The sequence below is a fragment of the Ictidomys tridecemlineatus genome, chromosome 10, assembly GCF_052094955.1.
Source record: "Ictidomys tridecemlineatus isolate mIctTri1 chromosome 10, mIctTri1.hap1, whole genome shotgun sequence".
In the NCBI taxonomy this organism is placed as follows: Eukaryota; Metazoa; Chordata; class Mammalia; order Rodentia; family Sciuridae; genus Ictidomys; species Ictidomys tridecemlineatus.
The window spans coordinates 106,128,676-106,249,370 of NC_135486.1; the positions used below are offsets into that span (position 1 = coordinate 106,128,676).

At 47.7% G+C, this 120,695-nt stretch overlaps 4 protein-coding genes and 1 long non-coding RNA gene across 23 annotated transcripts; 3 read left to right on the forward strand and 2 right to left on the reverse strand.

Moving 5' to 3' along the window:
- Nucleotides 1–422: 422 nt before the first annotated feature.
- On the reverse strand, nucleotides 423–33,945 carry Grid2ip (Grid2 interacting protein). Of its 6 annotated transcripts, none has more exons than XM_078023619.1 (22): nucleotides 33,550–33,945; nucleotides 27,490–27,644; nucleotides 19,088–19,336; nucleotides 18,795–18,880; nucleotides 16,393–16,462; nucleotides 15,889–15,983; nucleotides 15,417–15,600; nucleotides 11,689–11,843; nucleotides 10,620–10,766; nucleotides 10,327–10,424; nucleotides 10,001–10,118; nucleotides 9,100–9,452; nucleotides 8,262–8,678; nucleotides 5,995–6,082; nucleotides 5,101–5,178; nucleotides 4,365–4,561; nucleotides 3,902–4,057; nucleotides 3,678–3,764; nucleotides 3,187–3,316; nucleotides 2,981–3,099; nucleotides 1,069–1,233; nucleotides 423–850 (listed from the first exon to the last, which is right to left on the reverse strand). In XM_078023619.1, the coding sequence occupies exons 1-22, from the start codon at nucleotides 33,943–33,945 to the stop codon at nucleotides 779–781; spliced, it is 3,615 nt and encodes a 1,204-aa protein (XP_077879745.1). In that variant the 3' UTR covers nucleotides 423–778. The 6 variants fall into 6 exon arrangements, with proteins under 6 accessions (XP_077879745.1, XP_077879744.1, XP_077879742.1 ...); XM_078023618.1 differs by having other exon boundaries at nucleotides 10,620–10,769; XM_078023616.1 differs by lacking the exons at nucleotides 27,490–27,644; nucleotides 33,550–33,945 and adding an exon at nucleotides 26,344–26,539.
- Nucleotides 33,946–54,179: 20,234 nt separating this feature from the next.
- Zdhhc4 (zDHHC palmitoyltransferase 4) lies at nucleotides 54,180–64,610 on the forward strand. Of its 7 annotated transcripts, none has more exons than XM_021719972.3 (9): nucleotides 54,180–54,632; nucleotides 55,209–55,529; nucleotides 56,012–56,136; nucleotides 56,907–56,980; nucleotides 57,052–57,117; nucleotides 57,296–57,474; nucleotides 59,654–59,779; nucleotides 62,131–62,375; nucleotides 64,246–64,610. In XM_021719972.3, exons 3-9 carry the CDS (start codon nucleotides 56,017–56,019, stop codon nucleotides 64,534–64,536), a joined length of 1,101 nt encoding a protein of 366 aa, XP_021575647.1. In that variant the 5' UTR covers nucleotides 54,180–54,632; nucleotides 55,209–55,529; nucleotides 56,012–56,016; the 3' UTR covers nucleotides 64,537–64,610. The 7 variants fall into 7 exon arrangements, with proteins under 7 accessions (XP_021575647.1, XP_021575644.1, XP_021575643.1 ...); XM_021719970.3 differs by having other exon boundaries at nucleotides 54,181–54,632; nucleotides 55,209–55,378; XM_021719969.3 differs by having other exon boundaries at nucleotides 54,180–54,637; nucleotides 55,209–56,136.
- A 130-nt stretch (nucleotides 64,611–64,740) lies between these two features.
- Nucleotides 64,741–79,062, forward strand: Ints15 (integrator complex subunit 15). 5 transcript variants are annotated; one of them, XM_078023622.1, is made up of 7 exons: nucleotides 66,055–66,194; nucleotides 66,378–66,579; nucleotides 66,673–66,894; nucleotides 69,297–69,462; nucleotides 73,503–74,030; nucleotides 74,896–74,935; nucleotides 78,283–79,062. In XM_078023622.1, the coding sequence occupies exons 2-7, from the start codon at nucleotides 66,496–66,498 to the stop codon at nucleotides 78,482–78,484; spliced, it is 1,242 nt and encodes a 413-aa protein (XP_077879748.1). In that variant the 5' UTR covers nucleotides 66,055–66,194; nucleotides 66,378–66,495; the 3' UTR covers nucleotides 78,485–79,062. The 5 variants fall into 5 exon arrangements, with proteins under 5 accessions (XP_005340087.1, XP_077879747.1, XP_077879746.1 ...); XM_013365074.4 differs by having other exon boundaries at nucleotides 66,084–66,224; XM_005340030.5 differs by lacking the exon at nucleotides 66,378–66,579 and having other exon boundaries at nucleotides 64,741–66,224.
- Nucleotides 79,063–87,451: 8,389 nt separating this feature from the next.
- On the reverse strand, nucleotides 87,452–90,218 carry LOC144367440 (uncharacterized). Its single transcript, XR_013426801.1, has 2 exons — nucleotides 89,034–90,218; nucleotides 87,452–88,700 (listed from the first exon to the last, which is right to left on the reverse strand). It is a non-coding gene; the product is annotated as an uncharacterized LOC144367440 (long non-coding RNA).
- On the forward strand, nucleotides 89,997–97,746 carry Znf853 (zinc finger protein 853). Of its 4 annotated transcripts, none has more exons than XM_078023629.1 (3): nucleotides 89,997–90,138; nucleotides 91,426–91,543; nucleotides 94,005–97,746. In XM_078023629.1, the coding sequence occupies exons 2-3, from the start codon at nucleotides 91,459–91,461 to the stop codon at nucleotides 96,347–96,349; spliced, it is 2,430 nt and encodes an 809-aa protein (XP_077879755.1). In that variant the 5' UTR covers nucleotides 89,997–90,138; nucleotides 91,426–91,458; the 3' UTR covers nucleotides 96,350–97,746. The 4 variants fall into 4 exon arrangements, with proteins under 4 accessions (XP_077879755.1, XP_077879753.1, XP_077879754.1 ...); XM_078023627.1 differs by lacking the exon at nucleotides 89,997–90,138 and adding an exon at nucleotides 90,749–90,889; XM_078023628.1 differs by lacking the exon at nucleotides 89,997–90,138 and adding an exon at nucleotides 90,754–90,889 and having other exon boundaries at nucleotides 91,421–91,543.
- Nucleotides 97,747–120,695: the final 22,949 nt, after the last annotated feature.

Here is a 120,695-nt window from a genome sequence, read left to right on the forward strand (position 1 = left end):
GCCACCTCTGCAGTGGTCTTGAGTTTATCCACTGATTTCAAACCTCAATTCTGCAGTCTAACATAGCAGGTCTTCCTCTTCCAAGCCTTCCCTGTATCTCCCTGGCTTCTCTGCTCTGGTCATCTCCTTCCAACTTCCTAGACCTGGTCTTGCCCTGTGTCTCCAGGGCCTAGGTGCTTTGGGCTCTTCATCCTGCCTGCCAACCTGCCTTCCTCTGAGGGGCCTTGGCATCCCAGAGCAAGCTGCCTTCTGATGCTGGCGTGGATGTGCTCCAGGTCACCTGTCTCCTCTCCAGGACCCATTCGAGCAGGCTTAGGAAGAGGTTCACAGTCTCCTGCGAGCTGGCGCACTCCTCACAGCCCCAGACACTGCCCCAGGTTGGTGACCACTTCACAATCCACCTGCAGGCTGATGTCCCAGGGTCTCACAGAAGTACTTTATTCTATTCAACAGGCCGGGAAGGGATGTGGGGAGGTGGGGTGACCACAAGAAGCCCATGAAGCACGGGACGAGGCCAGGCCACCCTGCCTGTCCCCCCTGCCCTGAGAGTCCCAGCTGGCCTGCAGCGGGACACAGCAGGCAGGGAGGCCCGGACTGTTCTATGGTCTGCGGCTGAGGTAGCTGGAGACGCGGGCATGTCCAGGCCCTTCCCTCAGGCAGCCACGCTGTGCATTCACCAGCCTGAACCTCGGTGGCATGCAGGCTGCCTGCCCTCTGGGGTGAAGCCTCTGGTGTCCTTTTCAGTGCTCAGGCCACAGAGAATGAGGTGTGGCTGCTGTCACCAGGCCAGAGGTGAAGCCATCCCAGAGCTGCGTGGGCCCTCCCCGGCCTGCAAGTCGCTGAGTGCTCGCTGGGAGACAGGAGAACAAGGGGTGGTCAGTGATCCCATGCCTTCCTCTTCCTTTTACCAACCCATACCACCAAGGCTGAGGTTGTGGCTTGCTCTTGTCCAGGAGTGGGGCATATCATTCCCTGGAACCCTTTTTCAGTAAGGCTTCAAGGAGGATGCCCCTAGATGACCTCTGGCCCCAACCTCCCCTAAGGGACCCTTTAGCCACTTTGGCTCACCTCAAACTTGCTCATGAATTCCGCAAAAATGCCGAAGAAGGCCTCGGAGGTGGTTGCTTTGGAATCCTCCCCAAAGAAGGCCAGCGCCTTGCTCAGTTCCTCCATGGCCTCTCGCTGCAGCCCATCCAGTGCCCGAAGTGCAGGCTGGGCAGTCTCCAGGAAGGACTAAGGGGCCTTCATTAAGGAAACAGCCAACCCTCTGGTGCCCTCCCATTTACCTTGCTGGGCAGTGACCCCAGACATCATCCTAGCTGCCCCACTCCCTCTCTGCCTGAGACCTTTGGAGGGATAGGCCCTGTATTGGCAGGGAATGTGCCCTGTTCTGGTCACTGACTATTAAGCTATTCTTGGAAACTGCCACAACTCCCAAGCCTTAGTCCTTCTTGGAGAGAGCCTTAGCCCTTCTTCCCTAGAGCTCTGCCTAGAGGAAGGCTTCTGCCCCAACCATCCATTTATAGTGGCTCCTTCTTTCACTGTCTAAGCCTTACACTTTTTTCTATAGTATTTGGCACTATGTGAAACCATTCACAGGTTCATTCCCTGTGGTAATGCAGGCCTGTGCCCTACATATACCTCAAGTGCTTAGGATAGCAACTGTGTTCTTGAAAAAGATTTAGCAGCTCAATTGCTACCACTTTCTAGCATTTAAGCTGTGCCAAGCTTTGTTTTAAGCCCTCTACACATTCTTGTTTAATCATCATAATACCTCTATGAAGTACATTATTACTATTTTATAGGTGAAGACGTTAAAGTACAAAGAACTTTAGAAACTAGCCCAAGATCATACAATAAGCTCTATGCTTGAGCCAGAGATAGTGTCAGAACCAGGGTCAAAACCCATCTGCATCATAACCAGATAATTGACCACATGGTCCACTTCTTACCTCTCCTTAAAAAGGAGTAAAGTAGGCCCAGAAAAGTAAGTGGCTTGCCTAAAGTCACACAGCGACTAACTGAGTCAGGATTTGAGCCTAAGCCTGTCTAATGCCTAGGGCTAAAGTCCCTCTAAAGAGGCTGCCCTTGAATGACCACCCATTCTCTCTCTGAAGACCTCTAAACCCATGGAAGCAGAGAGGACACTCCTGGATTGAGTGATATGAAGTGGACTGATCTCTACCTGAATTACGTTGGTTTCCATAGCTGCAAAAATCTGGGTGTTACATGGGTGAAAGAGTATGGGAATGAGAAGCATCTTACACAAACCACAGTATTTGCCTGAGAGGGAAGAGGGGATCGGTATCAAACTCCTACCTTGAGCTGGGGAGGAAGCTTAATGATAGAATGCGCACCTAGCATGTGTGAAGCTCCGGGTTTGATCTCTAGCATCAGGGGGAAAAAAAAATCCTACCTGGACACACCCCCAGCAAGCTATGTGCTGGAGTCAGGGACAGATGGCTGGTGCTTTCGAGGTGAGGGCCAAATGCCTCAGCTATAGGCACAGCCCCCAGAGCCTTCTTTCTTGACGAGCCTCAGCAAGGAAAACCTTGTTTTTTCTGCCAAGGGGTCTTGGGGCCATAGAGATGGACAGGGAAAAGAGTCACATGCCATTCCCCCAGTCCTCCCTGCTGGCCAGGCTCGGTTGGAGGGTTTAGCGAAAATGTTCCCCTTTCCTGAAAAGCCTCCCCTTCTATCTTGTGACTTATATCTGGTTTCCACTGCCTACAGAGAAACAAAGGGGAAAGCAACAGCTATGGGACAACCTACAGAGTTCTGGCCTCAGTTACTCAGATTTGGCATGAGTACTTGGATTCTACATGATCCAGGATGAAACCTCTTCCAGGATCCCTGGATGCACAACAACCTGAGCCCAGAATCTCTGGTGGGATCTGCAGTGGCCACTGGAGCCACTGCTGGCTCTACCCAGCCACCCCATGGCCCAGCATGGTGCTGGTACAGGCTGCTCAGAGGATACCGCCATGACCACAGCAAACCTGTCCTCACTGGAGGGGGACATGGTCTGGCAGGCAGCCTGAATCTCACTGATGGTGCCATGGAGGTCAGCCAGGTCGCCAGTCAGGGCCCGTTGGTTCACTGCAGGAATGAACAGAAGGCTCATGGGGTCACATTTATAGTCCAGGACAGCATGTCTCTGATTCCCCACCTATCTACCCAGCCTACCTTTGGCAGCCAGGGGCACGGTGGGCAGGTCCTGAGCAAAGCCCAGGAGTTCAGGGAAGTGCTGGCTCAGCGATTTGGCAAGGATGTGCAGGAAGGTAGACTTCCCATCCACTGTCTTGGTGGAGTTCAGCTGCAAGTGATCCCCAACAAACATCCTTCTCAAAGACCACACCACATTTCTGGTCACATGGCCCCAAGCTTCTCCTGGACTATGGCACCACTTCTTGGTCTTTGATAGTCTCTTTCTGACTCACCTCACCCTCTCCTCTTTTCCAGTTTCGGAGGCTTGGCACCTTCCCCACCCCTAACCTCAACCTCTGCTGCAGTCACATTCTGGCTTCTGTGCAGCCAGCATTTCCCCTGGGGTGGGGGAATGGCCCTCCTGGGTCATGCTGTTTTTCTCCTCCCCTCTGTCACAACTTGTGTTAGGTTTGGCCAGGGAGCCTGGAGGGTAGAGAGAGCTAGTCAAATTACTGCTGACTGGCTCTCACCTCTGTCAGAAAGTTGATCTTGAAGCCCGTGGTCTTGTTGGTTTTGGGCTGTCCATCGTTGAGATAGTTGCCCATGGCCAAAACAAACTGTAGGGAGGAAGATGGGTAGATTGTGGTGCTCCCCTCACCACCCACCCACCCCGAGGCCCAGGAGTCAGGATGGGTCTCCAAGGATGGCATCTACAGGGAGCACAGTAGCTGGTTGGGTGACGATGCATCCTGACCTCCAAGATCTTGGCGAGTTTCCGGCTGTTTTTAAGCTCAAGGGAAGCCTGTCGTAAGCATTCGAGGCTGCCTCGGATCTCCTCTGTCTTCTCCTGTAGGGTGGCCTGGAAGTGGAGGCTGCGCAGGCGGGTTTTATATTCGGGAACCGACAGCATCTGCCATAAATTCAGGGAGGGACTCACCCTTCGCTTTCCAGGGGGACCCACGGCCCGACAGCGACCTGGATTGGGGGCTGGCTGCCTGGGCCGGCTATACCCTTAAGAAAAGTAAGCATGACCCCTAGGGGACATTCTTATCCCATCTACCTTGGCCCTGGTTGGGCACTGGCCATTAAAGGTGTTAAACTGGTCTGAGCACGGCGGCGGAACCCAAGGGGCGCGGGACAGAACAGTCCCCAGTCACAAAGGGGAGCCTTGACCCAGGAGGCCTTGGCCACAGGGGCGGAGGTCGCGGCCGAGGCACCTGAAGAACGAATTGATCCGGCTCGCTGAGGCGACCGGGCGCCTCACGGAAGGCCTGGTAGCGCTGCTCCTCGTCGGCATCGGGCGCGAACAGCAGCAGCTGCGCCAGATGCGCGGGCTCCAAGCGCCGGGGCTCCATGCTCATGAGCACCTGCCGCAGTTCCGCGGGACTCAGCTTCAGGTGTGCTAAGAGAATGGCTGTGGGCAGGACCGCAAGGGTGAGCCGGGGGCGTGGCCAGGGGAGGGGCGGGGCTCCGAGAGGGGTCTTGGCTACTGGGGGCAGGGACAAGAACAGGGGGGCGGGACCTACAATAGGCGCAGAAGCAGGTGCGCGGGGGCGGTCCCAGAAGTCAGGCTGATTGAAGGGTTAGGGCGGGATCTTCAAGGAGAAGGACCAAGACCCTAGGTGGGGCCCGCGGGGGTGGGGCCAGGAGCTAAGCAAGGGTCTGCCAGCGGCAGAGTGGAGGATGTGGCTGGAAGCGGGACTAGAACTGGGAGCCTATTGCAGAGGGTAGGGCCAATACAGGATGAAGCCAAGGTTGGCACCAGCGATCAGGTGGAATTCCCCCCCCCCCAGGTATAGGGCCTAGGAGGGGGGCCTTCAGTCGGCCTGGCGACAGGTGTCTTGGCCCCCATAGATAATTCCTGTTATCCCTCCGGCAGGGTCCAAGAGTCTATGGCCCAGAGAAAGGGCCACCAACAGCCCCAAGAATCCTTGGGATTCTCTGGCCTCTCACAGGTGTTGTAGGCCTTCTTGTGAGACAGGATCTCCACCACCTCCTTCTTTCGGAAGGGCTCAGGCCCAGGCACTGGCTCTGGAAGATAAATTGTACAGTTTAATGGAGAGGAGGAGATGCAGGGTGGGGTGGGGTCCTAGGCTGGGGCTGCATAAACAGGGCCTAGGGGAGAGGCAGCCACACCCAACTGCCCAGGGCCTCCCTCCTCCCAAGCACCACCTTGACTGGCTCAGTGCCAGATGTCCGTATTGCCCTCATACCTCAGTCTCCCATTGCAGATCTGAATGCATTTAGTGTGCAAGGTGTGTTTATCCCCTCACTGTCACCTTCCCAAATGCCCTCTCTCCCTTGAGCCCTCTGGACCCAGCTAGCAGGATAATGAAAACAAACGACCTCTGGAACTTTCAGATGATTCCTGAATGTACAAGTCAGTCTTTCTCTTCCATCCTGTGACCACACACAGGGCTTCTTGGAGTCCCACCCAAATACAATAGAGTGACACCCATAAAGGGATGAGGGGAGAAGGAGAAAGAGATGTTTGTAGATGCTTTCTGTTTACCCTATTCTGCCTGTATGGCTTTGACCAAATTACCTAGCCTCTCAGATCTTCCTCTTTAGGAAGGGGAGGTGATCCTAGTGTCTACCTTGCAGAGTTGTCAAGGGATTAATGTAGAAGTGAGATTACCTGACATTTGGTCAGCACACAATAAATGCCAGCTTTTATTGTTATCTCCACTTTGAGATGGGAAAAACTAACGGGGCTTGAAGGTTTGAAGATATGTTAGCCAAATAGCAGTTAGGGCAGGCTTTGGGGACTCTGAACCTAAGGAAGCCACAAAAGGTAGCAGGTTGCGATGCCCTCTGAACTTCCCCCAGGACCACCAGGCCACTCACTAGTAGGTTTCTGGGTGCCGAAATGAAGTTCCAGGTCTAGGTATTTCACCATGTCACTCAGTTTATCGTAGTCAGAGTCCTCCCCGAGCTGTGAGGGAGTAAGGGGAGGTTCAGAGGAGGAGGAACAGCAACAGCTGGACTGGACTGCCCTCTCCAGCTGTCCACTCTGAGGGCTGTCCTGGGCTTGAGGGATGAAGTCCAAAACAGGAGAATAGTACAGAAAAAACTAAATCATCCAAGTTCTCAGGTGAGGAGCTGTCTCCCCTTGTAGTTAATAATACAGCCATTCTTGGGACCCCATCCATGCTGAAGCTGGGCTGGAGCAGGGGATGTAAAGAAGCTGTGATGGAGCTGGAGACAAAAATAGGGGGGCTGAAGGGCCTGGCTTTGCTCTGAAGTCTCCTTTGCAGGGAGTGAGTTCACTCCAGAGCCATCCTGGGCAGACAGAGCTGGGGCTGGGGGAACCTAAGCAGTAAAGGCCACCGGCTGGAAGCTGGGCAGGTGGCTGAGATGATCTAAGAAGGAGGGGACCCTCTGGGGCTTGGACAGGGAGTGAGGATGGAGTGGTTGCCCATGGAGAGATCCCAAAGGGAGAGCAGTCTCAGAATATGGCCACATGTCAGGGACAATTAGCATGGAATTGGACTTGGCCGCATGGGTGACCTGTCACACAGGGTTTTCCAGCTTTGATAACCAGTGGAAGGACTATACTATGGAGCAAATCTCAAGGACTCACCTAATGCTTGTAGGACTAGGTCTGCAGGGGACCCAGTAGGTGTCCTGCTGAAAATCTTTTTATTAGCAACATGGAAAGATTTCTTGGAGATATGGGCTGATACCATCTAGGATGGGAAGGCAGGAAAAAGAACCGAGACCCAGGACATGGCCAAGAGGAACAATGACAAGCGTAACCTGAACAGCGTGGTTACAAGTGTAACCTGAACAGCGTGGTTACATGTGAGGGCATGTTGTTGGTCCCAAGAAGATGAAGAGACTGATGTTGAGGATGAGGTTGGGCAAGACCACTGTGATGGGGCAGGCCCAGAAGCAGGAGGGACCCCAGGCCATATTTAAAGAAGAATGGTATCCAAGTCAAAGGAGGTATGCTCTCTCCTCTGAATTGATCAAGTCCCACTGGGAGCTTGGAGACTGCTCTGTAACAAGGGCTTAACCACTGGACTATGGAGCTAGAAAACACATTGTAGGGGAATGACCTAAAGAATAGGTGTAGAGTGAATCTTGTTCATCTTACAGGTTAGCTGGTTTGTGGATAAAACAATATACTTGCTCTGCCTTATTTAAAGGGCCAGACAGAAAACAGGGCAAGGGAATCTTGGGAAGACAGGAATTCAGAGGAATACAAAGAAAGATGGTTATGTGTATCCAGTGAGGGGCTGAGGTTGTGGCTCAGTGGCAGAGCACTTGCCTAGCACATGCAAGGCCCTGAGTTTGAGCCTCAGCACCACATAAAAATAAATAAATACAATAAAGGTATTGTGTCCAACTACAATTAATTTTTTTTTTCATTATCCAGTGAGGGACGGAAGACCTCAACAGGTAGCAAGTTCCCCACTGGTGAAGATATTCAAATATAAATATATACTGGGAGAATATTCAAGCATCAAAGTGGAAAGGTTGCGACTAATATGCAGTTGGGACCAGATTTTTTTTTTTAAAAAAAGCCTAAGAGAACTAGCCCAGCCTCAAGAGTTACAGGTTTCGGGCTGGGGTTCTGGCTCAGTTGGTAGAGCGCTTGCCTCGACATGCAAGGCCCTGGGTTCTATCCTAAGCACCGCGTAAAAACAAATAAGCGTAAAAACAAATAAATGTTGGGGCTGGGGATGTGGCTCAAGCAGTAGCTCGCTCGCCTGGCATGCGTGCGGCTCGGGTTCGATCCTCAGCACCACATACAAAAAATAAATAAATAAATAAATGAGATAAAGATATTGTGTCTGTCTACAACTAAAAAAAAAAAAAAGTGACAGGTTTCAAAAGTTGGTGTGGGATATTTCCAAGTGTCCCCAGTGGTTTAGAGACACAGACTGGACTGGATTTGGACTGGGCCAGATGTGGATCTGCACTGACCAACAAGGGTAGGTGTGTCCTTGGACCGTGTCTTCACACTTCCTCTGCTTGAGGTGGGGAGGACCAGAGAGTGTTCCAACCAATATTGGAAGGGGCCTGAAGGATGATGGATCTTGTCTTCAATGCTGCTGTCTAGGCCACCCACCCCTCATTGGGGCACCAATGGGCCCCAGGTCACCTACCTGCCCCCAAATAGTGCCTTCCGAGTTCTCCACCTGCTCCCACCGCAAGCGCTTGACACTCATGTGGCTAGTCTCACTCCGCCGGTGACCCAGGCCCCGGGATAACATGGGGGGTGCACAGGGCACAGGTGGAGGAAGGGGTGGTGGGGGTGGGGGTGGGACTGGGTGACCAAGCTGGGTAAGGGGCTTGGTCAGGGCTTGAGTGGGGCCCCTGGTACTATCAGAGGTGCGGGAGCTGGGCTTGGGATCATGGAAAGGCAGGGGTGGTGGTGGGGGGGGACTGAGTGGGGGCGGGGGAATGTGGTCAGAGATGGAAGAGTAGGTCAGGGAACTGCCCTCTTCACTGCTGCTGAGACACTCGCTGGCACTGCTCCGCTCGTTGGTCACAAAGCTTCCCTGGTCATCATGGAAGCTCATCTGGTGGGAGTGGGAGGAAATAAGTAAAGAGAGGGCCAGGCCAGGCCCAGAGAGACCAGGGCAGGTGGATAAAGCATGGGGTAAGAGGTTAGAGAGCCTGGGGATGAGGAAAGGACCCTCTCATGGTCGCCTGAAGATGGGATGGCTTGGGAGTGTGGCCTGGGATAAGGAAGGGGCTAATGTGAGACAGGTGTGTGGGATAGCCTCAGGCAAAGGATGGGCCAGTGTAGGAAAGGAAAAGCCTTGTGGTTTAACCTGAGGCTGTGAGGGGGTAGCCCAGGATGAGGAATGGGGTAGCCTGGGGGTATAGAGGATAGCTTTGAACAGGGGCAGATTCCCAGGGCAGGAAACTTTTTGCAGGGGCCAGGGGATGCAGTTTCCTGACCAAGCTCCACACTCATCTCCCCCCTTGCATGCCCACCTCCTCATAATCATTCTCAGGTGTCAGGAAATCATCCACGATGACCCTGGGGCCCAGCTGCTCGCTCAGCACATCCAGAAAGTGGTCCGTGTCCCGGCTCCGGACGGGGCGGGAGAAGGTGAAGAGCTTCCTGCGGCTGGGCGGGCGGGCAGGGTCCGGGCTGGGGGGGCTGTCAGGGTGGATGGGCCCGGGGCCTGGCTGGGGGGAGGGCGCCCTGCTGCTGTCCAGGCTGGCGTAAGGGTGGGACTCGGAGCTGCTGGGGGAGGCCAGGCCCCCTGAGCACAGCGGGTCGTAGCAGGGGGAGGGCAGGAGCCGCTCACTGGGCCAGGAGACTCCGGACAGGGTCCTGGGCCCTGGGTGGGGGATGGAGTATGAGGTTCAAGGTTCCAGGCACAGGCTGGAGGGGAGCCCTGGGGAAGGTTGGCTCTGTGTCCAGGACACTCCCCTTTCCCTCTCTGAGCATAGTACTGGAAGCCCCTGGGTGACCCTGCCTCTAAGGCTTCAGAGACCAGACTGGGTACAGAGAGCACAGCTTGGATCCAGATCAGCCAGACTCTAGCTCATCTGGGAAACCATCTTCCCAGCTGGGTCATTCACAGAGTAATGCATGCACTTAATAGTTTATCCAAGAGCCGAGTGCTAACCCAGGGGCATAACTCTGGGGGCATTCCTCTGTTTTTGCAAATTCATAGCTGTGGTGAGGACCCTGGGGACAACAAAGGGGCTGAGGCAAGCTAGACCTTGATGGATGATACCCATGCACGGAAGCCTTTGGGATTCCCCACAGTCTAGCTGCACACACTTTAGGGGTGTGCCTGGAAGTGGGAATGACACCTGGAAAGCCAGCCAGAAGGACAGAAGCCAGCGCACCCTCAGGACCAGAGGCTGGCTGAGCCCCTACCTGCTGTGCCTGCCAGACTAGGGCCTGGTGGGGAGGCCCGGGATTTGGACACACTCCCCATTTTCCCTTTGAAGCTGCTGTTCAGTCGAGACTCAAGCTCTGCATAGACGGCAGACATCTAGGGAGTGGAAGGGACAAGTCTAGATTACTCTCACTGCTCCCATATAGCCCCAGCTGGGACTCAGAAGCCAGGCCCAGGTCATGTGCCCTAGTCTGGAGTAGCCACAGGGAGTATCTTGGCATGAGATCTCCTGGGCCCCACTTCATGGGCCACCCATCTTCCACCCCTCATTGATTCTACTTGGGAAGCAGATAGGAGGTCTCACCATCTTGGGATTGGGGGTCTCAGGGAGCGATGTACCATCCCCAGCCTGGCGTTCACCTGGGATCAGAGGAAGAGGCATCTCAGGGCAGTCACTGGGACCTGCTGGGAGGGCACCATGGGATCTAGTTACCACATCTGAGTTCCAAGACTCAGTCCCCAGCCCAGACCCTGCAGGCCTGCCCTACCAATCCAGGAGGGCACCACCAGCCCTGTTGCCTCCAGTCCCTGCCACTTCGTCTCTCATCAAGCCCATTTTACAGGAGGGTAACAGGGCCTTCCTATCTGGGGCCTTACCACAGCTGAGGCTGGACTCCAGGCCCTGGGACCGAAGGCTGCGGCGGCACATGGAAGAGGCCCTCACAGAGCTCCGAGGCTGGGGCTCTGGTGTGGGCTCTGGCGTAGGCTCCGGGGTGGGCTCCAGGTCCAGCGAGGACTCAGGCTCTGCTGTAGGACACACAGGGGAGATGGGGCAGCTTGACTTCTTGGCCTCCACAAGAAAGGGGCCTCCACAAAAACCCATACATGGGCCCTCCATAAGCAAGGGGCTCTGCACCTATATGTTGACTCTAGGCTACGGACCTTCCCTGCTGGTCTCTAAGACAACTCTCAAAAAGAAGCCCTGGGTCCAGAAACCAGGTGAACAAAAGAAGCACCTCACAGTAGTCAGCCTGAGGACAGAGCCTGAGTTAGGGCCCCAGCCCTTCCCAAATGGGCTCTCTTTTCAGGACCCCAATCTTCCAGGGTCTCAACATCCTGTGGTTGAACCAAGCTGGTCACTTCTAGACAAAGAGGCTTTCAGGGTGAAACAAAACTTCCAGGCCTAGGCAGACATCTGCTGCCCAGCCTGGATCCTGAGCTTCTTGCTAAAACTCTCAGTCCTTCTCAGCAAACTGTGGATGTCTGGAACCAGGGATAATGGCCACACAAGGACTAGCAAAAAGCACATCTCTTGCGACTGCCATTGTGGGTACAGAGTGCCTGTAGCAGGTAAAGCCACAGGGTCTGGCATCCTTTCCATTCACATGGCTTCAAACATGAAGTGCATTGTTTCGTGGGCTAATTGCCAGGTAGGCAGTGGTGGTGGGTGAGACCCCCCCAGGTGGTTAGGTGGAGCCTCTCAAGTCTCAGATCATGCGGTACATGCAGCATGAAGGTCAATCTGGGCAGGTACATGCTCAGGGCCAAGTGTAGACCAAATCCAAGTGTGGTATGAATTTGCCTGGTATGTGGGCACATCTAGGTGTGAGAGGGGCTGGGTCAGCCATAAGAACTCACAAGTGGGAACAGGTGTCTGAATGTTCACCTGGTGGGCTGGGCAACTGGCAGCATGGGTAGGGGAAGGGGTATGCAGGGGGTGCTTTACCTGTCATGGCCGTGTAGCCCAGGAAGCACGCGATTTTCTCCTGACAGAGCTCCTGTTCCTCATATGTCAGCAGCTGGTAGATGAACTGCCAAAGGACCTGCTTGGCAGGTGTGTCCAACACAGGGTAGACATCCACTATGAGGGTATCAATGTTCCTGAAGAGGGTGCAAGAGCAAGGGAGTCGTAACTCAGAGGATCCCCTAGGGATTGGTGGCCAAAGAAGGCACTCAAGGCCACAGAATTCACCCTCATGCTCTGCCCCCATCCTTGAAAGACAACAGTGGATGGGAAGGATCTCAGCACTGGTTGCTGAGATTCAAATCTCAGTTCCTCCGCTTGCCAGCTAAGAGACCTTTCTCAAGTTACTTAACTTCTCTGTTTCAGTTTCCTCATCTGTAAAATGGAGATTAAAAACAGCATCTACATCATGGAGCGGCTGTGAAGATTAACCCATTATGTCCTATTGTGCCATTTATGGAATATGTAAAAAAAAAAACTAACATTAAGCAACAAATACAGCACTTTATAATAACTTTGAAATAAAAATTTATGTTTTTAGAGTACTATTCTTTTGAGAAAATAATAGATGAGTGATTGGTGATAATACACATTAACATTGTTAATTATATCATTAACATCATTAAGGATAATGAATTGTATAATAAGCTCTAGATTAGGATTGCCAAACTATTTGAATGCACCTGTGTCAATTTAATTGAAATGTACACCGAATTGAAAACTTGAGACTTAATGGATTAAAACATAAAGAGTGTATTGGGAAAACAGACTCACTGTGTCAGGGACTAACAGATGATGGCCTGTGAGCTAAAATCTGGCCCATCACCTGTGTTTATAAAGCAAGTTTTATTGGAACAAAGCTACAGCCATTTGTTTACATTTGGTCTATGGCTGTTTCTAGGCTGCTATAGTAGAATTGTGAAGGAGGACCACATGGGCTGAAATGTCTAAAAATTTTATTATTGACTAGCATTATATAGGAAAGAAAAATTGGATCCTTACATAATACCACACAGAAAAGAAAAGCAAATTCAGTTTGGATGAAAAACCAAAATGTGAAAGAAAAAAAAATTAAAATAAGAGGATATCTTTTGGGGGGCGGGAGGTAGAGGGGACTGGGGATTTAATTCAGGGGCACTTGACCACTGAGCCACATCTCAGCCCTATTTTGTTTTTTATTTAGAAACATGATCTCACTGAGTTGCTTAGAGCCTTGCTTTTGCTGAGGCTGACTTTGAACTCGTAATCCTCCTGCCTCAGCCTCCTGAACTGCTGAGATTACAGGCATGGGCGACCATGCCTGGCAAGAGGGTATCTTTTGACTAGAAGCAGAAAAGGACTTAAAATTTCAAAATCTGAAACTATAAGACCAAAAATATGTCGATTATACAAAATCAAGCATATCTGCTCAAAGAAGCACAACTTAGACACAATAATATTAGACATAACAGAAGCAATAACAAAACAAATGAGAGAAGATATTTTTAATGTCCAAAATGAATAAGGGATCAGTAACTAAAATAAACAAGAAATTTGAGCAAATCAACAAGAGCCAAAAACAAAAATGGATAAAGGATAAGAATAGGTGATTTACAGTGAAAACAGAAAAACTACACAGGCATATTTGAAGACCACTCAAAATAATTGGTTATAAAAGAGAGTCAAATTTAAATCACAAGATGTTATCTTATGACTGAAAAACCAAAAATTCTTTAAAAATGGGATCATGCCAGGTGTGGTGGTGCTCGCCTGTAATTCTAATGGCTTGGGAGAGTAAGGCAAGAGGATCACGAGTTCAAAGCCAGCTTCAGCAATGGAGAGGCACTAAGCAAATCAGTGAGACCTTGGTCTCTAAATAAAATACAAAATAGGGCTGGGAATGTGGCTCAGTGGTCAAGTGCCCCTGAGTTCAATCGCCCATATCACCCTGCAAAAATAAATAAATAAATAAATAAAATGGGATCAGGTTGTAAACAATGAGACCTTAACTGAAGTTATAAACAAATATTAAATATGCACAGAGGTAAATATGGACAGAGCTAAACACAGTAGTCAGACATGGAAGGTGACATATAACACAATGATGATATAAAAGAAAAATACATCAGAGATGCACTCCTGTAATCTGAGAGGCTCTGGATGCTGAGGCAGGAGGATTTTGAGTTCAGAGCCAGCCTCAGCAACTTAGTGAGGCTCTAAGCAAATCAGTGAGACCCTGTCTGTAAATAAAATACCAAAAAAAAGGGGGGGGCTGGGGAGTTGGCTCAGAAGTAAAGCATACTTGGGTTCAATTCCGGGTACCAAAACAAACAAACAAAAAAACCCATAATAGATAACAATGCACAGTTTTCAAGAACACGTTCAAACAAACAAACAAACAAACAAAAAATCAAATAAACTCATCAGACTGGTATACAGCAGGGATATTTAAAAATGGACAGAAAGTAAAGCTCAAAAGGAATGAAGATAAAAACAATACATATATCTATCAATGTTCAAATGGATGAGCAAAACATGGTGCATCCATACTACAAAATACATACAGGAATGAAGTACAAGCTATAACTTGAATGAAGTATGAAATTACTATGCTAAATGGAAGAAATCAGACATAAAAATTCACATGTTATATGATTCCTGTTCACATATAAGTCCAGAATAGGAAAATCTATAAAGAAAAAAAGTAGATTAGTGGTTGCTTAAGGTCAGCGGGTAGAAATAAATAAGCATGTGTAGGAATGTCATACTGAAAGGGCTCAGGGTTTCTTTTTCATGTGGTGAAATTCTAAAATTGACTGTAATGTTGGTTGCATATATTTTTGAATACAATAACCGCTGAATTATACACTTAAATAGGTGGTACTGTATATGAAATATATATATTTTTTTCTTTTTTGACGATACTGGAGACTCAATCCAGGACTTCTTGCATGGTAGGTAAGCACTGTACTACTGAGCTACATTCCTAGCCCTTTAAAACTTTATTTTGAGTCAAGATTTTACTAAATGTCTCAAATTGGCCTCAAATTTGCAATCATCCTGCCTCAGTCTCCAGAATAGTTGGGATTACTGCCATGCACCACCATGCCTAGCCATGAATCATATTTTACCATAATTGTTTAAACAAAATAAAAGCAAAAGATCAGGGCTGGGGTTGTGGCTTAGTGGTAGAGCGCTTGTTTCCCATGCATGGGCCACTGGGTTCGATCCTCAGTACCACATAAATAAATAAAATTTAAAAACTAAAATAAATATAATGTTTATTTATAAATAAATAAAATAAAAACTACAACTAAAACAAAAAAATAAGAAAAAAAAGTGAATAATCAAGTGAGGCTTGGCACAGTCCAGAATAATGACCCCATGGGCCAAGAAGGCTGATCAATGCAGTCTGCTGCAGCTGAGGTGCAGAAAGAAATATCCCACTCTCACTCCAAGAGCCTGGCTCATGACAAGTGAGGCTCTCATGGGGGTCCTGCCAATTTGCCCAAGGCTATGGGGCTAGGAGGTGTCAGACCAGAGTTTGTTCTAGGACAGACCAACACTCCATCCCCTGATCTCCCTGGTGCCAGCCACTGCCTTCTTGTACTCTGCTCTGCAAAAGAAGAGGCTGAACTGAGGAGGCTCAGGCTCCGAGAACAGGGTGCTGAATCTGCACAGGACTTGGGGCACATCCACAACAGGTTCCCATCACCACTCTGCTCGCCCACCTGTGCTGGAAGAAGCTCTCAAGGGCCCGGCAGACCCCATAACGCTCAGGAGGCGTGAGCAGGTGCTCCAGCTGCTGGCTGAAGGTTCTCCCTTGGACCCGGATGCTGGAAGGCAGGATCTCGGCCACCCACTGCAGGGAGGTGAGCGCTGATGACGGGTTAGGGGAATCCATAGAATCGGAGTCTGCTGGGGCCATAGACAAGTGACAACAACAGTGACCCAAAGTCCCCAAGCCAGGTGTAGTTTTATTTTGGCAGCTGAAGTCAATGGCTCCTGAGCTGGGAGTGCCATGCATTGGGATGTGCACTGCTGCCTTCAGCGGGGGACTGGGATGGAGGGAGAGCCTTGAGCGGCTTCTGGTCGCTGTGCATTGGGGCTCCGTAGCGCCACCTTTGGGCAGCCCTGGGAAGGGAAGCTGCAAGTCTGTGAGAAGATCACGGTCCACCCAAGGAAGAGGCATGCAGGTCTCACCGCTAGCGAATGGGACAAGCCCTTCTTCCACCACCAGCGTGGGCATTGCGCCACTGCCCTGTAGCATGGACACCACCTTGTCATGGGAGCAGTTCCTGCCAAGCAGACATGGCCCAGGAGGGCCAGATAGGGGTGAGTCCTGTCCCCCTCCCTGCCCTGTCTGTAGAAGTCACACAGCCAGACCACAGCTGGACTAGCCAAGGCCCTGCCTCTCCTGTTCATCAATCTCCTGTGCAGAAGCCCCAGGCCTCAGCTAGTTTGCTTTGCTACTGCCCTGAGTCTGACCTTCCTGAGCACAAGGAAGGAGCTGTGCCCATGTCATTCTGAGACAGAGCTCCCCCTCCAGATTAAGACACAGATGGTCCTTTCATTTCTGTGTCCCCAGTATGGAGCTGGAGCATTTTCTGGTTGACCAGCTGCAGGGATAGATTCAAGAGTTCCAGGTAGAAGAGGGACAGACACCTAGGGCCAATGGATCAGAGGAGATCGGGACTGGTCTCTGACCTCATGTCCAGTCCATTGAGGAAGAGGATCCGGTCGCCTGATTTGAGGGCTGCATTATCAGCTGGGCTGCCTGAAAGCAAGAAGAGAGGGCATGTTGGTCAGCCTGCAGGGCCCTACCCTGGCCCTGTAGGGGATCCATCCCACTCTTCCAGACAGATGCTATTCTCCTGATAGGAGAGAAATAGAGACTCAGACCCAAACTAGCGCTGCTAAGTGACTCACTTCTAAGAATGCAGACCAACCAATCCAGAGCCCACACCCAACCACCTCCTCTGTGGAGCTCTCTCATTCTGGGCCATTGTCCACCCGCCCTTATCACACCAGGGCCAGGCACCCACTTAGTTGGTTTAGTCTGCCTCCCACCTTCCTTCCTGTGAAAACCACAATAAAGGCTCTTGTTCATATTCTCCCCTTGCTCTGTCAGCCTCCGACAAGCCCCAGCACTTCTCCTCATGTCCCCTGTGGCATCCTGTACCTCCTCCTCTTGGGATATGTCTTGGCAAAAGGATATTCCAGTGGCAAGTGTCTCCTGACCCACTGGCCTTGCCACACCTGAATCAATAAAACCTGCCTTTTAAGACACATGGGAGCAGCTAACTTTTGCTGTCTGTCTTGGTAGCCCTGAAGGTCACCTAACATCTGGAAGGCAAGCTGGAAAATCAGCTCCTATGGATAGAGATTTGCTCATTCCGCTTCCTTTATTTGTCATCATTGTTAAACTTGACTTGGAACTAAGTAGGGAAAGTGATAAATGCCTAAATAAAATACCATCCCAGACTGTGCGTAATGCTCTCTTGAAGCTGTGGAGATTGTCTAGAGAGGAAAAAGACAATCTGGGAAGATTTCCTGGAGAGATGGGATGGGGAGGGGACTGTTCCCAGGAATAGGAAAGGGGGAGAAAGTGATGCTGGTAATTAAACCAATGTGACCTGTCTGGAAGGGGTGGGAGGGCTAGGGGGCTGTCCCAGGGAACCGAAGATCACACCAGGCCTGGAGCCAGAAGACACCACGTTCTGTTGCTTGATTTGCCTGGGTATCTTTAGGCCTCTGTTCCCCCATCTGTAAAAACTCCCACAAAATAATTCATTCAGCTTCCTATGAAAAGAAAAGCATGAGGTTACCAGCCTAGAGGTTGAGTTAAGGAGACCAGTACACCTGGATTTCAACAAGGCCCTAGGCCAAGTATCTTTACACACCTGGGAAAGGCAGAAAAGTGGGACTTAGGGCGGGGAACAGTTGTAAAAGCCATAAACAGCAGTGTTAATCATTTCTAGAGGAAGCCCTCTAGGGAGCAGCCTTGGGCCTTTCTCCTACACCATTGTGTCAACAACTGAGTGATGCCCAAATCCAAACAGAACTACAGCATGCCAGTTATCAGGATAAGGAAGGTCTCAGAATGATCCAAAAGGTTGGGACAATGATGCAAAAGCACTGAGGCTCTTTCCCATTTCACAAATCTGTATGCTGAAGATGCAGGATATGGAAGTGTAGAAAGGGATTAGCAGGGATACTGGTGGGGATGTGTCAATAGGAGCATCATGCTCAGGTGCTGGGAAGGGAGGGATGCACATTCTGGTCCTTGATTTCCCTGGGTCTCTTTAGGCCTCTGTTTCCCCATCTGTAAGCTGCAAACTTACGTGTAAGAATTCATTCAGCTTCCTATAATGGGAAAAGCATGAGGTTACCAGCCTCATTCAAACAGCAGTAGTTAATCATTTCTAGAGGAAGCCCTCTAGAAAGCAGGTGGCCCAACCCTGTGGAGGGGTTACAAGAGGGAAGAGTTCAATTCAGTGCCAGAAGTTTCTGCCTCACTGACACCTTCCACAATGGATGAGTACCTCCCCACCTCTGCCCACTGACAGGACAGGAAAGGACTCCTTCGCTGCAAAGGCTCTGCCTTCTTCAAGATGCCATAATTTCAGGAGCAAGAAGGGGAGGCTGGTGGGAGACAAAAGGGAGTCTGTCCAGTTTGGTGGCTGAATAGTGGGCAAGGCCCTGAGATGGCAGCGTACTTGCTAGCAGGTGCTCATGGGCTCTCTAAGCAGAGAATGTTGTTTGGGACTCAGCCTGGCAAGCACCAGCTCTGCCCTGGCTGCCCCAGTGTCCCAGAGAGTGTCCACAGCCCTCTCTTTGGACATAGGAAAGGTCTGGATCAAGAACTTGAATCACTTGGCTTAGAGTGATGGTGAACTTGGAGACCTCTAGCCTCAAGTATCTTAAATAGCTGGTTGATTTGGATATACTGGCACTCTGGGACATTCAGAGGACACAGGTTATATGACATGAGGTGGGAGGTTTTGCTGAGCAGCAGGGGTAGAATGTCAAGGGAGAAAGGGCTATAACAGGGTCTTTCACGGATCCCGAACCTTAGAGACTCTAAGGACAATCTGCCCACCCCTCACCAGGAAGGACGGACTCAATCCAGACTGGCCCGTGGCCACGCAGCGTGAAGCCAAAACTCTTGTTGCCCTTGTAGACTCGGACAGTCCTAGGAAGAAAGAAAGGCCAAGATGGAAACTGGCAGCCTTCTCTGCTATGGGAGGAGGGACTCGGAGGGTGGAGACAACTCGTGTCTTGTTCCTCTTAACCTTCCCTGTCCCCCCAGATGTCCACCTCCCGTGCTCTCTGCCCACGTCCCCGTCCCAAGGGCGCAACAGAGAGGGGTCCAGTGCCTGGGCCCGCGCGCCAAGGGTACCTGCGCGCTCCCCCAGGGCCTGCGCGGCCTCCCACCAGCGAGGCAGCCTTGCGCGGCGGCGGTTCGTCCGGGCGGCGCGGCGGGGCGCTGGCGCGCGTGGACACCAGGAGGCGCTCGGGTCTCTCCTCACTGCGGCTCCGCCGCAGCCGCTGCGCGCCCTGCGCCCGGCGGGCGCGGCACAACTTGCCCAGCAGGCCCTGTGACACCACCTCGTCGAAGCGCGCTCGGTGCTTCTTGGGGATGAAGATCCTGCGGGTGAGGAATGCAGAGTCGGGGTGTACCCCCTGACCGCGTCCCGATGGCGGCCCAAAGGTGTTCCCCGATAGATGCCACTCCCAGTTCTCCTGCCCCTCCCTCGGGATGGAGGTGGAATCTCCAGTCTCCTGCTCTGTGCCTGGACTTAGGCTCCCACTCCTGTGTCCTGGGCCACACCAGGAGGGTGGCGTCCTTCTCGCTCCACCTAGGGAAAGTCATGTTCACTGTCCCTCATTACTCTGACCTCTGTGGAGTTAGCATGCTTCGTCCATCTCTGGTGTCTCCCCAACTCCTTCATCTCATGCCCTTGGACCCTCCAGGCCACGCCCCTGCCAGGTACCCCCAACCTCTCCACTACTTGTTTCTCTGTGTCTTTGCTGGAAAAAGAGCAGTGGCCACTTCTCCCAACCTTCAGGACACCTCCAGTCTTCCTGCTTGTTTCTCTGTCCAGCCCTGCTCTCCAGCTGCTGACTCAGAATTCACCAGGACCACTATATATGCCACATTTAGTCCCACCTCTAAGCTTTTATCCAGGTTTTGCCACTGCCTGGTCCCCTCTGTTTGCTTTCTAAACTGGGTTTGCCCTTCCACACCTAACACTGGTCTCCCTTCAATTTAATCCTACATGTATTCAATGAGTCCCTGCCATCTGTGCTGGCTAGGTACTAAGGCTCAAAGCTGAAAGGCCTGTGGCTGCTGCTTTCCAAGGAGTCACCCTGGAAATGTAGGGTGGAGAAAGCACAACCCCCATGCAGGGTCCACACCCTGGATGAGTCCTTGGCCCCCATGGTTCTCCTCTTGTGAGGCTGGCAGTTCTCTGAGGGCTAGTTCTGTAGCTCAGCTATGAGCTCAACATTTAGGAGGGACTCAGGACCCAGGGGGTCTGCAAGGATTTAATCGCATCTCCAAGTAACAACAGGAGCTAACATCCTAGTGGACTTTGCAACTGGCTGCAGAGGATTTTGAGGCACAGAGAGGATCTGTGACTTCCCGGGGTTACACAGCTGGCCCTAGGCAAGGCTGGAATCAACCTAGCCTTGGAAGCCTCAGCACTGTGGTGGGGCTTCTGACACCAGCAAGGCCTCCCTGACTGTATCCCAAGGCTCCCTTCCCTGTTCTTTGTATCAGAAGCCAGTGCCAAGGGAATAATGGGGAGCTGCGAGACAGGGGAACACTGGCTTGCGGCTAGCTGAAAGAACACCCTCTGAGGTTGCTCTGTGGCACTCACACAGTTCCCCTGGCCTCTGTGGGCAGGACTAATAAGGCCAATCAAGCAGAATAGGCTGCCTAGTGGGAGGGAAGAGGAGTAAATCCTCTGGGAGGGGGTGAGCTGGCCCTGTCCCCCAGCGAGCTCTGCTCCAGGTCTGCATATTCCAGAATGAATGACCTACTCAACTCTTTTGGGAGCCCTTTCCTACCTACCAGCAGAGATTCTTATAAATCTGGAGCCCCAGCCTCATTCCTCAGATGGTCACTCAAGGTCTCTGGAGCCTGACACTTCCATCTGCCTGGCCTGCACAAGCCCCACACCCTCCCAGTTCTCATGCCTCATGCCCAGGAAAAGGAGAGATGACAAGCCTGAGACTGTCCAGCTCCCGCTCCAGGCTCTGCAAGGCATCAGCTCTACACACCCAGCTCCCGAGTTCAGCCTGGGCAGGGGCCAGGTGACCAGCCCAGCTCCACCCTCCAGCAGCAAGTAGAAAAGTCTCTCCTCCATACTATGGGAATCAGACTGAGTCACCCACTGCACAGGTGGAAGAAGGATGAGTGACAAATTCACTGCTTGATGTCCTTGGGGCTGAGTCAGAGGCCAAGTCTGCCTGGTGAGCCAGACACCCTCCCTGGCTTGTGTGGGCCATCCATTCTACTCTCTGGCCATTCACCCCTGGAGCTGCTATGAATTGACCCACTCAGCACAGCTACATGCAGTGGAGTTGAATTGACTCTTTTGACCCCCCTCTGACTGTGACAGCCTGGCAATAGGTATCCAGGATTCCCATGACCCTCCTATGCCAGAAGTCCTTTCTGAGGTCCCTAGATTCTTCCTGAGAGCCACACAATGACCTTGCACTCGAGGTCAATTCTGCTACCAGGGGCTTCCCTTGGGTCCTCTCTCTCCACCACATTCCCTGGCCGGACCCAGCTTTCTCCACCTTGCCCTTGATCAACGGCCAGCGAATTGGTGTGGTGGGGATTGGGGTGAGGGTGCCCTGGTTCATCCGGGTAGCTTCAGCTTGGGATGGGCTATAATTGAGAGGTCGTGCCTTCCAAACTCGGGACAGGGCACGCTGGATTCTCACCCACAGCACTCGACCTCAGCCTCGGCTCCCTGTCCTGTTCCTTCCATCAGTGTAGGAAAAAGAAAAGAGGGCTTTCCAATCCCAGCTCTTCTATCCGACCCCAACTCCTAGGATTGCATACCGAATTCTTGGTAACTAACACGCAAACCTAGCCGCTCTAGTACCCTCCCAGTTTATTTACACCCTCCCCAGCCCCCAACTCCGCCCGAGCTCGGTGGATACCCACCCACGGCAGGGAAGCCCCTCAATGCCCCAGCCCCACCCACTTTCAGGCTAGTCCCAGACGAATTTGCCGCGCCTAGGGCGCACAGTTGGGGGAGGGGGGCGCGGGGCGCAGTGGGGAAGCTACCTAAAGTGCCGAGAGAAGCCCTGGTCCTTCCCCATCTGGAACCCGGACGGCGGCGCCGCAGGTGCAGAAAGGCAGGGAGTGGCGGAGCCCGCGACCGAGCTAGGGTGCCGCAACTCCTCGCGCCTCCGCCCGGCGAGCGCGCAAGGCCCCTCCGGAGCGGTCCGGGCCCCGGCCCGGCGCCCGCCTCCTCTCGGTGGCCCCGCCCCGCCCCGCCCCTCTCCTCTCTTCCCCTCTTGGGGACCCACCAGTTAGCTGGAGGATGGGTGCGAGAGCTGGGGGACAGTTCGAGAGTGCTGTACTGCCTCTCCTTGGCTCCCTCCTTTACTCCCTCCCTAGGAGCTTCGCCTGCGACCTTTCCGGCGCTGCACCCTGTCCCCCTGCACGGTGGCCAGTCCTCAATACCCAGCTGCACCAGACAGCTCAGAGAAAGCCTTATCTGCCTTTTGTAGAGCACGGAAGGCTTTCAGGAGGTGGTGGCCATTGCGCTGGGCCTGCGGGGGGGGGCGGTCAACAGGAGTTGGCCAGCGAAAAGAAGCCCTTCCCTCCTACCCAGAGGTCAGCTGCGGTGGAGAAGAGGCTGGAAAGGGAGACCTTGAATATCACGGTCAGCAATTGAGACAGCACCCCCAGAATAATGGGAGGGGGATGTGGGAGCTTATGGATTCAAGGGGAGGTGAGGAACGCCAGAAGTTTTAGTACATCCGGAGAGGGATGCTGCTGGGAGGGGACCCAGGGGAAGGTGTTGGATTGCACAAGAGGCTAGATTCTAAAACACAGAGGAGGTAAAGATTTTGCAGCTTGGTGAGTGAGTAGAAGTGAGGAGGGGATTACTCAGGAAGTAGGTCTCCCAGGAAGTAGGTCTCCCTGAGATGAACAGTTCCCTGCTGAGAGAAAAGCTAAGGAGGAGGAGAGAAAGGTGACAGAGAAGGGTCTGGATTTTCCCCTGGCTCTAGGCCTGCTACTCCCTGAAAGTCAGAACAGTAGTGGACGCCAAGGACCTGCTCTGCATGATCATTCCCACTGACTCAGAGTCCTGACTGCTGGAGAGGTCAGGATCTGAGTGGAAATCTTGGGTGGAAATGATAGATTCTAGGGAGCCAGTCCAAGCCATCCTCAAGGGGGCTTCTCAGAGACAACCTCAAAGGGGGACATTGACTCAGCAGGAGACAGACACCACCCAAATAGGCTCAAACTGCAGAGTAGGGAAACTCAGGACTTTACCTCTGTGTTCCTCAAAGGAACACCTCACCAGGGGCTGGCCTTCAGTTGCCACAAGAAAGAACCTGCAGAGCTGATCAGGCCATACTACCCAGCACATCTCATGTCCCACCCCCCATTCCTGGTCCCAGTGAGACCACCACCCTGCCATGACCTCCCAGGGCTGCACAGCTCCCTAGCAGTAGCAGGAGCCAGAGCCAAACTCCTCAAGCCAAGATCTCCCCACACCTTGTCCTCAGCCCTGCCAGGGAGAGAAATGTTTGGTAACCCTCTCAGCACCATTTGCTGACATCCGCAGGGCTACTGCCACCCTCCCCAGGCAGGCATCATGACAGAGCCATTTCTAGTTGTTTTGTGTCAGCTGCAATGGTCCAGAACCAGGCACATCCAAAGGCTATGAAAACTGCCCACCATGCCAAGGGCAGAAGAGATATAAGCATGGAGCAAAGGTTTGTGCTGGATTCCAGACATACTGCCTCTGGGCCAAGTCTATGGAAAGGCACAGTGACCGCCCCTGAAGGGCCAGCAGCTGGTTCTTTTGATAAAAATCCAAGGCAGCTTATGTGGGCTAGGGGACAAGTGACAGAAGCTGGGCTTCTCTGAAGTACCTGCCTCAGCAAGAGAGTGTTCCCAAAGACCATTCTAGGACAATAGTTCTCAAAGGGGCAATGATGCCCCTCCCCCAGGGGCCATTTGACTCTGTCTGGGAATATCTTTGGTTTTCACAAAATGGCAACTAGGGGGATGCTGCTGCCAAACATCCGATACACACAGGGCAGCTGCCAAAAACAGAGAAATTGTAAGAACGACAGAGAAAATGTCAATAGTGCCATACTTGAAAAACCTGATCATGTTAAAAAAAAGAAAAAGAAAAAGATAAGAGACACCCCCCCAGGAAGTCAATATTAATTGATCACATACTATGTGCCTTGGCACTTTACGAACACTAGCTCATAGAATTCTTCCAATAACTTCATATTGTGGTGTCCCTAGCACTTGTCACTGAAGAAGAGGTGGAGGGGGTGCAGATGGTCCCTCTCCCACCTCCAGATTGTCAGCTAATCCCTTTTCTGCCTAGAGTTGGCAGGGTTCATTTCTACGGTTTCCTACCAAGAGTCCTGCTGGAAACACACGGGTTGACCAGACCTATTTTACAAACTGTAAAGGTCAATGAACCTGTTTAAGTTCGCACCGTGAGGGGACCTGGAATTCCAGGTCTGTCTTGATTTCAAATTCCAGCTCCTTCCCCTACCTCAGCTGCTTTCCTCTCCACCCCACTCTCACACACACCTCTCGCCCTTCCTCAAATGTTCCCTGAAACACTAGCGACCACCCAACTGACTGCCTTCCTGTTCCCTCCTGGCCATCTCACACTTTCCAACTGCCTGGCCTGTCCTAATTAGAAAGTCATTTTATCACTTCATCAGACTAGGATCCCTCTGGGGACAGACCCAAATTAGGCTCTGAGTCACAGCATTAACTGATATTATAAAGGAAGCCTCCTTCGGCTTACATTGCAGCCACAGACCTGTCTTGCACCTCAAAATACTGCTTTTCAAAGGAGCCTGGATGTGTTCTATGTCAGCGTTATCCCAAATGGTAGTCACTAGTCATATGTAACTATCATATGTAGTGCCTGAAATGTGGCTAGTGAGACTTAGCTGAACTTCAAATTGTATCAAATATTAGTGAAAATTTAAATAAACCTGGGCCTTCTGGCATAGTAGCTACTAACCATATATCACATATGGTTAGTAGCTACTATGCCAGAAGGCCCAGGTTTATGGTTTCAGTGCTTCTTCCTCCTGCTTCCCAAATTTTGTCTTTTAGCCATTGTGACCATCCCTCAAGAAGCCACACCCCTCTGATTTGGGTTCTAGTTTCCATGTGGAGCCTTGGCACGTATACACACACACACACACACACACACACACACAAGCAAATATATATATATTTCTTCACCCATCACCCTGTAGCAGCTCAACCTCTTATTTAAGCCTTGACTCTCCTTGATGTGGGTTCTCCTGCAGGACCAGTCTCCCTGTGCCTGCACCCCCCACCCCCAATCCTATGCTGGATGGTTTATAGCTGGCACAGTCGACTTCCAAGGGCTACTGTGACACCTCCCTCATCCTGGTCATGACAAATTTTCCTTGGGGACTCTCCTCCCAACTTCGAAGGACACACCACCAGAACTCCCCCACCCCACCCAAGTCACTGTCTGAGCCACAGCCCTGACACCTGCTACCTCCAGAGAGGAGCTTGCTCTGATTGCCCATGGATGAGCTGCCCATGGTCTGCCCTGAGCTGGCACTCCATCCTCAGAGTCACAGCTGGTTGTGGCTGGACCCTTCCTGTCTGCTCTGAGCTCTCCCAGGAAGGCAGTGCCCTGGAATCTCCACAAAGACCCCAGAACCCACCTTAGAACCCAGTAAAAGATGACGCTGGTGGCAACTGGCCAGACCTGGGAAAGAGGTGTTTGGAAGCCCTAGTAGAGAGGTGGGGGTGGGGACCGGTGGCTGAAGCCCTAATGACAGGGTAACCCTCTCCCTGCAGAGCCCAGCTGGGTGCCGCCCCCTCCTCCAGCAGCCTCGCCAATTTTCCTGTCTCATTTGACACCTGCTGACAATACAGGCAGCTGTTTCATCCGCCCCAGGAGCTCCTAGGATGCTACAGCACCGGGCATCCCAGGAGTCCAGGGCTCCCGCTTCCGCGGATTTCAGTGGAGCCACCGCCCCGCACCCCCGCCCCGCCTTCCTGACCTGCTACCTAATCGCGGGTCGCTGGGGGACAGCAATCCGGAAAGTCGGGGGCGGGGCTGTCCTGGGAGAAGCGGCGGGGACTCTAGCCGAGCAGCACCGAGGGAAATGAGGGGACCCAAGAGGGCCTCCAGCTGAGTCCTGCTGCTGGCCGCCTGGGGACAAGCGTGCCAACTTCCCAAGGGACAGCAGGCCGCCTGAGCCCTCTCCGGCCAGCCCAACCCTGGTGGGGCGGGGCGGGGGGCTGCTCATCCGTCACCTCCCCAGGGATTTCTCAGCGCCTGTGCATCATCTCCGCGGCAAATTCGGCTCTAGAAAGAACTTTCTTTTTTTCCTCTCTGAATTTTCCCAGCAAGGAGCAGGACCCTTACTCACCCCAGGCAGCTCATGGTGGCCTCTTTCGGTGGCCTCCTATGCTCTGCTGCAGAGCCGAGACGCTGCGCCGGGGCTCGTGGGGGCGGGGGGTGGCCAGCCCGGTCCCTGACATTGGCCAGGCCCACAGGGAGGGGCAGGCTGCGGGGTGAATGGCAGCCAGGGGATGGGGCGGGCTGAGCCCTGGAACCCCGAGGGCTGGGAGCAGTCAGACTCGAAGGAGAGGGTGAGGGTGGATGGGCGATAAGATGGGAGTTGAAGGGAATGCCCCACAGGATCCGGATGGGGAAAGCCCCAGAGGGAGCCTGATCCAATCTGGGCAGGCAGTGAGACCCTCAATCAAAGAGATGGGATCTGGAGATTTATGGGACATCTGGGTCACTCCAGATGAGGACCCATCAGGATTTTATTTTATTTTTTTCCTGACAAACAAATTTAGACAGTGAGTCCACAGCAGAACAGAACAGCAGAAAGTGAACAGCAGACTAGCTTTAGGGTCCTGGGACTGCCACTATTTTGCTGTGTGATTTCAGGCAAGTCTCTGAATCTCTCTGAGCCTCAGTTTGGCTCTGTGAAATGGATTAATAATAGCACCAGGGGAATTCAGCAAAAGAGTGTCCATCAAGGACCTGGTGAGGTCCTTGGAACACACCATCATCATCATCATCATTAAAAGGTGTCAAAGGGCAGAGAGCAGGCATCATCTGCAAGATTGAGAGTGGGTGTCCAGATCCACACAGCACTGTCCAAGGCTTCCTGCCTTCCCACTGTGCCTCTGCTCAGCCTCAGTAAAGAACTGGGAGTATCTCAATATCCTGTTGGAGATTTCCACCATCTGGAGTTGGGATGGAGCAGGGCATCTGTGGCTTTCTATCAGGAGGTGAGCCCTCTCTGAGGCCTATAGCAGCCTAGCAGTTGGCAGTCCCTGTACTCACACAAGGTGATGTCCTGGCATCCAGCAGAGCCAATAGCTACCTTCTTTGGTTGCCTTTCAGGGTGACTAGCCTACCCTTGTTCTGGGCTGCAGATGCGTTGGTGGCCAGTGCAAGAGCCACTTGTGTTGGTGGGGTGCTCAGGAGGATGGTGGTAAAGAGGACAGTGTTGATTGAAAATTACCCTCCCCACCCACCCTGCACCTGACTGAGTCACCTGAGGTTCTCCAGGAGTGGCCCACGGGCCTCCCGGGGCAGTGCCAGGGTGAGAGCCCACACCAGGTCATCTACCCGTGGCTCAGCTGCAAATTGCTTCAGAGCCGCAAACACCTGCTCCTTGGCAGTCAGCTGGTCCCCCAAGATTTCATCCACCTGCAAGAAGGGATTCATGGTAGAACCAGGGAGAATCACTCACCTCTGTCTTCTTCTCTCAGTTTGCTTCCACAAAATAGCTGACATGGAGAGAGTTTTGCCTATATCATCATTTTAAACTTCACAACTTTCTCTAGATATTCATTCTACATCTAAAAACAAAACAAAACAACCCTGAGACTGATAGAGGTAAAGTGACTTCAGAAAAGGAATTTGTGGGCAAAACAGGTCATAGAATCAACGTGGGTTGCAAGGTTATGGGATCAGGGTTCAAACCCAGGGACAACTATTCTAATGAATATTCTAAGGATCAAAGGAATTAATACAAGAGCTGAAAAATGTGCCAGGCACTCACTAATTGCTAGTTACTATTATTATAATACTATGTTCTCTTCCGCTGAGCTGTTTGCTGAGAGATCCCACAGAGAACATTCTGGCTTCATAAAAACGTAGTGGAGTGTACTGTTAACCCTGAATTTTGACTCCCTCAGTTCTCCCTTTGGACTTTTGTTTTCTTTCTCTTTGTGCTCAAATCAGCTAATACTAACCAAGGCACATCTATTCAGAGGAGCGCGTATCCATGGAAAATGGGCCTGCAAATGCACACAATGTTTCTGGAAGGTAGCTTGTTAAGTGTATTGAAGGCCCATTCTTTTATCCAATGACCTGATGTCTAGGAATCTATCCTAGTTATGTCCTGACAAATGCAGGATGATGTATGAGTGAGGAGGTCTACCTCCTCATTGTTATCATACTTAGATGTTGGGAGCCATATAAATATCTGACAATATGGCCTAAATAATTGCAGCACATCCATATGGGGGATATTTGTAGTTTTTCTTTTCTTTTTTTTTTCTTTTTTGGTGCCAGGTTTGAACCCAGGGGAGCTTAACCACTGTGTCACATCCCCAGACCTTTTTTATATTTTATTTAGCGACAGGGTCTCACTGAATTGCTTAGGACCTCGCTAAATTGCTGAGGCTGGCTTTGAACTCACAATCTTCCTGCCTGAGCCTCCTGAGCTCCTGGAATTACAGGCGTGTGCCACCACACCTAGTTATATTTGTAGTTTCTTGGTTATCCAGCCAAGAAGGGAGGAAACCCCAAACTAAGTGAGAGAGAAGATCCTGGTGGTTATGCTGCAGCTTTGGCCACTCAGAGGCCCCTTCGCTGGTTGGAGGCCAGGATTTTGGCTCTTGAAGGAGTGATGTAGAAATGCAAAGATTGTTCAGGGCATAACAGAGCTCCACAGTGCATCCTGAGCAGATTCTCCTGAAGGGTGCTTTAGGACAGCTGTGTTCCTGGTTGGAAATCCTTTCTTGATTCTAAGCTTGCTCAAAGCTGATCCTGTGAACTGCCACTCCCACAAACTTCTTTTCTGCCTGTTGATGGAGTCAACTCCCATTATTCTGTAGTCAGTACCCTCCATACTATCAACATTGTGTATCACTGATTCTAGGGTGAGAATTTTTTCATACTTGAACATCTCTGAAATCAGGATGTGTCTTATTGCTAGTCATTATTCCTGTGCATTTGTGAGAAAGTCGTAGGTGTTCATATTTTTACTTCCACTAAGTTATACGCATTGCCGGTACTAAATGTCTAAATAAATCTAACAGAGCTCTTTAGATAACTACTATATTAAGTGATAAGAAGGTCATAAGGAAGCATGTGTCATATTAAGTAGTGAGAGTTTTGTTTCTTAGTATTAAATGAAATAATAACTGTGCATTGAATTTTAGATTTTTTTTTTGGTGCTGAGAGTGAGCCCAGGATCTCATGCATTCTAGGGGAGCACTCTGCCACTGAGCTAAATCCCCAACCCCTTAGATTTGATGCAGTGTGGTACTCTCTGGCTAGTGATAATGGTGAACTGATGCTCTCAATCTTTTGTTGAAAACTATGACATGTGGAGTGGTGGCTAAGGGGTGCCAGGTTTTCTATTTTCTAAATTTGATTCTTATGGTGATTGCATGACTGTGTGAACATACTAAAAACCATTAAATTGTGCACATACCATACAATTTATCCATTTAAAGTACATGCTCCATGAGAGCCCTCTCTTGTTAGTGGAGAGTTTGGTATGTCTCTGGGGTACTGACATCTTGAGCTGATCTTGAAACAGGAAGGAAGGATGGATGGCTGAGCAAGCCATGCATCTCTCTCTCAGAGGCTCATGATGCAATCTCAGCCTGAATGGGGGTTGTCAGTACCACCTCCCTACATGCACCTCCCAACTTCCCAACAGACCCATCATCCTTCCCTTTAACCCTCCACTATGAGATTAAGAACTTCCTTCTTGATAAAAGCCAACCTACCAGGCCACTGACACCTCACTGCCCCCATATTCCCACCCTTTCTTCCTGTGACCTGCTTGTCATTCATCTTCCAACTCAAAAGTCCCCCTCTCCGTGAGCCTTTCCTGACTGCCCCATCAAAGTGACCTCTATCACCCTCTCCCCTCACTCTATTTATTTCCTCACTTCATTATTAGTATCTGGAATCACTTGTGTATTGATTTGTCCAATTGCTTATTGTCTCTTCCCTGCAGGAATGTTAGTTTAGGCTCCTTGTCTGAGTGATGGCTGCTTCCCCTGTCCTGCACAATTGAGAGTCAATGACAGCTAAATGCATGGTTTTGGCATCTCTACTGCCTCCTTCCCCACAGCTTATATAAATGTTCAAGTATGTCCAAAACTATGAATGAATGAATGAATGAATTCACCCCTGGTCTCACAACTCAATCATTCTCCTTTTTCTAGCCCAGAGCTATCTATATGTTCTATTTCCATACCACCACCTGTAACCACCATAGTCTGCCCCTGACTCTATGATTCTGCTCTGGTTAAGGACCCCTCGTGGTAAATGATATCTTGATCTTCCACTTAGGGCTTGCTCTTGAACTTATATATCTGACTGCTTCCTAAATGGTTCCACCAAGGGATTAAGACAGGCTTTCCAAAGCCTGACACCAGAGATGATGAGTAGGTATTAACAGTGGTCTTTCAGGGATCCAAGTAGAAGCTTCTGTGTTTGTCCAAATCCTAGAAAATTCACACCACAAGTCTGTGCATGTCACTGTCTGTCTCCCCACTCCACGCTCCCCATAGCCAACCAGCCATATAAAGGTAACTCTCTTTCTGACTTTTGTGCAGCTTGTAAGCACAGGGCCTGGCACAGAGAAGGCACTAGTGCATGTTCATGGAACTGAACCAAAAAGCAGCAATGCTTTGCATTTCCTGCAGGTCCTCAGCTGACCTGTGGATAGGGCACCTACAGCACCAGGCACCCACCTCCCATGCACTGGTCCCGCTGGGGAGGTTGCTGGTTTGAAATCAAAGTTAGCAGCAGCTTCAATTCAAAGGAGAACATGGCTAGCTGCAAAGATATTTTATGTAAGAAAGAGGAAAAAATAACTCCCCCCCTCCTGGGGCCTGTGCCACAGTGCAGTTTTGGTGTCAGTTATTACCCAGATGTTCCCAACCTACATCTAAGCATGAGACACCATCACGGGACACTAATGGATTTTCTATTAAATATCAGCTACTTCAAGGAGGAAAAACTGGGGCAGGCAGAGTGCTGAAGAGCACCCAGGGGGCTGGTTATTGAGAACTGGCGGAGGCTCTGCAGAGGCCCTTCATCTTCGGAAGGAAGTCTTTTTTTGGGGGGGGGATACACTTCGCTTCTGAGGATTTGGGGGGAGCCCTAACTATGATCCACAACTCTCCTTTTTTTTTTTTTTTTTTTTTTTTTTTTTTGTCAGAAAACCCACTTCAGCTGGCCTGGCAGCATGACAGATTCCACTTTAGCCAGCCCTGCTTCTTGGCCAGATCTGCATATCCACTGTACCCTGCCATGGTTCTGAGTCTGTCCCCTTCTAACCCTGCAGGAAATAAGTGGTGTTTGGGACAAGACTTTGTTCTCTGACAGGCCATCTGGGATTGTTGCAGACATTATTAATTTTTATCAATTTTTCTAGATCTTCCCCCTCTTCCTGGACACATAAAAGACTACATTTCCCAGCATCCTTGAGGAGCACCAGTGTAACCAATTCTGGCCAATGAGTATTGATGGACCATGCAGTTCTAAGAGCCAAGACACAATTTCCCATGCATGTTTCTTCTTCCACAAGGAAACTTGAAGCTTCACACTGAGATGGGGGAATCTAAAAAAGCTTCACACTGAGATGGGGACATCAGCTACTCTGGAAAGTTGCCTGAACCCTTAGAGGACTTTGTGTGGGTAGAGCAAACCATAGTGCAAAGGTACCAAGATGCTAATTTTGTTTGTTAAAGCAGCAGAATTCTCCCTGGGTATAGGAAGAAAACACAACTTAAACAAAAATTTTTTGTGGTGCTTGGGATGGAACCCAGAGCCTCATGCATGCTAAGTATATGCTTTAATTATTGAGCTATACCACCAGCCCAGAGAGTCAAGATGGCAGAGGTTGAAGGGCCCAGGCAGGGGTCATGCCAGGGTACATGATAGTGAAAAGACTCCTGGAGGTGGGGGGTCAGTTTAGAAGTAGGGAGGACTGGACCAAGCTTGAAGGCTGGAGAAGGCTTCTGTGTGTGTGTGTGTGTGTGTGTGTGTGTGTGTGTGTGTGTGTGTAAGGGCGAGGGAATGTGATACTTAAGGAGTGGAACTGGGAATCATTTTTGCAACAGTCAAGCTCCAACAGGATTTCCAAATTTCCTGGGCCCCCTAAACCTTGACCCAGGCCATGCCAAGGGCAGGACTGAACAATTCCTCTTCCATGGAGAACAAATCCATGAACTCAGATGTTCCAGTAAATAAGCAGTAAGTAACTTGTTCCAGTAAGTAGCAGGCTTGGCATCCAGGTGGGATGTAAGCTTCAGGTGGGGGTGGTAGTGGAATGTCCCAACTCCAGATTATTTCCTGGTCACACTTAGGTTCACTCTTTATTCTGCTGGAGCCTTAGCTAAACAAGGACCACTACTAAAAGTCCTGGAGAACAGCCATATGAAAGTGGATGGCCTGAGGGTATTGCTGTACTGAGACCCTGCCGATCTGTCCTCCATTTCTCAGCCCTAGGTCTCTGAGACAGGCCTCCCTCTCTCTTTTTTGGCCACTCCCTGTTTCCTGCAAGTAATTCAGGACTTGGGCTCCTTTTATGGCTTTGATCATTCCAGGTTCTCAACTCTCAGTCTTCAGAGTCACTCAAACTCCCCACCTGTGACCTGTCAGAGCCTATTGTGCTAAAGTCTGGCAGGAAATGCCTTTGGAAGGTTGGGGTGGGGGAGTCCTGCAGCCAACCAGCCATCCTGCCTGCTGTGCAAAGTCAGGGGGAGCTATTTTTAAAAACACCAACAATAAAAAGATCTTCTGCCACCCAAGTGTGAATGAAAGTCACAGATACAATGTTGAGCAACAGAAGCCGGCACTGAACAGTACCTGCTGAATAATTCCATTATATGAAGTTCACAAATAGCCAAGATTATAATGATGGCTGTGGAATAGCAGCTCCTCTGAGAGGAAGGAGAGCCAGGGAAAGGGTCAGGTGGGAGCCTTCTGGGTTGAAGGAATTATCCTGCAGCCTGCATTCATCTGATCTCAATTTTTGTACATTTTGATGAGGGGGGATTACAAGGGTCTGTAGATGTGTGAGATAGATATAGATAGATAGATATCTATATATGGCTCTTTACACCTATAGTACCTCAATAAAAAAAGATAAATGATTCCCATACAACAAGTGAACAAAGTTACAAAATTAGGTACAGAGCCCTCAGTCTTGACCATCATTCTATTTATGGTAAACCTGCTTCTCTAAATTTCCTCGGCAAGAGCACCCCCACCAGTCCAGCGCCCCGCCCCCGCCCCGCCCACATTTCTAGCCCCGCCCCTCCACGCCCCTATTACTAGCCCCGCCCCCGCGCCCTACCTTGCGACTGAACTCCTGGGCCTTGCGCCTTCGCTCCCGGTGCACGGCATCTGGGCGCTTGCGGCCGGCCAGGCGAAGCAGCTCACGGCCCAGTGCGAGGCCACGGCCACAACGCGGCGCCCGCAAAGCTGCGGACAGGGCTACCGGGCCGCCGTCGGGGCCGGGGAGCACACCAAGGCTGGGTGGCACACGAGGACAGCGCCGAGCGAGGCGCACCAGGCGTTCACGGCTCAGACCGCCCACAGCCAGCCCCTCCACCTCCAGAATCTGGTCCCCGGGCCGCAGTCCCCCGGCGTGTGCACTACTTCCCTCAGCCACCTCCAAGACGAAGCACGGGCCAGAGCCACCTAGCCGGAAGCCGAAGTCCTCAGGCCAGCCCTGGTTGGTGGCCGGCATGGCAGCCGTGATGGTGTGATGGTGTGATGGTGTTGCTGGAGCAGAGAGAGACAGCATAGGGATTCTTTGTGGCCCTGTCCGTGGGAACAGGACTGGAGTATCCTGGGCCTCCACTTTTCTCCGACTCCTCCCTCTTTCTCTCTGTCTGCGTGTTTCCCCTTCCCCATTCATTCACCTACCTGTAGCTGAGAAAATGGAGCACAAGAAGAGATCAGTTAGAGGAGGGAGGTAAAAAGGGCCATGGGGATGTCTAATGGATACAGACCAGGTTTCAGACCACACAGAGGCAGTATGGTGGATGGAGGTTGGAGCAGTAGTAATTGGGGTGCATGGTCTTTAGGTAGAAGGGCAGAGAAGAGCCAGGTTGCTTGTCTCTGTACCCTCCAGGACACCAAGGGACAAGGTGGAGGGAGATCTCTGAAAACATCTACTCATTTCTCTATGTATCCCTTACCCCTTGATTTTATAATTAAAACATCCCCCTCCCCTTTGCATGTAAGGAAACCCTCCCTGAATGTCTTCATTTGAGTTCCTTGGTGTTTTGACCAAGGCCACACACTTTTCCAGGGGGCTGTCTGGCTTTACTGTCTGGCTTCCATGATACATCTAGTTTCCATGCCCCCTTCTCTCTCTCTCTCTCTCTCTCTCTCTCTCTCTCTCTCTCTCTCTCTCTCTCTCTCTCTTTTTTCCTTAGTTGTTGATAGATCTTTATTTTATTTATTTATATGTGGTGCTGAGAATAGAACCCAGTGCCACAGTCCCAGCCTTCCATACCCCATTTTCTCAGCAATCCTTCCAACTTCATCCTCTTATTACCTATTCCATCTGCCAGATCCCCTTTCTGAGTCCTGTGTGAATCATACCCTTTCAAAGGGGAATTTTGGAGCAAGAAGAAGCCCCAGGTGACCATTCATATCCCCACCCACTGCCAGAGGGCAGTGCCTTATAAACCTCTAGACCCAGGAAGTGGAGGGACCACTCCTTGAAACTGGGGATCTCAACTCAAGGTCAAGCCCCTGGGGAATGGCAGAGCCAGCCTGTTCCTCCAGCCTCTCCCTAGCTCATTTTTGTCTGTGTATTGCCCACTGTGTACCGCCTATGTTGAGAATGTCCACACAGACCTCCCACCACCTGTACTATAGACGATCCAGTAATTTGACTACCAACAAGCCCTCCCTCTCTCCTTGTCCAGAGCTTCTGAGGGAACAGGCAGTTATGTACTCTCCCTGGTAGCAGGAGCTGGCATTAATCAAGCCTGTTCAATCACCATATCCCAGCCTTGGTGCCCCAAGGAGAGATCTCTACAGCCTTTTCAGACAAGACATGTTGGCCTTGGGAGAGAGACATTCCTTTTCTGGGGCCATTAGCTGCAAGGACTTTGCAGGCTTGGGGTTGTTGGCCACATGTTGCCGCCTTTTGAAGGATCAGTTCTTATAATATTTGTGAACTCCTGGATTCATTTGCTTGAAATTCACCCAATTTTCCTTTGACAAAAGGACTTGTTAACGTTTCAGGCTCACAAATTTCTGCTTATTTTTTCCTCCTTTCTTTCTTTTGGCTGCTGGATTTCTGTTGCTTGCAACTGATAAGATAATGAGTAATAGAAATGTCTAAGAAAGAGAAATGAATAGGTATTAGTTGGAACTGCTGTCTCCTTCCCTCATAACTTTTGGTGGTGCTGCTGGGATTTGTTTTTTGAGTTGGGAGGCTTCTTTTTTTTCCTGAGTACTGGGGTTTGAATCCAGGACTGCACATGCTACCATGTGTAGGCCACTCTCTTCACCATTTTTATTTTTTATTTAGAGACAGGGTCTTGCTAAGTTCTGGGGCTGGCCTGGAACTTACTATCCTCATGCCTCAGCCTCCTGAGTATCTGGAATTACAGGCATAGCATCCTGCTGACATGCTCCTTGACCTCCCAGAGAAAGGATGGTGTGGCTGATTTGAGATCTGGGGGTTCTTGATTCGAGACAGGCTCTAGGGAGGTGGTGTCTGTCCTCTAAAACATGTATTGTATGGGCTGGTAGTATATCCTGAGAACGTACACACAGCCCGACAAGGAAGAACTGTTCTGGATGGAATAGTCTATGTATTTCTGTGTGTTTAGGGCGGAGATCCCTTATAGGATTCCATGGAGGGCCTCTGGCATTTTAGGTAGTGTATGGGGTGAAGGCTTATTGTTCTGGTCAGTGTCTGAGGGCTCCCTGATGCTGGGACCTTTGAAGGCTTTGAGGGACCTTTGAAGGCTGGGCTTCGATGCTATGATTTCAGATGCCCCTCAGCCCTCTGCAGATGCTTGGAGACATGCCTATTGGAGTCATCTTCTCAGTCTTCCCTCTCCGAGGAAGCAGCCTTCCCCAGGAGGCCTGGGGAACTTCTGGGAAGCTGGTGCTTAGGGAATGGAAGCCCAGGTTTCCAAAAGCATGATTACCTGGGAGAAAATGTCCCTCAGTCACATGCAGAGAGAGTCTGTGCTACCTGGCCATCAGTGGGCATGATGTAAGAACTCACTGGGGTGGCATCCTGAGGCTGGTAGCATCAGCCCTAAACTGCCAGGCTATGGTGCTGGCCACTAGGCATGGAGCCTTGGGGAAACTCCTCTATCAATTGTTGTCAAAGCACTGGACTCCTGGAGACCCCTAGGCACTGGACAGGTGGAGGCATCACCACATCTTGGAGGGGCCTGAGGTCAGTTTTTTTTTTACCATGAGAGAAGCAGAGTCCTGCAAGAATCATACCCTTCCAGAAACTAGAATGATGGAGTAGAAAGAGGACCCAGAAACCATTTAGATCCTGGAGGTGAGGGGTTTATAAGCATCCCAGAAAGTGGAGTGTCTGTACCTTGAGATAGGAAGGTCCCAACCCAAGGTCACCTCTCTGGGAAATGGCAGAGCTTGTCCCTTCCTTCAAAGTTCTTGCTACAATGCCCCCCTCCCATCTCAGACAAAGCTTCAAACCTTTCCAGAGGGCTTAATAAAGAGGGGCTGGCTGGAAACTGAATTTAGGGCCAGGTCCCACACTCCCTACCACTCCACAAGCACAGCTATTCTGACCAGCACAGTCATGCTGGGTGGCAGAGCTTTCTGTCAGAGTCCAGAGCAGGCAACTCCTAACATCTCTGCACCCAGCCTGAGGAGCCCACCAGGCCAAGGAGGCTGCCAGCACTCAGACACCCCAAGGCTTCTGAACTAAGTCAAGCCCTCCAGTGTGTTCCCAGTCCTGCAGACTGACTCAAGCCTTCTCTTCCACCTACCCACCCAGAGTCCCCAGTCTGGGCCATTCTCTTTTCCTGAACCTGCCCCTGGATGCAGGAATCCAGGCTCCTGATCAGGCGGACTGGGCTGTATCAGGGCATGAGTGGGGAGGCATCTTGGAGGACCCCATCCCAGATTACTGGGTGCCACAACTGCTTCCCCCACGTATGCTCACCTTCCAAGCTGATGATTGCAGTGGTCACAGAGGACAAAGCACAGTGCTCACAGAACACCCAGGGACGCTCACTTGCTGCTGGCTCTCTGCTGCTCAGAGCTTTGGCATCTGTTACTGATGCACCCGAGGGGACAGCTGGAGTTTCTAAGGCAAAGTGATCCTCTGAGTAACCTGAGAAGGCCCCCCGTTACCAGGTAGACCAGCAGGACGGCTGGACAGCTTGGCCAGAACCCAAGTTGGCCAACCCCTGCTGCACGGTCCTGGGGGACGAGCAACATTCCTCAGGCATAAGAGAAGACTTGCTGAGGTGGGCCTGGGGCTTAACTGCTCACGAAGCCTTGGGGATTGGCAGATAGAGCAGGAGGATTAGCCTAGGTTGTTCTGAGAGGGCAATATGAGTTGGTTCAGCAGGATCAGTGATGGTGAAGGGGACTGGTGAGACCCAGTAGGAAATGGAATACAGTTCCCCATAGAGAATGTCTCAGTGGGAGCCACACAGACTATTTATTGTCAGGAGGAGAGACCCAGGCCAGAAAAAAATAGTTTGGGTTGGGGGAAAAAGTGTTGACTTAAGTAACTGGAAATGAGTGGAATCCATAACCTGAAGGCAAAAGAAACTGCACATAGCACTCTAGTCTAGTCAGTATGGTTGTTTCCCATGGAGGTACAGATTCATGATTCTGAACCACACCACACATACAGACTGGAACTGAACAATGCAGTAAGTGGATGGTGGGTGCCGGGTTCCTCTGTTGAAGTGGAAGGTTACAGACCAGCTAAGGAGGGAAAGCTGGAATGATCCATGTGGTACTGTATGAGAGTCAGGGCCATCAGTGCTAACTCAGGTTTAACTCACTATATACAGATGGATGCATCTAGAAAGCTTTGTAGATGTAAATTCATAGACTGATACATGCACGTGTACTTATGTGCTCTGTCAGCTGAGAGGACCTAGAAACAAAGACAACCCAGTAGTAACCAGCACATCCACTGCCCAGACCTTGATTTCTAGTATCAGTGTCCAATTAAAGGGCTTCCTGAAGAAATGGCTGATTATGGAAGTGGGGAACAGTATCTTCTGATACTAGAGAATAAGAAGTGTTAAACGCATACAAAGACTAGACTTGTCAGAGGGACGGGGCCACCTGAAATTGTTCCTGATAGCTAAAGCTGGAATAATTTGAGCAACAAAACAAGTAGCATAGGCCAGGTGTGGTGGCACATGCCTATAATCCCAGTGACTTGGGAGGAACAGGAGGAACACGATTTCAAGGCCAGCCTCAGCAGGTTAGTGAGACCCTCAGCAACTCAGAGAGAACCTGCTTAAGAATAAAAAGAGCTGGGGATGCAGTTCAGTGGTAAAGCACCCTTGGGTTCAATCCCCAGTACCAAAATAAATAAATAAATAACATAGCATAGTCATCTCTGGGTACTGATGGGGGGTTGGTAGCAGGACCCCTTCGATACAAAAACCAGCAAATTCTCAAGTCCTTTATAGAACATGGTATAATATTTGCATATAACCTGTTCACGTAAACCCACATACTTTAAAATCATCTCTAGATGACTTATGATACATAACACAATGGAAATACTACATAGATAATTGTTATATTGTATCATTTAGGGTATAACAGTGGGGGAGCCTGTACATGTTGAGTATAGACACAACTTTTTTTTTTTTTTTTTTTGGTGCTGGGGATTGAACCCACTGTACCAGCTGAGCTATGTTCCTAGCCACAGACACAACTTTTTATGTATATATTTTTGTAGTACTGGGGATTGAACCCAGGCACTCCACTGCTGAGCTCCATCCTAGCTGAAGGGAAAACGAAGAATGAGAGACAAGTGAGTGAGAAATGAAAGACGGAGACCAGGCAGAGATACACAGGAGAGTATACTTGTCAGAGCTGACAAAAACCATCTTTCTATAGTAGAGAGAGGCAAAACAGGCTTGGGTTCCAGGACTTTTATGAGACAGGCTCAGGAATCAGAGCTGGGCAGGTCCTAATGCAGGTGGTTAGGAATTGGGTTGGTAGGAGGGAGTGGTGAGCCTTTCTCAGAAATGCCCTTGAGTGGGAAAGTGAAATTTTTTCCTTAAGGGGGGGGCTGTCACTTAAAATGGCCATCCAGATGTTAAGCAAGGACCTTATACTAGCCCCTCCCCACCTTTTTTAAATTTTGAGACAGGGTCTTGCTAAGTTGTCCAGGCTAGCCTTAAACTTGTGATTCTCCTGACTTAACTTCCAGAGTAGCTGGAATTACAGGCAAGCACACCTGCATCCAACTAGACATGATTTATTTTATTTTTTTGTGCTTTTTTTTAGTTGTAGATGGACACAATACCTTTATTTTGTTTATTTATTTATTTTTATGTGGTGCTGAGAATCGAACCCAGTGCCTCACACATGCTAGGCAAGAGCTCCACCACTGAGCCACAACCCCAGCCCCTCAAACACGATTTTTAAAAGTGTTTTCAACCCATGGTTGGTTGAATCTGTGGATGCAGAACCTATGCATATGGCAGGAGGCAGCCATATTGGGGTCTGACTTAAAGTATAAAACAAATCCCCACAAGTCCCTACTAATAGATGATTTATTTGATAAATAAATGAAGGAAGAGACAAATCTCTCCATGTTGAAGAATTTCAAATAATTTACACTGAAGAGGTGGAGCATAACTCTCTACTTGGCTAGTGATTTCCTTTCAGAGTGTCCATATGAAGGGGTTGGAGCAGAAAATGTAAAACTTTACAGTGGAGAAAGCTGACAAACACTACCTTAGGGGATTGATCAAGGTCAATGTCAATAGTGATAAATCACAGGTGTAGTACACACCCTTGACTTCATGGGATGAGAATGACATTTTGCCTCTTCTCTCCCAGCCCATAAATAGTCTGAGGAAACAGCAGTAAACCCCAATTGAAGGGCCCTAAACAGAATTCTTGACTCTCTAAGACAGACAAGATCATCGAAAGCAAGTGTTTTAGTCATATTTTTCATCTCTATGATCAAAAGACCTGACAAGAACAACTAAGAGGAGGAAATGTTTATTTGGGGCTCATGGTTTCAGAGGTCTCAGTCTACGGATGGTTGACTCAATAACTCGGGCCTGAGGTGAGGCAGAACATCATGGCGAAAGAGTAGATAGAGGTTAGGAAAGCAGCTCAGGACATGGCTGCTAGGAAGCAGAGAGAGGTCCATTCACCAGGGACAAAATACATACCCTCAAGGCATGCCTCCCCCAGTGACCTACCTTCTCCAGTCAACCCCACCTGCTTACAGTAACCACCCAGTTAATCCATATCAAGGGATTAAGCCACTGATTAGGTTATACCTCCCATAACCAAATCATTTTATCTTTGCACTTTCTTGCATTGTCCACACATGAGCTTTTGGGGGGATTCCACCTATCCAAACCATAACAGCAAGAAATTGGCATAGATTGGAGGAAACTAAGGAGACACTGTTACTATCTAGGGATATTGGGTTCATTGTCTCTGCTCAGCAAAGAACTGTAGAACAGGACACAGAGATAGCAAGCAAGCAGCAGGTATTGCAAAAGCTACAGCGACAGACTTCTCCAAAGAGAAGGAGCCCCGGAGTCAGGAGTCTGATGGGGAAGTTTTGGCTTGTTCTTTTTATGGTCCCTGGAATTTCCTCCTTTCCTGATCTCCTCCCCTGTCCTGATCTCCTCACTATTATTCTTTGGTGCCCTCTGTGTCCATGCACCTATTTTAGTTTTTCTATTGGATCCCCGGCTCAGTAGGACAGAAGTGTCTGACTTGATCCCTGCTTGTGTCCACGAGCATTTCATCAACTGGGAAGTTGACCTCATGGGAAGACCTTCTTCATGCTCCTTTGGCTTGGCCCTGGGCCTGACTTCCTCACTTGCCATCTTACCCTGGCTGCCTACATCCTTCTAGATCTCCCTCAACATGATGAATAAATGCAGTTTAGTCTCCTGGATGGGACCCTGGAACAGAGAAAGGGCATTAGGGAATAAGTGAGGTACTCTGAGCTAGTTAATAATAATGGATCAATTTGGTTCATTGGTTGTGACATGAGATGTGTAACATGAGATGACATCATTTGGGGAAATGAAGCGCAGGTACAGGAAACTTCATCCCATTTTAATCGTTCTTCTGTGAATCTAAAACTATTCTAAAATTAAAAGTATATTTTAGGGCTGGGGTTGTGGCTCAGTGATAGACCTCTTGCTTAGCATGTGTGAGGCCCTGTGTTCCATATTCAGCACCACATATAAATAAATAAATAAAGGCCCATCAACAACTAATAAATTTTTTAAAAAGTGTATTTTGGGGACTGGGGTTGTAGCTCAATAGTAGAGCGCTTGCCTAGCATGTGTGAGGCACTGGGTTGGATCCTCAGCACCATATAAAAATAAATAAAGACATTGTGTCCATCTACAACTAAAAAAAAAAATTTAAATGTATTTTTAAAATTGTTTTCAGAGGGGTACTATGGCATGTATATGTAATCCCAGCTATTTGGGAGGCTGAGTCAGAAGGATCACTTAAGTTCGAAGTCAGTCTGGGTGACACAGGGAGACCCCAGCTCAAAAAAAAAAAGTGTAAAAAATGCTCTTCTTAGGGTGCGGGGGAGGAGTACCAGATAGACTACAAGGTATTTGTAATAAGCTTCATGTTTTTCACACTTGTTTTATCCAGAAGTACTCTCCAAAGGGTACACACCAAGGTTATTCTGTGTGTGTGTGCATGTATTTGTGTTTGTGTGCACATGTGTGAGAAAGAGAAAGAGATGGAGAGAGGGGTTTGTCCAAATGTTTTCTTTCATCTCACATACATTATCACCTCTTTGCTGGGAGCGAACAGTATATCTTCATGGGAAAAAAAAATAAACACAAGTGAACAAAAGTGATCTCAGAGCAGTATTACAGCATCTGTTATTGTAGTAGAATACATTGTAGAGCATATCTCCAAATCTTAACAGGCTGCATAATTGTTGTGCTGCATGGTAATTAGACACAGACAGTGGAAAGCACATGGGTGACTTGGCAGGCTCTTTTGTCTTTTTGCAATAATAAACGGATGCTTCTCCAGTATTGCAAAAAAAAAAAAAAAAAGGAATCACCTGACACCACTGCTGATAATGTGAAATGGTGCGACCATTATGGAAAACTGTTTGGAAGTTTCTTAAAAAGTTAAACACGTGACAACTTCCCCCACCCGACTCCATCTCAGTCTCTTTGATCTACTGTAATAAAAATACCACAGTACTCTATAAATAATGGAAATTAACTGCCCACAGTTCTGGAGGCTGAGAAGTCCGAGATCAAGGCAACTTGTATGTGATCTCACATGGCAGAAAAGACAAGCCAATTTTATAACAGTACTAATACTATTCATAAGGGTGGAGCCCTCATGACCTGATCACCTCCCAAAAGTCCCCCCTCTTGGGCTGGGGTTGTGGCTTAGTGATAAAGTGCTTGCCTTACAAATGTGAGACACTGGGTTTAATTCTCAGCACTGCATATAAATAAATGAATAAAGTAAAGGCCCACCAACAACTAAAAAAAAAAATGTTTTTTCAATAAAGATCCCCCTCTTAAGAAAGTCACATTAGGAGGCTGTGGTTGTAGCTCAGCAACAGAGCCTAGTGCGTGCAAGGCCCTGGGTTCAATCCTCAGCACCACATAAAAATAAATAAATAAAATAGAGGTACTATACTCAACTACAACTAAAAAATAAATATTTAGAAAAAAGAAAATCACATGAGGGATTAAGCTTCAATTTATGAATTTGGCGGGGCACAAACATGTAGAACAGAGCACCACCCATTCCATCTGTTTTTCCTTGGCCTGCCATAACAAAATATTACTGACTGGGTAGCTTGAATGTCAGATGTTTATTTGATTATGGTTCTGAAGACTGGAAGATCATGATTAAAGAGTTGGCCAGTTAAGTTCCTGGTGAAGGTTCTCTTCCTTGTCTGAAGACTACCTACTGCCTTCTCATGGTCTTCAATGACTTCTTAGTGTACTTTCAGAGAGGGGGAGACAGAGAGAGAAAGAAAGAGAGACAGAATCTTTGGTAACTCTTCTTATAAGGGCACAAATTCTATCAGATTAGGGCCCCATCTTTATGACCTCAATTATCCTTAGTTACTTGCCTAGAGGCCCTATCACCAAATACCAGCACATTAGAGTTAAGGCTTTAATGAATGAATTTGGCTGGGAATACACGCAGTCAGACCAGAACACCCCTTCTAGGCATTTATCCAAGAGAAATGAAGACATATGTTCACACAGAGACTTGGACATGAGTGCTTAGAACAGCACTATTCACAGTTACCAGAAAAACTGAAAGAATCTAAATATCCACCTGCTGGTGAATGGATAAACAAATTATGGTACATCTATTTAATGGACTGCTACTCAGTAACACAAAGATATGAATGACAACAACATGGTTGAGCCTCAAAAACATGCTAAGTGAGAGAAGCCAGAAACAAAAGGCTCTTGGATCCATTTATATAAAATTTTACCACATGTCAGTTGTGGTAAACTCCTGAAATCCCAGTGATGCAGGAGGATAGCCAAGTTTGAGGCCAGCCTCAGCAACTTAGAGAGAACCTGTCTTAAAATTTAAAAAAAATTTAAAAGGACTGCGGATGTAGTGGTAATGTGTTCCTGGGTTCAATCCTCAATACCAAAATAAAATAAAATAAAAATCTACTGGATTCACACCTATCTGTAGTGTCAGAAGTCAGATCAGAGAGGACTAAGGTTGTGGGTTAATGATAGCACTCTGATGCTTGAGGCCCTGTAGTTATACTTGACCCCTAGCTTTGGAAGAAGAAGTGTGGGGAAGGGAAGGAGGAGAGGTAGGGGAGTGGGGAGGGAGAGGGAGAAGGACCAGGAGGCTGGTCAGTGATTGCTGGGTCTGGGGTGGAGGGAGGGATAAATTGCAAAAGGGTATGAGGAAACTAGGGGATGAAGAATAAAATATCCTGTGTTTTGATAATGGTGGTAATTTACTGGGACACACATCTCAAAACTCTTTGAACTGTTCATGTATGCAAATTGTTATATAAAATTACAGTTCCTAGCAGGGCCCAGTGGTACACGCCTTTAATCTCAGTGGCTCAGGGGGCTGAGGCAGGAGGATCTCAAGTTCAAAGCCAGCCTCAGCAAAAGTGAGCTGAGTGTCCCTGAGTTCAATCCCTGGTACCAAAAAGAAAAAAAACAAAGGCTAGGGATTTGGCTTAGTGGTTAAATGCCCCTGGGTTCAATCCCCATACAAAACAAAACAAAACAAAATAACAACAACAAAAACTTATATTATACTTCCATTAAGTTGATTTTTTTAAAAACTTGAATGCTAGGAGGAGTATATTCCTAAATTCTGTAGCCTATGGGGATGAGGAAAGTAAAAGATGATAGACATTTATTTTATTTATTTATTTTTATGTGGTGCTGAGGATCGAACCCAGTCCCTCATACATGCTAGGCAAGCGCTCTATCACTGAGCCACAACCCCAACCCTGCCAGATTCAATCTTGTGCCAGGTGAATTTCAAACTTTTTTAAAAAATCTCATCCAATTGTCACAACTCTCCCAACAAAGCCCAAACTGTTAGTCCAGTTTAGAGATGAGAAAACAGAGCTTCAGAGAGATCAAAGGACTTGTCCCGGGCCACACAAACTCATGAGTGACTGAGGCTGTATTTGTGCCTGGCTCCAGAGTTCATGGATTGCCCAGAACTCCTTGCTACTGTGAAAAAATGAGAAATATATAAGGTGGTTCCTGGCCCTCAAAGACCTTTGTAATTTCTTAAGCAATAGGAGCATTTGAGAAGGAGTCCCTAAATCCCTTGGAATTTCCTGTGTGGTAGAAGCATCTTTTGTTCTAATGAGAGACTCCTGGTGGGCTCCTGAGTAGCTTCAGGATGGGAGCTGGTTTCCAGAGGAACTAGCCAGCTGATTAGAGGGTTGGAATTTTTTGCCGAGGAGAAGAGCTGACAATTGAGTTCATCACTGATGGCCAAAGATGCAATCTCACCATGCCAACAGAATGGAGCCTCCATAGACAACCTAAAGGAAGGCTTCAGAGAATTTATGGGTTGGTGGACAAGAACACACGTTCATGCTGGGAGGGTGGTACACCCTGATTCCACGGGGACAAAAGCCATTCTGAAACTGCGTCTCCTTGCTTAGTTGTTCATTTGTACCTTTTTTTTTTCTGTGTGTGTGTGTGTGTGTGTGTGTGTGTATGTGTGTGTGTGTTAGAAAAAAATGTATGAGTTGTTCTGGTGGATGACACATAATATTGGGCATTGGTTTCCTTCAAAATATCCTTTTTAATAAACTGGCAATGATAAGTATCCCCCCAAGTTCTGTGAGCTGCTCTTGCAAATTAAGTGAACTCTGGAAAAGGGTCGTGGGAACCTATAGTTTATAGCCAGTTGATCAAAAGTCTAGGTGCTGACATGGCACTTGCAATTGGACTCTGAGGTGGGGCTGTCTTGTGGGACTGAGCTCTTAACCTGTGGGATCTGACTTTAACTCCAAGAAGTGTTCAAGTTGAATTGCCTCAGGGGACACCCAGCTGGTGTTTGCTGGAGAATTGCTTGGTATAGGAAAACCCCAGACACCTGGTGTTTATGGTCAATGTTGAGTATTGTATTAATGTGAGTGAGAGTGGGCAAAACAGTGCAGTTGTCCCATCTCTTACAGCCACCTGAGAGCCCCCAGAAGGGACTCTGAGTCAGGTAGGTAGTCTTCTATTGACTGCAGAACAAAGTACATGCTGTGCAGCCATTTTGGGCGCTCCTCCATGTTCTGCCATCTTGCCAGCAAGTGGAGGGAGGAAGGGAGGGAGAAAGGGAGGGAGGGAGAAAGTGAGGGAGGGAGGGAGGCCAAGCCAGCAGGGTTATTTGCAAGTATGGAGAAAGGAACCCCTGGAGACACTAGGTGGGTGCTATGGAGAAAGGTGGGCATCTCATACTCAAACACCAGCAAATCTTGGGAGGCTCAATCCTCTACTTTCAAATTATATCCAGAAAACACCCACTTCTGCCACCATCTCTGTCATGGACTGGTTCCTTGATTTCCTCACTGGTATACCCTTGCCCCCTGCAGTCTATTGTCAACACAGCAGCCAGAATTAGCCTGAGCCTGACTGTAAAGGAAAAGTCAGATCTTGGCTGTTCAGTTAAGACCCTCACCATTCCTTGAATCCTCCTGTGACCCACTGGGCCCCACCCAGTCCAGCCCTTTGTATCTCTCTGAATTTCCCTCACCACGCCACCCCTTGTTTGCTTATTCCTTGCACAGGCCAGGCAGGTTCCCACCTCAGGGCCTTTGCACTGGCTTTTCCCTCTGCCTAGACTGTTTCTGCCCACATCTGCAATTCTCTCTCCCCTCCCATCTCACAGTCTTGGTTTAGAGGTCTCCTGTTCCTGCAGCCTCCCCTCAGCCTCCCATCCTCCCTTTCTCTGCTTCTGTTCCTTCCCAGCACTTCTTGCTGCAGGACATGCCATACCACATGTCCTTCTGTCTTACATTAGAGCATGGGCTCCAGTAGGGCCAGGATTTCTGCCTGTTTGCTCACTGCTGTACTGTAGGACCTAGAATAGTGTTTGGCACATCATGGGTGCATGATAAATATTTATCAAATAGATACCTTAACAAATTCCTCATTGAGGGCCTACCCGCCCCAACAGAAGGGAGTGGATCCTTCCTTATGGGGGCCCTAAGTCATCTTAAGGAAATCTCAAAAACAGGCCCCACCCCCGTGTGAAACATGGTAAGCTTTGGTTTTTTACTATTATTGTAATCACTAGATGCATACTAGGTTGAGCTACACCCCCAGCCTGCAAGGTGTGTTTCAAAACAAACATTTTGCTGGGAGGCTGAGGCGGAAGGATCATTTGACCCCAAGAGTTTGAAACCAGGTTGGGAAATAGAGTGAGACCTCCATCTCAACAAAACAGAACAAACAAAAACATAAACAAAAAAATTATTTTTTTTTATTTGACAGTATTTTTAGTTTTACATTCACCTGTTGAAGGACATCTTGGTTGCTTCCAGTTTAATGCAATTTGGAATAAATCTGCTATAAATATTCACATGTAGACTTTTGTTTAGACATAAATCTTAAAATCAACAGATCAAGTAAATACCTGGGAGAATAGCCGCTGGATCATATGGTACGTCTGAGTTTAGCTTTGTAAGAATCTTTCAAACTCTCTCCAAAGTGGTTGCATCATTTTACATTCCTGTCAACTGCTTTGCATATTTGTAGGCAATTAGTATTATTAATGGGTTTTTTTGGTGGGGGTGGTTAGGCATTCTAATAGGTATGTAGTGGTATCTCATTGATGCTCATTGATTTTTTTTTTTAAATTTTGGTACAAGGGACTAAAATCAAGGGTACTTTACCTCTGAGTTACATCCCCAGCCCTTTTTTATTTTGAGGCAGGGTTTCAATAAGTTGCTTAAGGCCTTATTAAGTTGCCAGCCATCATCTTGTAATCCTCCTGCCTCAGCCTCCTGAATTGCTGGGATTATAGGCGTGTGCCACTGAGCACAGCAAGTTATTTATTTATTTATTTTTAATTAAATATGAGGTTTCACTATGTTGCCAGGTTGGCCTTAAACTTCTGGAATCAAGCAATCCTCCTGCCTCAGCCTCTGCCTCTCTAGTAGTTGGGACTACAGGCATGCCACCATGCCAGGCTCCTGGATATTTCAATTTGTCTTTTCCTAATGATGCTGAGCTCCTTTTAATGTGCTTATTTGTCATTTGTCTTCTTCTTTTTTTTTTAAAGAGAGAGAGAGAGAGAGAGAGAATTTTTTAATATTTAGTTTTTAGTTTTCGGCGGACACAACATCTTTGTTTGTATGTGGTGCTGAGGATTGAACCCGGGCCGCACGCATGCCAGGCGAGCGCGCTACCGCTTGAGCCACATCCCGAGCCCCATCTGTCTTCTTTAATGAGGTGTCTGTTCACATATTTTGTCTATTTACATTTTTTTAATTGTTGAGTTTTGAGTGTGTGCGCGTGTGTGCGTGTTGGAGAGACGTCCTTCATCCAGTATGTGATTTACAATTATTTTCTCTTAGTATGTGACCTGTCTTTTCATTCTCTTAACAGTGTTATCCATAGAGCAAAGGTTATCAATTTTAACAACTCAAAGTCATGTCAATTCCCTCCTAATATTTTTTTTCTTGCAAACTCTGGAAAATACCCAGCTAACCATGGTACCCTGTTAAGAATATCTTGTAGTTGGTCAGAGAAGGGTCTTTATATATATATATATATATATATACTGAAGTACAAGCCCAGCCATTTTTGTTTTTTATTTTGAAACAGGATCTCCCTAAATTTCCCAGGTTGACCTTGAACTTGGGATCCTCCTGCCTCAGCTGTCCAAGCCAATGGGATTACAAGTGTGCTCCACCATGCCCGACTTGAGAAGTGTTTTTTTCCCTCCTTAAATTACCCACAGAAATATGATCAGGAACATCACAAAATGGACCCTTCTTGTTATGGGCCAAGGTGTGTCCAAATTCATGTACTGAAGCCCAGAGTCCTGGTACCTCAGCATGTCACTGTATTTATGGATGGACTTTTAAACACACCATTAAGTTAACATGGGGTCTTATGGGTTGGCCCTAATCTAATAGGATTGGTATTCTTATAAGAAGGGGAAATTTGGACACAGGCACACACAGGGGAAAACCATAAGGAGACACAGAGAAGATGGCCGTTTGCAAGCCGAGAGAAGGGCCTCAGAAGGAAACAGTATGCCAACACCTTGATCTCAACCTGTGGCCTCCAGAACAGAGAGGAAGTAAATTTCTGTCATGTAAGGGACTCAGTCTGTGGTATTTTGTTATGATGGCTCTAGCAGATTAATGGCCTGCCATACTAAAATTTTATCTGAATATGGCTAAAGGCCCTTCATTCAGGATGTGTTGAGGGCACTGGAAAGAGACTGTCTGAGGAAAGCGAATGAAAGCAGACAGGGATTGATTGGGAAAACCCAGATGTTGGTTTAAAACTGGCTGGCATCTCTCCTCTCCCTGCCAAGTCTCCCCCGACATATCCAGCCACTCAGGGATGAGGAGATGGAGTCCAAAGTGAGGATTTATATATTGCAGTCATGTACTCCTGCCCAGTTCTGTGTGTGTCTGCATTGTACCCTTAAGACCTTGATGACAAGGGTAGGGTGGGTGTGACAGTCTGCAGGAGTGGGGGAAGGGGTTGTTCCAGATGATTGTCCATCCCCATGACTGAGCTGAGGTTGACCAATGGTATAATGGTATTTCGAGGACAGGCTTAATGGGTGGCACTGGGCTGTGCTATGCTTTCACTACCACCAATTTGGGTAGTGTATTAGCATCATAATGCTAGCTGTTGTAACAAACAGCCTCCAATCTCAGTGATTTCATATAACCAAGTTTCATTTATCACCTACCTCACAGTCTGGTGCTGGTCCATGAACCTTGATGTTGGCCTCTCTGAGCACCTAACTTCCTCCATAGAGTGGGATCAGCTCCTGGCTTACCTTGTGTTTCTTACTTGAATTCTCCCTTTGTCTTGTTCTGCCCTCCACTCACTTTAAAGTTGTTTTATCTTATTTTCTGTGTCTGTGCAAGACACCCCAAATCATGCCTGGACAAAGTGATATAAATAAATGTAGCAAACAACATTGCTCCTCCTGACTCCTGTGGTCAAGGTAGCTTTAGAACCTGGTAGGTTAGTCTACAGTCATCATCAGGGCAGGATGGCAGGCTACCTTTGCATTCCCCTGGGGACATTTCCTGGAGTCCATGGGTGGCTCCTACTAGCCCCTCCATTGCTCTCACCTGTTTGCACTTCCCTGGAGAGATCAGAGTGAATCTCTTCTGTTTGGTTTCCACAGTGGCCCTCTGACCTGGTTCTCCTACTTCTTTGACAATTTGAACTTGGTCTTCTTTGCCATCCTCTTTTCCTGTACTCTGTGGGCTTGGAGCACCTCCGCCTCTTCTCTCTTTACATTCTCTTGCTCCTAAGGAATTGCATCCTCTGGGGGTGACCTTGGACCACTGTGCGACTGCAGCTTTGTGGATAAAATTTCTTTCCCCTGCCTTTGAAGGCACATTTCCTTGAATCTGCACCAGGAGGTGGCTGCCAGGAAGGGATTTTATTAATAGATTTGCCTTTGAGTCTGGGAAGAGAAGGACACCTAACAAGTTACTGCTGGGCCCCAGAGCATTCCACATTTTCGATGTTGTGCCTTTATCCATACAGGGCTTAATCTTAACTTTGGGGGACTTTTTTTGACATATTTCTCTCATCGTTCCAGACATCACAACTTGTTAGATGCCCAATTATCAATGGCCTATGCAGAATGCATGCTTCTTCCTAGTATCACCCAGGTCTTTCTGAAATTCTCCCATTCCCTGAGCAGCTCATGTGCTGTGGGAGAAACTATCCTCCCTGCAGATACAGCAGGGGACCTTGTTCAACTCACATTAAGTGGCACATTCCATTTTCTGACTCTATCATTGGTTCAGGAGTAAATCTTTTTGACCCAAGACAGTCCAATCAAAGTTAATCTCAGCACTCCTATCTGGAATGCTAGGGTAGACATCCTCCCATTCTCCCTTAATTGGATATGAATATGGAAGCATGAAGTCACAACGGTGACTGGCGGCTATTTTACCACCAGGAGGAAGGCTGGTTTGGAGATGGAGTTGATACTCCACTGGCAGAGTGAGGAACAAAATAGCTCTGTTCTTGATGTCATTAAGTACTGATCAGACCATTCCTGAAGTCACCCTGTCTCTGGACATTCCTGTGGCAGAGGACAAGAAGTCTTATTTGTTATTTAGTCCAGATTGAGTTGGGCTTACTATTACTGATAACACAAAATGTCTTGATATGCCAAATCTCTTGCACCAGAATTACTTTCTGCTTTGTTTTTCTGTGTTGATCATATTTGTTAATGTTGAGGATTGCATCTACAATATTATGGTCAATATTTATTAAATTTCCTTTAGGTGCATTATCTTATTTAACCCTCGTAACAACCCTTTGAGGTAGATTCTCTTATCCTCACTTTACAAATGAAGAAACCAAGGCTCAGAGAGGTGGAGAAATTGGTTTAAAGCCACATGGGCAGAAGAAAAGATCCTTGACTGGAAGTCAGGAAGCCTGATGACCAAAGAACGCTGAGCTGTGCCAGTTCAGACCAGTTCAGAAATAAGTCAGGCAGTGGAGATTCTGCCCTGACCACTCCCTTCCAGAGGTGCCTGAGCACAGTGCTTTAAGAGACATAAATCACAGTAGCAAAGGCAAGTGGGAATTCTAAAGTGTGAATTGGGTACCCATACTATGTGCTCCAAGTCACTTAACAGTGACACTTGTCGCGCCACCTACTGGCCAGAGCACTTTTTCTTTTAGTATTAGCTAAGACACAGATTTCTCTCCAGTGTGATTTACCCTTTTTCTCTCATTCAACACATTTGAGCATCTACTATGATCTAGGTACTAAAATAGTTACTATTGGCATAATAGTAAGCCAACACACATCTAGTTCTTGCCCTTCAACAAAAATACTTTCCTTGCAATTCTTTTTTCTTCTTTGTTTCTCTGTTGCAAAATTCTCACCATTAACAAATCACTGTAAAGGAGCAGCGCTAAAGTCCTGTATCTCATTTCCAAAGTATTGGAAAAGTCATTCCCTTGGGGAGAAGAGCGAATGGTGCAAAAGGTGATTGATCCTGTCAACTGATCTTGCAGCAGGTAAAAAACTGATACCACAGGTTTAGTTTCAGGGGCTGACAGGAAGGTTCAGGAATACTCCTAATACGGATTATTTGCCACATGCATCAAAGATGATACAATCCTTCCTATCACACTTGAATTAAATTTTTTGTTTTAGGCTTGGTGTGTTTTCTTCTATTCTACTTATAAAATACAGGCCTTAATATTTGTGATTAGAGGTTTTGAAGTAAATTTTTTGTTTTAGGCTTGGTGTGTTTTCTTCTATTCTACTTATAAAATACAGGCCTTAATATTTGTGATTAGAGGTTTTGAAGAACAGAAAGGAAAAATAAAATGCTAGAAGTACATGATTTTCAGGAACTGACCAACCACTGAGAGATTCATCTTGAGTTTTTGTTTGCTTTTAGTTTTGCAGTTCTAGGGATCGAACCCAGGGCCTTGCACGTGCTAGGTGAGCACGAGCCCAAGAGAGGGGTTGGGAAGCTATCAGTCTGGAGATGTAGCTCGGTGGTAGAGTACTTGCCAAGCATGTGTGAGGCCCTGGGTTTGGTTCCTAGCACTGAAAAATAAATTAAAAATCAATAAATAAAAAGCTGTAAATATGGGCTGTAAATATGGGCTATAAATATGGGCTGGGGATATAGCTCAGTTGGTAGAGTGCTTGCCTTGCATGCACAAGGCCCCGGGTTCAATCCCCAGCACCACACACACACACACACACACACACACACAAAAGCTATAAATATGCTAGTTGCAAAACTACCCATAACATTAAAAAGTATGAAATAATACAATTTCCAACAATAATAAAATGTTAAGCTCATTATACTGTAACTGAGAAATAAATAAAACTACCTTGTTAGATGAAAAATACTTGTTATAAAGGTAAATAAAAAAGCAAAGTTCAAAATTGTGTGCACTATGTAAACCTTATAAGTGAATAAAATTCATATTGTTCTATGTATATAGAAATACTCCGTAATAAAGTAGAAGTTTATTTATATATATATGGTACTGGGGATTGAACTCAGGGGCCGAATTCGACCACTGAGCCACGTCCCCAAACCTATTTTGCATTGTATTTAGAGACAGGGTCTGTTTATTGTTTATTGCTATGCTCCCAGGGCCTATAACAGCACCTAGGACACATTTGGCACTCATCATACCTGTGTTAAATGAATATATATGTATAAATTCATAGAAGAGGGCTTTGGAGGATATACACTAAAAGTAATTCCATCCAGGGATTGGAATTTGGGAAGAATACTGATTACGGAAGGTTTTGTTTTAGATAGTTTTGACTCTTTCACAGGAAGAATATATTGTATTTTTTGCATATATATTTTTTTAAATTAAAGGCAGCCCAGCACAATACAATAGGTGATCAAGTCAAGATTCAAAGTCTGAACTGAAGCCATCCAGAGAAAAGAAAAAGGGATAAAAAATAAAGTTCTGCATTTATGAACAAAAAAGAAAACAATTTAATTTTTTTAACCACCAGGTATTAGCTCAGTTTTAACCAACAGGGTGAAATCAGCTGGAGACAGATGAAATCCAGCCCCAACTCTGGATGTGAGATTGAGCTTTATCCATTACTAGTTCTCACTGGTCAAGGCCTTGAATATAATGTATTCAATAGGTGCGCAGCTTGGTAAGTTTTTTCTTAAAAAAAAAAGTAGAAGCGGGGGCGTGGGGGGTGGGGGGTGGAAATTAAGTAGCTGGGTCAGGCAGCAAAGACAAACAGGGAAAGAGCTTTGAGGCCAGTGTTTGGAGACCAGATATTTCTCCTCAAAGGAAGAACTATCCTGGCTCAGGTTTTCAAAGGCATCAATAGACAGTTTTCAGTGGATTTGGAAACGTTTAGAGCTAAGGAACACTCCACAGGGGCCTTCTCCATGCTATGTTTGGAAGCAGCTCTTCTCGCCCCAAGACTGACTATCATCAAAACAGCCTTCTCTTTCATCCTCAAGGCTTCCGGTCAAGCACTAGTCACTGCCTCCAGGGGGAGGATGCTCAGAGCTGTACAGAGAGCAGAAGCAGGGATGCGCGAGGAGCGGAATATGACCCAGCCGGTCACATAGCGTGCCTTCTGCGGTGGAAGATGCTGGAATGGTTCGGGCAAATCCTAACGGTGCTGCTGGCTGTGAGCAAGCGGTCCGCTGCGAAGCCACGGTAACAGGACAGGAATCTCCAAAGCGCGGCCGCTCTGGGCCCCCTGCTCGGCTAGGACCCGGGCCACGGTTGCAGCGGCCCGGCCCGATTCCCAGCCGCGGCACCCTCCCGCGTCAGACCCACTGTGGTCCTCTAGTAAATCTGCAGTTTCCAAAATCCCACTTCCTGGCGGCACCAAATCCTGCAACCCCACAACACACAGCCTCCGGCTCCTACTTCCGCCGGAAGTAGGCCTTGCGGGGGGGGCGCTGCGATGACGTCACCTGTTTGCCGGAAGTCTCCTTAGGGCGCCGGCTTGGTCCCGGCTTCGTGGTGGAGGCTGGGGGTAAGGTTGGTTCTGCGGGGTTGTCACCCCTGCTTGCTCAGGGCCTTCGGTCCCCATTTTTGAGCCTTCCCCCTCTCCCTGGTGTGTGAGAGTGCCTCAGTGCTATCTCCATCCCACCCGGGCGCCCCCGTGTCTCCTCCAACCGCTGCTCCCTGCGTTCCTCCAAGTCAGCTGTCACCTGCTCCCTTTCCCTGGCCTCACCTGTCCTTTCCCGGGCTGCTACAATCCGCCTTCAGCCTGCTGCAACCTGCCTCCCCCCACCCCCTACGCAGGTTCCCGCATCCGGGGAAAGCTCGGGCCAGGCCTGGGAGCCTCGGATAGAGAGTTCTTGGCCTCGCTCTGCCTGGCCTCCAGCATGGGTGCCTCAAGGGTAGGGATAACAAGGGGTAGACCCAAGGCTCCCGGCCTATTTTTTTCCTAATTAGCTGTTTCTTCAGAAGTCATTATAAATCGTTCACGCCTGGGGTGGGGGGCGCTCAACATCCCCTACTTGCAAATCCTTTTCCACAATGCATTCCGCTGCCAACTCCAACACTTATCTCAATATGCGAATATTGAACCCATCTGTTTCTGCAGTCAGATCCGACCTCCTGAAGGAACCACGGCTCCTGCAGTTTTGGATGCTGCCTGTTGTACCAGGGGCACACCACTGCGGAAGCGGATCTGCCACCTTAATTCTCCGTGGATGTTTGGAAAGAGGAATGCCGGAGCCACCAGCTGATAAAGCATACAACCAACAGAAATATGTAGGCAGGAGACGTTGAATTACTTCATGAGTGCGAATTGCTGCTTTTCGGTTCTTGAACAGTTTCTGGTTTGATTATCTCAAGTTTCAATCCCGGTCCAGAATCCTGTCTGCTAAGAGCCAAAGTAACCACTTCCAGTTTCTTAACACAGGTCCATATATTGTTTCCTGTGTGTGATCCCTGAGAGTTGTGACCACTGACCTGAAGGGGTGTTTTATAGAACATGATGCCTGGTGCTGGGTATAGGCCCCCTGACTTCCTCCAGGAGCTACCTATTTGGATGATGTTGTCATCAGATTTTGGGGAGTATTTTCTGTATCAGTATCTGTATGAATATTTAAGGAAGTAAAAGAAAGATTTGTTATTATGGGAAAGGAAGGTGTACCCACATTTTTCTTCACTTTATCTTGGAATTTGCAGGCAGGAAATGCCCCAAAGGCAGGCCACAGTGTTCCTCTTGAAAAAGAGAGCTCAGGATGATCTAAGAGGCCCCACTGAAAGTAGTAGGGCTCTGTGGCATGTGCCCGAGGGCAGGGAATTCTGTTTTGAGAACTGGAGTTGATGTCTGAGAATGTGTACCATAGTGTAAATCCCTCAGTAGTAGCTAGTCATACTCTTTCTGTTCCTTTACAGCCACCATGATGGACTTCCTGATTCTCTTCTTGTTCTACTTGGTGTTCATGCTGGTTAGTGTTGTTATGGTCTGCATTTGCTCCAAAACCAACCGTTTGAAAGGTCTGGTCCAGGGAGGAGCACAGGTAACACTCAAGTTTGAACATTGCCCTAATCTAAAGGACTTACTGGTTTTTCAACAGGACAAGAAAGAGATGCTATTTAAATTCATTGGTTTATTTAGTTTTTCATTTATGGAAGTTTTAGTGTATTCCACAGTTTATCTGTTTTGTTTTTGTTACTGCTGAAAGTAATCTTGTATTGATGCTTTGAGATAAGATAGCATTCTTAAGTTTGGCTCTTAAATTCTGGATATGATGCCTGTAATTGGGCATAGACATGAGCAGAATTCTTCTGGAGGTACTTGATAGGAGAAACTGAGGATGTGTGCTCTGAAAGCTGAGCTTCTGTCTGCCTTCTCTCCATTAAGGGTCAAAGTGAGCAAAATTGGGGCAAGCTGCTCATGGGAAGAGGTTGATGTGGGAGGGACCTAGGCTAAGGTTTTTTTGTACCGGTGATCTGGGGGTGGACTGAATACAGGGCAGGGGAAGGAGCAGCCTTCACATCAGCATTTCCTGAACTTCTGCTTACCTTTCTTTCCATGAAGGTACACCTGACAGGTATCATTTTTGGGGTCAGGGTAGGAGTGAAAGAATCAAAGGCATCAAAGGCAAGTCAGTAGAAGGAAGCCCTTCTCTCTCTCTTCTCTCTCTCTCTCTTAAAAATTCTCTTTTAAGTTGTTTTACTACCCATAGGAGGAAACAAAGCTACCAGTTGTATGTGGAGCATCGATATTGTGGGAATGGGGGTGGTGGTGAGAAATGAAATTGAACTTTTTTTAATTTTTAATTTTCAGATATGTTCCTGTATAATTCCAGAATGCATTCAGAGAGCCGTGAGAAAATTGCTTCATTACCTCTTCCATACACGGTATTTACAGTTCAGAGTTCAAATGGGATCCTCTGTTTTTGTCTTGATTATTAATTGTTGCTAATCTGTAGCTACAGGAAGCTCCTGTGGTTTTCAGCATGGGAAGGATGCTGGGTTCAGAGCCTCTCTACTCATGGGTAATCTGCCTTCCATCTCTGGGATATTAATATCTACTTGAAAATACATATTTAAAGAGTGGAATGGTTTCTTAGTTAATTTTTAAAGGACATGGTTGGCCCTTGGTTAGTTTTTTTCCTTTTGTACAGTTTCTTAATGGAGCAACCCTATGAATAAGCTGTGCTTGTTTCCTTTCAGCAACCATGCCTTCATTATCCTGCACCTGGTCTTGCAAGGGACAGTTTATACTGAATATACCTGGGAAATATTTGGCTACTGTCAAGAGCTGGAATTCTCTCTGTATTACCTTCTTCTGCCGTATTTGTTGCTAATCATATGCCTGATTTTCTTCACCCTAACTTGTTTAACCAATCCTGGTAAGTTGAGGCTCTTAGCACACAGGCTGAGACAGCTCAACTATTTTACTGATAGTACTGCAAACAAGTAGTGGTTTCTCTGAGAAGTTTGCAAAGGATTTTGTGTGTCATGGGTTTATTAACTTTATATTTCCAGTTTTTTTTTTTTTTTCCTCCTTGTACCAGGGATTGCACCAAGGGGTGCTTAACCACTGAGCAACATCCCTAGCCCTTTTTATTTATTTATTTAATCTATCTATTTATTTATTTATTTTTATGTGTTGCCTAGGATGGAACCCAGTGCTTTACACATGCCAGGTAAGCACTCTGCTGCTGAGCCACAACCCCTGCTCTCCCAGCCCTTTTAAAATATTTTATTTAGAGACAGAGTCTCACTGAGTTGCTAAGTGCTTCACTAAGTTGCAGAGGCTGGCTTTGAACTTACAATATTACTGCCTCAACCTACCAAGTCACTGGGATCACAGGAATGCACCATAGCACCTGGCATATTTCCAGTTTTTTATTTTGTCATTGACCCAAGGGTTACTTAGAACTCTTTACACACACACACACACACACACACACATATAAGCTTATCTTATTTTGGTTGATTGTATATGTGTAGAACATATGTTCAGAATGATAATATTCCCTTTTAAAAATTTTTTGAGACTTGCATTATGCTTGGGTATGTGGTCAGTTTTTGCAATGATCTATATGTACTTGAAAAGAGTTTATATTTTCTAAGTTTTTGGCTTTTTTGTTTGTTTGTTTGTTTTAGTTGTTGATGGACCTTTATTTTATTTGCTTATTTGTATGTGGTGCTGGGAATTGAATGCAGTACCTCACATGTACGAGGCAAGCACACTACTGCTGAGCTACAACTCCAGCCCCTGTTTTGTTTTTTTGTATTGAGGATTGAACCCAGGAATGCTTTACCATTAAATGGTGACCCCAGTTCTTTTTATTTTATTTTTTTAAATTTTGAGACAGGGTCTTCCTAAGTTTTTGTGCACCTCACTAAGTTGCTGAGGCTGGCCTCCAACTTGTGATCCTTCTATCTCAGCCTCCCAAGTCACTGGGATTATAGGTATGCACCACTGTATTCAACAAGAGTCATATTACATCAGATTTGTTAATTATGTTCAAATCTTTTATATCCATACTAGTTTTTTTTTAATTAGTCAGTTTCTCAGCAATGTTATCTCATTCTGATGGCTTTTCTACATAGTTTGTTAGTTTTATTGCTGCACATAAACTATTATGCACATATATATTCTTACTAAATACATTGTCATGTTTAGAGTTGGTATTATCCTTTCCTTGTGGATAATACTTCACAATCTTTCAGTCTTTTTTTCAAAATAAATCAAGCCTCTTTATCATAGCTAATGCTCTATGCTCTCAAGTCTCTCTGGTTTTAATTTTATTATACTGTGCTTAGTAATTCTTTTTCTGTCCTATTGTTTTACTTTTATACTTTAAGGTCCTTGAAACACCAAATGTCCATTAAGTGATGAATGTAAAAAGATGTGATAAACCCATCCAATGGACCATTATTCAGCCATAAAAAAGACTAGAAACTGTGGTGGGAGCCTGTGGTAGAGCACTTGCTTACCATAAGAGAAACCCTGGGTTCCATCTGTAGCATGCAAAGCAGAACAAGAATGAAGTATAGATTCAGGCTCTAACTTATCTGAACCATAAAAACATGCTGATGAAAGAAGCCAGACACACACACACACACACACACAAAAAAAAAACCCTATAAATTATATGATTTCATTTATATGAAGATCCAGAAAAGGAAATCCATAGAGAAAGAAAATAGATTAGCAGTTTCTAGGGCCTGGGGACATTAGAAGTAGGCAGTGACTGCTAATGGGTTTCTTTTTCAGGTGATCATATTCTAAACTTGATTATGATAATGATGGTATAACTCTGAATATACTAAAAACCAGTGAGTTGTATACTTTGAATTGAATCTATGGATTATATGTCAAAGCAGATATAAAAAATGAGTTACCTAAAATATTAAATATAGCAGTTTTAGTTCTGTTATATTGGGACAGGCTTTGTGACTATCCCGTCTACATATTGCTTGAAACTAGCAGTTTTAGTTCTGTTATATTGGGACAGGCTTTGTGATTATCCCGTCTACATATTGCTTGAAACTAGCATTTGTCCTTATCTTTTTCAGGCACTATAACAAAAGAAAATGAATTATTATTTCTTCAAGTTTATGAATTTGATGAAGTTATGTTTCCAAAGAATGCAAGGTGTTCTACTTGTGACTTAAGGAAACCAGCTCGATCCAAGCACTGCAGTGAGTGTGGCTATTGGGCTCCAGTGGACCCTCCCAAGTGCATGCGTGGGCTTTATCTGTAAGGTGATATTTCATGAATCTAAAAAGACAGCCATTTGATTCCCACATGTGGGTTGTCTGCTCCTGTTGGAGGCCAGATGGTGGTTTCTTTCAGATGACTTAAGGGTAAGGTTGTATGTTTTTGCACAGAGGCTACCCTCAACCCTAGGCATAATAGCTCTCTTTTGCTATGGGAGAGATGCTTTTATGGTCTGCTGTGTGCAGATTTTAGCCCTAGCTAAGCCTAGTCTTCTAGGGAATGCCTAAGGTTCTAGGCTGTTTCCTATCTGACAAAAATATTACGTGAGTCACATATGTGGTTTAAAATTTTCTAGTAGCCTTATTGCAAAAGAAGCAATTACTTAATCACATATTTTATTTAAACCCATGTCCTGAAATATCTTTTTTTTTTTTAGTGGCCCTGGGGATTGAACCCAGACCTCATACATGTCATGCAGGTGCTCTACCTCTAAGCTCTACCTCAGCCCCAGGCCTAAAATACAAGTTTAGTCATTGTACTATCATATGTAACAAAAATATTTTTAAAAAAAATAAAATACAGTTTTAATGTATAATCAATGTAAAAATATTCATGAGGTAATTTATGTTTTTCCTTTTTGTTTTTTGGTACTGGGGGTTGAACCTAGGAGTACCTTACCACTGAGCTACATCCCCAGCACCTTCTTCCCCTTCCATCTGTTTTTTTGCTTTGTTTTGTTTTTTTGTATTAGAGATTGAACTCAGGGGCCCTGAACCACTGAGCCACATCCTCAGCCCTTTTTTCATATTTTATTTAGAGACAGGGCCTCATTAAGTTGCTGGGACACACTTTTTTTTTAGTATTTTTAGGTGGACACAATAGTTTTACTTTATTTTTATGTGGTGCTGAGGATGGAACCCAGTACCTCACGCATGCCAGGTGAGTGCGCTACCACATGAGCCACATCCCCAAGTGCGGGGGCAGACTTTGAACTCATGATCCTCCAACTGCTGGGCTTACAGGTATGATCTGCCATGCCCAGCATCAGTCCGTTTTTAAATTTATTTATTTATTATTTTTAAAAAGATTTTTTTTTATTATTGTTGTTGTTGATAGACTTTTATTTTATTTATTTATATGTGGTGCTGAGATGAACTCATTGCCTCACATATGCCGGGCAAGTGCTCTGCCACTGAGCCACAATCCCAACCCTTTAAATTTATTTTTTATTTTAATTTTTTCCTAGTACTGGAGTTCTAATCCACGGGTGCTTTACCACTTGAGCTTTGTCTCCAGTCCTTTTTACTTTTTTTTTTTTTTTTCCTGAGGCAGGGTCTTGCTAAATGGATGAGGCTGCCCTCAAACTTGTAATCCTCCTGCCTAGCTTTTCCAACTGCTAAGATTAGGCATGTGCCACTGCACCTAGCTGTGTACTTTTTTTCATACTAAGTCTTTGAAATCTGGTGTATTTTACTTTTATAGCACATATCCATTCAGGTACTAAGTTCTCATTGGAAGTTCTTGACCTGAATTTAGATTTCATAAAATTTATAGTTGAAAGAGTAGACTTAAACACTTATACTATATCCAGACACTCTTAAAAGTTTTCCAATAAGTGAATTAAGTACCAAAACATTTTATTTTCCTGTGAAAATCTACATTGACTAAATGGTTCATCTTTATCAGAAGAACTGACTTGATTTTAAAGCAAAGCCATCAGTTGTTTTTGATTTTTTTAGTGGATCTTTTACTTTATTTTTTTATTTATATGCGGTGCCGAGGATGGAGCCCAGAGCCTCACACATGCCAGCCAAGTGCTCTACCATTGAGCCACAACTCAGCCCAAAGCCATCAGTTTTAAAATCATATTTGGGGCTAGGGATGTGGCCCAGTGGTAGAATGCTTGCCTGTCAAGCACAAGGCCCTGGGTTTGATTCCCCAGAACTGCAAAAATAAATAAAACTATACGTTCATTTATTCATGTTCATATTGTTCATTTTAAGTAAGTTCACCACCTCTCATGTTACCTCAGTATTATTCACACTGAATTCAAAATAGTATTGTATAAATTGCAATCAACTGTAATATTGTCAATATTGACAAAGTATTCTTTCATATTTTTCTTCTAACTATATTGCAGTGCTCCATACCCACATGTGGCTAGTGGCTACTGTAGTGGACTCTATGGTTCTAAAAGCTTGGTGATAGCAATTGCCACTGCCCCACCTTCCTCCACACACTCTTATTGCCATTAGTCACCTTGTAAAAGTGCACATGGTGTCATGTCTCATCAAGGACAAACTCAGTCTGTGGCTCCCTCTTCTCTGTGCAGGTGTGTGTAATTGGTGTGTGCACCGTTTTGACCATCACTGTGTTTGGGTGAACACCTGCATCGGGGCCTGGAATACCAGGTACTTCCTCATCTACCTTTTGACGTTGACTGCGTCAGCTGCCGTCATGGCCATTATAAGCACCATGTTTCTGGTCCGCCTGGTGACAATGTCAGACCTCTACCAGGAAACTTACATCGATGACCTTGGACATTCCCAGGCTGTGGACACAGCCTTTCTTATTCAGGTAATTATGCAGTGGCTCTCTGAATTCTGTTTTCAGAATTGTAAAAATGATGTTTCTTTTCCTAGTGAAAATACAAAGATGTTGTTTTTCTTAAAAAATTGATACAGCCAGTTTCAGTAGTATATGCCTATAATCCCAGCAGCTCAGGAGGCTGAGGATGGAGGATGGAAAGTTCAAAGCCAGCCTCAACAACTTAAGAAAGGCCTTAAGCAACTTAGCAAGACTTGTGTATCAAAATAAAAATGGGCTGGGGATGTGAATCAGTTAAGTGCCCCTGGGTTCAATCCCTAGTACCAAAAAAAAAAAAAAAAAAAGTTACATAAAATCTCATACGATAAAATCCACTCTTCAAAATATATGAGTGGTTTTAGTATATTCACAGAGTTTTACACCCATTACCACTATATCATTTCAGAACATTTTATTATCCCCAAAAGAAACACCCTCTTCTGTCTTCCCCTAGACCCTGGCATCTGTAAATCTACTTTCTGTCTTCATAAATTTGTTTTCTGGACATTTCATATACATGGCCTTTTTGACTGACTTCTTTTTAGTAGCATAATATTTTCAAGGTTCATCCATGTTGTAGCATAAATCTGTACTTCATTTCTTTTTATGGCTGAATAATATTCCATTGTAGGATATACCACATTTTATTTATTCATAAGTTGATGGATATTTGGGTGTTTCCACATTGAGGCTATTTTTTGAAAAATGCTTCTGTACAAGTTTTTATGTGGAGATAATTTATATGAATATATTGCTGGGTCATATAGTACCATTTAAAGAACTGACTCTTTTTCAAAGTGTCTGTACCATTTTACATTCCCAGAAGTTGAGTATGAAGGTTCTAGTTTCTTCACACTTTTTATTATCTGTCTTTAAAAAAAAAAATGAAAAAATTTGTTTTTGTTTTTGGTTTTTATTTTGAAAAGGAGCTCTCACTGAGTTATAGAGGTTGACCTTGAACTCTAGAGCCTTCTGCCTAAGTGCCACCTGAGTAACTGGGATCACAAGTGCATGTAATCACACCTGTCTTTTTTTACTATAGCCATCTTGATGGACATTGAAGTGGTATCTCATTGCAGTTTGATTTGCCCTTCTCTAATGACTTATGATGTTGAGTATCTTTTCATGTATTTGTTGGCCATTTGTATACCTTCTTTGAAGAAATATCTACTTAAAACCTTTGCCCATTTAAAAATTTTGCCTTTTTATTATTATAAGAATTCTTTATTCTAGGACAGAGGATATGGTTCAGGGGTAGAAAAAAAAAGTGGTGGAAAAAAAAAGATTAAAATGTGATCCTTGAACTTTGCCTTTCTCATTGGGCAATATATCATAATCTTTTCAAAATCAGTACATAGAAATTACCTTGGTTTTCAATGACTCTTTATTATTCCATAGTGGTAACTATGCCAGAGTTTATTTTGCTCTTCCTTGTAGAGGAATATTAATGTTTCTTTTGGGAAGACAGGCTGTTAGAATCAGTACCACAGTGAGCATGTATTTTTGTGGACAGATTGTTTTCAGATAGACATTGGTTTCTCTTGTTCATCTGGGTTTTATTTTGGTTCATGAACTAAGGTCTGTGTTTGTAAATTTTCAATTGGCATAGCTCCATTTCCTGGATAGTCTTTCCCTCAGTATGAATACTTGATTCATTCCAGAGTAAATGCTTGCATATCAGGGTGATTCCTGGGCTATTTGTGGGTGCTGATTATGGCTCAGTGGGTTATATTTAGACATGTGTAGATGAGCTGAGGTTGTGGCTCTGTTGTGTTCATGGACCAGATCTGGGCTAGTGGGTGCTGACCTTCATGGATGTCACCATTTTCTTCCTAACATTCTGCATCTTCTTTGCCCTTAGTACCTGTTCCTGACATTTCCAAGGATTGTCTTCTTGCTCGGCTTTGTTATGGTGCTGAGCTTCCTCCTGGGGGGCTACCTGTGCTTTGCTCTGTACCTGGCAGCCACCAACCAGACCACAAATGAGTGGTACAAAGGTGACTGGGCCTGGTGCCAACTCTGTCCTGTGGTGGTCCGGCCCCCATCAGCAGAGCCTCAAATCTACCAGAACATTCATTCCCACGGGCTTTGGAGCAACCTCCGAGAAATCTTTCTACCTGCTGTTCCATATTATGAGAGGAAGAAGAAATAAGAATGGAAAGAGTACTCCTGCCTTTTAGATGTACACACCTTTATTTATACATATGGATACTTATTTTCTCAGCATTGTTTTGTTTTCTGCTGTGATTATTAATCAGCTGTTGTGGTCTGTGCTATGTGTATACATGGGCTTTCAGGGGGAAAGGGAAAACTCATGTTTATTGAGTGCCAGATCTTTGCCAGCTGCTGTGGCAGATATCCTGTTTGCTTATCTTATGCTGGCACTGAGCACCTCCGATCCTGGTGTCAGAGTCAAGAGATGACTTCTCTGAGGTTCCAGGTGACAATGAGACCTGGGTCTGTCTCTCTACAGTCTAGGTATGTGAACAAGGAGGGGCTGTACAGCCTTGCACCCTGGTGTGCAGGGGTCTCAGTGACTCATTGTCTTGGGATTATGCCTGGTTGTGCCCTCTTTTATGCCCTCCCCTAGTCTGTCCCTCCCAGCCAGGGCATTTTCTTGCTTTATTCACATCCTCACTCAGACCTGCCTTCAGCCAGCACACAGGCCTTTACTCACATTCCTGTACTTGTGGCCTCCGGCCTTGCTCTCCACTGGCTTCTGGCCATATTCAAGTTTTTGTTGCCTTGTTTTAAAATTCCAAAAGTAAAGCGGTGACTAGTTCAATGCAGAGAGATGGATGCCAGAAAAGAGGTTCATATAAAGTGCTGATGGGTTTTAGGGTGAGAGGTTTTTCAGAAGCAGGAGGCAGTTGGGCTAGACTTCGCAAGCCACCCAAATGCCAGGCTAGACCAAGAAGCCAGCAGCTACAGAGGCCAGGCGTCTAGAGAGGACTGGGGAATAGACCCTGGGGCCAGGAGTAGTAGGAGACTAAGGGTGGGGGAATGCCCTTACCAGCATCACCTGTCCTGGCAGCCAGTGGGTTCAGAAAAGACGAATGGCTGGGGCAGGGAGAAACCCAAGTCCACTGGCCCCCAACCCAAAGCCCTGTACTACTGCCCTATCCTCGCTGGTGGAAAGCACTTTTCCACGAAGAGCAAGAGGACTCCTGGGAAAGTTTCAAGACGCACTCCCGGGAGGTGTGGCGGCTCTTACCACGCGCTCGCGACCGGAGGCGGTCTCCAAAGGGGCGGGGTCTGCCTCCGCTGCACGACGCCCCTCCCGCCTACTGCCCGGGCTGCGCCACCAGGGGGCGCCCTCTGGAGCGTGCGCGGCCGCAGCCTTCACGTGGCCCCTGCGGGCCTCCGTCGTCGCCCGGCATTCCGCCGCCGTTCGGCTGCGCTGCGTCGCCTCCCGCGGCTCTGTGCGGCCCCGCAGTCGGACCCCGTTCGCCCGCTGGCCACCGGTGGCGGGGGTGATGGCCCCCTGAGTGGGCCGGCAGAAGGTAGTGGCGGGCGGGCGGGCGCCGCTGCCCGGCCCGGGTCGGGGCGGAGGCCGGGTCGCGCCTCTTTGTCTCCACAGGCGGCAGCGCGTCCCCGGCTGCCGGGCGGAAGTGGGACGCGCGGGTGCTGGGCCACAGCCACCACACCATGAGCGACATCCGCCACTCGCTGCTGCGCCGGGACGCCCTGAGCGCAGCTAAGGAGGTGCTGTACCACCTGGACATCTACTTCAGCAGTCAGCTGCAGAGCGCTCCGCTGCCCATCGTGGACAAGGGCCCCGTGGAGTTGCTGGAGGAGTTCGTGTTCCAGGTGCCCAAGGAGCGCGGCGCGCAGCCCAAGGTGCCTGCCCGATCGTGCCCTTCCCCTCGGTGACAAGCAGTTGCCAGGCTGCTGGGTTCTCGCCCTTGGCCTTGCTCCTGCAGCGGCCCCCCCAACCCCAGCCCCCTATCCTGCAGTCCTGCAGCATTGCTCAACCGCGTGCCTGTTTTGCAGGCGTGTGACAGTCCGGCTCAGAAGTGTTCTGGGATGAGACTTCGGGGACTGTCCGCTTACCTCGCTAAAGGCCTGTTACCTAGAGTCTAAAACTGTGTGGCCTCCGAGATGATACTTGATGAGATATGACTTTTTCCTGAGCTTGGCAGTAGCGTTCCGCTCCCCAGGACCCGGGATTCAGAGGGGCGAAAAATATCCTGGGGTAACTAATGGTAGTTCCTGGTTTCTCACCGGGTGAACTAACGGGTATGTGAAAGCCACATTTCTTATAGCTTGTCCCGGGTTTGTTTTACAGAGACTGAATTCACTTCAGGAGCTTCAGCTTCTTGAAATCATGTGCAATTATTTCCAGGAGCAAACCAAGGACTCTGTGCGGCAGATTATTTTCTCATCACTTTTCAGCCCTCAGGGGAACAAAGCCGATGACAGCCGGATGAGCCTGTTGGGAAAACTGGTGTCCATGGCGGTGGCTGTGTGTCGAGTTCCAGTGTTGGAGTGTGCAGCCTCCTGGCTCCAGGTACGCTCCCCAGAGTTCCTAAAATCTTCTTCAGAACAAGTGAAAAATCATTCTTAGGGGAAAATTATAAATGAAAATAGCGTACAATCTCAAAAAAACCACATTTTTTTAAAAAGATCATTACATGTTAAGTTGTACAAATGTTTACCCATTGTTTACTATCAGGGTCATTAATTTAACTGAATCACTGGGGAGGTCTTTTCACACACATCATGTTCTTAATCATTACTGCCCTGGATACTCATAGCTGTATTCCTATCCTGTTTTTATTTCAAAGCATGACAATTCTTGGGGACATAATAGTTTTTAATGGCAAGTTAATTTTTTTTCTTAATGAAGAAAAAAAGGCTTCATCTTTAGAACAAGTGAAAAATCATTCTTAGGGGAAATTTTTTTTCAATGTGTTTTGTTGTTGTTTTGTTTTTTGTTTGTTTTAGTTTTATTGATTTTTACTTTTTTAAATACAGGACAGTGGAATGCATTACAATTCTTATTACACATATAGAGTACAATTTTTCTTAACTTTGTATATAGAGTATGTTCACACCAATTCATGCCTTTATATATGTACTTTTTTTTGCATCACAATTCTAATTACACATATATACCACAATTTTTCATATCTGTTTATATATAAAGTATGTTGACACCCAATTCGAGTCTTCATACTTATACTTTGGATAATGATGTCCATCACATTCCACTGCCCTTGCTAATCCCCTACCCCTCCCTTTCCCTCCCACCCCTCTTCCCTATCTAGAATTTATCTAATCCTCCCATGCTCCTCTTAGGGGGAAATTATAAATGAAAATAGTATTATGGAGTCTCGAAAAAGGGATTTTTTTTTAATATCATTATATGTTAAGTTGTACAAATGTTTACCCACTGTTAGAAGGTAGTACTTTTCTGTAGTCAGTAAACAGGTGAATTGTTTTGCATAGCTCTAGGGTGACATCACATAGTTGATAGCCCTTCAAATGGACATATCAAAGGAAAAAGTATATATTTACAATAGGTTTAGTGCTAGGTGATATTTTGGGAAATTCATTTGTTTTACTTTTTTTTTGTTTCTCAAGGTCTAAAAAATTAATAATCTACTTAGTTATTGATCAAATTTTTGACTAATCTATTCCTTAGCCAAGTTAACAATTTATCAGTTTCATAAACCTGCTTTATTCCCAATACTTGAAAATAAAAAAACTTTTGAGGTGCTGGGGATTGAATCCAGGTTCTTGCCCATGCAAGGCAGGTGCTCTACCACTGAGGCACATCTCAGCCCCAAAATCTGTTTTTTTTCCCAATTTAATTAATCTTGTTTATGCATAAAATTTGGCTAACAAAATCATATTATTTATAGTACACTAGAGAATCTCAGTGAAGTTTATACCTTAATTCTCGCCAGTCTAATTTCTGGGGCATCCAAATTAATCATTAATATTATATTTAATCTCACGATTCCTTTATCCCTTGACAATCTATTGATTATCTATAATCTATTAGCATCTTCTAGTTTTTCATTGATGTCTTTTGATGATGATGTGCTGGCATTTTGATAAAATGAAAGCAGATGTCAACAAAAAGATCTTGGTGTTTTGGGTCAGGGTTGCTACCTGGGGTAGGGGCTTTAGCTTTCTCTTGAGGCCAGGTGGAGATATCAGTGTTCTTAGTGGCAGAGGACAGGCCAAATAAACAATCTGACCTTGTGGTCTCCTTAGAGTTTCTGCTGTAGGCCCAGTTAGTGCCCTGGAGCTGCTGCATAATGAGCAGCTACTAAATGTGACCAGAGCTACTGATAGACACATACCTGGAGGGAGAATGCCGGGGAAGAGTAGTGATATAGGATTCAACAGTATTGTAGAAATATGTCAAAAGAAGAGGATTGTAAGAGGAATATGCAAATTGCTGCTCTAAACAAACATTTTAATCATGTGGGTTCTCAGACTCATAAATCTTTTCAAAGTGGTAGCAGCTGTGAATTTTTACCTGCGTTGTGTCACCTGGAACATTTAAGATTGTAAGAGTTGTCATTTCTTCACCTGAGGTCAAGTGATCTTTCCTAAGTAAACTTTGAAGCAAGAGCCAGCAAATGTTTTCGGCAAATATTTTAGTCTTTGCAGATCATATTATCTCTGTCGCAGCTGTTCAGTTCTGTTCAGCCCTTGTAGTGAAAGAGCAGCCTTAAAGAGTGGATAAACAAATGATCATGGCCACATCTTGGTAAAACTTAATTCACAAAAGTGGGGAGAGGGCAGATTTTGTCTGTCTACTTTGCATTACTAAAAGAAGCTGTTAACATTTCTCCTGGAAGTGGTTCTGCTAGTTTTGGTGGTCTTCAGCATTTGTACATAGTTGCTGCCTACTGGGTCACACTTGTAGTTACGTGGCCTGTGTCTTCTTTCCAGCGAACACCTGTGGTCTACTGTGTAAGACTTGCCAGGGCTCTCGTGGATGACTACTGCTGTTTGGTGCCAGGCTCCGTACAGACACTGAAACAGATATTCAGTGCCAGCCCTCGATTCTGCTGTCAGTTCATAACATCTGTCACTGCGCTCTATGACTTGTCATCAGGTAAAAAAGTTATACAGTAAAAAAAAAAGTTATACAGGTTATTGCCATCAGAGAAGCTTCAACTAATTGCCAGTTTTCTTTTCCAGTGAATGCTTTGGCTTTTCTTTTTTTTTTTCTCTCTCAGAAATGTACTTCTTTATTTTGGGCCTAAAACTAAAACTCTGGACAGCTGGACCTATGAGTTTCCTCAGTATCTCCATTGCCTGAGTTGGAATGGGTAGAAGTGGCAAATAGCCCAAATGCCAGGGTCTGAAGTCGGTGAAATGTGGCCTGCCTCTTTATCCCCTACTTTTTATTTTGAAAAATTCAGAAAGTTGCAATGTTAATACAACAAACACTCATATACTTTTCACCTAGATTCAACTATGAACATTTTGCCATGTATTAGCTTTGTCCCAACGCACACATACACATAATTTTTTCTGAACTAGTAAGAATTTATTGCTGATATCATATACCAAATATGTAAACACATATCTTCTAAAGAATAAGAACATTATCTTATATAACCATGTTAACATTATTATACCTGAGAAATTTAATGCCAGTGGAATTCTCCTATGATATAGCCTATATGCAAATTTTCCTACTTGTCTCAATGTTTTTATAGTTTGTTTTTTTTTTTTTTTTTTTTTTTTTTTTTACTTAGAGGGATCAAGAAAATTCAGGAGCCAGTCAGGGATCACACATTGAATGTAGTTGGCATGTATCCTTAGGTTCTTTAAATCTAGACAAGCTTCCCAACATTTAAAAGTAATTTCTTATTACCTTGACATGCTCAGGCATGTTGTTTTGCCGAGTGCCCCTTAATTTGGACATACATAATTATTTCCTTATGAAAAGTTTGAGGCTGCACCTCTTTGACAACAGTTCTACCTAGGTGATGAGATGTCTAAAGTGTTTTGTGCTGGAAGGTACACATGCTAGTTCTACTCTAAGTGAAATTTTTGAGATGGTAGAAGTCCTCGTAATAGCCACAGAATAGTGTTTGGCTTTGACTGGAAGAAGCCCATGTCCCTTATCCCTGTTTAATAGCAGAGCTCCCTGGTCAGATGTCCAGTTTAAAAAAAAAAAAAAGTTGACTAGGGTGAGAGACTCAGATCCCTACCTACTTGGCTCTGTTGCCCACTTTTTCTCCCAGGGATGAGTTCCAAGAAATTTGGGGCTTTCTCATGCACCAAGTTCTTCTACAACTAGTCCTCATGCAACCCCTGCAGTATTGTTTGGTTCTCAGGCAGGGGCTATGCCCATTATTTTTCCATTTGGAAAAGTTATGGTCCCTCATGGGTGGCTCTCTGTGAAGAGCCAGGTTCAACGCCTGCTTTTCTGCTGTATTCCACATTCTTTCTTCTTTACCTTTTGCTCTTGCTCAGAGAGTTGACAATAGTTTTTTTATCTTGATCTTATAGCTAAAACAGCAGAATGAGAACTTTTTTTTTTGGTACTGGGGATTGATCTCAGGGCCACTCGACCACGGAGCCACATCCCCAGCCCTTTTTTATATTTTATTTAGAGACAGGGTCTCACTGAGTTGCTTAGCACCTTACTTTTTGCAGAGACTGGCTTTGAACTCATGATCCTCCTGCCTCAGCCTCCTGAACTGCTGAGATTACAAGTGTGCACCACCACGCCCGGACACCCGGACGCCCGGTCAGAATAAGAACTTTTGATGATACTTCCTCTATTCTTTTTAGTTCAGTATTGGTCTTCACCAGCTCTCTGACTATATTTAAACCTCCTTTTATTTGTAACTTTTTTCCTTGTTTTTAAACATTTTAATTATTTAGAATGTTCACATGGAAATAGTATAAATATGCAAGTGTATATCATATTTCTATGCTAATTCCATACTCGTTTTTTTTAAATATTTTTTTAGTTGTTGATAGATCTTTATTTATTTATATGTGGTGCTGAGAATCAAACCCAGTGCCTCATACATGCCAGGCAAGTGCGCTACCACTGAGCCACAGACACAGCCCCTGCCCCTGATTCCATACTCTTTAAGAGCAGTTTGCCAGCAGGTCGCAATGGTGCACACCTGTAATCCCAGTGGTTCAGGAGGCTGAGGCAGGAGGATTGCACATTCAAAGCCAGCCTCATCAACTTAGCAAGGCCCTAAGCAACTTAATGAGACCATGTTTCTAAATATTTAAAAAGGGCTGGGGATGTGACTCCATGTCCCTGGGTTTATTCCCCAATACCAAGGGATTTTTAAAAAGGCAGTTTTCCTATGGAGTTGTAAACAGGTCTCTTATAGAGTAGTGCTGTGCATCTAGGGTAGAATTTTCCCTAACTTGGTCCTGCAAAGGTTTTCTAAGAGCTGTTATTAGCTGGAAGCTGTGTCTAGGCTTTCGATCTTCCAATGGGAGAGACTAATTCAAATCCAGTTCATAGCGTTATGGTTGGTGTTTCATGTCATCAGTTATTTCAGGCCAATGGTACAGAAATTGTTCTTAACACTGGGAATGAATGAATTAGCATGTGGAATAAGATATAATGTTTAGGGAATACCACTGACAGAGTGTATCTAAGACATGGTGTTTTTCTTGTAAGCCGACATAGAAGTCTGGTGTGTCAGTGATTCCTCAAGCCACTCATCACAATTGTGGTCCTGGAGGGCCAGACCTGAGACTGCTGTCCAAATGGTGATTGGTGCTGTTCTTTGGTGCTCCTGCTAACAAGAATATTCTGAGGGCGTGTGTGTCTTCCTACCACACACACACAAAGAAGCTCACCTAACCGTGCAGAGCCTCTTCTTGTTGAGAGCAAGAACCAGTCTCTGAGGAGGAAAGTGTGGAGTTTTAGGATTGAGTCACTAAGTATGCATATTTACATATGTGCCCATGGTGCACATCCACGCATGCACACACTGACTTCAGGCCATTGGACACCTCGCTTTGACCTGGGGCATACAGCAGAGGAGCGGGCACGAACCTGGAGTTGTCCAGACAGAAACATCTCAGGGAATCAAGCACACAAGAATGCCAAGTGAGGGTTGGAGACAACAGTGCTCCTTGATGCTACTGTCTGTTCACCACAGAAGGGGCAATCCCTTTATTCCAAACAGTTATAGGAACAATCTCAGGAATAAAAAACCAGCTTCCAGAGAAAAAATAACTGGAAATTTTATCCTTAAACGTGACTTGCTTCACACCGTCTCCTCTTTCATGCTTGGCCCGAAAGGGGTTCTGTCATCCTTAGTTTTCCTTGAGTTGTGGGGTGTGCCGCCCCAGAGAGGAGGCTGGGGGCAGCTATCAGCCTGAGGGTATAATATCAGCCTGAGGGTATAATATGCCAATCCCAGGATGGGCAGTGTAGCCTAGTGGTCTAAGAGAGGCTACCTGAAATCAGATCTGAGCCTACCACATCCTTTGAGTCCTGAGAAATTATTTAACATCACTGTCTCAATTTCCTCATCCTTTGTGTGGGAGTGACAGTTTTATGAGGCTTAAATGGGTTAATCTGTCCTCATTATTATTGTTCTTGGTCTAGGCCCTGGAATGTGCTGGGTCTCAGGGATCACAGAAGGCCAAACTGTTGCTTTTTTAGACTGGTTGTTGGTAGTGGACAGAAGACTGACGGGACTCTGAGCTGCTCTCAGAGGGCCACCATAGCCATTACTGTACAGTAGAGGAGATGATGAGTGTAGGGAAGAACCCTGATCACAAGGGAAGGAATGGAGTGTAGTGGTAATTTTGGACATAAAAAGTGTGGAATTTTATTTAAATTGACACCCAGGAGGATATTTCTTCAAACCATAATGGAGCTGTATGAAATTGTTGACTTAACAAGTGTTATTTCAGCCTCTATATTGGCCAGAGGGTCCTGGGCACTGGGAATGTAACATTGGCTAAGATAGGAGTCCCAGCCCTCATTGGCGGATGTTCTAGGAAAGGAGACAGAAAATAGATAAACTAGGCAGTAATGATCTGAACACCAGGCAGGAAGACCATAAACTTAGAGATTCGTCTTCCTTGTCCTCTTGCCACTCCTGTCTCCAACATCAAGAACACTTCTGATTCAGCGGTCTTTGTTTGCAGATGATCTCATTCCACCTTTGGACTTGCTTGAAATGATTGTCAACTGGATTTTTGAGGACCCAAGGTTGATTCTCATCACTTTTTTAAATACTCCAATTGCAGCCAATCTACCAATAGGATTTTTAGAGCTCACCCCACTCATTGGATTGATCCGCTGGTGCGTAAAGGCCCCTCTGGCTTACAAAAGAAAGAAGAAGCCTTGCTTATCCAATGGCCATGTCAATAATAAGGTTGCAAAGGACTTGGGTGTGGGGATGGACAGAGACTCCCACCTTTTGTACTCAAAACTCCACCTCAGCGTCCTACAGGTTCTCATTACGCTCCAACTGCACTTAACTGAGAAGAATCTCTATGGGCGCCTGGGACTGATCCTGTTTGACCACATGGTCCCACTGGTAGAGGAGATCAACAGACTGGCAGATGAACTAAACCCCCTCAACGCTTCTCAGGAGATTGAGCTCTCGCTGGACAGGCTGGCACAGGCTTTGCAGGTGGCCATGGCTTCAGGAGCCCTGCTGTGCACGAGAGGTGGGTGCCTTCCCTGTCCAGGCCTCCTGGGAGTTCCAGCAGCATCACCCAGGCAGAAAGAAGATAGGGCTCCTAGACAGACACTATTTTTGACTGTTTTAGGACTTCCTTTTTTTTTTCCTAGTGGATGCAGGGGAGGAAGGTAAAAATCTCAGAGCATCTCAGTGGTACTGTGTCACCCTGCTCTCCCTGCACTCCCCCATCAGGGTGTTAATTTGCCAGACATGACATCTGGGCGTCACCTGGCTCTTTTGACCCAGAACTGGGGACTCCTGGAGAGGACTGATCATTTTTCCTCTTGAGGATTCTTCTTTCTTCTTTTTTCTTAAGGCATAATTGACAAAAGTAAAATGCACAGATATAAGTGCAAAGTTAGAGGTGCTTTTAGCAAATGTATGTGTTTACGTAACTTCTGCCCTGTCAAGGTGTGCATTCCCATTGCTGTTTTGAGGATTCCTGAATTCTTTTGCATTTCAGTGCTTGAACTCTCCCTGGAGATTTACCTGGTGCCAGTGACCCACTTGAGTACACTTTTTAGCTGTTAATGCACTCACAAGAGTTGCCTGTGTCCCCAGCTGATGGTGATGAGTTTACTATCTTACCACTGCTCCTGTGCCTTGGGTGTCTGCCTGCCTCTGGGTTCTTTCCCAGCCACCTGACAAATTGCTAACAAACCCTTCTTCTATTTTGGGCCTATTTGTTAGAGCAAAAACTGAAAGAAAAGAGGGGCCAGTTTCTACAGATGCTGGAAACATGGAGTATCAGTCTTTGTTTGCTGCCTTGTTAGCATCCTTGAAAAGTACCTCAGCCAACAGTTCACCTTCTCTCCGGTCTGCTGCTTAATAATATGTCTCCTTAATTTCAGATGACCTGAGAACCCTGTGCTCCAGGCTGCCTCATAACAAGTAGGTGTCCTCCAGGACTTCTAGCTGGGCTAGCTTTGCTGGGGCAGAGAGGGAGGTGGCAAATGGCAAAGCAGAGTGGACCCATTTGTCCTGCATTCCTTAGGGATAGGTGGTCTTCAGGGTCCAGAGCATGTCTCTGTAAGGAAAGACATCCTTTAGGACCTAGTGGTAAGTGGGGAACATAAATGTTAGCCTAACTCTCATGAGAGGAGTCCTAAGTAGAGTGTTAACATGAAACATGCCCCCTTTTTAAAATTTTGTGGTGCTGTAGATTGAACCCAGGACCTGCCTGGCACATGTTAGAAAAGTGTTCTACTACTAAGCTACAACCCCAACCCTTTCCTGCAAGAAGGCCACTTTTGGCCAGGCATGTGTACCTTACACACAGGTACCACTGTGCCTGACCTAAAGTCGCCTTCTTGCAGGAGTCAAGAGAAGGGCACTCTAGGTGTCACTCAGAGCTTATTAAATCACTGAGCTTCTATTTGGTAGTGAGGGTGGTATTCTGGCACTCCATTGGTGACATTTTGACTTACCCAATCCTTCAAAGGACCATAGAAGAGTACAGTGTTGGTAATGTCAGGGCTTGGGCTTCTAGCAGCAGGGACCTGGTTTCTGAGTCATGCTGCTAGATTTGCTGACATTTGGATACTCTTCATCTGTCTCTGAGCTTGGTCTTTCCTTTGTCAAATGGGGCAGGACTCATCCCTGCCTTGCTAGGGTAAAATGAGGTGGTGTTTGTAAATTTCACATTGTCCCAACCCATGGGACTCTCTCCACAACCGCAATCAGAGTGAAAAGTAGGCATAGTGTCACACGGATTCTGTTAGAATCCTGGCCCTGCTACTTCCTATCTATATGACATTGGTCAAGTTCCTGCCTTCTGCTGCCTCAGTCTTCTCATCTGTAAAACCACAATAATTATAGTTCGTGTTTCCAGTCCCCCTTGCCTTACCTCACCTTAAGCCTTAGAGTTTTATAAGGTTTGAATGAGTAAAAATAGAAAGTAATTGGAACAGTATTTGCTGTATGGCATCTAGTGTTACCTGCTTTCACTCTCACTGTTCCTTTAGTAACTTAGAACTTTCACTTCTATGAATTTATCCTTAGAAAATAGGCTAAAAGGTATGTGTACAAAACTGTTTCAAAAAAATTCAGTATTAGTAGCAGACAACTGGCCACAGCACAGGGAGACTTGGTAAGTTAGTTGTGATGTGTCACAAGGGTAGAACATTATGTATCCACTTAAAATAGTAATTGTGAGGACTGTGCAGGGAAATGTTTACAGTTGAAGACAGAACTACTTGGCACAAGGACAGATTTATAGAGGTGAAAACAACTGGGTTAAGTTGGTAAGATCATTAATGCTCTTCTTTCTTTAGATCATCAGATTGTTCCTTAACAGGGAATTGCTGGGCTCTGGGACTGGCTTTGGCAGGCAGTGTGAACAGGGAAACAGGGCAGTGCTGCTCCACTGTGACAATCATGGCCACCTAGGGCCTGCCCCACTGGCTCTTTAGAGACATGTATAACTGGAGGCCAAGGGTCAGCTGCATGCTGAGGAAGTACAGCCTGGTACCATGATGGGGACCCTGTTATCCAGCCCATACTTTTGTCTTCGTGCAGGGGCAATTAGCCTGAATGGAGGTGAGGTGTTCATATAAGTAATAAAGTGAGGAGGACACAGCAGCTCACTTTTCCAACAACAGGCTCCCTAAGGCCAGCTTTCCCTCAGAAGGCCCCACTGCTCCTTTTCTTTTTTATGAACTCCAAGAAAAATTCCTTGAAATTTCATGTGAAATACTTTGAATTCTGGTGGTCTCTTTCTGTTAATTGATTTTCCAACTAGCCCAGAAACTTCTGGAACCACTTTTAATCTCTGGCAGGGAGTATATATTCAAACATACAACTCCCATTCTGTTTGTAGTACTTATTGGGTTTATAAATTTTGGATCAAGTTTCTTATTCTAGTTATAAAAAAGTAGTAGCATAAATGAAAAGGGGATCAGAAGAGCATTGGACCACCAAGCTACATTAGCTCTTTTCATGCCCAAGACCCTCCTGTGGTCTAGCAGGTTGGGTTTGGTGATGAAAAAGACTGGCGTAGACCCTCTAGACATAGGACCCAGCTAAGCCAAGGTCCTGGGGTGACATTAGGAGAAGAGCAAGTAGAGCAGAGTGTCAGTAGCAAAACTGGAAGTCCTGGAGGCTAGGGGAAAGGCTGAATAGGATGCCTATGTCCTAGGTGTGGAAAGCCCTGATGGGGAGAAGTCCTGGGGAGTCGCTTACTTGAAGCTAATAATAGGAGGATGGAGTAGGCTGAGGTGGGGGAAGCTGGAGGGGGTGAATGAAACTGTAGATCCTGCTGATCATCCTGTGGGTCATGGGCTAGAAAGGATAAGCCAAGGAGAAATGAATCTCAGAAGGACCCAGTGTTGAAAACTGATGCTGACTTCTCAAAGAGGATCTCTAGAACGTGGAGGCTGTGGAAAGGGAAAGGTCTTTCCTGAAGAGGGGCAGGTCCAGGTACTTCAGTGGGTTGGTCCTGAATGGAGGGGAGCTGGGGGTGTTGGTGAGACGTGATTGTTCAGAGACCCAGGGCGAGGTTGGGTAGGTAGGCTGTGACTTTGGCATCGCGGATCTCCTGAGCAGGACGGTCTGCCCCTCCACAACTGGGGAATGGGTTCCTCAGGTTAGTAGAGGCTGGGCCAGGCCTAGGCTGTGTCTAAGCGGGTGCTGTACTGGACTCTTGATTTCAGTATCATTTGAAAGACCGGCTTTTGTGGGACTTATGCTTGGACTTCAATTAGGACTCATTCATTAAGAATGACTTTGAGAAAACTATGGCCTCCTGTCCTGATCGCCAGGGTATCTCAGTTACAGCCACTGTAAGTGGAGGGCAGCTGAGACTGAAATGGAAGCTGACCTGTGATAGGCCCCAAGCTCCAAGGGCAGAGAAGCTGCAGATGTCACATCAAGAGCTTTCATGTAAAACAAGGGTTCGGGGTGTAGACTGCTCCCTCCATATGTTGTTGCTGGGGGTCCTGGCTTTCCCTTTTCTGGTCCCTCCTCTCAGGCTCTGCCTATTCCCAGGCTAAATCTTGCCACCACTAGTTAATTTCCCAGCTCTTCCCTAGCTACCAGCCCCTTCCCTACTGCTGTGCTCACTGTTCACCTACTGAGAAACCCATATGACTGTCTTCATTGGTGCCTCTTCTGCCCTGTGGACGTGTGAGGTGTCACTGTGCCTGGGCACTGGGTGCAGGGGATTAGACTAAGCCTCAAAGTACATGTGTTCAGAACCTTGCCCTGGAATCTGCAGTCCTAACACTTCTCCTTGTTTGCAGCCTGCTCCAGCTGGTGATCTCGGGCCCAGTGCAACAGTCGCCGCATGCAGCACTCCCTCCTGGGTTCTACCCTCATATCCACACGCCCCCGCTGGGCTACGGGGCCGTGCCGGCCCATCCTGCTGCCCACCCTGCCCTACCCACACACCCCGGACATACCTTCATCTCAGGAGTGACATTTCCATTCAGGCCCATGCGCTAGGCCAGCCCCTCCTGAGCCACCATGCAGCAGTGTGCCTTCTGCACCTGAGTTGAGGAAGCCCTCAGAAGAGGGTAGTGGTCCCAAAAAGAGGACCCTGGGGAGGCAACAGGTGGCCCCTCCTAGCTGTCAGACCGTCTTGGTGCGAAAGTTCCAAGTGGTAGCAGTCCAGGTGCCTACCTGGTCACATTCTTAAAAATCCAGATTGGATGGATGAAAGGAAAAACAGACCTCTGCCGAGAGAGTGCTGGGAGTGTTTTTAAGAATGCCAGTTCCATGAGCTTTGGTTCACTTACGTGTCATTCAGACATGGAGCCTGTGCCAGGAGGAGCACCGATGGGGAAGCCACACCTGCAAGTCCACTTGTCTGGTCTCTCCATGCAAACGTGACATGGCTGCCAAAAACACAGGCTTGTGCTGCAGCTCCTTGAGCTCATAGCTGGAACGGTGTGACCCAAGCTTGTGTGTGGCTCAGGGACACCTGTAGGGATTTCCCGCCGTCTTGGAAAGAAACTTCTCTGGTTTATTGGGTGTCTCTGAATTTTCCTTTCATATGTTCAAATAAACTTTTTCTAAACAGTTTTGTAGACTTTATGGAATTTTTTGTTTCATTATTGTGTTTTTGGGCTTGTGTCTGTGTATGTTGCTTTGAACTGAACCCCAGGCCCTGCACATGCTAGGCAGGCATTTACCACTGAGCTATATCCCAGCCCTTATTAAGTTATTTTAATAACTTACTAAATGTAAGCAGCGGGAGGTTTTCACCCCAGGCTGCAGTGATTGTGGTAAAAAGGTTGAGCACAAATCTTTAGCCACTTATGACCAAAACACTGCAAACACTGTCTCCACCCTGAGCTGGGCCTCTGGGCTCAGCAGGCACTTGTCAGGTTCATGTTCTCTTCCCTTGGTACAAAATAACAGCCCTCAGGAATTTTTTTCCTCCTAGCATACTATTGGAAAGTATCTGCTTTGAATTTTCATTAATTGGGGGAGGAAGAAAGGCTCAGTGACCATGTCACCATTTCTCTTCTAGCCTGAAAGCAAGAAGTGACATTGTAACAGCAAACAATGGACAAGGAGAGGACAGATTAACTTGTATGGAAAAAATGTAATCTTATTTACTCTTCTAGGTTGAAGGCCATGGCCTGGGAAGACCAAACAAAACCAGTGGCCTAACTGTGTGTGTGTGTGTGTGTGTGTGTGTGTGTGTGTGTGTGTGTGTGTGTGTGAATGTTTAAAATCTGGAGTTCAAGGCATCCACCAAGGTCAGGAATGTGAACTGAGGCAGTTGCATGTACGAGCCATCCTTGGTTGGCGAGGCCACATGTTCCTTCTCAGGGACAAGAACTCACAGCTTTCCCTGGGCCCCTAGGATGTCAACCACAGCCAGGGCATAGGAACCAGCCAGCAAGGTGAAGCCCATCTGCAATCTGTTTTCACATTGCTTTAAAAGAGCCATGAACTGTAAAGGACATTTTCTTTGAGTTTGATTTCATTATCCCTGATGGAACATATTTCATCTTTATGTGTAAATCTGATATTAGACTAGGAACTGGAGGAGAGTATCTGCTTCTGTCTCTTGGGAGGAGACATCCATGAAACAATGATCAGCTCTGGGCCCATTCTTCTTATTTTGCTGTTACCAAGTGTTTCAGGAAAAGGTTGAAAATCATCCCTCAGTCACTTCCCTGTTCCAGACAGTCTGAGTAGTGCAAACCTCACCAAATGTTTCCAGGGGCTAGATGTGCCTTCATTCTTCTTGGATGCAAGATGGTTCTTGCCAAAATAAAAAGGAAAAAAAAATTAAAGCCAGAGTTCCTTTGGTGGCCATCCTGGCAAGGAGTACTTAACCTACTGGAAATGGGGATAGAAGCTGACCGTTCACATGTTGACCAGTTCTTGCTCTCTTCCTTATTAATAATGAAAGCCCTTGCTAAGTGTTTTGCATATATTAAAAATTGATACACTAAACGAAAATTGGTATATGAGAAAATCTGCAATATATTAGTGTATCTCCAGAATGTACAAAGAACTACAAATTAATCAAAAGGCATTTAGAGGGCTGGGGTTGTGGCTCAGTGGTAGAGTGCTTGCCTAGCACGTGTGAGGCCCTGGGTTCGAGCCTCAGTACCACATAAAAATAAGTAAATAGAGATTTAAAAAAAAAAAGGCATTTAGAAAGAAGGAATGAAAGACGTGAACAGAAAATTAGTAGATGAGGAAATTAAAAAGGCCAATAAATAAGAACAGATTATCTATATAAATATAAATGGTAACCAGGAAAATGTAATTACAGTGACATGTCATTTTTTCACTTGCCAACTTTAGCAAAGCAGAAAGTGTAGCTAGAGGTGTGGGGAAACAATTATCACATGGTGGTAGAGTAAATTGGTTTTTCCCATTCTTGAGAAATTAAAAAATAAAATGACCCTATGATTCAGCAATTCCAAAAACAAAGAAGAATGTTCAAGGATGTTTTCTACAGCATGTTTTTTTTTAAAGTAGCAGTTTTATTGAGATATAATTCACATACCCAGTTGACCTGTTTAAAACGTACAGTTCAGTATTTAGTATATTGCAGTTGTGCAACCATTACCACTGGTTATTTCAGAACACTTTGTCATCCCCAGAGGAAACCCCAAACCCTCGAGCATTCACTGCCCATTCCCCCTAGACTTTGGCAAGCACCAATCTACTTTCTGTCTATGGGGTTTGCCTTTTCAGGATATTATAAATGGAATGTTGTATGTAGATAAAAGTGACTTGGAGTCTGAGGCAGGACGATCACAAATTTGACGGCAGTCTGGGCAACCCAAAGGGGTCCCATTGTATGTATATAACACATTTATCTATCAGTTGATTTCTACCTTTTGGTTTTGATGAATATCGGTCTTATGAATAGTTGGGTATAAGTTTTTGTGTGGAGATGTTTTCAGTTCCCTTAGGAAAAAATCTCATATATCTCTCTCTCTCTCTCTCTCTCTCTCTCTCTCTCTCTCTCTCTCTCTCTCTCTCTCTCTCTCTCTCTCGTGCAGTGTTGGGGATTATATCCAGGAGCTTGTGCATGCCAGGCAAGTACTTTACCACTATGCTACCTTCTCAGCCCTTTTTAAATTTTTGAGACAGGACCCCATCGGGTTGCCCAGACTGCCCTCAAATTTGCTATCATCCTGCCTCAGCCTCCCAAGTCACTGGGCTAGCATGCATGTACCACCACACCCAGCACTGGTGGTGCCATGCCACTACCACAAGCCAGTTACCACTGGCTCATGGTGAGACTGGGGGAGAAAAAAGGAGAAAAATGCAGATATTCTTCTCCCACTCATCTGCTCCAAGGACCACTTTCCCCAGAAGCCTGGTTCTATTGTAGTTTTGCTATTTTCCCCTGCTGCTATGCAGTTCTTGGTTTCAGCCACCCAGGCCAAGGCCAATAGACCAAGAAAAAGACCAACAGCCAGGAGATGGGTCTGCCATCAGGCTTTCTTTATGTTTTGGCTTTTTCTTCCAATCTGCCATTATTACTTATTTTTCAGGCATTTACTCCCCACCCCCAGTACTGCCCAGGGGCACTCGGTCACTAAGCTACACTACCAGCCCTTTTTATTTTTAATTTGGAGACAGAGTCTCATTAAGTTGCTGAACTGGCCTTGAACTTGTGATCCTCCTGCCTCATCGAATATACTGTTGTTCTATTTGTTTTAATTCCAAGTATCTGGAATTACAGGCATGACCCATTCTGCCCAGCATTTCAGGCATTTACTTTTTGTGTATTCAAAGTTTTCAGTTATAATTAGCAGGAGAGGAAAGTGAGTCCCCTCTTACCTCCTCTGAAAACCTCCTGTAGATGTGATTTACTTTTTCCTTGGGCCTGGGGATTGTCTGAGAGACACCGTCAGTTACAGATCCTTGTGCACAAGGCTTGGGATTTTTTTTGTGTGTGTGTGTGATACCATCTCATAAAATCAAAGCTGATTGCTAATTAATTTCATTTCTGGTATCACAATGAGAAAGTCAAGGTAGCCTAATTTCTGCAGCTCAGACTCCTTGAGCCCTGAATGCCTCTATCTCAACAGCATGTATTGACTGCTCAGCTTAGTGTGGCTAACTAGCTGCCTCCCCTTTCCCAAGTTCTGGTGGCCTTGGCCCAAGAGCTGGATGAGGAATCCCTTGCTGGGGAAGTGTCTACAGTGGATCCCGAGATCCCTTCAATATCACAGGGCTGTGGCAGACAGCCCTCAGGTCTTGGCTTTCTTATATACTGCCTTAGAGTGACAGCTTGCCTTCCCAGGGTACCAAGTTTAATGATAGACACAGACATATAAAGTCCCTCTCTGCCCCTTGTCCTAGCTAATGACAACTTTGAAGAACCATCCTGGCCTCTGTGGTCCTTATGGGGTCAGTCAGGCCCTTTACCGTGGCTGCATCACTGTCCAAAGCCCCCCTCTCTCCAGTGCTCCTTCTATCTTTCCCTTCCAGTTCATAAATGCTGGTTTTAAGGCCTCTCCATCATAAGTTTCCTGCATGCTAACCTCCATCCTAAAATCAGCTTTCCAGGGAACAAACCTGCAACAGCCATTCTTCACCAACAGGTATCCCCAAACTTCATGAAGTGTTTTCTTTGGGGGATGCCCCTGGTTTTATGAACAAGAGCCAGTAAGCACCATGGATCAGGCCATCCTTGAGAACTGATTTCCTTCCCACCCATATGATGCCTACCATCTTCTGTCTCCCACTCTACTCCTGGAGGTTTAGTGCTATCTCCTGGCTTCAGCCAGCAGGGCATCCTTCCATCCTAACTCAGACTAAGAAGTGCATTTCAATGACCTGCAGGCCACCACACCTGGAATAAGGTTCTCTCTGTGATCCTGATGTCTCCATTACTAAGCTGTTTGCCAAATCAGGGGGCAAGTCCTCAGCCCTTATGGGGGAAATAGTTGAAGAGGGACATGGGGTGTGGCAGATGCCTTTGATTCATCCAGTCCAGCATTCCAGTCCCAAGTCTCTGGATTCTTCCTTAATCTCAAACCAACAGTGTGTTCCAGGCACAGACCCATATTTGGTTCAGGTTGGCATTCGCTCCCTGAAAAATGCTGGCACCATGCCCTGCAGGCAAGCGGGTACAAAATACAGACTCCCGATAACACATGGTCCTTGCAGTCAGCTTGACCCAACTTATACTCTGCTCCCTGGGCTGTTTCTCCACATTTCTTCAACCAGTCTCAGCTTTTAAGAGCTGTAAGTTGGTATGTTCTTGCCATTTCTTCTGAGTTCTAAGTGTTCCTCTTCTCCTTACCTTGATTCTGAGTTGGCCCTTGGGGCTATGCTGAGGACAAGTTCTGTTCCTTTAGGGAACATCTTGGTGGCAGGAGGGGAACAGTCAGCTCTCCCTTGCAGGGATGTAGGTTTTTGGGCTTCTGGGTATTTCAGAGGAATTGGAAGATGTCTGGTTCCTGGTTCTTATATTTCTTCCAAAGTCACTGTGCCATGGTCAGCATCCCCAACTTTCCTGATTAACACCCCAACACGAATGTGAAGCCTATGTCAGGGCTCTGAATCTATGATGAATCATGCTCTCCCAGCCCCAAACTCAGATTGTTGAAATCCTCACTTCTTAGTACCTTATTTGTAAATAGAGTCATTGCACATGCAATTACTTGGGTCCAGATGAAGCCTTTATGGTGAGGTCTAATCCAATATGACTAGGGGAAATTTGGACACACACATAATGGGTGAAGATGAAGGCAGAGACTGGAGCAACGCCTGCATAAGTCAAGTGATGACAAAAATCACCAGAAACTAGAGGGAAGCATAGAACTCTCTTGCAGCCCTCAATGGAACCAGCCCTGATGAAACCTTGATTTTATACTTCTAGCCTCAGAACTATGAGACAATAAATTCTATAGTTTAAGCCACCCAGTTTGTGATACCGTCTTAAGGGAGTGTTTGAAAATAGAGTCCTGTGGAGCTCCCTTCCAGTGACCCAGGATTTGACTTTAGACCTAGGTTTTTCACATGTGTTGGCCTGAGGCTGCAAGGACTTCAAAGTGCTCTCACAGCAGCTGAACTCAGTGGTGCATGCCTCTGATCCCAGACACTTCAGGAAGCTGAGGTAAGTTTGAGGCCAGCCTGGGCAGCTTAGTGAGACCCTATCTCAAAGTCAAACCTTTTTAAAAAAGGCTGGGGAGTCAGCTCGGTGGCAGAGTGCTTTCACCTATGTAAAGCCCTGGGTACCATGTGCAGGGGGAAAACTCTCAGAGGAACCAAGGAAGGACCCAGCTCATTATGGACAAAAGAACACTGAGTTTGTGTGTGTGTGTGTGAGGGCACTAACACCATCATATGGAACCACCCTACACTTATACCTTATGGCCTTTGAATTGACCCAGAGCTTCAACACAGAGGACATGTAGCCTCAGATGATCCTAATTGATACCTTAATTGATTGTTTAATGGAACACCTTTCCCCATTCTAGAATGTGCATGGAGAGCTCCTTACCTCTCCCCCATGTTGACTCAATAACCAGCACCAAATATCCCACATTTTCCTGGAAGGACTATGCCTAGATGCCCCTTCAAGGACCAGTTTCTGCATGTGTTAGAATTCTCTGAAAGCAACAGAAACAAGTCTTGAGTGAATTAGGCAAGGAAAATAAGTCTTCTGGAAAGGTGCAAGGGCAGTTCACAGTAAGCGGGGGAACCTGCAGAACACTGGTCTTTTCAGCACTGGGGACCCAAAGGTCTGTCTCCTTAAGGTGCCTCCACTGGGTAGTTCAACCCAGCAACTTTTGGTCTGACATATCTCTGCTCCAGATTCGTAGTGGTGGGAGAGGGTGGTCTGCTTAGTGTGGGCCAGATGTCCCACCTCTGTGGACTGCGGGTAGGAGATGGCTCTTGTGATGAGTAGTTTTTGCTATATTAGTAGATGTAACATGACAATTTGATTTCACCGATTAATTTATTCAACAAACACTCGTTGGGTACTCCTTGACTTGTGTATCTGGTATCTTGTGAGGGAGACAGACTCTAATCAGATTGCAAAATTAGAATCATGAAATGTGTATTAGTTCATTGTGGCTGCTACCAAAACCAAAAAATGCCAGAAATTGGACAGCTTAAACAAACAATAGAAATTTATTTCTCATGGTTCTGGAGGCTGGGGAGTCCAAGATCAAGGTGTGTAGATTGAGTCTGGTGAAGGCCCACTTCCAGATTCATAGACTACTATCCTCTTACTGTGTCCCCACAAGGTGGAAAGAGACTGAGGGCCCTTCTGGGCCTCTGTTACAAGGGCACTAATCCCATTTGAGAGGGTTCTGCTCCCATGAGCTAATCACCTCCCAAAGGATCCAACTTTTAATGCCATCACCATGGAAGTTAGAATTTCAACACACAAATTTGGAGGAATACAAAATTCAATCTGTAGCAAAGTGCTGCAGGTACATGGTGCTCCAAGAACAGAAACCGGGGAGTTGTCTGAGGAATCAAACCCAAAATTTGTGCACTGGGTCACCACCAGGGCATGATTTGATATACATACTAGATAGGAGAGCCAGTGCTGCTCAGTACTGTCTGTCACTCTCCCCAGAGCATATTACAAACCTGTGTCACCTCCAGTAAGCCTCCCACAGCCCCATAGCCACAGTCCAGGTGCAGATCTGAGTCTGTTGCATTCCACTTCCCCTCAGGGTCTTCCTCTTGGCCCACTGGTTTTCCTTCTCTCATTTAAAGAACAGGAGTCAAATGGCACACAATACCCCCTTTAGCAATGCTGGAAGCTAAAATCAAGCCATGCAAGTGCCAATAATCTGTGCCCAGTCAAGTGGGAGAGTATAGACTTTTCAGACAGTGTTCTTCAGAGAATTGGCTCACACAATGGTGGAGACTGAGAAATACCAAGATCTGCGGTTGGTAAGTGGAGACCCAGAAGAGCCAGTGTCTAGTTATAGTTCAAGTGTGAGGGCTGAGAACCTGCAGAGTCAAAACTCTAGTGTGAAAGATGGCAAATTCAAGGACCAAGAAAAAACAAAAAAGTTTCAGTTCATGAAAGACTATGTTTCAGCTTGGTCAGCAGGAGAGGTTCTTCCTCTGCCTGTTTGTTCCATTCAGGTCTTCAGTTGATTGGTGAGGCCCACTCACATTAGGGGAAACAATCCATTTTACTCAATCTTCTGATTAAATTGTTAATCTAATCCAGAAACCCTCTCAAAGTCACTCCTAGAATAATGTTTGGCCAGATGTCTGGGCACCCCATGGCCCAATCCAGTTGATACATAAAATTAATCATCACATGGTTCCTAAAACCAGATTCGTTTTCTTAATAAGAGCACTAAAGAAGTCAGCTACTTAGAGGGCTGAGGCAGGAAGATTGATGGGTTCAACCCCAGCCGGCCACACAGCAAGACCCCATCAGAAGAAGGAAGAGTAGGAAGAAAAGAAGGAGTAGTAGGAGGAAAAGGAGGAGGAGAAGGAGGAAAAGGAGGAGGAGAAGGAGGAAAATCTACTTCCCAATAGATAACCAGTGGTAGCTCCAGCATTATTCTCAGCAGCTTAGCCCCCAAATGTCCACATTTCCAAATGGGCCGCCAATGGCCCTACTCTACAGACTCATTGAATGTGCCAGTTATTTATCCATTGCCTCTTGATTTGGCTTCCTGCTCTCCTCAATATGGCAGGAGACTGGAAGACTGCAAACTACATTTCCAGGACTCCCTGGCTAGCTGACTCCTGGCTAGATTCTGAGAGATCAGAAGTCTGGTTGGGACTTAGGACAATTCTTGCTTCTGGTGGCACCTTCAGTGATGGCTGGTGAGTGTGGGCTTCTAGGTTCTTGCTTCATTTTCCCATTTCCAACCATGCTGCCGCCGCTCCCAACATACAGCAATTTCTTGAATAGCTCTGTGACTCCCTACAGTATCACTTTTCCTCTTTGCTCCTCTTGTCCTAGGGATACTAATTTCCAGTATTCTCATCTTCCCCTTGGTAGTACTGCAACCCTTTTAACATATTTTTAGCCATCTGTGTTCAGTGTTCTGTGTAATTATTTAAGAGTTCTTCTGTTTTCTAGGCTCAGCCAGACTGAGGTTCCACTACCTGGTGGCTCTAGGTAGAAGATTCCAACAAGCCTGCTATTACTTTAGACACCAGTTGCAAGTGCCCAGTCCACTCTTAACCATCTGGCTGCATATTTGGAAGTTCCCATGACCAACTCAGGTTTAATAATTCACTAGAGCAACACACAGAACTCAGAAAAGCACAATGTTATGATTATAGTTTTACTTTAAAGAATATAAACCAGTACCAGCCATGGTCTATGAGGTGACCTATAAGGCAAGGTCTGGAAGGGACCTGAATATAGTGCTTCCATATTCTCACCCTCTGGCACATTGCTGTTGACCACCAGCCAGGAATCTTGACCTCCAGAATTTTGTTTTGTTTTGTTTTGTTTGTGTGGGTGGGAGATTTCATTATCTAGGCATATGCATTGAATCATTGGCCACATGATTAAAGTAAAATGTCAGTCCCAATTTCTCACCAGGGGTCAGGTTGATATCACACAGCTCAACACCTCAACCTCTAACATGAAAGACAGAGTGTCTTTCTGGTGTGATTGATCCTGAAGTTACCTAAAGGCCTGCTAGGGGTCGCCTCTTTGGCATAAAGCTCATCCCCAAGAACAGAGGGTAACGACAAACAAATTCTTTATTATACAACAGCAGGAGGAGAGGGAAAGTGTGCCCATGGATATGTGGTTTAGATTTGTCTTCAGCTTCTAATGGATACTGTCTAAGATGGAAAAAAATCAAGTAATAACATTATAAGCATGTTATTTAAAAACACGGCAGAAGCACAGGAAAAATGGAAATGGAAGCAGAAGGGAGGAGAGGTTTATGTTGCTGTTGCTAAAAGCCTTATAGAATTGTTGGACTTATTCAACTAGGTATGTATATCACCTTTGATAAAAAGTAAAGAAACAAAAAAGAAGAAAAATGTGGCTGTTGGGTCAGGTGCTCAGGAATGGACAGGAGAAATACTCACAGAGAGAAAATGGTTGTTGCTTCCTTCTGACCCCCTTACTGCATGTTATAATTATGCAGAGGTGAACATGAACCTTCAGAAGGACGCAGTCCACAGAGAAGGGGTAGACCAACCAAGAGGAGGAGAGAACCAGGTGTTTTTCTTTCAGCAGTCCAGTAGAAGGTCAGTGTAGCCTAGAGGAACTCTAGACAGGAGAAGATGAGGGATTTAGACATGGAGGTTACAGGGAGGTGTCTGGGTGGAGTGATGGGGCAGAGGAGAAGGAGGAATGGTCAGAGAAGAGATAGGTGGGGTTTCATGATTGAAGATGGGAGAGCCCTGACGATGTGAAAATGCTATTGGAAAGAATCCAGCAGAGGGAGAGGCTTAAAGATAGGAGGAGTGGGGTGGTCCTGGGGAATCTGCAGTCTCCTAGGCAGAGGAGGAAGCAGATAGCTCTGCCTTCCCTCACCCTGGACCCTCCCAGGGGAGGGAAGTGTGCAACCACCCTTTATCCACATCCTCCTTGTTGACTCACTTGTGCTTGCACCTCTGGCTGACAGGTATTACCCTGTCTCAAATTATCTAGTTGCACGAGGTCCCCATAAGGCAAGTTATTGTGCCTTGGAAGCCAGGTTCTTATTGCTGCACTTGTTCCCCCAATGAATCCAATGTGAGCCTCTGTCCTCTGGAGCTGTGAGCACAAGGTTTTCAGGCAAGAGCCACTGGACAAACCCCAAACTCCCATGCCTGTGGGTACCGGGAAGAATCCACATGTGCAATAGTGTTGTAAGTAGGGAGCCAGGAAGGTAGGCAGGACTATGACTCCAAGACAGCCCTTGACTCTCCAGTGAGGCATTCCCACTCCACTCCAGGAAAGGCTTTCCGTTACCAGCTCTTTGGGTTCTTCTAGAGAATGTGAGCAGCACAATCTTCAAGTGAATTCTCTAGATTGGAGAGGTCTGTGTTCTGAGGACAGGAAAATAAAGTGAGGGGATATGGAGATGATCAGGTCAGGACTCCCTGTGAGGAGACCCATAACCCACAGAGGAAGCAGCCTGGCATGACAGAAAAGAAAAAGAAGCCACAAAGATCATGACCCAACACAGCTGGGGAGAAGCGCCTGGAGGAGGGCAGAGGGTGGGAGAGGCATGAGGGCCTGACTACAGGGATCTTGTGACTAGAGAAAGGGAGCAAAGACACAGAGAAGGATGAGCCAGCTCTGCTAGTTCAAAGGGTGGTCCTGATGGTCCATTGGGTCCATTTGTATTACAGCTGTTTATCTGCCTGCCTGTCCTAGCCAAATCAGGGTCCAGGAGAAGGGGTCCAAAGTGTGAACCTGGTCTGCCTCTCCGGGGACCTACCGGGGCCAGGATGGGACCTCCTCATTAACTGAGTTCTTCTAATTAAGTGCTAATTAGCCATGATTTGTACCCTTGCCAGGGGTGTCCTGAGGCCACGCCTGCCCTTCAGTGGGTAGCAGGGGCCTGGCTGGGAGCCCCCTTTCCCCGCATCCATGCAGCTACAGTGGCCAACGGTGGAGCGCGGATACGCGCACCAGGGATGCTGCACAGCGCGCGCTGCGCTCGGCACCAGGCGGCCCGGGACGCACACAGGGCCGCGCATCTTATCCCCCCGCCCGGGTGAGTGGCCGGGCCGGGAAGGGTTAAGCCCACCGAGCTGGTGGCGGCCTAGAGCGGCGGCGGCAGCGGCGGCGGCGGCTGCGGGGGCCGGGGCGCGGGGGCGCAGCGGGCGGCAGGGGCGGGGGACAGGATGCGGATGCCGGGGGGACTTCCTGTGCCGGCCCCCGCGCCCCCGCCCCGGCCCGGCCAGCTGCCCGCACGGACGCACGCACTGGCGGGCGGGCGAGCGAACGGGGACCCGGCCCGGCCGTGGCGCCCGCCCCCCGCCCCGGCCAGCGCGGCCCGGTCCAGGCCGCCCTCGGGCTCTGGGCACCTGTGGCCGGCGGCCGTCCAGGACCTGTGTCGCCCGTCCCCAGCCAACCCAAGACCCCGCCACCCTGCAGCGCCAACCTAGGGCTTTGGCCCCGGCCCTGCTGCGCGCGATGGTCCCGCAGGGCCAGCCTTGAGTCCCGCGCGGAATTCGGGGCTCTGCCTCCTGTCCTCGCCCCCGCCCGAGAGTCTCCACTAACTTCTGCCCGGGAACTCCACTCTGCCCCTTGTCTTGGCCCAGGGCGACCTGGGCATCTCTGACAGCGCAAACCCTGCCGAGTGCCCAGAAAGGCCCCGGGGTGGCTGGCGCCTCCCAGGCTCTTTCTGGATGGAGGCGCCTCCGGAAGGAGCCGGCTGAATGCTGTGGCCTTCACCTTGCAGCCTCTGCTGACCACACCTCCCCTAGTGCAGAGGCTGCAGCCAGCAGGAAATGCTGTACCAGGTGAGGCCCAGGGGAATTCATGCTGGGTGCCCAGACGCCCTTCTTAGGAGGGTTGGGCTGACTTTGACAGGCCAGAGGGAGCTGGAGGCAATCTGGGTGGGGAAGGGAGGCCTGGATGTGGGGCCACCTCTGCAAGGAGGCCACCTCTGAGGAGCACAGACAGGCAGGCCGCCCTGCCATGGCTTACAGTGCTCTGGACACCTGCCTTTCCAGAGAGCTGGTGAGCTCCCAGAGCAGTCTGTGACACTGGAGTCCCTGGAGACCAACAGGCCCATGTTTGAAGCGGGTCAGGGAACGTGACTTAGATGGTCCAAGACGACCCCTAATGCTTCTTCTGTGGCTCTAGCTCCCAGCCTTTGTGAGTGGCTAATCCCCACAGTTGTGTCTCAATTAGGAGCAGCCTGATCAGGTGAAGATGGAATCCTGTGAATAATAGTCAGAAGAAGCTGGCCTGCCAGCTGTTCTGCACAGCAACAGGGACCAGGAGCTGCAACCACCTCCTATCTGAACAGCTTCTTTCCTTCTTCTCAGCACAGCCGGCTCCTGGGGACCCCGGTGTGACCACCAGGATGGAGGTGGGGCCAACCACAGAGACCTTTGTGTTGGAGCTGCGCTGTCTTGAGGATGGGGGTCCAGGGCCTGCTGCCCTCTCAGGTGAGTGCTGGAGGCAGAGGCCCCTAGCAGGGACCTTCTGACAGAGCCCCAGGTAAGCTGGTACAGAGATGCCCCAGGTATGCAGGTGCAGAGATGCCCAAGTGTGCCGGTACAGAGATGCCCCAGGGCAGCCATCCCCCTGCACTGCTTCACACCTGCTAGCTTCCATGCCTTGAATAACAACTGCAGGTTTGTCCTGGAATTTTCTTGGGCATCTCTATCAGGCTGCTCTTTTGTTATCGAGGGGTATCCTGGAAGTACTGATGGCCTCTGCCCTGACCCCCACTTATATGCTGGCCTGACTCTGCTGCTCAGTTGCCCCAGCAGCCCAGTGACCTCCACTGTCCTGCTGTGTGTGGGGCCACCCTGCACCCTGCTCTGGTTCCCAAAAGGAGTTGAGGAGCAGAAAGCCATTCCTCCTCTGCAGCTTGTGCCTCAGATGCTCGCTCCCTTCCCTGAGGTTTCTCTCCTTGTCCACTTCTCCTGACCTCTACTTCCCTATGTTTTTCTCTACCTGATGCTCAGAGGCAAAAATGTGGCTTCACCAAATCTTCCAAGAGCTCTCCCTCTGGGACCCATCTGGGTGAGCCTTCTATGGTGGCCATACTCATGAGACCCTGTTGGGTGCTTTAAGGAGCTGAGTAGGGCCTGGGACAATGGGGACAAGTACACTAAACAGGGACTCTTCTGACTTATACATTGAACTGACAAAAAATCTTATGAGGTTATACATGTCGGGCAACATGTAACTACATATTTACTAAAGTGTCTCTATTAAAGGTGAAAAAAATACTGCCCTAGGAAGTCACAGTGGCTAAGTAGCTAAGCTAGAAAGGAGGAGAGTCACACAGAGGTGTGATCTGTGGCTTCCAGAGGAGGTGGGAGAAGGGGGTGTCTAAGAGACTTCAGTCCTGCTATAGGGACAGGTTTTCATGGCTGTCTTCATCCATCATCAGAGAACCCCCAATTGGTGTGAGTGTCTAAGGAAAAGGCTGTCATTGACCTATTATACTAAGCAAGGGTTGTTAGAAATATTTTTCTAAAAGGAATTATATATATGCAAATATCCTCTGTTTTTATTAAATGTAAAATATGTAAATATCCTATGTTTTTATTAAATCAGTATATTCCTGGAAAAGTGGCCAGAAAGTAAAATTTATTTATTTATTTAAGTTGTAGATGGATGATAAATAAATAAATAAATAAATAAATAAATAAATAAATTATTTTTATGTGGTACTGAGGATTGAACTCAGGGTCTCACGCATGCAAGGCAAGGGCTCTGCCCCTGAGCTACAACCCCAGCCCTCAGAAAGTAAAATTTTATCAATCAAACCATTGCTTTCCATTTCATGATTGAAAATATGATGCTGTAGGAAGAACACGTGTTGAAATCAGTCTGAGGTGGAGAAAGCTCCTTGACTCACACTTATAAAGAAGAATTAGGATTTTCTGATAGCACAACAGTAATATTCAGAATGAGAAGCTGAATGTGGACATTGTGCTTAAGGCAGAACATAGCCAGTGTGGCTCCTGTATGTGCAAGATTTCCTCTGCGCCTCGCACAACACTGGGGCTCTACATTTATCCCAGTTCTCACTGTGTCTCTGAGGGTATATCTCTTTTTGCAAAAGGAGAAACTGAGGTTCCCAGCAGTTAACTAATTGGCCAGCCTCTGTGTTGACTTGGGGCTCTTAGTTCTTTCCATTCCTTTCTATTTGGTCTTTAGGTGCTTCAAATGGAGCTAGTTGTATCCTGAGTATTTCCGAACTGTTGTTACTCAATAGAGTAATTCCTAACCTGTCGGGAGAGGTAATTTTCAAGCACCTGCTGGGTTCTGGGGAACATGCAGGGCCTTTGAGTCTGTAGGAAGTTGAACAGTTGAATTGGAAGAATTAGGTTCTCAAACGAGGACTTCCCACCTGAAACCTGAAAGTCTCTCTGATACTTTGGTGATTTCTAGAAACTACTTGTGGTAGTCCTTCTAGGCAGCTTTACAGAAATGTTTTATTATTTACAGAGAAGGCAAGTTTCATTTATTTAAGATGTGACTGTCACTGAGGTCAGAGTTGAGCATGAGCTGGGCTGTTGGAATGGCTGCTGGGATTTCCACTGGACAGTGAAGTGCAAGGGACTCCTGAGGGAATGAGGTTGGGAGCCCCAGGCACCCATGCTAATATTGGTGCCAAGATCTAACCATGGAGCTTGTGTGAAGGGAGGCCCAGAGGAGGGATGGGGGGGGTCTAGAGTATAGTGACCAATGGTCACTTGGACATCCCCCACCCCTGGCATTTCAGTTTCTGTCATGCTGCTATTATTAATTGATCTAACATTTTTGGGTCCCTGCTGAGAACTTGTTAGTGTGTCCTTGAGTGACTGTATATGGGCAGGTCCTAGAGGGCTAGACTAGAGAGCTTCCTATAGATCCTTCTCTCCTAGCTTCCTGCCATTTCCACTACAGGTGGCAGCGGTGGGAGTGAGAGTCAGGAGGAGGAAGAGGCTCAGGAGGGGCGCAGTGGCCCACAACAACCATCAGTGTCAGCCCCAATAGGGGCCAGTAACATTGCTGAAGAAGCCCAGCCGGGACAACAAGAGCTGCTACTGCAACAGCTAGAGCAGCAGCCAGAGCTGCAAGAACAGCCCCAGCAGGAGCAGCCTCAACAGCAGCAACCACAGAAGCAACTATTAGAACATCAGCCAGAAATGCAACAGCAGCAGCAACAGCAACAGCAGGATGGGCAACAGCATCTGCCTCAACTACAGCTGGAGCTACAGGAAAACCACCAATCTGTGCAACACCAAGAACTGAAACCACAAGTGCAGGTAATACAACAACAGGGACAGGTACCAGAGCAAGTGCAAGAGCAACAGTTACAGCAGCAGGAACAGTTACAGCAGGAAGTGCAAAAGCAACAACTTTTGCAGCAGCAGCAGGAACAGTTACAGCAACAAGTACAAGAACAGCAGCTGTTACAACAGCAACAGGCACTGTTACAGGAACAGCATGTGCAAGAGCAACTATTGTTACAGCAGCAACAGGCACAGTTACAGCAGCAAGTACAAGAGCAACAGCTCTTACAGCAGCAACAGGAACAGTTACAGCAGCAAGTACAAGAGCAACAGCTCTTACAGCAGCAACAGGAACAGTTACAGCAGCAAGTGCAAGAGCAACAGCTGTTACCGCAGCAACAGGAACAGTTACAGCAGCAAGTGCAAGAGCAACAACAGTTACAGCAGCAACAGGCACAGTTACAGCAGCAAGTGCAAGAGCAACAGCTCTTACAGCAGCAACAGGCACAGTTACAGCAGCAAGTGCAAGAACAACAGCTTTTGCAGCAGCAACAGGCACAGTTACAGCAGCAAGTGCAAGAGCAACAGCTGTTACAGCAGCAACAGGCACAGTTACAGCAGCAGCAAGTACAAGAGCAACAACAGTTACAGCAGCAGCAACTGCTACAACAGCAGCAACTGTTACAACAGCAGGAACAATTACAGCAGCAACAGTTCCAACAGCATCAGGAACAGCTACAGCAGCAGCAACTACTGTTGCTACAGCAGCAGGAACAGTTACAACAACAGTTGTTGCAGCACCAACAACAGGCACAGTTACAGCAGCAGCTCCTGCAGCAGCAGCAGGCACAGATACAGCAGCAGCTATTGCTGCAGCAGCAGGAGCAGTTACAGCAGCAGCAACAGCAACAGCTATTGCAACAGCATCAGGAACAGCTACAGCAGCAGCAGCCTCCTCCACTGGAGCCAGAGGAGGAGGAAGAGGTGGAACTGGAGCTCATGCCAGTGGACCTGGGGTCAGAGCAGGAGCTGGAGCAGCAGCGGCAGGAGCTAGAGCGGCAGCAGGAACTGGAGCGTCAGGAGGAGCAGCGGCAGCTGCAACTCAAACTGCAGGAGCAGTTGCAGCAGCTGGAGCAACAGTTGGAGCAGCAGCAGTTAGAGCAGGAGCAGCTGGAGCAGCAGGAGGTGCAGCTGGAGCTCACTCCCGTGGAGCTGGGTACTCAGCAGCAGGAGGTGCAACTGGAGCTGACCCCTGTGCAGCCTGAACTGCAGCTGGAGCTGGTTCCCGCTGCAGGGAGCAGCACGGCGACTGTCCCAGGGGCTCCAGCGGCTGTTGTGGTGGCCCCCCCAGGCTACGTGGTGCTGCAAGAGCTCATGGTGCTGCCCGCAGTGGCCACGTCAACAGTGGTGGCCATCCCGGGCCCAGCGGGCAGCGCCGCGCTCACTCCAGCACGGCAGCGGCGGCGGCGGCGCGCACGAGACCGGCCGACCATCTGCGGAGAGTGCGGCAAGGGCTTCAGCCGCAGCACGGACCTTGTGAGGCACCAGGCCACGCACACTGGCGAGCGGCCGCACCGCTGTGGTGAGTGCGGCAAGGGCTTCTCGCAGCACTCCAACCTGGTGACACACCAGCGCATCCACACGGGTGAGAAGCCCTACGCCTGCTCGTATTGCTCCAAGCGCTTCAGCGAGAGCTCAGCTCTTGTGCAGCACCAGCGCACGCACACTGGCGAGAGGCCCTACGCCTGTGGCGACTGCGGCAAGCGCTTCAGTGTCTCCTCCAATCTGCTGCGTCACCGGCGCACACACTCGGGCGAGCGGCCCTACGTGTGCGAGGACTGTGGCGAGCGCTTCCGCCACAAGGTGCAGATTCGCCGCCACGAGCGCCAGCTGCATGGAGCTGGCCGCTCGCGTGGCCTTGGCCTGCTGCGGGCCTCGAGGCCGGCGCCGTCTACTGGCCCATCGCGCGCCCAGCAGGCCTCCGGGGCCACAGCATCCACCAACAAGGCTTCATGATGCGGGTGCGCATCTCTGCAACAGAAGGCAGAGGGCCAGGAGCAGGAAGGGGTCAGCCTGGAAGCACGGGGCATCCAGGGCGGGGAGGGTGCTCTTTCAAGCACCCTCCACATGAGTGGAGGGTGAGAAGCCCCACATGGAGTGGGATGGACACCTCGACCCCAGTTCGTGGTCATGACCCCAGTACAACATCTCCCGGATCATCCTGGAATATCCTTGGGAACGAAAAGACTACCATCATCCCCCATATTCCCTGAGAAGTGCCAGGTTCACAGATCCACCCCCAGAAATCATCCACAAGAGAATAGCCACTGTGGCTAAAACAGCATCTGGGGAAACCCATGAGCGAGAGGGCTGCCAAAAATTTTCCCAAGAAAATTGAACTTAGTAGAAACAAGAACCGCCTGAGAATACTCCCCAGGACAATTGAGGATGTTTGACGTGGACCAAACACTCACCAGGGAATAAAATAAATCTGGTGAGGCACACACGGAAAATAATGGATCCTGGTGAAAATTATTTAAAGGAGGAAAAAAACAGGGAAAAAATAAACTTACCTGCACTATGTAGGAAACTGATTAAGGCATTGAATTGTCCTCAGTGGCATTTGCCTTGAAAATACTTGCCAGTATGAAAATCTATTGAGCTGAATACAATTCTGATGAAAATACCTGTTTTCATAAACACAGGGTCACAGTGTCTATGGGGTCAATGTGCAAATAAGTGCCAGGAAGTCTTGCTCTGGGTGGAAGGTAAAACCTTTCCTCCCTGGGGAACCCAGAATTGGAGCAGGTGTTAGAGGCAGGTTCTAGGCCTCTGCTGCAATGTTCTCAATCCACCGGAGGCCCCCTTTAATATTCCCTGGAATAGAGAAGCCTGTAGCTGAAACAGAGCGCATTCTGGGAGGGCTCTCCAAGGTCTGGAAGAATCCTCCCCAGGAAAGATCTCCAAGATAGCCCCACCCAGCCAAGCTGCTCAGATGCTGCCCAGAGGTTGACTCCTTGAGACCTGGGAGCAGAGATCTCTTGGATCAGGATAAGGGGAGGGGCACCTGAACAGACCTTGCCTTCTGGCCCCAGGATGTGTGAAGAATGTTGGGGACAAAGATTAGGAAGAACAGAAAGGTTATTTACCATGTTTACCAAATCGTCCAGGGCAGGGGCTGTATGAGCAGTAGCAATTGCTGATTCCTCATGGGAAGGTGAGCTGGTGGAGGATGTCACTGGCCACCTCTGGGCTTGAGGCTCTTCCTGGCCAACCTGACTTCCCACGTGGCTGCTTAGTTCCTGCCCCTCTCTCCCCTCCCTGCTTCTCCTTTACTAACACAGCCTGCCACATTTTACACATGTGTTGGTAAGTGAGAAACAAAACATAAAAAATAAAGTGAAGAAACACAGTGTCCTGTCTTTGTGATTTCACCTCTGGATTTTGTGTCTCCCCTCAGGTCTTCATTTCTAAGGAAAAATTGCCTGGGTATTCTAGAGCAGGAACTTAGTATTCATTCTCTTTGCCTAGTACTCCCCCAGTCCCTTCCTTCCACCTGTGTCCCTTGGCCAGAGAATGGGCCTATTCAGTAAAACCCTCATTGGAAGAGCCAGTTTCAGCATTTTGTAAGGACAAGCTTTATATCGATTCAGTCCAGTTGCCGTGTGGAGTGCTGGGATGATGGTGAGAGCTCACTATTGGATGGCCACTTGGAGAGGGGTCATGAGACTGGGGGTCCCCTCTCAGTCCTGAGAGTCTTTAATTCTAAGACTTAACCAGTCAGATGCTCTCAGAGTTTTTGGTCATTCTTGTGTCTCACTGGCTCCCCGCTTTTATCTCCAACGGTACACATCCTCAACTCTTTTTTTGGGAAGATGACCTTTGGGCTTCTGGAATCCCTTGATTCTATCTATATAGAAAAGCTAGCTATCCCTTTGAATTGCCTTCTCTTTGGGGGCCCTTAGCCCATTAAGATGGTATGGGGGGATAAGCCAAGCTCTTCTGCTTCTGGTCAGGATGGCAGGGAGGAGTGACTCACATGAAGTTTGCCAGCAGGATCTGATCAAAGGATACCATATTGGGAAAATTGTTATTGCAAAGCCTGGAATTGGTAGGTTTTGCTGGGTACAGTTAATTCCATGATGGAGGGAAATGAGAGGTTTGAGTCCACAGATGTCATTTAAAGGCACATAAGGACATGAAGAAGGCCTCTATGCAATATTTAAAGAAACCCTATGTGCAAGGCCCTGGTTCAATCCCCATCTCCATAAAATAGAAAAAAATCCTCATTTCCTTTAGCTAACGGCAGGTTCCTAAAGACCAGACACAGGGCCTATTGCAAGAGGTTGCAAGAGCAGAGAAACTTCACAGAGGGCTGGACCAGACTCACATCAGGGCCCTGATATAGAAAGAGTGGGTTCCTTTAGCTTGGATTGATGAGCCCCAGGTCATGTGTTTGAAGTCAGTGAGTCCTGCAATTCCCCCAACCCAATGGGCCTGCAGATGTGGCCATTTTCCTTTGCATTTGTGTCCCTTGCCTTGTCTGAAGACCTTGCAGAGGTCTCATTGAGGTAGATGCCTTTCAGGGTGATGCTTGCGTTCCTTAAGGCCTGCCCCACTTCTCTTCCTGGCGATGAGACCTATAACGGGGTTTCTAGCTCTAGTGTGGTCTGGCTTGGGGAGGACCAATTCTGTAGAGGGAGAGATAAAATTATTCACCAAGGGAGCTGTAAGATCTGGCTGTTATATACCTGCAGGAACCAAGAAAGCATGCCCTAATGGATACTCCCCTCATGAAGGAGCAAAGGAATGTGCAGGGGAGAGGCACTGGCCTCACCAGGAAGCTCAGCAGGGGCTGTTTCCTGTAGATAGATCAGGGCTGACACTGGAGGTGCAGTCATGGAGCTGGACTCCCTCATGTCAGTGGGTATAGCAGAATCTTGGGCTAGCAGGGGGCCAGCTAGTAGTGCTTAACCACCAGGGGAAAGATGGACATGACTGATGAAGTGGGAAGTAAGGTTGGAATGGCAACCAGAAGGCTCAGATGCAACGGAGGTGTCTGTGGTGGTGAGTAGTGACCATGGTGTTCCCAGGGGGTGGAGAAACCATCAGTCAACTAGGGTATTGCTATATATATCCCCCACAAAAAGGTCAAGTGGTGCCCTTGAAGGCCACTGTTAGTTTCCCTAAAGGAAAGTCATGATCTCTGGTCTCTTTCCCAGTTTCTAGATCTGAGCCAGTTTCTTAGATCCAGAGAAGTCAGGACCTTAAGGAAGGACTTTATGATTCCACTGCATTTGGTGTATATGGATAGCAGTGATTTTCTCAGCCCTCTTCCAAATGGACCTAGAGCCACTTACCCAAGTAAAGGTCATCAAGGGGATGGGACACCCAGATCTTTCCACCAGGGGCCCTGACCTCACCAGGGTGACGATCTGAGCCACCCCCTCAGACCAGTCCCCTAAACCCAGTAGAAGTGCCAAAGGCAGAGCATCTAGAACAAAGTTATTGGGCAGATGAGGAGTATCGGTTACGGCCTCGGGGCCATCTACAGCTTCGGCAGGGACTAGGGCATACAGACTGCCCCTTCTTTGATATGTGTTCCTCATGTGGAGTGGAATCGACATGAGATTGAGTGGTTGTATGTGAGGCAAACAGTGGTCTGGAGCCAACATTGATTCTCAGCCCACATCTTTTTGGATGGATCCTCTGGATGGATGTGTGGGTTCCCCCCACCCCTGGCCTGACTTCAGGGAGCTCAGCTCCCAGCAGCCAACACCTGAAGCTCTTGCCCTCATGCAGCACCAGAAGTGCCTGAGAGTAGATCTCCCCGCAGTAGGCCTGAACAAACTGGAGTGTGGGCCTGGGAAAGCCAGCTACCTCGCCTGAGGTCGGGACAACATGAGGGTATTACTTCTGCTCTGGTACAAGATCAGGTTCCCTTGGCAAGACTGCCCAAGCCTCTCCCCCTTCCTACTCTGTGTCCCCTTCTCTTACTACCCTTCCCTGGCTGAGTTATCTTGATTAACTGCTTGCAGAAACTGTCTTCTTAGGTCTACTTTTGGAGAATGTGACTTAAAATGGGGTACATGGGCAAAGTCTGGTCTTAGGAGAGAGAGGAAGAGCCTGGCTTGCTGCAGGTGAAAGACAGGCTGGCTCCAGGTGTGGCGAGCATTCACTGAAGAGTCCCCAGTGGGAGAGAAAGACACAGACAAATAACCATGGGCATGGAGCAACTGATGGTTGTGGGGAGCCAGGGAGCCTCCTGGGAGAATCTAGACTGGCCAGAGGTGTTCGCAGGTGAGAACTTAGGGATTGGAGAGGAGAGGGAAGTCATACGTGTGCCGAGGCTCAGAGAAGGACATGGAGTGGTTAGGGACAGTGTTTCTGGACAGCTGGAAGGTGGTCTCTGGGAGAGAGGGAACAGAATGAAGAGGTGAGCTAAGCAGGGGCTAGGTTTTGTGGTAGCACATGATTTTCAAGCCAAAGGGGGGTGTTCAATCCTGTTGGTATTTCCTATATTTTGCTCATTTGCATATTATTTGTATTATATCCATCTTTGTGACTGCTGACTTATTTTTCTTAAATGATTAATACTGTTATTGAATGATTGATTGATTGGGGGCAGGGATTGAACCCAGGGGAACTTAACCACTCAGTCACATCCCCAGCCTTGTTTAATTTTTTATTTTGAGTCAGGGTCTTGCTAAATTGCTTAGGAACTTACTAAGTTGCTGAGGCTGGCTTTGAAGTCTTGATCCTTCTGCCTCAGCCTCCCAAGTTACTGGGATTACAGATGTTCACTACCATGCCTAGTGATATTGTTCTTAATAGATACGTTTAAAATAGAAACTGTTTCATTATAAAGGGAAGGCCAGTTGAGTAGCCTAAGCCAGCTATGTTTCCCAGAATTCCCTTTTAGAGTTCTAGTTAAGGTCAGCCACATTGGGATGCTTGCTGTGGGCAAAGAGAATACAGACTAGTTTTGGAAGAATATAATAATAAATGTCATCTATGACCAAGTGACCAGTTGCAGAAATGAGGGCTGTAATTTTTACATCCTTATTTTTATATAAATCAATTTTTTATATTTTAATCAATTTTTATCTTTCTCCCATTTCCTAAACATATAACACAAAATGTACTAATCTTGGCTAACTTTGTTTTTATTTATTTACTTATTTTTTGAGATGGAGTTTCACTATATTGTCCAGGTTGGCCTGAAATTCCTGGGCTCAAGGAATCCTCCTGACTCAGCCTTCCAGCCTTATAGATGGAACTATAAGCATATAGTTCCACACCTGACCAACTTTACATGTCAGTATTTAAGAAAATTTATTTGTGTTGGGTGGTCCACACCTGTAATCCTACCAACTTGGGAGGCTGAGGCAGGAGGATAGCAAAGCCAGCCTCAGCAAATTAGTGAGAAACTGTCTCAAAATAAAAACAACCATAAAAGGGTTTGGGGATGTAGCTCAGTGGTAAAGTGCTCCTGGGTTCAATCCCCAATACCAACATTTTTTTTTTAATTTAAGGGATTAAATTAAATTAGAAGCCAGATGATATTACCCAGTGATACATAATGGAGCTTTGTATTTCCTTGGGGGAAAGAATCAGTGTGGTTTGGGTCATATGAAGGTGGTTGTACCATGTTAGGTGGGCTGTTGTCTTTATTTGGAGTTTATGTTTTCAAAGATTTTTTTGTGGGGGGAAGGACGGGCAGTACTATAGATTGATGCCAGGGATGCTCTACCACAGAGCAACATCCTCAGTCCTTAAATTTATTTTGAAACAGGGTCTCACTACGTTTCCTTGGCTGGCCTTGAATTGCAATCCTTCTGGCACAGCCTCCTGAGAAGCTTCGGTTACAGGTGTATGCCTGTCTGGGTTTCAACATATATTGGACTTACTAGTGATTGCCTGGTGCTCCATTTCCATCCTAATTCTCTACCTTTTACTTTAAAAATCCCCTTTTGGGGGCATGAGTTAAGTAATTTGAGGCCAGCCTGGGCAACATAGACCTCATCTTATAAAAAAAAAAAATATATATATATATATATATATATATATATATATATATAAAAGCAACTATGTGGTGAGTTCCACAGAAAAAAAGCAATCTGATTGTACTTAACGATTAGAGCATGCATCTGACTCTGCTTCCCAGTGAGCTGACGTACACATTCCTCAGGTCAGCAAGAGCTGCTGTTGCATCCTCACTGGAAAAAGCCACGGAATGCTGGGAACTTACAAGGTTTCTGCAAAGTGTCCTGGCTTCTGCAGATCCCACCTGCAGGGAGACCCTCAGGGCAGTGCCACTGGGGGCTCCACTTGTAAAGGCTCCTCCTCTGTCCTGGAAGTTTGCACAGATATCTTCTTCTCACTTTCTCTCCCTGGGGGACACCTGGACCCAAAGCAGCCAGGTGCTTCCAGTAGCAGCAGCCATGCAGGCGACTCCAGGGTTGCAACAGTTTCCTTACTCACATGGATGAAACCCCTAGGAAACTCAGCTGGGAGCCATCTTGGAGCCATTCCTTTTCCATCTTCTCTGCTCAGTTGCTAAACATGGGCAAGTTCCAGGGTTCATTCTATGTCTGTTCCTTCCCTGTCCACACCCTGACCCCAGGTGCCTCTGCTCCTCTTACAGCCTCTTTAAATATCATCCATTTGCCCCAAACTCCTAACTTTCTGTCTCTAGTCTGATGCCTCCCCAAGGCTTCTCAGCATCTCGTCCATCTCTTTTTGGCATCTCTGCTCCAATAGCATCTTAGCATAAGTAGGCCTGCTCTCATGCTCTGCCCCCAACGTGCCTCCTGAGTCCTGAAACCCAGCCAGGGTGTGAAGTGGGAAGTCCCATGAGTCAGGCCCTGCTCAAGGGTCCCCTGCCTGTCTCTGGCCCCTCTTTCTTCACCCTGGCCTCCCACCTCTGCTCTTCTCTTCTAACCACATCCCTGCCCCCAGTTCTTCCCACCTCCACCTCCAACTCCCATTAGCAGTCTGGGCAGCAGGCACAGGAACTGGTGATCCTCTTCCACACTCCAGAGAGACAGGAACTCTCATCTACCTTTGCCTAGAATGTCTGTCCTGGGCAGATCCATAATGAGGCCATGGAGTGGCCTAGTCTAGCACCTGGGCTTCCTGCCCTTCCCATCTGCCCCAGCCAGTCTGTCCCTAGGACTGAGCTGCATCCTGAGTTCTTGTCCATGTGGCCCACTCTTCCAGGCCACTGAGTCTGCCCTAGATTCCTCTGTGAGGAGAATTCCAAGTTGCAGACATATATCAGTGGCAGAGAAGTCAGAGGGTGACAGAACTGAAAATGGGGACAGAAGTGAATGACTAAGAGTTGGAGGGAGACCTGGGTCATGATGTCAAAATCTTAGTGCTTGGAGGCTGGGCAGCTGGGCTGGGAGAGGCCTCCAGTCACGGTCACCCCCATCCCCTGACCATGGCAGCAGTGGTTCCTTAAGCATAACCTACATGGCCAGGGGACACTGGGAAATTGTAGGAATACACAGAAGCAAGATCACCTAACATTGTGTCACATGGTGTTACCATCGTTATGTGGGTCCTCTACAATCATTGCCATTTAAATTATGATTTCCTCTTTGTGTTTTCCATTTTCCCTCTAGCATTTCCATGTTTTACTATCACATGAATCCTGGGATCACACAGCATCCTCTGACTTCCAGAAGTTCTCCACCCAAGGAAACAGCTTGTCTTTGCTGATGCAGACACAAAGCCCTGTGCACAGCAACCAGAACTCTGCAGTCCGCAGCCCGCTTGCACCTGAAAGGAAGCCCAGAGGGAGTTTGCCCTCATGGCCCTGTCTTCCTCTTGAATGCTGACTCTCACAACTGACTCCACCCCTTAGTGCCCCCCAGAATAGGGGATGGAACCCAAGCTTCATGCATGCTAGGCAGGTACTCTACCACTAAGTCACACCCCTGGAACAAATTTTGAAGGGTGAAGGATGAAGGCCGTGTGAAGCAAGCCTTTGTACAAATTCTAAACATGGGTCGGTACCCCCACCCCCACCACTCTGGCAAGGGCTCCCCTTAAGACCTTCCACCTGCAGTTATAGCTGCATCAAGGGGTTCTTTGACTTGGGCCAAACTTTGTCACTGTCATCTTTCCATCCTCACGCATCATAGATCTTTAGATCACGTTTCTGCCTTCTGTGCTGGTGGCAGCTTAGGCCTGCTGAATCCATATGTGCTGGGAAATATAAAAGCAAAATGCTGAGATAAGGAAGAAAGAAAAGGAAGAAAGAAGGCGGGGGCTCGAGGCCGACTCACCAGTAAAAAACACACAGGTTAACTGTTTTCAAAAACTCATAATTTGGAGCTGGGGTTGTAGCTCAGTGGTAGGGCGTTGCCTAGCAAGTGTGAGGCCCTGGGGTAGACCCTCAGCACCACATAAGAATAAATACATAAAATAAAGGTATTATGTCCAACTACAACTAAAAAAATAAATAACTCACAAATTTACCAAGAGTATAATCAGTCTTAATTTTTCCTATAATTATCATATCTACAAAGGTTTGTGAAAGTACATGTGTGTATGTGTGTGTGTGAGTGCGTGTGTGCACGCGCACCCAGGTGGAGGTCTTCCCTCTTCTCTAGAATGTGTTCAGTAATAACAATGACAAAAGGGCTTTCTTGCAACTAGGTAACTTGGGCTGACCCTTGGGCCATATTTGTGCCATGCTACAGTAGGTACAAAGGTTTATGACAAAGTATGGATATTCCTCCTCTCTCCCCCCGCCCCAGACCCACCTTCTCCTTTTCAATTAATTCAATTATTTCTTATTTCTAAGATTCATACCATAATTTCTAAGTGGAGGGTGTGGTGGCGTATGTCTAGTTTCAGTACCTGGGAGGCTAAGGCAGGAGAAGCACTGAGCCCAGGAGTTTGATCCAGGCTGGGTGACATAGTGGGCACTGGAGGCTGGCAGTGAGGAGGCTGTCTTCCCACACAACGATAGTCTGGAAGCTCATTCTGTGCACCAGCCTTCCTGTGGCTCCAAGTGGAACACAGCAGAATTCCAAATGTGGCTGAGGCCAAGGACATCTGTGTTCATACATGCAGGATCTGAGTAGAACTCAAGTTTGCCTAATTCTGGTCCCAGCTGCAGACTTATGCTACCCTCTAGCACCCGTCCACCCCTTAGCTGGGCAGAACTCCCTTCCACTCTGCTCCTAGGACTTACTCAGTTGTTTCCTCCCACAGGAAGCCCTCCTGGGATGCTCCCAGGCTCTCAAACTACAGAGCAGCAAGGAACCTGGCATGAAGGGTGGGTCCCTACTCCACTCCCAGGGGTCCATAGTACTGCTCTGGGGAAAAAAAAGAGTGGAAAACAGTAAGGTTTTAAAAACAGGTTTAATTCAGGACCTATTGCAACAGGGACAAAGAGACTTCATTATAGAACTCAGATTAGTTCTGAATACAACAGAGAAGGAGCTAGGGTGGGGGCAGGTGTCAGTCAGAGAGGGGTTTCTGCTGACAGTGACTAATGATGCTTGTGAAGGCAGACCAGGCTGATGGGACTTCAGCCAGGGATGGTAGAAGATGTGAGATTTGATCAGATGGTGAGGGGGGATTCTGGTTGGACTGACTTTGCAAGATTTTTGCTATAACTGGGCAACATAAGGATGGCACGGAAGCTAGAGGGCATGTTGAGAAGCTCCTCAGAGGAGTCTGAAGTCTCATCAAGGAGAGAGTCTTTGTCCCCAGCCTCTTGGTCCTCCCCTGTCTACAGTTCAGACACACCCTGCCTATTCCTTGCAGGGACCTGGACTTGGTCCAGCCTTGCCTGGAGGGTGCTTCTGTCATCTGTCTGCACCCAGGCCAGTAGAGGGCTGTCTTCTCCACCTTTCTGCCTCCTGACATCCCCAGTCCCAGTGACCACCCACTCCTACCATGCCCTGCAGCTGCCTGGCCTGAAGATTGTGATGGACTTGGACGTGGACTGACATAGGCAGGAAGAAGGGTCTCCCTCTGGAAGGACAATGGAGGAGTGGTGGTGTCCAAGTGGTGTTGGGGATCACAGAACCAGAATCCCAAGAGGATCCGCTTCCTGCTGAACAATTTCCATTCCCATAGCTTAATTCTGTCACTTTGTTACTATCCACCTAGGTTACCTCAATAGTCTTTGGATGGCTTCCTACCACTTCCCCATCCATGATTGCAAATCATGACCCTCTCCTGCCTGCTACCTTGGGGTCCCCAGGAAATGCTTCAAGCTTGTACCTGAGGTCATTGCTCAGGCCTAGTGTCCCCTACCCTATTATGTTCCAGTCTCTGGCCATTTTTCAGGCTTGGCTACCTGTCCCATGAAGGAGTATGGCCCCTCACCTCTGCTTTCTATCAACACCTGGCCCATGGCTCTCGGGCCATACCTCAGTCAGGATTCCGGCACCCAGACTCGACGTCCTGCATCCCTCACTGCTATGCCCTCACCCCCACCCTAGAACTGTGGGTGACACTACACAGGAGCTCAAGCTGAGGCTGGAGGGGCAGCTGCTTCCCTCCTGCTCTAGCTCCACCTCTGCACCCCTCCCTGTGTCCTCTGGGGAGGGAAAGGTGCCAAAGCCAGTGTGGGCGTCTGTTTTCCTTGTTCCTGCTTTCTCCTGCTCTCGTGAGGTGCACAGGTCTGGGCAGGCCTTGTCCCCAGGCAGACTGCCAACTCCCTCTCCTCCAGCTCCATAAACAGCTGGTAGCAGGTGGACATGAGCCCATCGCCCTCCTTTCTTCCTCCCCAGAAGGTGCATTGTGCCCTTTCAGTTTTCCATGGGTGGTACTAGTTCCCTTCCCTTCCTTATGTTTTTAGCTCACTGGGTGCCCAGGCGGGAGGCAGGTGATCGGAGGCCTTGGGCAGATCTACATTTGTGCCCATCATGTCAAAAAGAGGCATTCAGTTCCACCCCAGTCCTCAATCATCCGCTGTAGGGAATGCTATAATGCCTCGTCTACTTTACAATTGTCATCAAAACACTCTATTCACTGCCAGGCAGATTCTTACCTTTGAGTTCTGAGGACTCCATGGTAAGTTCAGACGCCCTGAATCCCATTCCTGAGCATGGGGGCAGGGCCTGAGCTGAGTCTGGATTGATGTGTTTAACACCACACACTATCCTGGAGCACAATGAGCACTTTTGCTCTTGCAGGTTCCCTCCCTGATGATACCCACCCCGCCATCGACTTTCCCATTTTTCTTCCCACTTTCTTCAGCTCTGCTGCTCCACAGGGGGCTGTTGTATCTTTCTACACATGATTCTTAAGAGTGGGGTGAGTCACATAGCTCCCATCTGAAGGCCTCTGCCTACCCTTCTCCCACCCACTTGGCTTGCAGACCTGAGAACCCCAGAAGTGAGCACAGGGCCTGGCATATGGCAGATGTGCCAGGCATGTGGGCTGTGTGTAAAACTGTCTTCACTGAGGTGGGCACAGTTGTGCATGCCCATGGTACAGTCATTCAGGAGGCTGAGGCAGGAGGGTTGCAGTTTTGAGGCCAGCCTCAGCAACTTACTAAGACCCTGTCTCAAAAAAAAAAAAAGTACTCATGGAGACAGCACACCCACCCATCCACACATGTGAACATGTCCTAAAAAGTGTGAGTCTGTAAGCTGGGAGTCCGGGGATAAGGTTTCAGACCTTGGTGAGAAGGAGGAAGGGGTGCAGTCTTGGACTCTGAGAACCCACATGAAGGAGCAGCCAGAAGCCCCAGTGGGCAAGACTTTCCTGGGACTGAGATTCATGGAAGCTGAGCAGCAGGGTCACTGTGCGTTCAGCAGCATCAAAGCTGCACAAGAGCCTTGAGAAGACATTGTGGAGTAAAGTGGGGGGAAGGGAGGGGCTAAGGCTGGAACCTGGGTCTCCCATGAAGAAAGGATGGATGGCCTGGCAGGGTTATGCACAGGGTCAGTTCCTATAGGCATCTGGTGCCAGAAGGCTCAGGGCCCATTGACTTCAGGACATGGGTGACCCAAGCATGGCCCACTTGCGACAGCTGAGCATTGCCCTAGGAAGGTGCAAAGACTTTGGGATGAGGGGAGCCAATCTGAGGCTGTGGGTAAAGTCTACTCATTAGCATCTGATCCAGACCCAGGGATGATAGACCTGATGGGAGGGGCCTGGTGGGGCTGAAGGAGGGAGGAGGGACGACTTTTACTTATTTTGACTGTAAAAATAAACACTGATCCTAGGTCTCTTACTAAGCAGTTGATGTTTAATTCTCACAAAATGGTGGGTGTCCCACCAGAGCACTCTTTGCTCTGGAAGTCACAAGTGTGGAGCAAGGAACATGGGTGGTAAGCCTAACTTTGGTCTGGGATATGCTGAGTTTGATGGACAGTGGGGCCTTTGCCTGTCTTCATCCCTCAGTGTCATGAGTTATGTGAATTTTGGAGATTCTGCCTATCCAGGTGATACCACTGGTTATTGGTGATGAGTTCTGCTCCCTCCATGTTTAAGTTTGAACACTAGAGGAGCATGCTGAGGCAAGCATATAAGCTGGGTTTATTTCAAAAGGGGTTGTTGGGTGTATGGGAGACTTCCCACTGAAGTTAAGTTTCCCTCTCAAGAGAACATCGTGGAATCCTTTACCCTTCCCCCTCCTCTCCGAAGAGCGCCAAGCCAAAAAGCACCAAATTCAAAACTTTTCTCTACCAATCCCCGCAGGACACAGTGTCCTCTCCTGTTCCTGAGTCACCCTGCCAATCAGCACCTGCCACATCACCTACGCAACCCTTCTTAAGCCTAAGCTTGCAAGCTCATGCTCTCTGCCTTCCTCCTCTCCTTTCTCTGCCTCTCCTTTTCTTCCCCTTCGGGCAGCCCCCCAATAAAATCTCTTGGTTGAATCTCCATCTGGGGTGAGTCACTCACCTTTCATTGGTGCCCTTACTCGGATGGGACTCCTCTGCTTTTAAGCAGGACCTCCAACCCTCCGGAGATCACCACCTAAGCGGAGACCAACCTGTGCCCATCTTCTCGATCACCTCCTTTACATCCACCATCGGCCTACAAATTGGTGAGTCTCCCTCTCAGGACTCCTAAACCTGCTGAAGCTCGGTAACAGGGAACTGGCCGTTGATCATCCGGCAGCCCCTGTGGTGTCTCATGGGGAGGAATACACCCCACCCAGACCTTCATTGTCACAGTGGTCCTCTTGGAGTCTTCCCCTTCCAACAGGCTTTGGCCTGCTTGAGAACTGGCAAACCCCTCCCCTCCTCGAGCTTAGGTCTCCTTCTCCCCATCCTTGGTCTGAAAGCCTGGTGCCAGGTGGCCCATAGCCCGCATGGCCCTCTAGGAGGGCCTCTCACCAGAGGGGCCCTCAGCCTGAGGTCTCATTCTGATATTTGGCTCAAGTGGGACGTCTCTCTAGTCAACATATCACACCTTTCCTTATAGCCTCAAGGGGGGCACCTCCTTCCTGCCGGCCAACTCCCCTCTCAAATGCCTCCTTGGCAATTTGGACACCCTCAGCCTAACCCCAGAGATCAATCCCAAGAAATTGATAAAATTCTCTACTCAGGATTGGCCCAATTATCCCTTACATAACCAAAACCATTGGCCCCCTTATGGGTCCTTAGACCCTGCCATTTTGTGGGATCTCTATAATTATTGTATGTGATCGGAAATATGGGCAGAGATTTTTATATATTCAGGCTCTCTTCCTCCTTCGCTCAAATCCGTCTCTCTGTACCTCTTGCAACCCAAAGCCTGTCCTCTTGGCCTATAAACCCTCCTCTTCTTCTGCCTCCTCATCCATGGATTTCGGTCCAGCCAACAAGCCATCGATCGCCATTATGTCACCCAAACCCCTCCCCTCCTCCTCTTCCCTAGTCAGCACCAGTCCCCACCCCTTCGGCTCCTCCTTCTTTGGGCCCTGCCCCCACTTCCCTCTTCAGTCCTCCATCACCGATTCCCCAATTATGGCTTCTTTGAGAGAGGTTGCTGGGGCAGAAGGGATTGTTAGGGTCCACGTGCCCTTCTCCATAGCAGACCTTTCACAGATTGAAAAAACGCTTGGGTTCCTACACCACCAACTCTGCCTCATACATAAAGGAGTTTCAGTGCTTACTCCAGGCCTACAGTCTCACTTTTCATGACATTTACATGATCCTGGCCAATACCCTTCTCCCAGAGGAAGGCAGGCAGATCTGGGAACAAGCCTGTAATTATGCTGATGAGGTCCATCAAACCACCCTGGCCCACCCACTAGGCACCCAGGCAGTTCCTGACCAGGATGCTAATTGGGACTACAATACCACCGGCAAGATTAGCTCTGAGGGACCAACTTTCCACCTGCCTAGTGGCTCAGATGGGTGGCTCAGAAGGTGGTAAATGTTGAAGAAATCATTCAGGACAAAACCAAGAACCCTTCCACCTTCCTAGATGGACTGACTAAGGCTCTCCAGCAATATACTAATTTAGACCCTGAAACCCCTAATGGGGGACAGCTCCTAATGACCTACTTCTCCCAGAGCTACCCTGACATTTGGGCAAAACTTAAAAAACTGGAATGGGGACCCTTGACTCCTCAGACTGAAGTCCTGGCCACAGCCTTTAAGGTGTACCATGACTGGGATGAGAAGGCCAGAAAGCAAAACTCCCAGATGCTGGCACAGGCTCTGCAGGGACCTACCCCACAGACCCCTTCGTTTTTGGCCAAATGCCCACCACCCAAGATGGCCCCTGGGCCCTGTTTTAAGTGTGGAACAGAGAGACACTGGGCACGAGAGTGCCCGAATCCCAGGCTGCCTACTCATCCATGCCCTAAATGCCAATTAAGGGGTCACTGGGCCATGGACTGCCCCGGACCCCTAAGGGGAACCAGATCCACCCCAAGCCCAGACCTGGATCTTTTGGGGCTGGCCATGGATGACTGAAGGGGCCTTGGGACTCCCTCCACGACGACCACCATCACCTTTCAGGAGCCTAGGGTCACTATTATGGTGGATGGACGCCTGATTAACTTTCCTTTTAGACACAGGGGCGGCCATTTATTCAGGCTTGAGGGAGTTTTGGGGACCCACTGTACCATCCTTTTTCCCCATTGTTGGGGTAGGGGGACAAACAATCCTTCCCCTTAAAACCCCCATGCTCTTCTGTAGGTTTTACCACCATCCTTTCTTCCACCAGTTTTTGGTGATGTCCCAATGCCCCACCCCCCCTACTGGGAAGGGACATCTCAGCCAAATTCCATGCCTCCATCACACTCCATCCCAGCCTTTCTTTTATCCTCGCCCTTGCAGAAGCAGCCCACATGTCCATAGGCTCCCCACCTTCGCTCCCTCCAGAGGTAAACCCTCAAGTTTGGGACACTTCCACCCCCTCTCTGGCTCACTGTGTCCCTGTCAGAATTCATCTTAAGGACCCTCAGCATTTCTCTTGTCAACCTCAATAACCTCTTGCAACTAGCAGTCTTCGGGCCTACAGCCCATTATTAAGGACTTATAGTGCAAGGGCCTAATAAGACCTACTCACTCCCCTTACAATACTCCAATTTTGGCTGTAAAGAAACCTAATGGACAGTACCACCTTGTACAAGACCTATGAATCATCAACGAGGCAGTTAGACCCATCACCCTCTGGGGCCAACCCCCTACCCATCTTCTCTTCCATTCCTTACTCTTCTTCCTACGTCTTAGTCATCGGCCTAAAGGATGCTTTCTTCACCATTCCCCTTGCTCAGGATTCTCAGGACATCTTTGCTTTCACCTGAACCAACCCTAAGACACATCATTCTCAGCAGCTTACCTGGACAGTCCTCCCTCAAGGTTTCAGAGATAGTCCACATATCTTTGGCCAAGCTCTGGCACAAGACCTTTGGGGTCTTACTCTTCCCCACTCCACCCTTCTGCAGTATGTGGATGACTTACTCCTCTGCAGTCCTTCCCTACCTGTCTCCAAGAACAACACTGTCTCCCTCCTTAATTTCCTCTCCAAAAGGGTTACTGATTCTCTCCTCAAAAGGTCCAGCTCTCTCTACCAGCAGTTACCTACTTAGGAGTCCAAGTGTCTGAGAAAAAAGGCCATCACCCTGGACCGGAAACAGTTAATTCGAAATTTGCCAGCCCCACTCACCAAGGAAGATATTCTCCCTTTCCTGGGGCTGGGGGGATACTTCAGAGCCTGGATCCCAATTTTTGTCTTGTAGCTGCTCCATTATACAATATAGCCAAGGAAAAATCATTGGCAACCACCCTTAAGGCCATCCAAGTCCTGAAGGACTACAGGGCCCCAAACCCAACGTTAGGAATTCTAACCCCTGTGCCCTACAGGATGTTCCCATGTACAACCCCCATGTTAAAACCCCACAAACTGCACATAGCACTTCCCAGCTGCACGTAACACTCCAAGCTCTATACAATGCCACCACCAGATGTTCCATATAGATAATCCTGGGAAGGCCAAGCTTGAGCAAATAGAGTAAAAACAGGAACTAAAAGAATAGGATGCAATTTATGGGTTTCTTTTCTGAGAACATAAAGTGGAAAAAACAAGTTTACCCCCCAGGTGACCTAAGGGGCTGAACCTAGAGGAACTTAGATAAACCAATAGAATAACTGTTACTGTGCTAGGCTGAAACCTTGCCCCCTGCTTCCTATAAAAACTCTGTACCCCCAAGCCCGGGTGTGCCAGTCACCGAAGCTCCGGCTGAGGTTTTGCTGTGCACCTGCAGGCGCCTGTGTGAGAATAAACTCTCCTGCTATTTGCATCCAGTGTCTCGCGTGGTCCATTCCGGGTTGGGGGATCTGGGGGTCTTTCAGTCCCATTCCACAAACTTCGGCAGGCTTCCTTGAGCACCCCCGCCTCCCCCCACACCCCACTTACCTGATATGCATAGACCCTTTATTCTATATGTCCATGAAAACAAGGGCCTAGCCCTAGGGGTGCTAGGCCAGCAACAGAGAGCAATGTACCTATCCAAACTGAACCCTACGGCCTGGGGATGGGCCCCCTGTCTCAGAGCTCTGGCAGCCACCTATGTCCTAGTCCAGGAGGCCAAAAAACTTACTTTCAGAGGGGAAATCACCATCTCTTCACCCCACCACTTGAAGGAATTATTGACCTACAAGGGCTTAAAAACTCTTCCCCCTTGCCGTGTTCTCTCTCTGGGTATCTTTTATACATGACCCACCATTTCTTTCCAGGCTTGCTCGTCTTTACACCCCGTGTCTCTCTCCCTGACTCTATGGACCCGCCACTCCATCAGTGGACTGAGTCCATGGAGAACCTTCTCCCATGTCCCTCTCACATTAAGGAGGAACCACTAACAAATCTCACCCACACCTAATTCATAAATGGAAGTTCTTTCCTGACAGAGAATGGCAGGCAGGTAGGATATGCCATCGTCTCCCTCTCAGAGGTCATAGAAGCCAAACCTATACCACCCCACATGACTAACCAGCAGACAGAACTCATGGCGGTCACCCATGCCTTTCAACTAGTCACAGATTGTTCCCTCACTCTTTATACTGATTCCAAGTATGTCTTTCATATGCTCCTTTCCCATTCAGCCATATGGAAAGAGAGGGGACTATTGACCACCAAAGGCATCTCCATAACCAATTCAAGATTCACCATTGATCTTCTCAGGGCATCTACACTTCCTTCAGAGATTGGGATTGTTCATTGTTGATCCCGTCAGTCTGACTCCTTCCATAGAGTAATTCTATGGGTAATTCTAAAGCAGACCAAGCTGCCCAGAAGGCAGCCATGTTACCATGCCCCACTATTGCTGTCATAACTTCAAGCACACCCCCGACCCCATCCCCGTCTAAACAGGACCTCTTCACCTACTTACATTCTCTATTCCATACTAGCCCTCAGAACCTCAAGCTCTTCCTACAGACATTCTTCCCATTCACCTTGGATGATGCTAGGTTCATCCACGATCTCACCACTAAATGCACCATTGCTCAAAGAACCAATCCTAATACCCCTCTAGAGACAGGCTCCTTTCCCACCCACCAGGCTCGAGGACAATTTCTAGGAGCCAATTGGATTTCACACACATGTCAAGAGGTATCTCTATCTCCTTGTCCTTGTAGACACCTTCTCAGGATGGGTGGAAGCTTTTCATACCACCAACAAAAGGGCATCTATGGTCACCTCTGTTTTGCTCTCGGATATCATCCCAAGATTTGGAGTCCCTACCTCCTTGCAAATCAGATAATGGCCCCAAGTTTACTTCTCAAATCACACAACACATTGCTGGGGCTCTCCATATTCCCTGGGATCTACACATCCCTATCATCCCACCTCTTCAGGCAAGAGAGAATGTGTTAACTGCACCCTAAAGGAGGCCCTGCCCAAGCTCTCCCTCGAACTACATCTCGACTGGGTCAAACTTCTCCCAGTCACCCTGTTTTACCTTTGGGCGCTTCCCAAAAGCCCAACTCAAACATCTCCTTTTGAGGTGATGTATGGACGCCCACCCTACCACCTGGGGTGACTCCTTTACCCTGCATTCTTCCAGAATATCTCAGTCATCCTCTTCTTAGTTTTATCCAAACCCAGATTTGGAAACACCAGGAAACTCTATTACCTGATCCCTCCAGGTCACACGTCTCTTTCCCCTTAACCCCAGGTGACTGGGTATGTTTCTCTCCTCCTTCTGGTGACATGCCTACCCTGACACCTAAATGGAAGGGCCCCCTAGGGGTTATCTTGTACACTCCCACCGCTGACCGCCTACAGGAGTCCCCAGGCAAAATGACTTCATGGATTCACATTTCCAGGCTGAAACCGGCCCCACCTCCGACCGAGGTAGCCCAGGCTGACCATCCACCATCGTCTTCCCACAAATACATCTGCTCCACCACATCTGAGAATCTTTTAAAGCTCCACATCTCATGCCTGAGGGTTCCTTTCCCCGTTCCCAAGGAGGACCTTCCTCAACCTGAGAAACCCTCACTACAACATGCCTCACTCTAGTTCCACCCTTCTCTTTGCCACCCTCCTGGCATCCACTTCCCTCTCACCTACTTCATCTGCTTCGACAGACAACCCAGATTGCCCCAATAATTGGGATTTTCTTGTTTGTGCCTTTCTATCAGGTATTATAAATTCCTGCAGAATCAAATAGGCAAAATATCTAATCAGACCTTTAACCAGCCTCTTCTCAGGGATTACCAGCTATTTGCTACTTCGGAGGACACCTATCCCTTATGTGAAGGCCTCACCAACGGCTGACGGAACTTCACCATCATGGACATGGAGCTACAAAACGTAACACGACTGAGGAACTTCACTAGCCTGTCAACCAAGGGTTTCTAGGCCATTCGCTCTTGTGTGCCTCCTCCTGGCCGCTGGTATTTTCTCAGCCAGTCCCTCTCACTGGACTTCTGGCCAGAAGCTAATGTGGTGTTTCCTCTCCCCTCTTCTTCTCCTTGCCTTTGGGTATCTTTGGTGTTTTTAGGCTCATCATGTGGCGCACCTGGTTCGTGGAGGCCCTCCAACAGGACAGCTGGCTGATTCCCCCCATTTACAGGGACAAGGATTGGATTGAAGCCAACCCACCACCTATGGCTTCGAGGAACTTTCATCGATTTCAGCCCCAAGGCAATTCACATCTTCAGCGCCCTGGCCTTCACAACTATGCTTCTCTTGTCCCCGCCCCCTGACCATCCCTCATCTTCCTTCACACTCGTTGTCCCTCTCCAGCAGGAAGTAGCCAGACGATCTCATCGTCCTACTCCCAATACAAAAACAAAAAAGGGAGGAATGTTGGGTGTGGGAGACTCCCCACTGAAGTTTCCATCTCGAGAGAACATCACCCTTCCCCCTCCTCTCCGAAGGGCGCCAAGCCAAAGAGCACTAAATTCAAAAGTTTTCTCAACCAATCCCTGCAGGATACAGTGTCTGCTCACTGTTCCTGAGTCACCCTGCCAATCAGCACCGCCACATCACCTACGAAACCCTTCTTAAGCCGAAGCTTGCAAGCTCACGCTCTCTGCCCTCCTCCTCTCCTCTCTTTGCTTCTCCTTTTCTTCCCCTTCAGGCAGCACCCATCCCCAATAAAATCTCTTGGTTGAATCTCCATCTCGGCTGAGTCACTCACCCAGGAGGCCATAGCTGGTGGTATCCTGATATCCCCAGAAGCAAGGGTGTTTTGCCTTTTTATATGGCCTGGGCTTCCTTTGTTCTCCTGCTCTCTTCCCCTTATCTCTGGCCTTGCTGAATACATGATTGGGCCTTGGAGATGCTCAGTGGGATGGCCAAAAGGTGAGAAGTAGGTGGATGGGGGAAGGGCCGGATGGAGCACCCCAGGCACATTAATTAACCACTGTATGGGAGGGACAATTCCTGGGACAGGTTACCTTAGCAACAGGTTGGAGCAGGGGCAGGTTCTTTTTTTTAACAGATTCCTTAGGTGTAGATGGACACAACACAATGTCTTTATTTTTATGTGGTGCTGAGGATGGAACCCTGGTGCGCCCCCCCCCCCCCCCCCCCCCCCCCCCCCCCCGTCCCGGCCAGGCAAGCACTCCACCGCTGAGCCACAATCCCAGCCTGGGGGAGGTTCTTAATAAGGGTGGAGGAAAGGCTCTGAAGGAATCAACATTTCAATCCCTCAGGGGCCAGTCTCCAACTTCCTAGGCTCAAATTGGCCTCCTTGATCCGACCTGACTCGATTTATGTATCTATACTGACTGCCTGTCTAATTCTGGCTTCACTGGCAGCACATGAAAATGAGGCACTTTTCCTGATCATTTGTAATTTCCAGTGTGCAGACTACTGGTCAATCTACAAACTGACTTGAGAGAGAAACTCCCACCGGAGTGATGGAAAAGAAGTTGTCTCCTGCGTCCGAGAAAAACTGTTCATTTTCCTAAGGACGTCTCCCTAAACTTGAGCTGCATTACGGTCCAGAAAACTGTCTCTCATCACCCTCCTTTGCCAAAGTTATTTCTGGCCTTCTTTGGCAAAGTGCTAGGGTCCCAGTTTGCCCTATGCTTGAGACCCTTGGAGGATTCAGACTTAAGGGCATTACTGCTTTCCATCCTTCCACTATAACTTCTGATTATGATAAAAGAAAAAATTATATGTCTTCACCTTTTGTGTCTATTTGTTGTCCTGTAGACTAAAGGAATCTCTGGAAGATAAGGGGGAGATCTACTGATTGTTAGGTGCATAAAAAATACCCTTTTCCCGGAGGAGTTTATGGAAGGGGTTGGTTAAAATAGAGCGCCTCCCTCTTGTAGCATTAAAAAACAAAAACATGGGCTGGGGATGTGGCTCAGTGGTAGCACACTCGCCTGGCATGTGTGCGGCCCGGGTTCGATCCTCAGCACCACATACAAATAAAGATGTTGTGTCTGCCGATAAATTAAAAAAAATATATTAAAATTCTCTCTCTCCCTCTCTCTTAAAAAAAAAAACATTGAGTTCATCTGAGGACAGGAACAGTCATGCGAGATTTTAAACAGGCTTGTGAAGGCTAACTATGTGAACAAAGGGAATCTGGGTACTTTTACTAATCATCCCATGCCTTTATTCAGTCCTACAGTCTGAATGGCTAATGTCTGATCCAGGAGGCACCTGGAGGAACAGGTGCAGGGGTGCAATGCATGAGAGTGTTGTGCGGCTTATACAAAGGCAAGTTGTTATTAGCCTTTCCTCTCAGTGACTTTTATCAACCAGTCACCCTGGATACTTAGGGCGATGGGAGTGGGGTCGGAGAAGGAACATTTGAATTTCACCCAAGAGTGGCCCAGGCTAGAATTCTGCAGTTGCTCCTGTCCTTTTATCCATCTCCGAGCATCCAAGGGTAGACCGGATCTAGAGATGCTGTGTACTTATGCCAATCGCTCTCAGACCTGGGCAGAAAAGTAGGAAGTGGCTTTGGCAGGACCCAACATGCCTGCTCTGCACAGAACAGGTGATTGGGAGCCGCCTAGGTCAGCAAACCTTTCACCCAAGTCTTGAAGAGTGGCGGCTGTACTAACTGCATTTAAGTAACCAACAGGTGCCCACTAGCATCCTCCAGAAAGAAAGAGACAGAAAGATGCACCTCAAATAGATGTGGGGTGCATGGAGAGGAGCTTACCTTGGTGTAGATCTTGGTGTGACCTCCAAATATGATACTGCCGGTCACCAGTGATGAGTTCTCCTCTCTCACATGTTAAAAGTTTAAACATTAGAGAAGCACACCGAGGCAAGCATATAAAGCAGGGCTTATTTCAAAATGGGTAACACAGCCTTCTCCTGGGAGGGAGAAGGGAGCCATAGCTGGTATCCTGGTATCCTAAGAAGTGAGACATTCTGCTTTTTTTTAACATATTGTAGGCTTCCTTGGTTCTCCTGCTCTCTTCCCCGTATCTCTCCTTCCTGAGTACGTATGACTGGGCCCAGGAGATGCTTGGTGGGATGGCCAAAAGGTGAGCCCAAAAGGTGAGAAGCAGATGGACTGGGGAAGGGCCAGATGGAGCACCCCAGGACACATTAATTAACAACTTTATAACTCCCTGTAGGGAGGGGCAATTCCTGGGACAGGTTACCTTAGCAATAGGTTGGATTAGGGGCAGATTACCTTGATAAGGCCTATCTGCCTATCTAATTCTGGCTTCAAGAGATAAGAGGAAGAAGGGAAGACCCTCAGAGAACAGGATGAAATGCAAGGTCCAAGGGCCTGTGGAGTGGGGGAGTCTGGTAGACTCTGCCTTCGAAAATCTCTGCGAAGAAGGGCAGGGGAGAAATTGAGTCTTAAGTAAGGATCAGGCCAGGACTGACCAAGGTGAGAACTGACAGAAGCTGGAGGGATGTGAGCTCTTGCCCAACGGGGTGGCAGGTTCCAAGGCAGGAATTCAGCGATGGATTTTCTAACTGCCTTCCCCTCATTTGTTCTCTGCTCTGGAACCTGAAGACTGAACTCTGAGGGCTGTGTCACCTAGCCATAGGGCAGCACTGGCAGGTGACAGGGTGCAAGAGGTAGGACTGGGCTTTCTCCTTGCCCAATCCCCCAACGTCCCTCAATAGTCACAACTGCTACCTGGTGACCCCATGTCCACACCTCCAGTTCTCCCCTGACTCAACAACATCCTACTCTATCCTTTCCTTCAAGCATAAGGGTGGCAAAGGCTGCCAGACTGTGGTGCCTCCACATTCCATTGCTTCCTTTTACCTGGTGATGCCACTGCTCTTGGTTAATTATCCTACTTCCCCTTATTTGGAACTCTCCTGGGATGAAGGTTGCTCCTCTTGAACTTGACAAGTCAGGTAGGGCGGGGAAAGGGTTTAAGCCGGCAGTACAGGTTCAAAAGCTTAGATACCCATAAGACCAGATAGAGGGTGCCACCTGGAGAAAGGTGGTGGGGAATGGTGGGTGCCAAGAATGGCGGTGCCTTGCAAAGTATAGGCCCTACATTGCCAGAACTTGGGAGTTTTCTCTTTTGTTGTTTTTTTGGTACCAGGGATTGAACTCAGGAGCACTCAACCAATGAGCCACATCCCCAGCCCTGTTTTGTATTTTATTTAGAGACAGGGTCTCACTGAGTTGCTTAGCACCTTGCCATTGCTGAAGCTGGCTTTGAACTCACAATCCTCCTGCCTCAACCTCCCCAGCCGCTGGGATTACAGGTGTGTGTCACAGCCCAGACACTTTGTTTTTAAAATGGAAGTCAATTATAAATTGTTAATTTAAAAACATCATGAGCCAAGTAGTCATAGCAAGGAATCAGATTCAGCTGGAAAGTGGCCAAGTGTGCTCTGGGAAGGGCAGGGCTTTGGGGCTGCTGCACTCCTCCCTTTCTGAGAGACGTCTGAATGCTTCTCAAGTTCCAGAAGCTCAGCAGCCAGGGGCTGAGGTTCTCGAATGGACATGTCAGGCAGGAGTGAAGCTCCTCTGTTCCCCAGCGGTTGCTGCCCTGCCTCGAGGGTCCAAGGCGGGGCTCATCTCAGAATGTACTAAGACTATTGGTACGTGTGAGAAGGGAGCGGGGAAAGGAGCCTAGTCCACACCATTCCAGGCTGAAAAGAGCCCCGAATCTCTGTGGGAGCCAGAGCTCACCATCAGACCCCAGCTCTGAGGCAGGTTTTGGGATGGAGTGAAATGCTTGCTGAATCCAGGTTTTGGGATCCCCACACCTATGACTTCGGTCTCCTCGTGGGCTGCCCTCTATTTCCCATGGTCCTGACCATAGGTTCCTTCAAGTGTAGCCTCCGCAACCCCAGGAGCTTCCTGAATACTGATGCCACGATTCATTGGACCCCTTAGTCCCTGACCCACAGCCCCTCACACTGACACTAGTGGCCTAGGAAGGGGGTGTAATGAACATGTGGGCACCTGGTCCACCTGTTCCAGTCCTGCTCTTCCATCGCTCAAGAGATCGACTATCCCTGCCTTTGTCAGGGT

Excerpts from the sequence above, each read along its gene's own strand:
- Grid2ip (XM_078023618.1), bottom strand. The coding sequence starts at position 33,945 with ATGCCGGCCACCAACCAGGGCTGGCCTGAGGACTTCGGCTTCCGGCTA. Across the intron at positions 27,645-33,549 it reads CCCAGGAGTTCAGTCGCAAG|GTGGATGAAATCTTGGGGGA; the intron begins GTAGGGCGCGGG and ends CCCTTCTTGCAG. Across the intron at positions 11,844-15,416 it reads GAGAGCTTCTTCCAGCACAG|GAACATTGATACCCTCATAG; the intron begins GTGGGCGAGCAG and ends CACCCTCTTCAG.
- Zdhhc4 (XM_021719969.3), top strand. The coding sequence starts at position 56,017 with ATGATGGACTTCCTGATTCTCTTCTTGTTCTACTTGGTGTTCATGCTG. Across the intron at positions 57,118-57,295 it reads CAGAGCCTCTCTACTCATGG|CAACCATGCCTTCATTATCC; the intron begins GTAATCTGCCTT and ends GTTTCCTTTCAG. Across the intron at positions 57,475-59,653 it reads AACTTGTTTAACCAATCCTG|GCACTATAACAAAAGAAAAT; the intron begins GTAAGTTGAGGC and ends TATCTTTTTCAG.
- Ints15 (XM_005340030.5), top strand. The coding sequence starts at position 66,033 with ATGAGCGACATCCGCCACTCGCTGCTGCGCCGGGACGCCCTGAGCGCA. Across the intron at positions 66,225-66,672 it reads AGCGCGGCGCGCAGCCCAAG|AGACTGAATTCACTTCAGGA; the intron begins GTGCCTGCCCGA and ends TTTGTTTTACAG. Across the intron at positions 69,463-73,502 it reads GCTCTATGACTTGTCATCAG|ATGATCTCATTCCACCTTTG; the intron begins GTAAAAAAGTTA and ends CTTTGTTTGCAG.
- Znf853 (XM_078023627.1), top strand. Across the intron at positions 91,544-94,004 it reads AGGGCCTGCTGCCCTCTCAG|GTGGCAGCGGTGGGAGTGAG; the intron begins GTGAGTGCTGGA and ends TTTCCACTACAG.